Raw genomic sequence first — 141,525 nt, forward strand, 5'->3', positions numbered from 1 at the left:
TAATCCCAGCACTTTGGGAGGCCGAGGCAGGCTGATCACTTGAGGTCAGGAGTTTGAGATCAGCCTGGCCAACATGGTGAAACCCCATCTCTACTGAAAATATAAAAATTAGCTGGGCAGGGTGGTAGCCATTTATAATCCCAGCTACTCGGGAGGCTGAGGGAGGAGAACTGCTTGAACCCAGGAGGCAAAAGTTGCAGTGAGCCCAGATCACGCCATTACACTCCAGCCTGAGTGACAAGATCGAAACTCCCTCTCAAAAGAAAAAAAAAAAGAAAGAAATACAAGCCTTTTCTATGGCTAAGAAATGAGATTCAAGTTTAAGATATTTGAGCTTTTTCTTTTTATTACTTTTTCCTTAGAGACAGTTGGAAGGGGAAGGGACTTGCTATCCTGCCCAGGCTGGACTCAAACTCCTGGATTCAAGCAATCCTCCAGTCTCAGCCTCCCAAGTAGCTGGAGCTACATGTACACACGACCATACCAGCTCCTTTGAGATTTTTGTACATTAGGATATATAGCTCATTCTTTTTTTTTTTTTTTTTTTGAGACAGAGTTTCGCTCTTGTTACCCAGGCTGGAGTGCAATGGCGCGATCTCGGCTCACCACAACCTCCGCCCCCTGGGTTCAGGCAATTCTCCTGCCTCAGCCTCCCGAGTAGCTGGGACTACGGGCACGAGCCACCATGCCCAGCTAATTTTTTTGTATTTTTAGTAGAGACGAGGTTTCACCATGTTGACCAGGATGGTCTCGATCTCTTGACCTAGTGATCCACCCGCCTCGGCCTCCCAAAGTGCTGGGATTACAGGCATGAGCCACCGCGCCCGGCCCTAGCTCATTCTTTTTAAGATTTGCCCAAGTGTTCCATTGTATGACTATAATATATTTAGGAAGTACATTTCTTTAAATTTTTGAATTGATATTACATACCATTTGGTTTTAAATCAAAATGGTTCAAAAAAGTATATATGTGAAATATTCTCCCTCTTATTGCTGCCCTGAGCCAACAAATTCCCCCACCAAAGGTAAACAGTATTTCCTGTTCCATATGTGTACTTCTAGACATATATGATACGTAGGATCTTTAAAGGAACCTCACTTGTCTCTTTACTGGGACCCCAAAACAATAAGGTCATACTTCAAAGTTAGAGGCAAGTCCACCAACACAGGATTTGCAGAAGGAGATTATAGAAAACCGGTTTTCTTTTTTCTCTTTTTTTGAGACGGAGCCTTGCTCAGTCACCCAGGCTGGAGTGCAATGTCGTGAACCTGGCTCACTGCAACCTCTGCCTCAACCACTGCAACCTTCTGCCTCAGCCTCCTGAGTAGCTGGGACTACAGGCATGTGCCACCACACCCAGCTAATTTTTGTATTTTTATTAGAGACGGGGTTTCACCATATTGGCCTGGCTGGTCTTGAACTTCTGACCTTGTGATCCACCCGCCTCAACCTCCCAAAGTGCTAGGATTACAGGCGTGAGCCACCGCACCCGGCCTGAAAACCAGTTTTTCAATCTTCTTTCACTAACCATCTCCAGCCTACAAAAGATGTTGAAGAGGCTGAAAAAAAAAAGGAGATTCAAGGTTTTAGAGAAAGCTATTGCTGAACTGAGTCACAGAGTCATTGCCTCCACCCCAACCTCATCTAAGGGGTACATGCCCCTCACCTCACACTAATAAAAGGAATTTTACTGGGATTGCATAATAGAACATAATATGTGCTTCTTCGTCTTTTTCTTTTCTTTCTTTCTTTTTTTTTTTTTTTGAGACAGAATTTCACTCTTGTTGCCCAGGCTGGAGTGCAGCAGTGTGATCTCGGCTCACCGCAACCTCCCCCTCCCGGGTTCAAGCGATTATCCTGCCTCAGCCTCCTGAGTAGCTGTGATTACAGGCATGCACCACCACACCCGGCTAATTTTGTATTTTTAGTAGAGATGAGGTTTTTCCATTTTGGTCAGGCTGGTCTCAAACGCCTAACCTCAGGCTATCCGCCCGCTTTGGCCTCCCAGAGTGCTGGGATTACAGGCGTGAGTCACCACACCTGGCCTTTTCGTTGTCTTTGAGAGGCACAGTGGGCTGAAGTCTGAGTTATGCCTAGGATGTGTAAAGGGCAAAGGGTTCATGCAGGCATCCCATGGGATAGTTAAGAGCCTGTGATTTGGGATATAGCAGCACTTGCAACACAGGGTCAAATAAACATCTTTTCTCTAATGTAAGTATGAGACAAACATGAACAGCTCCAGAAAAGCCTTGCCTTGGATCCTGTTCAAGAAAGCTGCCTGGAAAGTAAGTGGACTTCAGCAGAAGGAAGGAAGGTGAGCTGTAGCACCAGATGCCTAGAGTCTCGAGAAAGAATTGTAAATAAACAACTGTAAAATCCACGTATTCATTTATGCAGAAGAAACTGCAGGCCAGGTGCAGTGGCTCACGCCTGTAATCCCCACACTTTGGGAGGCCAAGGCGGGTGGATCACTTAAGGTCAGGAGTTCAAGATCAGCCTGGCCAACATGGCGAAACCCCATCTTAAAAAAAAAAAAGCCAGGAATGGTGGCTCATGCCTGTAATCCCAGCACTTTGGGAGGACAAAGCAGGTGGATCACCTGAGTTTGGGAGTTTGAGACCAACCTGACCGACATGGAGAAACACCGTCTCTACTTAAAAAATACAAAATTAGCCAGGCGTGATGGTGCATGCCTGTAATCCCACCTACTCAAAAGGCTGAGGCAGGAGAATCACTTGAACATGGGAGCCAGAGGTTGCAATGAGCTGAGATTGAGCCATTGCACTCCAACCTGAGCAACAAAAGCGAAACTCCATCTCAAAAAAAAAAAAAAAGAAAAGAAAAGAAACTGCAGAGATGAGATCCCCAATGATGGGAGAAGGAAACTTTAAGAAACTCAGAAATACAGCCCACATACAAAAAGGGCAAGCCTTAAACACCTGCCAGAGTACAGATGCCATTCATGACAGTACTAGTCAAGTGCGAACTTTACCGTCTCCTCTATTACTTTCTCCATATGTTCCAACCTTAACAGGCCTTGTGGCTGTGTAATTCATTCACTGCTAACAGCTGCCTGAATGAAGGTGCATATGGTGGCTGCAACCCAGTCTGACTTCCATTCTCCGAACTGTATGCCCTGGCATGGGGTTGTATCCACTTGGAAGAAGAGCTGTGTTTTCCTGATTCACGCAGAGGTACAGTTCTCTTACAGGGGGCTGCATACACCAGAAGGGGAACATTTTCCTGATCTACAGAGGTACCAGATGGATGAGCAACCACCCAGTTTGGAGGATCTCAGAGACAGCGACTAGCAAGAGGAGGAGAGGAAGCACTGAATGAGGAAGGAGCTAAGCTGGCCACACACTCCTTTTCCATGGTAGGTGACCTACCTCCTAGAGGCCCAATCTGGGAGAGGGGGAGACTCTATATAAATGAATTTTACAGTAATAGATGTTAAGGGGGCTGGACATTTTTATCATTTAACTGATATTATTTGGGAAACTAACATGACAGGAGGACTTTTTTTTACAGACGTGAGCCACCTCGCCCAGCCCAGGAAGATTTTTTTTTTTTTTGAGATGCAGTCTCACTCTGTCACCCAAGCTGGAGGGCAGTGTCACTATCTTGGCTCACCACAACCTCCTCCTCCCAGGTTCAAACGATTCTCCCGCCTCAGCCTCCCTAGTAGCTGGGACTACAGATGCACGACACCATGCCCAACTAATTTTTGTATTTTTAGTAGAGAGGGGGTTTCACCATGTTGGTCAGGCTGGTCTCAAACTCCTGACCTCGTGATCCGCCTGCCAAAAGTGCTGGGATTACGGGCGTGAGCCACCGCACCTGGTAGAAGACTCTTAATATCTATGAGTGACCAGAAAAGTTGAGTGATTTGACCAAAGTTTCACCTAAGAGGGAAGGGGAAAACTAGCCCCAGAGAATACATTAAGAGGCCAGTGAAAGATAGTTAAGAGTTTTCTGATTCATACTCTGTAGTGGAGACTCCCTACTCATAGACATTCTATCCTTTAGGCACAAATCTGGCTCGATTTCCCAACATACTTGGCAGGTTGGTATAATCTTTTTTATTTTGTTTTGAGATGGAGTCTCTGTTGCCCAGGCTGGAGTGCAGTGGCATGATGCACTCTCCGCCTCCCAGGTTCAAGCGATTCTCCTGCTTCAGCCTCCTGAGTAGCTGGGATTACAGGTGTGCACCACCACACCTGGATAACTTTTGTATTTTTAGTAGAGACAGGGTTTCACCATGTTTCCCAGACTGGTCTCAAACTCCTGACCTTAAGTGATCACTCGCCTCGGCCTCCCAATGTGCTGGGATTACAGGCATAAGCCACCGCGTCCAGTTGGGTGTAATTTTTTAATTAAATTTTCTGCTGGGTGAGGTGGTTTACGCCTGTAATCCCAACACTTTGGGAGACTGAGGTGGGTGAATCATGACGTCAGGAGTTTGAGACCAGCCTGGCCAACATGATGAAACTCTGTCCCTACTAAAGACACAAAAAAATTAGCTGGGTGTAGTGGTGGGTGCCTTTAATCCCAGCTACTCGGGAGGCTGAGGCAGGAGAATCGCTTGAACCTGGGAGGCAGAGGTTGCAGTGAGCCGAGATGGCACCACTGCACTCCAGCCCTGGTGATAAAGTGAGACCCCATCTCAGAAAAAAAAAAAAAAAATTTCTCCAGTGAAATGCAAAACAGGCCAGGCCCGGTGGCTCATGCCTGTAATCCCAGCACTTTGGGAGGCCGAGGCGGGTGGATCACTTGAGGCCAGGAGTTCAAGACCAGCTTGGCCAACATGGTGAAACACCATCTGTATTAAAAAAAAGAAAGAAAACGAAATGCAAAACAGGTTTGGGTTAATGTAATGGGTACCTCTTGCAGAACTGGCCTATCATCACACCCCCACCCATAAAACTCTTTTATTTCCCCCCCTTTTGCCAACTTAATGTAGATGATGACGAGAGATCGAATGATGACAGAAACCTGGGTCTGTGAATGACTGCAGAGAGGAGAGCTACCCCACCAAGCTAAACGCCTGCCCAAGACTACCATATGAACAGGAAATAAACCTCTATTTTTTAAAGCCACTATATTTTAGTTTCGCTCATGTTAAAGGAATCACAAGTCTTTCAAAGCTGGAAAACAAAAGTAGGATTCATTTTTTTGCCAGGCAAGGGAGAACTGCAAAGAGACCTGTAATCTCTGTGAGCAAAGTAAAAATCAGGTTTATACAGGATTTGGGGAAAATATAAGCGATTGGCTTTGGCTCAAAGTGAGTAGGGTTAGTCACTGATTAGATAGATTTCAAGAACAGATGACCTGTTGATGTAGGGTTTGATGACTGTAGGTGATTCAGTCCAAGACTGATACTGATTAGTCTTATAGTTTCCAGTGTAAATGCTGCAGACATGAGTTAGGTTCTTCAGGCAAGAATGGAATTTTCTATTCTCATCTCCCATTTTGCCCCTGCTTGACAAGTCATGAAAGAGGCCATCAGGCTGGGCATGGCGGCTCACGCCTGTAATCCAAGCACTTTGGAGGCCAAGGTGGGCGGATCACCTGAGGTCAGGAGTTCAAGACCAGCCTGACCAACATGGTGAAACCCCATCTTAAAAAAAAAAAAAAGAAAGAGGCCATCAAATATGGTCTAGAACAGTGGTGGGCAATTTTTTTTCTGTAAAGGGCCAAAGCATAAATATTTTAGGTTTTGTGAGCCCTGCTGACTCTATCATAACAACTTAACTCTGCAGTTGTAGCACAAAAACAGCATAAATTATTCGTAAATGGAGGCGTGGCGGTGTTTCAATAAAACTTTACTTATAAAAACAAGCGATGGGCCAGACTTGGTTTGCTAACCCCTGGTCTAGAACTCTAGATGTAGTCCACTGACATGGTTTTCCTTAGGGGGTGAAATGGTGTCTGTGGTGATCATCATGATTTCATTTTGTTTTTGATTCAGGATCATCTGTTGCACCATCTGATGAGACAGCCAACACACAGTAGAGTTTAAAATTGTGGACACCAGCTAGACAGTATATAAATACAACATAAAAATATATATGCCAGGCACAGTGGCTCACGCCTGTAATTCCAACACTTTGGGAGGATGAGGTGGGTGGATCATTTGAGGTCAGGAGTTCTAGACCAGCCTAGCCAATATGGGGAAACCCTGTCTTTACTAAAAAATACAAAAGTTAGTCAGGCATGGTGGCGGGCATCTGTAATCCTAGCTACTAGGGAGGCTAAGGCAGAAGAATCTCTTGAACTCAGGATGTGGAGATTGCAGTGAGCAGAGATCATGCCACTGCACTCTAGCCTGGGCAACAGAGCAAGACTCTCTTTTTTTTTTTTTTTTTTTTTGAGACAGGGTTTCCCTCTTGTTGCTCAGGCTGGAGGGCAGTATCGTGATCTCGGCTCACTGCAACCTCTGCCTCCTGGGTTCAAGGATGCTCCTGCCTCAGGCTCCTGAGTAGCTGGGATTACAGGCATCCGCCAGCACACTTGGCTAATTTTTTGTATTTTTAGTAGAGATGGGGTTTCACCATGTTGGCCAGGCTGGTCTTGAACTGCTGACCTCAGGTGATCCACCCACCTCAGCCTCCCAAAGTTCTAGGATTACAGGCATGAGCCACCATGCCCAGCCCAAGACTCTGTCTTACACACACACACACACACACACACACACACGACTAGTAGATTTATTTTTTTTAAAACTGGAACGTGCACCAAAATCATGACCCACGTTTTCACAGATTAAACCCTCTTTTTGACCTGAAGTACGGTGATAAGACAAGAGTTTTTGTTTGAAATAGGGTCTCATTCTGTCACCCAGGCTGAAGTGCAGTGGTACCATCTTGGCTCACTGCAGCCTCGAACTCCAGGCTTAAGTGATTCTCTCACCTCAGCCTCCTGAGTGAGCAGCTGTAACTACAGGTGTGACCACCAAGCCCAGCTAATTTTTGTACTTTTGGTAGAGATGGGGTTTCGCCATGTTGGCCAGGCTGGTCTTGAACTCCTGGGTTCAAAGGATCCACTTACCTCAGCCTCCCAAAGTGCTGGGATTACAAATATAAGCCACTGTGCCCAGCCCAGACAAAGGAATATTGACCAGCTGGTTATTGTTTGAAATTTCTTAAAGTTTCTCTAATCTCTTTGATAGTGTTGAAAATCTCTGAGACACCTTATATACAAGTAATATATAAGTGCAGTATTTTCCCTTAATACAACACAAGTTTCTTTTTGTGAGATAAGGAGACTATGTTAAGGGCACTCTATTTTGGCTGACTGCCTTCCTGCAATAAGAAGTCTAAAGCTGCCAGGCACGGTGGCTCACGCCTGTAATCCCAGCACTTTGGGAGGCTGAGGCGGGTGGATCACGAGGTCAAGAGATCGAGACCATCCTGGTCAACATGGTGAAACCCCGTCTCTACTAAAAATACAAAAAATTAGCTGGGCATGGTGGTGCATGCCTGTAATCCCAACTACTCAGGAGGCTGAGGCAGGAGAATTGCCTGAACCCAGGAGGCGGAGGTTGCGGTGAGCCGAGATCGCACCACTGCACTCCAGCCTGGGTAACAAGAGCGAAACTCTGTCTCAAAAATAAAATAAAATAAGTCTAAAGCTTAGAAGCTCTTTGTTAAGCTTTTAGTCATCTGAATGGTCATAAACTTGAAGAACTCTCTCATATACATGTGCCCCTGTCAGGCACAGTGTGAAGCTGTCTGGGGACAGAAAAATACTTTCCAAATTCTTTATGCCAAGGTTTAATTGCTTATAACAGAAATGAAAGGATTTCCCTTTAGGCCAGATACAGTGGCTCACACCTGTAATCCCAGCACTTTGTGGGGCCAAGGTGGGAGGATTGCTTGAGCCCAGGAATTTGAGACCAGCCTGAGCAACATAGCAAGACCTCATCTCTACAAAAAAATGTTTAAAAATTAGCCTGGCTTTCTGCTGACAAGTGGTGATAAAAAGAAACAAAAAAGAAAAAGAAAAAAATTAGCCTTGCATGGTGGCTTACACCTGTAGTCCCAGCTACTCAGGAGGCTGAGGCAGGAGGATCACTTGAACCCAGAAGATCAAGGCTACAGTGAGCCATGTTTGTGCCACTGTATTCCAGCCCGAGCAACAGAAAGACCCTGTTTTTTTAAAAAATAATTTATCTTTAGATAATTTTGACCAAAAGGGTCTATGAGGGAGGCCCTGAATATGATGATGATGATGATTATTATTATTATTATTATTTTGAAATAGGGTCTTGCTTTGCCCAGGCTGGAGTGCAGTGGTGTGATCTCTGCTCACTACAACCCCTGCCTCCTGGGTTCAGGCGATTCTCCAGCTTCAGCTTCTCAAGTAGCTGGGACCACAGGCACCATCACACGCAGCTAATTTTTTTTTTTTAGACAGTATTTCTTTTGTTGCCCAGGCTGGAGTGCAATGGTGCAATCTCAGCTCACTGCAACTTCCACCTCCTTGTTTTAAGTGATTCTCCTGCCTTGGCCTCCTGAGTAACTGGAATTACAGGTGTCCAATACCACACCTGGCTAATTTTGTATTTTTAGTAACTGTAACTACAGGTACACATCTGTAGTTACAGCTACTAAAAATACAAAATTTAGAGACGGGGTTTCGCCATGTTGGCCAGCCTGGTCTTGAACTCCTGATCTCAGGTGATCCACACACCTCAGCCTCCAAAAGTGCTGAGATTACAGGCATGAACTACTGTGCTCAGCCTTGCGCAGCAAATTTTTACATTTTTAGAAGAGGTGGGGACTCACCATGTTGCCCAGGCTGGTCTCTAACTCCTGGCCTCAAGCAATCTGCCCGCCTTGGTGTCCCAAAGTGCTGGAATTACAGGCGTGCGCCATCGTGCTCGGCTGTGAATTATTCTTAATACAGGAATCAGTTGCCATAAATAGAAACATATTGCCAATTTTCTGGGAGTAACCAGGAGTCCTTTATTCCACAAAGCAAGTACCACTCATTAGAAGTCACCTAGGAACTGGGTTCCGGCCAGGATAATCCAGAACTCTCATTATGGACCCTGGCAAAGGTAGTGAATCTGAGTCTACTTCAGTTTGAAACACATTTAAAATGTTTGAAAAGAATGCTTTGGGATGTCTTTGTGGCAAGAGTTGGGCAGGTTATACATTTTTAAAAATAAACCATACCGTGATTCTTCCCCTGGTCTGTCAACACTGCAAAAATTTGAACACATGAACTGATCCCCACCTTAGGCCCTTAGTTTGATTTCTGTGTAAACAAAAACGTGTCCTACTTTAGGCACGACAATATTGGTATTGGAGGCTTGGAAATATAAGGTTTGTGATGGTGCTTATCAGTTATTATGGTTTTGGTTTGGTTTTTTCTGAGACAGAGTCTCACTCTGTCATGAGGTTGGAATGCAGTGGCACGGTCTCAGCTCACTGCAACCTCCATCTCCCGGGTTCAAGTGATTCTCCTGCCTCAGCCTCACGAGTAGGTGGGACTACAGGCATGCACCAGCACACCCAGCTAATTTTTCGTATTTTTAGTAGAGACACGGTTTTGCCATGTTGGCCAGGATAGTCTTGATCTCTTCACCTTGTGATCCACCCACCTTGGCCTCCCAAAGCGCTGGGATTACAGGGGTGAGCCACCACGCCTGGCCTTATGTTAAGAGCTCATAATGACTTCATTCGTTATGAATTCATGGATATCACTGAGGGAATTACTACCCAAAGGAATTATACAGCCTAAAGGGAAGTGAGTGCAACCCAGCAACCAAATCTGGTTACACTGTGGGCTAACTGTGGACAAGTAATTGTTGTATACAAGGAGTTTACTAAACACAGGAGTATCAACAACAGAAACAGGAATAATAAAAAGCACATACACAGTAGACACAGTGGCTCACACCTGTAATCCCAATCCTTTGGGAGGCTGAGGTGGGAGGATCTATTAAGCCAGTAGTTTAAGACCAGCCTAGACAAGACACTGAGACCACCTGTCCCACCCACCATCTTTACAAAAAGTTTTTTAAAAATTAGCCAGGTGTAGTCGTGTGTGCCTGTGTTCCCAGCTACTTCAGAGGCTGATGCAGGAGAATCCCTAGAGCCCAGGAGTTCAAGGCGACAGTGAGCTATGATTGCACCACTGCACTGCAGGCTGGGAGTCAGAGCTAGGCTCTGTCTCTTAAAAAAATAAAAAAAGTAAGGCCGGGCGCGGTGGCTCACGCCTATAAGCCCAGCAATTTGGGAGGCCAAGGCGGGTGGATCACAAGGTCAAGAGATCGAGACCATCCTGGTCAATGAGGTGAAACCCCATCTCTACTAAAAATACAAAAATTAGCTGGGCATCGTGGTGCATGCCTGTAGTCCCAGCTACTCGGGAGGCTGAGGCAGGAGAATTGCTTGAACCCAGAAGGCAGAGGTTGCAGTGAGCCGAGATCGCGCCATTCCACTCCAGCCTGGGTAACGAGAGCGAAACTCCGTCTCAAAAAAAAAAAAAAAAAAAGAAAAGTAGTATGCTATCTTCCCTTCTGGGTAAGAAATTAAAAGAGGGAAATAAGAAAATACAAATGTATATATTCATTTGTGCAAAAACAAACACATGACAAACTGGGTTCAGTGGCTCACACCTGTAATCCAAGCACTTTGGGAGACAAAGACAGGAAAATCGCTTGAGCCCAGGAGCAAAGACCAGCCTGGGCAACAAAGTAAGACCCCATCCCTACAAAAAATTTAAAAATTAGCCAGGTGTGGTGGCACACACCTATAGTCTCAGCTACTCGGGAGACTGAGGCAGGAGGTTGAGCCTCAAGTGAGCCATGATCACACCAGCGCACTTCAGCCTGAACAACGGGAGACCCTATTTATTTCTTAGACCTCTAAGAAATAAAAATAATGGGCCGGATGCCAGGGCTCATGCCTGTAATCCCAGTATTTTGGGAGGCTGAGGCAGGTGGATCACCTGAGGTCAGGAGTTCGAGACCAGTCTGGCAAACATGGGGAAACCCCGTCTGTACTAAAAATACAAAAATTAGCCAGGCGTGGTGGCAGCTACTTGGGAGGCTGAGGCAGGAAAATCCCTGGAACCTGGGAGGCAGAGGCTGCAATGAGCCAAGATCACACCAATGTACTCCAGCCTGGGCGACAGGAGCAAAACTCTGTCTCAGGAAAAAAAAAGAATGCCTGTAATCCCAGCACTTTGGGAGGCCCAATATGGGCGGATCATGAGGTGGAGATTGAGACCATCCTGGCCAACATGGTGAAATCCCGTCTCTACTAAAAATACAAAAATTAGCCAGGTGTGGTGGTGCACGCCTGTAGTCCCAGCTACTCAGGAGGCTGAATCAGGAGAATCTCTTGAACCTAGGAGGCGGAGGTTGCAGTGAGCCAAGATCATGTCACTGCACTGCAGCCTGGCTGACAGAGTGAGACTCTGTCTCAAAAAAAAAAAAAAAAAGGCTTCGGACAGAGCAACTTGTAAATATAAAGATCTGCTAAAGCATTTCTCATTTTTTTTAGTGTGGGCTTCTGCTTAATGACAGCAATTTCCAAGACATCATGAAACTCATTTATTTGGTGTCCATTTTTAACACAGATGCCAATTGAGAAGAAAAAAGTTCTCTTTATTTCCATGGTATTCTGAAGCCATGGCCCAGGAGTCAGAGTTTAGTGTGTGTTAGTCATTCCTTGCTGTATTTAACAAGATGAGCTCAGGTAAGAACATACTCATTTGCAGGTGAAACGAAAAGGAATAGGAGTCCAGCAATGGGGCCTTGTCAGGTTGGAGAAGCTGTTGAACCCCACAACAGGAAGAAAGACTGAAAAGACTTTGAGAAACACAGGTCCAGTAAAGTATTTCAATTAAACCGAGGAACTCAGTGGTATCGAAAAGAACAGTTTAAAGGTGTTTCCCACCACCTAAACCTATTGTTTTCTATGGCCTCACTATGACTGCCATTAAGTTGAAAGAGAGAGGCATGGACTGAAGAAAGAATCAGATAAACAAAAGTTGATATTTATGTCTTGAAAAAAATCCAGCTTGGCCAACATGGTGAAACCCTGCCTCTATTAAAAATACAAAATTAGCTGGGCATGGTGGCAGGCACCTATAATCCCAGCTACTTGGGAAGCTAAGGCAGGAGAATCACTTGAACCCAGGAGGCGGAGATTGCAGTGAGCTGAGGTGGCATCACTGCACTCCAGCCTGGGTAATGGGCTGAGACCTTGTCTTTAAAAATATATATTATATATATATATATGCACATTCTCTGACACAAGATACTGTTTGCTTTGAGGCAAATAGATCCAAAAAGTTTTTGAGCAAACTCTATTGCCAAAAAAATTCCCCACCATGGTCTGAATAAATAAGTAAAACCATAAAGTAACACTTGGAAATCCAAAGTTGTACCATCAGGAAGAAGGCTGTCAAGACTGTAGCTGCCAAAGAGGCCATGTGCCCACTCCACACAAAGCCAGGGAGAACAAAGGCTGAGGAAGAATTTGCCAGAGGACAGAACTAGGGTGGAAGGAGAACAATGCCATAACAATTTTTCCTAAAGAGCAAAATCTGATCTAATGTAGGAAATTCGCCTACCGCCAGGAAAGGGCGTCTTCATGATGCATATCTACCAGAATTTCATAATTGCTTTGGACAGGAAGGTTGGGTGTTTCCCATTCTCCCTTTTCCAAATAGGATTTGCTATTGTCATTTTCCTGTCCCTGCTTCATCACTGTAGATGGGTAGGAGGGTTTACGGAGGTGGTGAGAGAGTGGCAACCACTTGGCTTTTCGTTCATAGTTAGCTGGACCATGAGGAAATTCACTCAGGTCAATTAGAGAAGACCACAATCCGGATTCTGATACAAATGCTGTAAATGAATGGAAGTTTTTGCCATAGCCCTTGGGAGAAGAGTGAGTATGAGATTTGCTGGTCAGAGAGACCGACTGTAGCAGCGACCCCTTGCTGTCTACCAAAAGTCATTATTCTCTTTTTTTTTGAGACCGAGTCTCACCAAGTGCCAGGCTGGAGTGTAGTGGCACGATCTCAGTTCACTGAAACCTCCGCCTCCTGGGTTCAAGCAATTCTCGTGCCTCAGCCTCCCGAGTAGCTGGGACTACAGGCACTCACCACCACGCCCAGCTAATTTTTGTATTTTTAGTAGAGATGAGGTTTCACCATGTTGGCCAGGATGGTCTCAATCTCTTGACCTCGTGATGCATCCGCCTCGGCCTCCCAAAGTGCTGGGATTACAGGCGAGCCACCGCGCCCGGCCCATTATTCTCTTTAAGCACACAACTAGACTGCTTCCCATACTCCCATTCAATTTGAGTGTGACCATGTGATGGTTTTCTCCAGTGTAATGTGAGTGGGACCAATGTGTGTCACTTCCTGACCCAGGAGATAATAGATGGACAGCCTCTGGGCCCCTTAATGAAAACAGTGGAGGAGAGCGGCTTCATTGACCTGAATATCAGCCCGGGGCTGTTAGATGAGCAAGAAATTAAGTATTTTACTGAGTCATGTTTTGGATCTATTTGTTGCAGTAGTTCAACTTATTATTAACCGATACACACCCCATGAGTCATGCCTGTTCAACATGGCTATATGTGTATATCCTTTTAAACAATAATTATTGGCCGGGCACAGTGGCTCATGCCTATAATCCCAACACTTTGGAAGGCAGAGGCAGGTGGATCACCTGAGGTCAGGAGTTTGAGCCCAGCCCGACCAATATGTTGAAATCATCTCTGCTAAAAGTACAAAAATTAGCTAGGTGTGGTGGCACGTGCCTGGAATCCCAGCTATTCAGGAGGTTGAGGCAGGTGAAATCCCTGAACCCAGAAGGCAGAGTTTGCAGTGAGCTGAGATTGCACCACTCAGAGTGAGTGAGACTCCATCTCAAAAAACTAAATAAATAAAAATGAGCAATTAATGGTAACATACTAAACACCCTGTAGTGAACCTTGTGTTCCGTATCAGTACATTAATAACTTCTTTGTTTTTGTTTTCTTTATTTTTGCTTTCTTGTAGGGGTATTGCTGGGGTAGGGGGTAGACAGGGTCTTACACTGTTGCCCAGGCTGGAATGCAATGGCGCCATCATAGCTTACTGCAGCCTGAAACTCCTGGGCTCAAGTGATCCTTCCACCTCAGCCTCCCCAGTAGCTATGACTACAGGTGTGGGCCACTGGGCTCAGCTAATTTTCTTTTTTTTTTTTTTTTTGAGATAGAGTCTCACTCTGTCTCCCAAGCTGGAGTGCAATGGCGTGATCTCAGCTCACTGCAACCTCCACCTCCAAGTTCAAGCGATTCTCCTGCCTCAGCCTCCAGAGTAGCTGGGATTACAGGTACCCACCAGCACACCAGGCTAATTTTTGTATTTTTAATAGAGATGGGGTTTCACAGTGTTGGCTAGGGTGGTCTCAAACTCCTGACCTCAGGTGATCCACCCACCTGGGCCTCCCAACGTGCTGGGGTTATAGGTGTGAGCCACCACGCCTAGCCTAATTTTTTATTGTTTGTAGAGACAGGGTCTTGCTTTGGGCTGGTCTTGCATTCTTGGCTTCAAGCTATCCTCCCACCTGGGCCTTCCAAAGTGATGGGATTACAGGTGTGAGTTACTCTGTTTGCTTTTTGAAGAGCTTAAGTACCACATGTTATTTAGCCCGTTCCCAACTGGTGGACATTTATGTTGCTGACAGTCTTTTGCAAGACTTGGTTCAAGTTATTTCTTTATTTCTTTGAGATTGAGTCTCGCTTTGTCGCCCAGGACAAAGTGCAATGGTATGATCTCAGCTCACTGCAACCTTTAACTCCCAGGTTCAAGTGATTCTCCTGCCTCAGCCTTTTGAGCAGCTGGGACTACAGGCACCCACCACCATACCCAGCTAATTTTTGTATTTTTAGTAGAGATGAGATTTCACCATATGGGCCAGGCTGGCCTTGAACTCCTGACCTTGTGATCCACCCCACCCTCAGCCTCCCAAAGGACTAGGATTATAGGTGTGAGCTACCCCACCCAGTTGGTTCAAGTTCTTTCAATTGACACCCTGCAAATGAAAAAGACAGGTCATCTACATGTCCAGCATTATCTAGTTCTGTTATTTCATTTAGGACTTCCCTTAGATTCTTTTAGCCAAATTACAGAGCTAATATACTCTATGGATTCTCTGTGGTCTACTACTGTAAAATATATATTGAAAAATAAACTCAAGTGCTTACAAGTCCAATACTTACACAAATTGGAGGATTTACATGGTGGCCTAACAGCATGATCACAATGAGACAGCCCTGAGTTCAAATCCCAGCTCTACTCCCTATAACATGTAATCTAACCTTACGAAAGTTATTGAACTGTAAGCATTCATTTTCTCACCTGTTAAGTGGTGACTATTGTGAATATTAAATGATAGTGAAGTGCTTAGTACATGATATTCAGTTAACAAGTACTATAGAATTTTTCTTTCTATGTAACTTTAAAAAATTACCAAAGAGGGCACGGTGGCTCACGCCTGGAATCCAAGCACTTTGAAGACCAAGGTGGGCGGGTCACCCGAGGTTGCGGGTTCGAGACTGGCCCGACCAATATGGTAAAACCCCGTCTTTAAAACCAAAACAAAAATTAGGTTGGGCTCGGCAGCTCACACCTGTAATCCCAGCACTTTGGAAGGCCGAGGTGAGCGGATCATGAGGTCACAGCTTCAAGACTGGCCTGAACGACATTGTGCAACCCGCTCCATATAAAAAAATAAAAATAAAAATAAATTACCAAAGAAAGCCCAAATTAATCCCAGCTACTCGGGAGGCTGAGGCAGGACTGCTTGAACCTGGGATGCAGAGGCTGTAGTGAGCTGAGATTGTGCCACTGCACTCCAGCCTGGGCATCAAAGCAAGCCTCTGTTTCAAAAAAAAAAGCCAAAATTAAGCTGGAGTCTCAAGATAGGGCATGGATCAATGATGTATCATAACTGTCTTTATTGTTAAGATGGGAAATTGGGGCCAGGTGCCATGGCTTACACCTGTAATCCCAGCACTTTGGGAGGCCGAAGTGGGCATATCACTGAGGTCAGGAGTTCAAGACCAGCCTGGTCAACATGGCGAAACCCTGTCTCTACTAAAAATACAAAAATCAGCCATACATGGTGGCAGGCGCCTGTAGTCCCAGCTACTTGGGAGGCTGAGGCAGGAGAATTGCTTGAACCCAGGAGACAAAGGTTGCAGTGAGCTGAGATCACACCACTGCACTCCAGCCTCGGCGATAGAGCGACACTCCATCTCAAAAAAAAAAAAAAAAGAGGCCGGGCGCAGTGGTTCACGCCTATAATCCCAGCACTTTGGGAGGCCGAGGTGGGTGGATCACGAGGTCAAGAGATCAAGACCATCCTGGTCAACATGGTGAAACCCCGTCTCTACTAAAAATACAAAAAATCAGCTGGGCATGGTGGCGCGTGCCTGTAATCCCAGCTACTCAGGAGGCTGAGGCAGGAGAATTGCTTGAACCCAGGAGGCAGAGGTTGCGGTGAGCCAAGATTGCGCCATTGCACTCCAGCCTGGGTAACAAGAGCGAAACTCCGCCTCAAAAAAGATGGGAAATTGGTTTCCGAAAGATTAAATTATTGTTCAGTTTTTTCAAATAATTTTATTTTACATGCTTCTCTGTAACTTGCTAGTTTCTCTCTCTCTCTCTCTCTCTCTCTCTCTCTCTGTCTTTTGAGACATGGTCTCACTGTGTTACTCAGGCTGGAGTGCAGTGGCATGATCATGGCTCACTACAGCCTCGACCTCCTGGGTTCAAGCAACCCTTTTACCTCAGGCTTCTGAGTAGCTGAGACTACAGCCACCATGTCCAGCTAATTAAAACCTTTTTTATTTTTTGTAGAGATGGGGTCACGCTATGTTGCCTCAGCTGGTCCCCAATTCCTGGGCTCAGGTGATCCTTCTGCCTCAGCCTCCCAAAGTGTTAGCATTACAGGCGTGAACTGCTGCTCCCAGCCTGCTGATTTCTCTCTACCCCATGGGTTCAAACTACTCCCCTGTCTCAGCCTCCTGCCTCAGCTGCTGAGATTATAAGGTGCACACCACCACACCCGGCTAATTTTTGTGTTTTTAGTAGAGACGGGGGTTTCACCATGTTGGCCAGGCTGGTCTCAAACTCCTGACCTCATGATCCACCCACCTCAGCCTCCCAAAGTGCTGGGATTACAGGCGTGAACCACTGCACCCAGCCCAGTAATTTCTCTTTAAATTGTACTGCTGACATCTTCCCAGTCAGTAGAAGTATATCAACTTCATTATTTTTAACATGTGTAATCATTTTTTTGGTAGCCACTCATTTTCAATAAAGAGGGCTTCTTCACATTTTGTGATTTCATTTTTTTAATTTTTTTTTAATTTTTGAAACGGAGTCTCACTCTGTCACCCAGGCTGGAGTGCAATGGCATGATCTTGGCTCATTGCAATCTCTGCCTCCTGGGCTCAAACGATTCTCCTGCCTCAGCCTCCTCAGAGGCTGGGATTACAAGCTTCCACCACAACACCCAGCTAATTTTTGCATTTTTATTTTATTTACTTATGTTTTATTTTTTGAGACAGAGTTTCACTCTTGTTGCCCAGGCTGGAGTACAGTGGCATGATCTCAGCTCACCACAACCTCTGCCTCCTGGGTTCAAGCAATACTCCCCCTCAGCCTCCCAAGTAGCTGGGGTTACAGGCATGAGCCACCACAGTCAGCTAATTCTGCATAGAGGCAGGGTTTCTCCATGTTGGTTAGGCTGGTCTCAAACTCCCAACCTCAGGTGATCCACTTGCCTCGGCCTCCCAAAGTGCTGGGATTACAGGTGTGAGCCACTAAGCCTGGCCTAATTTTTGTATTTATAGTAGAGATGGGGTTTCACCATGTTGGCCAGGCTAGTCTGGAAATCCTGATCTCAAATGATCTGCCCACCTTGGCCTCCCAAAGTATTGGGATTATGTGTATGAGCCCGGCCTCAAATTTTGTGATTATTGATTTGAACTTTGTAATCAAACTATTAGGGTGATGTGTTGGAGCTGATCCCATACTGTAGGTTCAGGAAATAGAGTCATTATGGACGTCATAATTAACGTTAAAGGAAGCAACACAGAGGCTTCTCTTTTGGGACTGAGAAGGGAAAGAGTTGTAAAAAACATACACAAATGTAAATACTATTCTCCTAGTACTGGGATTCCAGAAGTGAAACTGAAGGACTGAACTGTCCATATTAGGAAATGATTGGCTGCTCGATGACCACAGTGTTAAGCTAAGCATTTTGCCCCTTTTTGTGAGGAGAGCAATATGAAAGGCAATTGGTCAGGAGGACATTAGATCAGTTAGCTTTATAATCAATCTCTTCTCTTCCAACACAATCTCAGTACAGTTCCAAGCATTATGAAATCAAACTTTCACTTTAATTAGAGAGATTGAAAATCTGGCTCCATTTTTAAAGGTGAGGTTTCTAAATTCGATTCCTAAATGATGTTAACTATTGTTCCCTGAAATTGCATCAGAGTTAAAAATCTGTGTTGAGATTGGTTTAAATTAATCTAAATATTCAACATGTGCTCTTGCCATAAAGTAGTAAGCAAAGGCCTGAAGTAGACAAGTTTTTAGCCTTTTTGGCGTTTCACAGATTTCACCTTAATAAAATTGTGAAGACTCCCATTATGGTATAATCAGCTTCCTTTATTTTACTTTATTTATTTATTTTGAGACAGGGTCTCATCCTGTCACCCAGGCTGAGGGCAGTGGTGCAATCATGGCTCACTGCAGCCTTAATTTCCCAGGCTCAAGCAATCCTCCTGCCTCAGCCTCCCAGATAGCTGGGACTACAGGCGAATGCCACCACACCAGGCTAATTTTTTCTATTTATTGTATAGATGGGGTCTCATGATTGAAGAGGCCCAGGTTGAGGCCTCCTTTAGCTAAGCATCAGGGATAAAACAGTATTAAGCTTGCAAGAGGAACATGGTTTGTGTGGTATGTGCTGTGTCAGGCAACAGGACACGATGAACCAGGGGCCCAAACATCTCAAACAGAACAAAATAAATGTTCCCAGGCTATATTTGGGAAACTCCTTTTCCATGAAAGTTTCTTCAGAATACCTTGCATCCTCTGAGTTCATGTTTCTGAAATGAGTGCCTAGTATCATCCAAAACTATAATTTCTCTAGACTTTTTTCCTGCTTCTGCTGAAATTGACAGACTGCTGTGTGTGTGTGTGTGTGTGTGTGTGTGTGTACCTACATGTGTGTGTATGTGTGTGTGGTATGTGTGTGCACGCACATGCGTGTGTTTTCACCTTCAGAGAACAAGGGTCTCAGCCAACACTGGCAAAAGAAAATCCTTATTACTGTCTTTAATAACCCAGTATTGAGAGTTGGTGCTTGGAAATAAAAAAAAAATTTTTTTTTTTGAGTTGGAGTTTTGCTCTTGTTGCCCAGGCTGGAGTTCAATGGCAGGATCTTGGCTCACCACAACCTCTGCCAGGTTCAAGCGATTCTCCTACCTCAGCCTCTCCAGTAGCTGGGATTACAGGCATGCACCACCATGCCTGGCTAATTTTGTATTTTTAGTAGAGATGGGTTTCACCATGTTGGTCAAACTGGTCTTGAACCCCTCACCTCAGATGATCTGCCCACCTCAGCCTCCCAAAGTGCTGGGATTACAGGTGTGAGCCACCGCGCCAGGCCAATAAAGATGTTTTGAAAGATATAAAGCCCCTGAGCCTGTGTAGGTGTCTGTGGACACATTTATGAAAATCGGTTGGCCCTGCAACTCTCCCAGACAGTCAAGCTCACTGCCAGGCTAACGTTGGCTTGCATACCCTCTCAGTCTCACCAACACTTTACAAGGTCTGGCTTAGCACAGCTCTGTGGGTTGGAGGGCCAGATGGCTCCCAAAGAGCCCTGACCAGAGGCACAGGCCTGTGACCAGATGTCCTGTTCTAGGACAGATGGCTTGAACTGCCTCCTGCTCCCTTTTGCTCTGGCAGTCTCTGGGACTGCTGAGTGCTGGGACCACTACAGAAATAGGATGATGCTTTGCAAAGACGGTTTTTAATTAAGTATTAGGGAGAGCAAAACAATCCAATATTTTCAAAGATGAGTCACTCTGGGATTGGCCCTTTTGCTTGTCTTAGAGGTCTAACCTCTTCTATTCCCAGGTGAGAGGAAGAACAATATAGTCAAATCAGTTCATCAGCACGTTGGCAAGTCGGAGTCCTGGGCTTGGAAAAGACCTTTGCAGTGAGAGCATGTGGAAAGAGAATGTGGCAAGAGAGCTGCTATCTTCAGGGGAATACTGGTCTGCTCACTGCCAGGAAGGCTCATTACTTTGAAAAAGTTTTCAAAGTTTACCTTTGAGCCTCATTAACTAGGTACTGGCATTTCCCCAGGGTTTAGTGGTTAGTAGAGGCTGACACATCACATAACCCCGGTCACCAGACACCAAATACCAATTGTCTGAGTTAAAATACAAACAGTTCCATAAAAGAGGACACCCAGTAGTCAGCCTGACGCTTGTATCCCCTCCCGACGGGAAAACACTGAAAGCCCACTCAGGCTGCTGATACCTTACTGGCGCATCCACCGCCACAGCTAGAGAGATCTCCTCAGGAATGTGTTGACTTGATATACCTCCTTTCAGGGCCCCCTCCTCACATTCTTTCTTTACACAAGTTAATACCATTTACTCAGCAGAGGCTTTACACATGCTAATAGAGGCTCCTCAGGCTATACCTTCATCTCAGGACGGGTGGAAACCTTAATCATCTGGTTTCATTTTAACTTTCCATGACAGTAAAAGGTACAGTAACTGCAGGACAATCCTTTCCTGCCTTTCTGGGGTAGTTAATCCTAAAAAACCTCTGTGGGGCAAATCAAGTTGAAAATGTAATCACTATTTAATTTAAATGTCATCACTGTTTAATTTCAGTTAAATTAATTTAGATTTAATTTTAATATGTGTATATGTGCACAGAGTCCTAAAATTGACACCCACTCATGCTAAAACATCATATCTCATTAACACAGACACAATTATATCAACAATTACACTGGCTATCAGAAACACAAACTAAAGGCATTTTCCCTTCATTAGTTAAGACCTCATTAGTTATGACATTCCTGTCCCATAACATGGCCATTTACCTGTTGTTTCTTTTTTTTTGAGATGGAGTCTCACTCTGTCCCCCAGGCTGGAATGTAATGGCACGATCTCAGCTCACCACAACCTCTGCCTCCCGAGTTTAAGCAATTCTCCTGCCTTAGCCTCCAGAGTAGATGGGACTACAGGCGTACACTGCCAAGCCCAGCGAATTTTTTGCATTTTAGTAGAGATGGAATTTCACCATGTTTCCCAGGCTGGTCTCAAACTCCTGAGTTCACGAAATCCACTCACCTCGGCCTCCCAAAGTGCTAGGATTACAGGCCTGAGCCACCTCACCTGGCCTACCTGTTGTTTCTTAGCTTTTATGCACTATACATTTAAGACTAAGTTTAGGCCAGGCTCAGTGAGTAAGTGGCTTACACTTGTAATACCAGCATTTTGAGAGGCCATGGCCGGTGGATCACCTGAGGTCAGGAGTTCAACACCACCCTGGTAAACATGGCAAAGTCCCATCTCTACTAAAAATACAAAAAAGTTTGGCTAGGTGTATGGCTCATGCCTGTAATCCCAGCACTTTGGGAGGCCGAAGTAGGCCGATCATGAGGTCAGGAGTTTGAGACCCACCCGGCCAATATGGTGAAACCTCGTCTCTACTAAAATACAAAAACATTAGCTAGAAGTGGTGGTTTCTGCCTGTAGTCCCAGCTACTTGGGAGGCTGAGGCAGAAGAATCACTTGAATCCAGGAGGCAGAGGTTGCAGTGAATCGAGATCACACCACTGTACTCCAGCTTGGGCAACAGAGTAAGACTCTGTCTCAAGAAAAAAGACTAAATGTATAACAAAACATAAATTTCAAAAATGATGTTCAATGCTCATAAAATGCAACCTTTTTTTCATTTTGAGACAAGCTCTCATTCTATTGCTCAGGCTGGAGTGTAGTGGCATGATCATAGCTCACTGCTCAAGTGATCCTGCCTCAACTTCCCATCGGAGTAGCTAGGACTGCACCACCATGCCTGGCAAATTTTTTTTTTTTTTGAGACAGAGTTTCGCTATTGTTACCCAGGCTGGTGTGCAATGGCGCGATCTTGGCTCACCACATCCTCCGCCTCCTGGGTTCAAGCAATTCTCCTGCTTCAGCTGGGATTCCAGGTGCATGCCACCATGCCCAGCTAATTTTTGTATTTTTAGTAGAGACGGGGTTTCACCTCGTTGACCAGGATGGTCTTGATCTCTTGACCTCGTGATCCACCCGCCTTGGCCTCCCAAAGTGCTGGGATTACAGGCGTGAGCCACCGTGCCCAGCCGGTTTTTTTTTTTTTGAGATGAAGTCTCGATCCTGTTGCCCAGGCTGGGGGGCAGTGGCACAATCTCGGCTCACTGCAACCTCCACCTCCCGTTTCAAGTGATTATCCTGGCTCAGCCTCCCCAGTAGCTGGAATTACAGGTGCCTGCCACCACACCTGGCTAATTTTTTTATTTATAGTAGAGACGGGATTTCACAATGTTGGCCAGGCTGGTCTTGAACTCCTGACCTCAGGTGATCCACCCGCCTCGGCCTCCCAAAGTGCTGGAATTACAGCCGTGAGCCACTGTGGCCGGCTTAACCTTTGTTTTTTTGTTTTAAAAAAAAGAGTAACAAGGGCCAGGCATGATGACTCACGCTTGTAATCCTCGCACTTTGGGAGGCCAAGGCACGAGGATCAGAGTCCAGGAGTTCAAGACCAGCCTAGGCAACACGCTGAAACCATATCTCTACAAAAAATACAAAAATTAGCTGGGCGTGATGGTACCTACCTGTGGTCCCAGCTGCTCAGGAGGATGAAGTGGGAGGATCACTTGAGCCTGGGAGGCAGAGGCCGCAGTGAGCTGACATCACCAGATCATGTCACTGTACTCTAGCCTGGATGACACAGAGAGACGCTGTCTCCAAAAAAAAAAAAAAAAGGGGGTAATAAGTCCTGGCATGATTTATGCTTGTAATCCCAGCACTTTGGAAGGCTGATGCAGGAGGATCGCTTGAGCCCAAGAGTTCTGGACCAGCCTGGGTAGTACAGCGAGATCCCCATCTCAATTAAACAACAACAAAAAAAGAGTAATAAAATGAATGAAAACTTTGCAAATGAAATTACCTTAACTGAACAAGTTGAAATAACAAGAGACGTGATGTGCATTGTTATGCCTTAAATATTTTTTGCTATAAATCAGCAAAACTGTGAGAAATCTGATAAGGTAACTTAAGGTCACACAGACCAGCTCTGTGAAAATGATGCACGGTGGCTTCCGGCACTCCAAGAAGTACACCAAACAAATCCATCCTGAGAGACGCAAAGAAAATGTTTTGTGTATCAGTCTCTTTTTTCTTCCCGTGTAGCTGGGACTACAGGCGTGCACCACCACGCCTGGCTAATTTTTCGTATTTCTAGTAGAGACAGGGTTTCAGCCTGTTAGCCAGGATGGTCTCAATCTCCCGACTTCGTGATCCACCCACCTCAGCCTCTGAAAGTGCTGGGATTACAGGCATGAGCCACCACACCCAGCCTGTGTGTCAGTTTTTATTGCAGAAGAAACCACGTCAAAACTTACTGGTTTCACTCTAAAACAATAAGCACTTATTCTTTTCCATCAGTCTGTGGGTTTGCTGGGGAAGTCTTCCAGTCTGGGCCAGCTCAGCTGGGCCTGGATGGTCTAGAACACTCTAGTTCATGTGTCTGGTGGTGGCTGGCAGGCTACCTGCTCTAAGGGGCCACACTCACACACATCTGGCAGTTGGTCAGATGTCAGATGGGGTGATGACTATGTGTCCGTCATCATCCATTAGGTTAGCAGGAGTTACCCACGTGGTAGTGGAAGAGGTCCCAGCAGCAAGAGAAAGCAAGGCCCTATTGCAATCACTTCTCAACACACTTCTTGCTTAACATTTGCCATTGTCCTCCACAAGGCAAGTCACATGGCCAAGCCTAGAGTCAGCAAATGGAGAAACAGATTCCACCTCTGGATGGGAGAAGCTGAGGGACACTGTGGCTATTCCGTTCAACCCAGTACCTCTTAGAAGCCAGAGATTAAATGATATTCCTTATAACATAAATGGGCATATATCTTAGGGTTTAGTCATCTAGGTTTAAGGGCATGCTACACTTTCTGTCACTTGTATCATATTTCTGTGATAGGAGGGGCATGCTTTTTTTCTGTTTCAGCTACTGAGGTCAACTAGTAGGGCCACTTTCCTAGGCCCTTTTTCTATGCCTTAAGACAGAGATAAAAGCAAAGAGGTAGGCAAGAAGCTAGATCTTCTGAGGGCGCTGCAGGCCACATAGAGGAATTTAGCCCTTGTTCTCAAGAGCAATGCGAAGCCATAGAGCATTTTAAGGAAAAAGATTCGATCACTTGTGCTGTAGTGAAGACAGTAACTCTAGAAGCTTTGCCAGGAAGGGGAATTAGTAAGATAAGGCTTTAGTCAACAGAATGCGGGATTGAGGGAAAGGCTTTTTGTTCTTCTGAAAGCAAAAGATGAGTGAAACTAGAATTTGCTTGAATACTAATGGAAGGATCCAATATTGCAAGAGGTTAAAGTGAAATCCCTAAGAATGGGGAAGGGAAACTTGAACAGCCATGGAGTTTGGCTTTTTTGTTTTCTTTTGAGACGGAGTTTTTGCTCTTGTTGCCCAGGGCAGTGGCACGATCTCAGCTCACTGCAACCTCTGCCTCCCAGGTTCAAGCAATCCCTTGCTTCAGCCTCCCCGAGTAGCTGGGATTACAGGCAACTGCCACCACACCTGGCTAATTTTTGCATTTTTTAGTAAAGATGAGGTTTCATCATGCTGGCCAGGCTGGTCTCAAACTCCTGACCTCAAGTGATCCACCCACCTCAGCCTCGTAAAGTGCTCAGATTACAGTCGTGGGCCACTGTGCCCAGCCTGGAGTTTGGCTTTTAAGAAAAAAACTTCACTTTGACTTCACTTCAAATTGGTCTAGAATGCTCTAGTTCATGTGTCTGTGGTGGCTGGCAGGCTAGCTGGTCTAAGGGGCCACACTCACACACATCTGGCAGTTGGTCAGATGTCAGATGGGGTGATGACTATGTGTCTGTCATCATCCAGTAATTGACTTTATTTTTGTTATATACAGTCCTGTGGACTTCAACACGTACAGATTCATGTAACTACTACCACAATCAGGATTCAAAAGAATTCCATCACCCCCAAATCCTCCTTTTTGCTATCATTCCCTCCATCCCCTTATCTCCTGGCAATCACTGACTTACATTTACCCAGGCTGGAATGCAATGGCAAAATCTTGGCTCACTGCAATCTCTACCTCCAGGGTTCAAGTGGTTCTCCTGCCTCAGCTTCCCCAGTAACTGGGATTACATGCATGCACCACCACACTTGGCTAATTTTGTATTTTAGTAGACTGGGTTTGTTCATGTTGGTCAGGCTGGTCTCCAACTCCCGACCTCAGGTGATCTGCCCACTTTGGCCTCCCAAAGTGCTGGGATTACAGGTGTAAGCCACCATGCCAGGCCCTACTTTATTCCTTTTTATTGCTACTATTCCATTGGTGTTGGTTTCTGCTAGTATCCCTTAGGTCAGTAAATGATACCACTATTCTAACAGTTAGTTGGGCCAAAAACCTAGGCATCATCCTTCACTCTCTTCTCTAGTCTATACAACCAGTCCATCAGCAAATCTTGGTGGTTTCACTTTATCTATTTATTTACTTACTTGTTTTGAGACAGGGTCTATCTCTGTTGCCCAGTCTGGAGTGCAGTGACGTGATCATGGCTCACTATAGCCTCCATCCCGGGCTCAAGCCATCCTCCTATCTCAGCCCCCTGACTAGCCAGGACTACAGGCACACACCATCACACCTGGCTAATTTTTGTATTTACTGGTAGAGATGGAGTTTCACCATGTCGCCAGGCTGTTCTCAAACTCTTGGGCTCACGTGATCCACTCACCTCAGCCTCCCATAGTGTTGGGATTACAGACGTGAGCCACTGTGCTGGCTTTCAAAATATACCTGGAATCTAATCACTTATCACTACCTCCAGTGCTGTTATCTAGTTCAGGCCACCGTCATCTTCTGCCAGGATGAGTGCTTCTACTTTTACCCCTCTACTCTCCCATTCTCCACACAACAGCTAGAATGATCTATATAGAGATACAATTCTGATCAAGTCACTCTTCTGTTCAAAACTTTCCAGGGCTTTCAGTGGTGACTGGCAAAATTGTTGCCATAATTTATAAGGCCCTGCATGATAAGGCCCCAGATACCTTTTCATCTGGTCTCCTACCACTCTCCCTGTCACTCACTCTGAATCTACCCAGTGGTCTCCTTGCTGTTCCTATAGCACCTCAAGCAGGCTCCTGCCTGAGGGCATTTGAATCTGCTATCTCCCTGGCCTGGAACACTCTTCCCCTAGATATCTACGCTCACACCCATTAAGTCAATTCCAGTTTCTGCTTAAGGGCTCCTTATCATAAATTCGTCGCTGACTAATATCTAAAATAGCAGCTACCTGACCCGACTGTCTAACCCCTACCCTGCTTTGTTTTTTCATAGCATATATCTCTGACATTATATACTTTTCTCTCCTAGTAAAGGAACTAGTAAAGAGAGCTGGGAATTTATTTTGTCCACTGCTGAGTAAGCATCTACATAAGTGCCTGATCTGGTATATAGTGGGAGTTCAATGAATATTTTTCATTGAATACATAGGAGGGAAGGACAGGATGGGAATACAAGTAAGCAGGTTTCTTGAGTTCAGGACACTCTATATTTTCTGTTACTTATACGATAAGGAAATCGGGGGAAGTGGTATGGGTGTAGGATCAGATTTGTAGAGATTGTGGAGAGCGCTGAAGGAATTAACAGACAGTGCAGAGTAAAATAAAAAAAAAGATATCGTGGAGAGCAAGTTGACTAGAAAAATATAATAAAATTTCTAGTCACAGTTCACAGTCCATTTTTTTCCCCCTGAAATAGAGTCTTGCCCTGTTACTCAGGCTGGAGTGCCATGGTGCGATCTCAACTCACTGCAACCTCTGCCTCCAGGGTTCAAGCAATTCTCCTGCCTTAGCCTCCTGCGTAGCTAGGATTACAGGTGCCCACCACTGCACCCAGACAATTTTTGTATTTTTTAGTAGAGACGGGAGTTCACCATGTTGAACAGGCTGGTCTCAAACTCCTGACCTCGTGATCCGCCAGCCTCTGTCTCCCAAACTGCTGGGATTACAGGCATGAATAACTGCAACCCACCCACAGTTCATTAATAGTTGGTAATTATTAATTTAGTGATGCCAATTTGTTCAGCAGGACAATTTTCTTTTCTTTCTTTCTTTTTTTTTTTGAGACGGGAGTTTCTCTGTTGTTACCCAGACTGGAGTGCAATGGCACGATCTCGGCTCACCGCAACCTCCAACTCCTGGGTTCAAGCAATTCTCCTGCCTCAGCCTCCCAAGTAGCTGGGATTATAGGCGTGCACCACCATGCCCAGCTAATTTTTGTATTTTTAGTAGAGATGGGGTTTCATCTTGTTGACCAGGATGGTCTCGATCTCTTGACCTTGTGATCCACCCGCCTTGGCCTCCCAAAATGCTGGGATTATAGGCGTGAGCCACCATGCCCGGCCTTTTCTTTTTTTTTTTTTTTTTTTTTTTTTTCTTTTTTTTTTTTAGGGAAAAAGAGAAAAAGAAGGGGAAAAAAAGAAAAAGAGGGAAAAAGGAATATTACTTCATTCCTAAAATGGGTTTCAATAATGGCCGATCAATATTTTGAGTGTTTAAAGTGGTTAATGCATATTTTATGTGTTTAAAATGGAGACCTCTATTGTGTTTATTTGTTCTGGCTCTGAGTTCAAATCCTGGATATCGTTATCAATTTGTTGTCTCGTTGAATCTAAATCTATGTGTCTTATGTATCTGGGTGTTAAGATCTCTTATTGTTACATTAATCCTTTTACCCTTGTATCCTTATAGCTTTGAAATCTATTTTGTCAAATGTGAAAATTGCAACTCCTGCTTTTTATTTATTTATTTTTGCTCTCCATTTGGTTGGTACGTTTTTTTTTTTTTCCAATCCTTTATTTTGAGTCTATGTATATCTTTGGATATACCGTTGGATTTTGTCTGTATCTTTTGATTGGGAGATTTGATTGATTTAACTTTAGGGTTGCTGCCATTTGATATTAACTGGCTATTTTGTCCTTTTGTTGATAAAAATTCTTCTTTATGTTAACGCTCTTTACTTTTTGGTGTATTTTTAGAAAGGATCATACTGGTTGTTCCTTTCTGTGTATAATGCTTCTTTTAGAAGTTCTTGTAAAGCAGGCCTGGTGGTAATAAAATCTCTGAGTACTTGCTTGTTCCTAAAAGATTTTATTTTTCCTTCAAATGTAAAGCTTAAATTGGCAGGATATGAAATTCTGGGCTGAAAGTTTTGTTCTTTAAGTATATTGAATATTGGCCCCCACTCTCTTCTAGCTTGTAGGGTTTCCGTTGAGAGATCTGCTGTAAGCCTAATAGGCTTACCTTTATGGGTAACTTGATCTTTCTCTCTGGCTGCCCTTAATATTTTCTCCTTCGTTTCGATCTTGGTGAATCTAACGATTATGTGCCTTGGGGTTGGTCTTCTTGAGGAATATCTTTGTGGTGTTCTCTGTATTGCCTGGGGTTGAATAGTGTCCTGCTTTGCTAAATTAGGAAAATTTTCCTGGATAATGTCCTGGAGAGTATTTTCCAGCTTGACTTCATTCTCTCCGTCACATTCAGGTACACCAATCAAGCGTATATTAGGTCTTTTCACATAGTCCCATATTTCTTGGAGACTTTGCTCATTCCTTTTTATCCTTTTTTCTCTATTCTTGTCTTGTCGTTTTGTTTCATTAAGTTGGTCTTCGACCTCTGATACCCTTTCTTCTGCTTGATCCATTCGGCTGTTTAAGCTTGTACATATTTCACTCAGTTCTCGTGTTGTATTTTTCAACTCCATAAGTTCATTTGTATTCCTCTCTATATTGTCTATTCTTTTCAACATTTCATCGAACCTTTTTTCCAAGTTCTTAGTTTCTTTACATTGGGTTAGAACAAGTTCCTTTAACTCCCAGAAGTTTCTTATCATCCACCTTTTAAAGCCTACTTCAGATAATGGAACACAGTCCTTTTCCATCAGGGCTTGTTCTGTTACTGATGAGTCCTTTTCCATCAGGGCTTGTTCGGTTGCTGATGAGTCCTTTTCCATCAGGGCTTGTTCCGTTGCTGATGGGTTCTGATTTTGAGTAGACTCGGCCTTCTTAGGCTGTTTTTTTCCCTTCATTGTAGATGACCCGCCTTTCTAATTAGTTTTCTGAGTCGACGTCCGACTTATTGATTCCCAGTGCTGGGATCCGAGCCACCCACTGTGGTAGCCTAAATAGCAGCAGTAAGACTGATGGTGCTCTTCTGCCCGGGAATCTCTGGTCTGGATTCCCTCTTGAGTCCGCAACAAGCGGCTCTGACTTCCCGGAGCTCCAAACTCTGGTCAGTAGGGGAAGCGTTCCCGTTGGCTCTGCGTGAAGAGCTGCTGCGCCGAGACGCCGGCAAAACCACTGCAGCGGCCACAAGAGTCGCGCTGGCGACCCGTGGGGCTCCTCCACTGGGAGTCAGCTAATCGGTGAGTGACGAAAATTCGTCTAATGATGTGGCGTCGTCTCGTTCTCTGAGCTTTCACTGGGAGCTACAATCCTGAGCCGTTAGTGGTCGGCCATCTTGGATAGATCTCCGGCCTTTTCATTTCTTTTTTTGAGATGGAGTTTCGCTCTCATCGCCCAGGCTGGAGTGCAATGGCGCGATCTCAGGTCACTACAACCTCCACATCCCAGGTTCAAGCTCTCCTGCCTCAGCCTCTGGAATAGCTGGGATTATAGGCCTTCACCACCATGCCTGGCTAATTTTTGTATTTTTATTAGAGATGGGGTTTCACCATGTTGGTCATTCTGGTCTTGAATTCCTGACCTCAGGTGATCCTCCTGCCTCAGCCTTCCAAAGTGCTGGGATTACAGGTATGAGCCACCGCACCCAGCCTCAGCAGTACAATTTTCTATGACAAGATACAAGCAAGGAGAAACATGTAAGTCCATCCAGGGTGAGGGATTTTGCTGGGGAAAAGGGAGTGTGGTGGGATTAAGATTAAGTACGGGCAGGTTTATAATGGTATACCACTGAATCTTAACTGGATAAGGAGGGAAGTGAAGAGTAGAGGATAAGAGAGAAAGCAGAGGCTTTCAACTGATTAGATGCTCTGATAAAGTGAAAGAACTGGCTCACACCTGTAATCCCAACACTTTGGGAGGCCCAGGCGGGCAAATCACCTGAGATCAGGAGTTCGAGATCGGCCTGGCCAACATGGCAAAACCCGTCTCTACTAAAAATACAAAAATTAGCTGGTTGTGGTGGCGTGCACCTGTAATCCTAGCTACTCCGGAGGCGGAGGCAGGAGAATCGCTTGAACCCGGGAGGGGAGGTTGCATTGAGCTGAGATCGCGCCACTGCACTCCAGCCAGGGCAACAGAGACACTGTTTAAAAAAAAAAAAAAGTGAAAGAACAGTTATTATGCTGTAATGGGGGTGTGGAAGTGGAAACTCTGTCATCCAGGCTGGAAAGCAGTGGCACAATCACGGCTCACTGCAACCTCCGCCTCCTCTCCTGGGCTCAGGTGATCTCCTATCTCAGCCTCCCGAGTAGATGGGACCACAGGCGTGCGCCAAAACGCCCCACTAAGTTTTGTATTTTTTTGTAGAGACCGGGTTTCACCATGTTGCCCAGGCTGGTCTCCAACTACTGGGCCTAAGAGAACCGCCTGCCTTGGCCTTACCAAAGTGCTGAAACTACAGGAGTGAGCTACCGCACCTGGCCTATAATTCAAAAGTAGTTAAGCTGAGAGAGGATAGCAGGCTGTGGTTGAAGAGAGGGTTGTTCAATTATTGAGCCCTGACCGGGTGCGTTGGCTCACACCTTTAATCCCAGCACTTTGGGAGACTGAGGCGGACAGATCACGAGGTAAATGGAGCGAGACCATCCTGGCCAACATGGTGAATCCCCCGTCTCTACTAAAAATACAAAAATTATGCTATCACATTGGATATTAGAAATAAAAAATATACATATTAGCCGGGCGTGGTGGCACGCGCCTGTAGACCCAGCTCCTCGAGAGGCTGAGGCAGGAGAAGTGCTTGAACCTGGGAGGCGGAGGTGGTAGTGAGCCGCGATCGCGCCATTGCACTCCATCCTGGGCGACAAAGCAATACTCCGTCTCAAAAAAAAAAAAAAAAAAAAAATTACTGAGTCGTAACGCGATAGTGTTTATTGGGACAAGGTCCAGGTTTTGACTGGGATTGGGAGGCTGACATAAAGGTCGCTGAGGGCAAAGCCCAATGTTGAATGGGTTGGCCACAAAGGCTCTGAAATTGTCAAGGAAGATAGTCAGAGGGAATAATGTCAAGGAGTTGGATAACACAGATGGGCAGATTATCTCCAAGCGGGGTGAAACAGGTGGCAGAGTCTAAGAGAAAGCGTCGGAGAAGCAAGTGTTTTTACAAGAGGGGACAGCACCTGGCACATAATCCTGACCCTTGGAAACTGAGAACAGAGAATACCAATTCACATGAGAGGGTTCCAAGGGACGCAACATTCTCGAGACAGCTAGGGTTCTGCCCCAAGAACGGGCGGAGAAGTTTAGAGAAAAGCTGATCTAAACGCGGGAATCCCTGAGGAAGACCGGCTTGAAGGCAGGAGACTGAAGGGACTGAAGCAGCGGCAAACCCTACGCCCCTCTGTTCTTTATTTACTTTCCTCCCAACCAGCCGCCGGAGCCACACCAACCTCCGCAACAGAAAACGCTCAGAACCCTCCAGCCCGGTTCTTTTCAACTCCCTGCGGAAGTGCTCACACCGGAACCCCCCCATGTCCGCACTTTGCCATTGGCCGAAGTTTCCGCCCGCTTCCACACGCTTCCTCCCACGACTCAGTCGGGCGGCGCAGCCCCTAGGAGTCACTTCCGCCTCGCCCCACCCCTCGGTCCCTTTTTAGCCGCTTCCGGCTTCGGGCCCGCCCCACCCCCTCTGGCTCCGCCCCGCCCCCGCCCCGCCCCCGCCCCTGGCCGGCGGTTCGGCCCCGCGGCGCCGCTTCCGGTGCGGGCCCCGCCCCGGCTGTGGCCCCCGGCTGCGGAGGAGTCCGAGACGCTGCTGCCGCGCCGGGGCTTGAGCGGCCGCCTCCTCCGCCGCCCGAAAACCCGGAGCGCCCCGCACAGGTAAGCGCCACGGGTCCCGGCTCCCTAGCTCACGGCGGGAGCGGAGGGTGCGGCAGGTGGAGGGCCCCGGGCAGGTGTGGAGAGAGAAGGGAAGGCGCGGGCCGGGGGCGCGGGGACAGCGAAGGAAAGTGAGAGCGCCGAGGGAGCCCCGGGAGACCCGGGCGCCCTGTGCCCATTAGGGCATTTGAGATAAAGCGATGAGAACGGCGAGGGGCCTTGGAGCTGAGTGGGCGCAGATAGATGGGGCGGGGGCCATCGGAGAAGAGCCAGCGGATTGGCTGGGAGGGTTGGTAGAGGTAAAAGTGATAGAGCTGGATGGGGGGAGGTGAGTAAAGAATGGGGGGAGGCGTGCTGGGGTGACCGGGGAGGTGGGCTGTGGTACTTGAAGGGGCCTGGGGCCCAAAGAATCCGGCAGCAAAGGTAGGGAAATGGTCAGCAGGCCGGGTTCAAAGCTTCAGGCAGTCTGTTGCACCAGGCTTGGTGGTCCGGGAACTTTAGGGGAAATGGGGGAGGGGCCGTGTGAAGGGATGAAGAGGTTTAGATTTGAGACATAAGTTCTCCAAATGTAGGCAGGTGGTATTGTTTGGATCGCTGGCTGCTTAGGGACTGCAGCAAGATGGGCTCTTTGGGGGAGGGTGTGTGTATTGAGTTGTAGAACTGAGTCATCTCAGTCTTACTATAAGAGGCTGTGGGAGGGACACCTCCCCCTCTGCTGGGAACAGCATTCAGAGAAGATGGTGCCACAAGACAAGAAGCAGTTGTTCAGTGACTGGCAGGACTTGGTTTAGAAATTATTCCGATCGTGATTTATTGACTGTAATGACTATGAGGACATTTAAATTGAACACCGAATTATTTGCTTTATTCTGTAATTTTATTTGACCCAAATTGTTTTCATTTTAAATGAACACTTTTGCCAACTGAATTTAATGTGGATGTAAATCTTGTCATACTTTTTTACACTGTAAGAAGAGCTAAAGCAGAATGCAAGTATTGCTGCTAGCGTCACTCACACTTGTAAAGTGCCAAGAGAGGAAGTAAAGGCAGTAAGAGGCAAATTGGAATTCGAATCTTTCACAGAAATACAAAAGACACAAACAGTGCTGGAAGATAAACAGCAGATGAGAAGTTTTATCGCTCCTAATTGGCCTAGCTTTAAAACTTGTACCTTTTTTACTCTAACCTGGAAAAAAATCTACAAGCAGTTTTTATTGCTAAAAATGTGATTACTTTTCCGTGAATTCTTGAAGATGCTAAATAAAGACACTTAGTTGTTTTTTTTTTTTTTGTCTTTCGACCCAATCCTAAAACACTGGAACATTGCAGATATCAAGTCCCAACATGTGCAGTACAGCTTCTTTCATGTGATGACAAAACTGTACGCCATGTTGCAAGTCCTGTTCACCTAAAATTTGTCCTTGCATAGTCATCTATTCAGTTACGGAGGCTTGCTGAAGAAACATAACTCCAGTGAAGTTGTTGGGGGTGAGGGCCTGCAGGGTAGAGGTGGGGGAGCTAAAGAAGAGGGTGTGAAAGTGATGTGTGTTTGGAGACTGATTGGTAAGAATGCAGATAAACCTGCCCCCAGAATGCTTTTGGCCCGAAAGCCTTTTCTTTTTGTATGTGCCAGAGAATATCATAGTAGAAATGAATCAGAAAGAAAGGGGATGTAAAGAGATTTACTTGACTGTTTATAAAAAAAAAAAAAAAAAAAAAAAGCAACGCAGCATTAACTTGTTCAATGTTGATATCTGTTTCAAATTAATTAACTTTAAAATCTCCAGAGGAATTCCCCCATTTGCTTTTGAGTGACGATTGCAATTTGAGACTCTTGCCTCGTTGTGTGTTTCTTTCATGTTGTTGAAATTGGATTCTTTCTGAGGCTATACTGTCCAGTTAGTATGGCTCAGTCTGCTCAACAAGCACGCTGGCAGTTTGATAGGGGAGATTTGAAAAGTTTAAACCCAAGAGCAGCTTGCTTGGTCTTGCTTTTTCTTTGAGAGAAAAACTGTCTGCCTGATAGTTCTGGGTCTAGCTTAGAGGTGATACCTTTCTCTGATGGGCTTGGGAACATATTCTCTCTTTTGCAGGCAGGCTGTTCTTTCCCTTTATCATTATTGTTTGCACGATTACAGCTTCAGCTACAGTGCAAACCCAGTTACCTTTTCAGTAATGAATGTTCGGTAACATTAATTCAGTCACAGATTAATGTTTGATAAGGTTGAGGAAGAAAGATCAGAACACATGTTAGCAGACTAGATACTGGCTGGATATACTTCTATTAATAGTATGGTACTCAGTAGTCTGCTGCTGCTACTACTGAGATTCATTCCCTGTTTCCCCTCTTAGATCCTGTTTCTCTTCTTCGCACGTTTTCCTACCCACCCACAAACCCCCCACAGCTCACTCATCTTAAAACTCAGGTTTAGGAGCATATGTTTAGCATTCGGAACTCATGGCCCTCTACTGGAGGAAAGGAAACCTTTTTATATCTGTTTCACATAGTTGTTTTTTCCCCTCCTTTGTGCTTTCTGTTAATCATTTAAGGTTAAGACCCAGTGTGCTTGGTGGGCTGTGCCCAGGTTCAGAGTCATGCCACTCTGTGGGTGAAGCTTGAGGCAGTAATGGAGCCACTTCAGCAGCAGCAGCAGCAGCAGCAGCAACAGAAGCAGCCTCACCTGGCTCCTCTGCAGATGGATGCCAGAGAGAAGCAGGGCCAGCAGATGAGAGAAGCCCAGTTCTTGTATGCCCAAAAGCTGGTCACACAGCCGACTCTCCTTTCGGCCACACCTGGGAGGCCTTCTGGCAGCACTCCCTTGGGTCCCTTAGCCAGAGTCCCAGCCACCACAGCAGTGGCCCAAGGTTTTGAACGGGGCAGCATGAACTCAGAGCCTGAGGAAGAAGAAGGAGGTTTGGAGGATGAGGATGGGGATGATGAAGTTGCAGAGGTGGGTGAGAAAGAAACCCAGGCTGCTTCAAAATATTTTCATGTGCAGCAAGCAGCTCGCCAGGATCCCAGAGCGGCACCCATGTCCAATCTACTTCCAGCACCAGGGCTCCCACCACATGGACAACAGCCTAAAGAAGACCATACCAAAGATGCTTCCAAGGCCCCTCCTTCTGTCTCCACAGCCGGGCAGCCGAACTGGAGTCTGGATGAGCAGCTCAAGCAGGTCAGTCTTTCTGGTATGGGAGGTCGTTTGTTTTTCCTAAAGGCTGGAGAGGGGTACTGGACTGACAGCATCAGGGGCTGTGCCAGTCTGTGCCTTCTCACCCCACTTGAGTGACCAACCACCTAGACATGAATAGACTTGGAATTTTTTCTTACTTAATATTTGTCTTCTTCATTAAAGCAATGAAATGTATGTTACTCTTAATAAAGGCTTTTCTTTTCTTTCTTTTTTTTTTTTAGACGGAGTTTCGCTCTTGTTGCCCAGGCTGGAGTGCAGTGGCGCCATCTGGGCTCACTGCAACCTCCGCCTCCCAGGTTCAAGTGTTTCTCCTGCCTCAGCCTCCCAAGTAGCTGGGATTACAGGCATGCACCACCACACCCAGCTAATTTTTTGTATTTAGTAGAGTTGGGGTTTCTCCATGTTGGGTGGGCTGGTCTCAAACTCCTGACCTCAGGTGATCAACCTGCCTCGGCCTCCCAAAGTGCTGGGATTACAGGTGCATCACCGTGCCCGACCCAGTATAGGTTTTTCCAAGTTTGATGGGAAAGAATGTCAATACAATCTCATTTTTTTAAGGAAGGATGAAGTTGCAACAATGTCATGAGGAATATCTAAAATGAAACGTGTGACTAATTAGAGTTTTTCTAATAATTATGTTTTCTCACAGTAGTGTAAAAGCATTCTTGCTCAGACAATTTCTTAGCTCCAGGCTAACCCAGGATTGTGCTCTTTAAGGACAGCTGGTTGTTTTCTACCTAACACAGCTGAAAAGAAGCACTTGTATTATGTATATTTTCCAACAAAGAGCCTTGTAGACATGATTTCATTTCGCTGTTACGTCATCCTCTTGACAGCAGGGAAGGGTAGACCTCAAAATTTCCTTTTTAGTCAAGGAAAGCTGAAGTGACTATCAAATGGCTGAGCATCAGAGTCAGCTAGGGAGCTTTGTAAAAAATACAGACTGCAGAGTCCTAATGAACTGTCTTGGAGGGTGGAGCCTAGGGAATCTTAGTTTTTAGCCAAGCCTTCGACTTCTGATTCATCTTCTCTTTGTGACCCACAATATAATTTTTCCTCACTCAAAGAATGGGAGTGATGATAAGTTGTTCCAGGTTGATTGACTTTTGGTGGTTAGGAAGGGAGTTCATGATAAAACCAGTAGTCCCTGGGTACCCTGCATAAGCACACACACTTCTTGTGATCCATTGGTACTGTTTAGAAATCATTTGTGAAAAGCTGTGGGTTTTCACAGGGCAACAGAAGTCATATAAGAAAGGTCCTCTGGAACCTGAAAAATCAAAGGTCTTGGATCGGGAGGCCTGTGCAGTGGATTTGAGTGTCACAGGAGCAGTGTTTGCAGCCAGAAGTGGGGTTCAAATCCCGTCACTTCCATTGATTGCCCTTGTGATCTTTCAATTGGGCTCCGAATTGCTCTGAGCCTGTTATCTTCTCATCCGTGAAATAAAAAGAATGAAAGCACCTCCCAAGGATGTTGTAAGGATTAACCGAGCTGGCACACGTGAAAGCCTGTCCAGTGCCAGGCACGTGGTAGGTAATAGTGCTCCTGGAGCTCTTTTATGTAAACAGTGTCATCTTCTCCTGCATCACACAGACATGCCTCCGAAGTAGGAGAGGTACTGAGATGCAGAGGTTTTCGCTCACATCACCCAGGGAGTTAGCCGCAGAGCTAGGACTGGAATCAGAGAATCCCAACTTCCACGACAGCAGCACCCTGGCCGCCAGCCCAGACCCGCCCCCACTGATTGCTTTGGTTTAGCAAAACATCTGTGAGTTGCCGGCTGCCCCCGCACTGCTGTGTGGTTGGCAGAGTTCCATACCGGCCGCTGAGTCAGCTCATAGCGGGATCCTGCCCTGACAGCGCTGGGAAAGTTCAGGCCCGAGGCGGCTGGGCTGCCCCCGCCTTGGCAGCTGGCCAGCGTCTGCGTGTGTGCGGTCGTTCCTAGAAAGTGCAGCCGCATGCGAGGAACAAGTGGAGCTCCAGAGCTTGTCTGTCTTCAGGAAGTGTAGCAGGTGTTGAGGTCAAGCCATTAGAGGTTTAAAAAAAGACTCTTCAGAACTGGTGTGTGCGTGTGCACCGTGGCAGGGCACCCAGCACCAAGTTATCTAGATGATGGCAGCCCTATGATTACGTAGCTCAGTATTCAGGGGGCTGGCTGTTGGCATTTGAAACCCTTTGAGTTCACTTTACGTTTCTGAGGCATATTCATTAATTATAGACTGCCTGGCAGAGCACCTGCCAAAATGTTTTATAAATACCAGAGTAGCTGAGGTATAATCCCTCATCCAAAAATTACCCTCCCCCGGGATTTGAAGATCAAGAACTGAGCTGAGGGGGCTTTGGGTAGCAATGACTTCAGCCCTTAGATGTGTACCTCTTTTTCCCCTTTAATTTTTTTTTTTTTTTTAAAGATGGGGTTTCACCATGATGGCCAGGCTGGTCTTGAACTCCTGACCTTAGGTGATCCACCCACCTCGGCCTCCCAAAGTGCTAGGATTAAAGGCGTGAACCAACGCGCCCGGCCTCCCCTTAGTTTTAAAAATTGATTTGGTCTGTGCTCTCCTTGTCTATAAATTCTGCTTCTAAAGGAGTAAATAATGTGCTTGAGAATTTTAAGACTTTTTTTTAACTATGTTTTTAGAAGGGCCAAAAATAATAATATTCTTTGGGAGAGTCTGTAGAATAGAAACCATTACAAACCATTAGACTAGATTTTTTTTTCTTTTTTCTTTTTCTTTTTTGTGATATAAGCAGGATATTTAGACATGTAGACTAGATTGTTTTGTTGTTCAGAGTCTTTTGTTTCTTTATGTGACTTAAAGGAGTGCAAAAGTAGAATATCCCTTGCTCCAGCAACAATCACAAAGACCTTTACAGTTGACACAGATCTTTTTTTTTGGGGATGAAGTTTTGCTCTTGTTGCCCAGGCTGGAGTGCAGTGGTGTCATCTTGGATCACTGTAACCTCTGCCTTCTGGGTTCAAGTGATTCTCCTGCCTCAACCTCCCTCACAGCTGGGATTACAAGTACCTGCCACCACGCCCAGCTAATTTTGTATTTTTAGTAGAGACAGAGTTTTACCATATTGGTCAGGCTGGTCTCAAACTCCTGACCTCAGGTGATCCACCTGCCTTGGCCTTCCAAAATGGTGGGATTACAGGTATGAGCCACCGCGCCTGGCCTTTTGTTTTTTGAGATAGACCTTTGCTCTGTCGCCAAGGCTAGAAGTGCAGTGGCACGGTCTCGGCTTACTGCAACCTCCACCACCTTGGTTCGAGCAGTTCTCATGCCTCAGCCTCCCTACCAGCTGAGATTACAAGCACATGCCACCATGCCTGGCTAATTTTTTTTTGTATTTTTAGTAGAGATGGAGGTTTCAGTATGTTGACCAGGCTGGTCTTGAACTCCTGACCTCAAGTGATCTGCCTGTCTTGGCCTCCCAAAATGCTGGGATTACAGGCATGAGCCACCACAGCTACCCTGACACAGATCTTACTGTTGATGTGATACAGTGTCCATCTTGTTCTTTTAAACAACAAACTTTTACAGTGGCTTCTTTGTGCCAGAACTGTGCTCCATGAAACAAGGCGCATTTCTCCCTCAGGGAGTTCAGGTTTGGCGGTGGCAGTGTCGGAACCTCAACGTGGATTGGAACTTGGGTTACAATAATTTGATTCTGTCCTGAGTCTATTGGAGCCCAGCCACCCAGTCTGTGATATAGCATAGATATTTTAAAACAGGGTTTTGTTTCAAACATTCACGTGCCAGAGTTTAAAAAGTTAATTTTGTCTACAGCGTAGCATAGCTTGGCAAACCAACAGGAATGCTGAAAAGTATTTTGCCAGATTTTGGAGTAAGGGAGGACAGGCATCTGCCAACTGAAAAGTGAAACTGGGAAAGCTTAAGCGTTCCATATATTACTCTTTGCAGCTGAAATCCTTTACTTAGAACATGTAAAGTCAAGATTATTTCATGGATTCTCTCTGAAGAAACTCTCAGAAAATATTTGCTTCTCAAGGCCTGGGTTGTCAGGGTGTGGTATTATGCTCTGACGCCACAGTGATGGGAAGATGGATAACGCCATTGAGCCAAGTGTTCTAAGACCCATCAGATTTCTATGGGCAGAGTAAATAATTGTAAAACAAGAAAACAGACAAAGAACTGAGTGTTCCATTTCTCAAAGAGATCATGCAGCCAACCGCGGAATGTTGCTGGCCGTGTGGGGGTGTTGTTCTGTTCTTCTGGTAGATGAGGGTGGTTCAAGCAGCACAGGCTGGGTCTGCCTTGAGCCCATTGGTAGAGATAGGTTACTAGAAGGATGTAGACCCCCTTCCATAGAATAGAAAGAAGAAAGATGGCTTGACAAGCATGTGGGAGCCAGGGTGCGTGTGTTCGATTTTCTGCATACTTTGGCAGTCGCTTTGGTTACTGTGTGTAGCTGTGATCCAACCAGGGGCTTAACATAAGTTCACAGCCAATTCAGTGCAAAGCACCGGGAGTCATTGCACAATGAATGTTGGCCCCTCCTCTAACCTTCCCTTTCTAGCATGTTTTATAAGATTCTGTTTCATGATTGCCTTCTAGGATGGGAGGGTTGAATTTCAGAATATTTGCAATTAAAGAATTCCTAACACGTCCTAAAGCTTGCTAATCACATGTGTTAGCAAGGACAGGGTATTACCAATTTCGAGCACCTCCACGCGGCTTGGGGTACCCTCAGCTCATGACAGCTGTGTGGGTTCTCTCTGAATTTGTTGGAGAAGTACCTCTGCAGTACAGAAGCAGAAGGAAGCTCCACGGCAAATGGGAAGAATCCCCATGTTAGATGGGCACTGGGAGACAAAGAGAATGTGATTTGAGAAGGGGGAGTTTCAGGTTTTTTTGTTTTGTTTTTAGCCTATTCTTAACCATGAGCAAAATCAATCTCATCTTAATGTGAGAGGCAGCTTCCTGCTGGGCAATTCAGACACTACTGTCCATTTTTTCTAATCCCATGACTGACTGACTGGTGTCCAGAAGCCATTCCTCTAAGTAAGGTGTGATCCCTTGGGGTAGGCCTACTTTTTTTGGTAGATACTGCATGATTATCATTAACTGAGTGTGGCTGCGCACACCTGTAGTCCCAGCTACTCTGCAGGCCGAGGCATGAAAATCACTTGAACCTGGAAGGCAAAGATTGCAGTGAGCTGAGATTGCGCCACTTGCACTCCAGCTTGGATGACAGAGTGAGACAGTGTCTCAAAAAAAAAAAGAAAGAAAAGAAAAAAATGATACAGCATGATTATGGAGCATTTGAAGCTTCTTGTAAAAATTGTGCAAACTATTGCCCGAAAAAGAAAATGTTCTAGGCTTTCCTTATGTTCTTTGTAGAGCTACCTTGCATGCCCTTGCCTTCTGCAGTCACAATGGAATCCATCTAGATGAGTGGTTCTCAATTAGAGGCGACCCCTGCCCCTTCCCAGGGACATTTCACAATGCCAGGAGACATTTTTGATTGCTGTGACTGGGGCAGGGGGAGTGTGCTGCTGGCATCCAGCGGGTAGACTAGGGATGCTGCTAAACATCCTATGATGCACAGGACAGCCCCCCAACAACAAAGAGTTACCTGGCCCAAAATGACAGTCATGCCAAGATTGAGAAACTGTGCTCTAGATTGTGTAACCAGAAAGAGAACATAAGCTTCACTTTCATCAGACAGTGCCAGAGACTGTTCCTTTGTGTTTCAGTCTCAGTAACTGAGGAGTTTGGCAACCTTGAATTTTCTTGACACCTACTTTCAGTATCTGTGCTGAGCAGAGGAAAAAAGATTTTCCTCTGTAGTCATCCAGGTAAACAGACTGTCACTTGGGCTCTCCCAAGTTTGAGGCCTAGAACTTGAGATCTCTTATTTGACTCTATCAGTGATTCTTTCAGCCTGGCACTCCATGATACCTTTGGTGATACGTGAAAGAGCTTGGTTGCTCTTCTAGACATTAACCCCAAAAGGTTAAGGTGTAAATACCTGGCAGACTTGTTACCTAGTAACAGATTTAATTATTAAATCAGCATTGGTTTGGGAGCCAGAGGATGTGGATTTAGACCCTACTTCCACCACCTGGGCAAGTAGTACTTTGGGCAAGTGTTCTAATCTGCCTCTCTGAACCCATGCATACATCTATCTGATAGGATGATAATTCTCTCCCACTGTCCTCAGGAAGCCATTTTAAAAGATATTATAGGCCGGGCATGGTGGCTCAAGCCTGTAATCCCAGCACTTTGGGAGGCCGAGGCGGGTGGATCACGAGGTCAAGAGATCGAGACCATCCTGGTCAACATGGTGAAACCCCCATCTCTACTAAAAATACAAAAAAATTAGCTGGGCATGGTGGCACGTGTCTGTAATCCCAGCTACTCAGGAGGCTGAGGCAGGAGAATTGCCTGAACCCGGGAGGCGGAGGTTGCGGTAAGCCGAGATCACGCCATTGCATACCAGCCTGGGTAACAAGAGCGAAACTCGGTCTCAAAATAAATAAATAAGCGAAACTCTGTCTCAAAATAAATAAATAAAATGAAGATATTATAAAGGTAGAAGGAAAATATGAGTGCAAAAGAGTTTTGCAGTATGTATACACCACCATACAAAGGTTAGGTCCAATCGACATTAACACCTAAGTCCTTTTTGAAGCTACCATCATCTCTCATATGCAGGGGATTGGTTCTAAGACCCCCACATGTACCAAAATTCAAGCATACTCAAGTCCTGCAGTTAACTCTGTGGAACCCATGTATACTAAAAGTTGGTCTTCCATATACATGGGTTTCACATCCCGTAAATTTTGTCTTTGATCCAAGTTTGGTTGAAAATAATTTACATATAAGTGGACCCAGGCAGTTCAAATCCATGTTGTTCAAGGGTCAATCCTACAGTTTTTCAGTCTTTATGAACTTTGTAGGTAAGATGCTCTGCAAATCCTACCCACTACTCTAAAACAACTCCTTTTCAGGTTTTCTAGAGCCATGACCACACTCTGGTGTTCTGAAATTCTCTGAAACCTTTCAGGATTATGTGAGCTTAAACCATGGCACTTCTGAAGCTGTATCTTTCCATGTTAGCATAGGGATATGTGCATTTTTTTTAAATGTAGAAGTAAGCTTTATAGATACTAAGTCCTTATAAATACAAGATCACTGACCTGACTTGGGTCCTTATCCCTCTCACCAGAGGCTAATTTAATTTCTCTACTTGTGTCCAGATCCCATGCCCCACTCCCACCCCCAGGTTCCCAGGGACTTGCTCCATTAGTGAATCCTCCATTGCCTGACTCTTTGGGCTCATTCTCTTCTAGGCCATTTCCACATGTCCACATCTTTTCTCTCCTAGACTTAAAAACAAGAAAAAAAACCTTTAATCTTAAATTTTACTTGAGTCAGTTGGTAACAAGGAAATGAGAGACTACTTTTAAAAAATTTTCTCTTGACTGCACATAATTAATTGCCAGCTTTTTTTCTCTTCCTCACTATCCCCGCTTCCTTGCAACAAACTTCTCAGAGGAATTGGTTTTACTCTTTATTTCCACTTTGTCACCTCCTAGTCACTCCTCAGCACACTCCAGTCTGATCTCTGTCTCTTCCATGTTCCTAAAGTTCCATGTTGCTAAGCCCAGTCTGCCCTGACCTCATTGATTTCTCAGCATTGCTGGATACAGTAGACCACTCCCTCCTTAAACATTTTCTTCTTTTGCTTTCTATAATCCTTCATTCTGCTTATGCTTATTTTTTCTTTTCCTTTTCTTTTTTCTTTCTTTTTTTTTTTTGAAGACAGGGTCTCACTCTGTTGCACAGGTTAGAGTGCAGTGGCACAAACACAGCTCACTGCAACCTTGGCCTCTTAAGCGCAAGTGATCCTCCTGCCTCAGCCTCCTGAGCAGCTGGGACTACAGGCATGCATCGCTAATTTTTCTTTCTATTTTTTTGTTTCCATTATCAAATCAGTGGTATTGCAGCTAATTTTTATTTTTGTAAGATTGGATCACACCGTGTTGCCCAGGCTGGTCTTGAACTCATGGACTCAAGCAATCCTCCCACTTCTGCCTTCCAGAGTGTGGGGATTACATTCGTGAGCCACTGCACACGACCTATTTATTTTCCTTTATCTCTTCAACTTTTTCTCTTCTCCCTGGCCTCTGACATGCTACGTTCCCCTGGGTTAACTCTTAAGCTCACTTCTCTGTGTGTTCTCCCTGAGGAGTTTCACTCTTCTGGCTTTAAATACTATCTGTAACCCGTAACTCCAGTATATAGTGTTTGAGTCCACATTTCTAGTCTGAGATAACTCCAGCTCCCTGCTTGGCATTTCTGTTGCGATGTTTTACTGGCGTCTTAAGTTTAATAACTGTGCTACTGAACTCTTGATTTCCAACCTCCTCTCCTACAGTTATTTCCTCCTTTACTTTTCCTTCTCAGTAAATGGCATTTCATTCCACTTGGGCATTTATATCAAACTCTTAGAGTTGGCTGTCTTTCATATCCCCCACTCTGTGACTCCCTATGTCCAGTCCATCACCAAGTCTTACCAGTTCTCTCATCTGAATGTCTAGAGTATTGCTACTCCTGCCTTCTGCATCATCACCTACCTGGTCCAGACTACCTATCTACCACTATAGCTCTCACTGGGTTTCTGTGCCCACCCCTCCCCCATTCTAATCCATGTTGTACACAGCAGCTAGAGCCATCTTCTAAAAAAATCAGATTATGTCACTGCGTTAATGCCCTCTAAGTATGATGTCAGTTGTTCTAATTATAAAATCTAAAATCTGCATGATCTGACTCTTGCCTACTTATCCAGCCTTATCTTTCACAAGCTCCTGATCTATCACAGTGCTCCAGTTACCCTGGCCTTTGCATATGTCAGTTCTTCTGTCTAAAACACTCTTGTCTAGACAAACGTACCCAACCTTCAGTTCGCTCCTTAATGGTCACATCCTAGGCCAGGCGCAGTGGCGCACGCCTATAATCCCAGTACTTTGGGAGGCTGAGGCGGGTAGATCACCAGGGTCAGGAGTTGGAAACCAGCCTTGCCAACATAGTGAAACCCCATCTCTACTAAAAAATACATGAAAAATTAGCCAGGTGTGGTGGCGGGAGCCTGTAATCCCAGCTACTGGAGAGGCTGAGGCAGGAGAATCACTTGAACGCGGGAGGCAGAGGTTGCAGTGAGCCGAGATCACGCCATTGCACTCCAGCCTGGGCGACAGTGTGAGACTCCATCCCAAATTTAAAAAAAATGTACAAACCTTAATTAAAATGTTTTATTGCTCTTTAATGTTTCCAGCACAAAGAAATGATAGATGTTTGTGGTGATAGATAAGCTAATTACCCTGATCAGATCACCATACATTATATATATGAAAACAACACTGTGTACCTCATTAATATATATAATTATTATTTGCCAACTAAAGTAATACTTCATTATGAGAAAAACAATAACAATCATCTGAGCCTTCAGCAGGTTGTAATTTTTGTTGGTAGAAGGTCCTGCCTTCATGTCGATGGCTTCTGAGTGATCTGGGTGGTAGTTACTGAAGGCTGGAGTGGCTATGGTAATTTCATAGAATAAGACAACAGTGAAGTTGACTACACTGATTCTTTTTTTTTTTTAATTTGAGGCAGAGTCTCATTCTGTCACCCAGGCTGGAGTGCAGTCACAGCTCACTGCAGCCTCAACCTCTTGGGCTCAAGTGATCCTCCCACCTCAGCCTCTTGAGTAGCTTGGGGCCACAGGCATGTGCCATCATGCCCAGCTAATTTTCAAATTTTTTTGTAGAAACAGGGTCTTACTGTATTGCCTAAACTGGTCTCAAATCCCCGGCTTCAGTGACCCTCCTGCCTCAGCCTTCCAAAGTGCTGTGACTACAGGCATAAGCCACTATTCCTGATTGCTATTTTTTTTTTGAGACAGTCTCGCCCTGTCATCCAGGCTGGAGTGCAATGATGCAATCTCAGCTCACTGCAACCTCTGCCTCCTGAATTCAAGCAATTCTGCCTCAGCATCCTGAGTATTTGGGATTACAGGCATGCACCACCACGCCCGGCTAACTTTTTATATCTTTATTTTTATTTATTTATTTTTTTTTTGAAGGAGAGAGAAAAAAAGGATGAGGGAGAGGAAGACAGAGGAAGAAAAAGAGGGAGAGAGAACAGGAATATTGTTTTATTCTAAAAATGGGTATTGAAACCTCTTATGCCAATAATTGTGCTTAATAATGGCCAATCAATATTTTGTTTAAACCTATGAGTAGGTGTGATGTGATACTGATAAGAATGTATATTTTATTTATTTAAAGTGGAGAATTCTATAAATGTTTATTAAGTTTACTTGTTCCGGATCTGAGTTCAAGTCCTGGATAGCCTTATTAATTTTCTGTCTCATTGATCTATCTAATATTGATGTTGAAGTGTCCCACTATTATTGTGTGGGAGTCTAAGTCTCTTTATAGGTCTTATGTATCTGGGTGTTCCTGTATTGTGTACTTATATATTTAAGATCTACTCTTAAATAAGCTCTACTTGTTGCATTGATCCTTTTACCATTTTATCTTTGTTGCTTTAAAATCTATTTTATCAGAGGTGAGAATTGCAATTCCTGCTTTTTATTTATTTATTTATTTTTGCTCTCCATTTGGTTGGTAAATCTTTCTCAATCCCTTTGTTTTGAGTCTTTGTGTATCCTTGCATATGAAATGGGTCTGGAGGCAGCATACTGTTGGGTTTTGGCTGTATCTTTTGATTAAGGGATTTAGTCAATTTAAATTTAGGATTACTGCCATTTGATGTTAGCTGGCTGTTTTGTCCATTTGTTGATGTAAATTCTTCATTATGTTGATGCTCTTTACTTTTTGGTATATTTTTGGAAAGGCTAATACTGGTTGTTCCTTTCTATGTGTAATGCTTCTTTCAGAAGCTCTTGTAAAGCAGGCCTGGTGGTAATAAAATCTCTGAGTACTTGCTTGTCATAAAAAAATTTATTTTTCCTTCAGTTGTGAAGCTTAGTTTGGCTGGATATGAAATTCTGGGCTGAAAGTTCTTTTCTTTAAGGATGTTGAATATTGGCCCCCCACTCTCTTCTGGCTTGTAGGGTTTCTGCTGAGAGATCTGCTGTAAGTCAGGCTTCTGCTGTAAGATAGGCTTCCCTTTGTGGGTAACCTGACCTTTCTCTCTGGCGGCCCTTAGCATTTTTTCCTTCATTTCAATCCTGGTGAATCTAACGATTATGTGCCTTGGGGTTGCTCTGCTTGTATCTTTTTGTATCTTTAGTAGAGACCAGGCTTCACCATGTTGGCCAAGCTGGTCTGGAACTTCTGACCTCTAGATTCTCCCACCTTAGCCTCCCAAAGTGCTAGGATTATAGGCATGAGCCACTGCACCCAGCCCCAGTTGCTATTTTGACCTCCTCCCACGAATCATGAATTATTCTTAATGGCAACAGTGAATCCTTTCCAGAAGGTTTCAAATGTGCTTTGCCCAGATCCATCAGAGGAATCACTGTCTATGGCAGCTGTAGCCTTGGGAAATGTATTTCTTAAGTAATTTGAAAGTTCAGCCTTTAAAGTTGAAATTACTCCTTGACCCATAGGCTGCAGAATGGATGTAGTGTTAGCAGGCATGAAAACAACATTCACTTCCTTGTACATTACCATCAGAGCTCTTGGGTGATCAAGTACCTTGTCAATGGTTAGAAATATTTTGAAAAGAATCCTTTTTCTAAGCAGTAGGTCTCAACAGTGAGTTTCAAATATTCAGTAAATCATGCTGTAAGCAGATGTGCTGTCATCCAGGCTTTGTTCTATTTGCAGACGACAGCCTAGGTAGATTTAGGATAATTCTTAAGGGCCCTAGGATTTTTGGAATAATAAACAAGTATTGGCCACAATTTAAAGTCACCAGCTGCATGAGGCCCTAAACAAGAGAGTCACTCTGTTCTTTGAAGCTTTAAAGCTTGGCATTGACTTCTCTCTAGCTATGAAAGTCCTAGATGGCATCTTCTTTTAAATAAGGCTGTTTTATCTACAAATTGAAAATCTGTTTTTAGTGTAGCGACCTTCATCAATGATCTTGGCTAGATCTTCTGGATAACTTGCTGCAGTTTCTATGTCAGTACTTGCTGCCTCAGCTTGTATTTTTATGTTAGGGAAATGATTTCTTTCCTTAAACCTCATGAATCAACCTCTTCTAGCTTCAAACTTTTCTTCTGCATCATACTTCCTCTCAGCCTTCATAAAATTAAAGAGAGTTAGGGCCTTGCTCTGGGTTAGGCTTTGGTGTAAGGAAATGTTGTTACTGGTGTCATCTTTTATCTTTTATCTAAGCCATGAAAACATTTTCCATGTCAGTAATAATGCTGTTTTGCTTTGTTTTTTTCTTTCTTTCTTTCTTTCTTTTTTTTTTTTTTGAGACAGAATCTCGCTCTGTTGCCCAAGCTGGAGTGCAGTGGCGTAATCTTGGATCACTGCAACCTCCGCCTCCTGGGTTCAAGCAATTATCCTGCCTCATCCTCCTGAATAGCCAGGAATACGGGAACATGCCACCATACCTGGCTAATTTTTGTATTTTTATTAGAGAATGGGTTTCACCACACTGGCCAGGCTGGTCTCAAACTCCTGACCTTATGATCTGCCCTCCTTGGATTACAGGTGTGAGCCACCGCATCCGGCCCCCTGTTTTGCTTTTAATTTCCTTTAAGAACTCATCCTTTGCATTCATAACTTGCCTACCTGTATGACATAAGAGGCCTAGTTTTCAACGTGTCTGGGCTTTCAACATTCCTTCCTCACTAAGCTTAATCATTTCTAGCTTTTGATTGAAAGTGAGAGACATACAACTCATTCTTTTAGTTGAATACTTAAAGTGTGAAATAGGAGAATTACCAATACATGACACAGAGGCATGAATTGAGCACATGCTGTTGGAAACAAGGTGTGCTGTGCTTTCAAACATTGGTACCTTAGAAATTCTAGTTTTTTTGTTTTTTGAGATGGAATCTCGCTCTGTCGCCAGGCTGGAGTGCAGTGGCGCCATCCCTGCTCACTGCAACCTCTGCCTCCCAGGTTCAAGTGATTCTCCTGCCTCAGCTTCCCAAGTAGCTGGGATCATAGGCACATGCCACCATACCTGGCTAATTTTTGTATTTTTGTTAAGGATGGGTTTCACAGTGGTGGGGGAGGAAAGGAAAAAAAAAAAAGATGAGTTTCACCTTGTTGGCTAGGATAGTCTCCATCTCCTGACCTCGTGATCCTCCCACCTCAGCCTCCCAAAGTGCTGGGTTTACAGGTGTCAGCCACCGTGCCCAGCTAGAAATTCTAGTTTTTAACATCTACTTCTCCAGTCCCATTTTACCATTTATAGTGGCCAGTATTTTAGTTCTCATTTGTTTAAATTAGTTTTTTTCCCCCTAGCAGTCATCATTTATTTAGACTTACCAAGTTTATCCATTTTTGTTTACCATTACTTGTATCACACTCATTCCCTCGGGGCTCAATCCTTTTTCTTTCTTTTCTTTTTTTTTTTTTTTTTTTGAGATGGAATCTCACTCTGTTGCTGAGGCTGGAATGCAGTGGCACTATCTTGGCTCACTGCAACCTTCACCTCCTGGGTTCAAGTGATTCTCCTGCCTCAGCCTCCCTAGTAGCTGGGACTGCAGGCATGTGCCACCATGCCCAGCTAATTTTTGTATTTTTAGTAGAGATGGGTTTCACCATATTGACCAGGCTGGTCTCAAACTCCAGACCTCAAGATCTACCTGCCTCGGCCTCCCAAAGTGCTGTAATTACACACATGAGCCACCGTGCCCAGGCCTCCTTTTTCTTTATTTACTGACTTTTTTTTTACTAGAAACTTCTGTGTAATGAAAGTCTTAGGCCAGGCATGGTGACTCATACCTGTAATCCCAGCACTTTGGGAGGCCAAGGCAGGTGGATTGCTTGAACCCAGGAGCTCGAGACTAGTCTGGACAACATGATGAAACCCTGACTCTACCAAAAAACAAAAAAATTAACCAGATAGGGTGTTACACACCTGTAGTCCCAGCTACTTGGGAAGCTGAGACAGGAGGGTAACTTGAGCCTGAGAGATGGAGGCTGCAGTGAGGTATGATGGTGCCATGTACTCCAGCCTGGATGACAGACTGAGACCCTGTCTCAAACAAAAAAAAAAAATTGTGGTATGTTTGAAACTTTAAAAAAAAAATCTTTTTTTATTTTGTACAGTTGCTCATAGCCTTAGAATCTAGGTTGAGCATTATTTTTCTCTGCACCTTTAATGATAAGATTTCATTGTTAAAATAAATAAATAAATTTAAAAAAAAGAAAAAAGTAGACTCCCCCAATCCCTCCCTCCCATTGGAAAAAAAATAATAATAAAAAAATAAATAAATAAAAAGAAGTTAAAAAAAAGAAAAAAAAAAGATTTCATTGTCTCCTAGCAAGTGTTTTTGTTGTTGAGAAATCTAGTGTCAATCTGTTAATCTTTTTCTAGCTTTGATTTTAAAGTGAGAGACTTACAACTGTTTCTTTCACTTGAATACTTAGAGGCCATCGCAAGGTTATTAATTGGCCTGATTTCAATATGGTCGTGTCCAGGGGAGTAGGGAGGATCTTTTTTCTCTTGTAGCTTTTTTCTTTTTGACTCTGCTATTCTACACTTCCACTATAGTAGTCTAGGTTTGGACTTTTATTCCACTTGGGTCTCTGTCTCCTTCTTCCATCTGATTTGTATCTTTTTTTTTCTTGATTACTGTTTTTTCTTAACCAGTATTCTAATAGAGGTATTTGAACCTTCTCATTCAGTCTTTTATGCATCTTTTCTTTTAAAATCTTACCTATTTATGTCATTCTCTTGCATTCTGGATTATTTTCACATTTAATTTTCTAATTTCTAATTCTCTCCAGCTTTGTCTGTTCTACTTTATAGCTCTTTAAAAATGGTTTGTCTTAATTATTGTGTTTGTTTATAAATTTTTTGGCATTTAAAAATTTACCTGTTCTTTCTTTATGGTTTCTGTTCCTTTAGCTCTTTGAACATCTTTGACTTTTTAAAACTTTATATTTTGGAACTGCTAAAACTCACTTATGGAAATTTCATACATACAAAAAAAGAATGGTAATGAACCATCTGTGTTCTTTAATCAGCTTTCAACAAGTATCAACAGTCTGCCATTCTTTTTAAACATGCTTATTTTAAAGATTCTTTTAGATTCTATTCTTACCTCTAATTCCTGGGGTGCAGGTTCTTCCTGTGTCATGTTACTCTCCCTTATGATGGTTTATTCCTCTTGAAGTGGTTTGTTTTTTTGTTTTTGTTTTTTTCCGTGTAAATTCGTTTAGAATGGGGATTTGCTTCTGTAGGAGTCCCATGTGCCTTGGATAGTGGAAGCATTCCTAAGAGGAGTTTTGTTTTTCCTTCTGCTGGGACTGCACAAGTTTACCTGGTTGCATTGGTTTGGGTAGTGTGAATTTGAAGCCTGCATTTGCGCCTGGTGAGAGTCCCCCAGTATGAGTCCCCTGCCAGATGGCAAGGTTCCTTGCTGCTTTGCTAGGCTGCTGGGCAGTTTTTTAAGGCCCAGTTCATGGTGGGTAGTGAATGTGGTGGTCTCTCATGGCCTCTGGCTTTATCCAGTTATTTCAGTTCTGGTTCCTGGCATGCAGGGGCCTGCAGCCTGGACTCCCTTCTCTTGGGTTTGATTCAATCTCCAGCTCCCAGTTCAGCACTCAGCTCTTAAGAACCCTATTCAGGTCACGTTCTCCCTTGAGCCCTTCAGTTTTGACACATGCTCACTGATTGCTACCATTTTGTTTCTGCTACTGTGGACTCTGCTTGCTTTCTGGGTTTCAAGCTCAGCTATGTGTGCAAGGGGTAGGGTGTTAAATGTTATCCAGCTTTTCTTTTTGAGGTTTTCTTTGGGGAAGGAGGGAGGGAGATAGTGGAGTTCTTTCACATCAGACTAGCCTCACTCACAGTTTTGTTTGTTTGTTTTCTTGCCTTTGTTTTTTAATTGCTAAGGCTTTTGGACCTCTTCTGTGCCAGGTACCTTATTTCATTTCATTGTGTGAGGCAGGCCCTGATATTATCCCCTTTAAGTGTTTGTTTTCTTTACAGATGAGAAAAAAGGTAAAGTGGGAAGCTTGTGGTCTCACATTTGGAAAGCTGGCAGTGAACCCAGGTGGTCTGACTTCTAGCTCCATATTCTCTTTCTCTCTTCCAGATAGAACAGGAGAAAAATAATCTCTTTTCAGTGGTTTTATGACTCTACAAATGACTTACTTATTTTTCCTGATTGTCAAGGTAATGCAAGCTTATTTTAGAAAACATGAAAAACATAAAAATTTGTTAAGGAAGAAAATGTAATCGCTACAACCACATAACTTAGGAGAAAAATGCCTACCTTAGATATAGTTTTAAATTATATATACAGGCTGGGTGCAGTGGCTCACACCTGTAACCCCAGCACTTTGGAAGTCCAAGGCAGGTGGATCGCTTGACCCCAGGAGTTCGAGACCAGCCTGGGCAACATGATGAAACCCTGTCTCTACTGTAAAAAACAACCACAGAAATTAGCCGGAGTGGTGGCACACACCTGTAATCCTGGCTACCCAGGAAGCTGAGGCAGGAGAACCTCTTGAACCTGGGAGGTGGAGGTTGCAGTGAACCACAGTTGTGCCACTGTACTCCAGCCTGAGCAACAGAACAAGACTGTGTCTCGAAAGAAAAACAATTATCTACAATTTTGTGCTTAGCTTTTATCACCTAATAGGCCATGAACAATTGAAAGTATTATTTTAAAATATTTTAGTTTTCAAAATACATTACAGAAGTAATAGTAACTCAAATAATTTTAGCAATATGGAAATGTCTGAAATACAAGTCTAGCTCTTCGGGTGCAATGGTTAACAGTGCGGTCCACACCTTTTTGGAGCTTTTTCTTTTCACAAGTGTATTTTGTCTGTTCTGCATATTGTTCTACCACTTGCTTTTGTACTCACTGCCCTGGCAGTCCTCCATGAGTGTTCATGGAGATGTATTTTTTCGTGTTTTTATAATTATTTATTTAAAATCACGTAAGTGGTATGAATCTGTGCTCATGGAAGTTGAAACAATATAGAAAAATGCAGAGTAAAAATTGGGAGTTAAAAAAGTACCATGATGTCCTGTTGCCTTTCCTGTGTCCTTACACCCCGCAAGTAGGAGTGAAACAGCTTCTGGGACTGTTTCTGTGTATTTACTGACTAAAGCATGCAGTCACAGGACATGTGAGTGTGAATGTACTTGTGTATGTGTGTGTGGTGTGTGTAACCCTATGCCCTGGTATATGTATTTTTATGGTGGGTTAGATTATTACAGATGTTGATTAGGGGTATATGTATATATTAGCTTTTCAATAGATACTGTTAAATCACCCTCAAATATATTACTCTACTTTGCTGCTGGTAATATATTTTCCCAAACCCTTGCCAACATTGGTTATTATCAGTCCTTTTAGTTTTGCTCTCTCTTCATATGTTTATTTGCCTTTTGTATCTGCTTTATGAATTGCTTTATAGCCTATGCCCATTTTCGGTTCTGTTTATCTTTTTCTTACCTTTTAATAGCCTTTTGCATAGGCCCTTGTCTTTATGTGTGTTTCAAATATTTTTTATAGTTTGTCTTTTTAAATTTTATTTTATTTTATCTTTTGAGATGGGGTCTCTTTCTGTCAGCCAGGCTGGCGCGATCTCCGCTCACTGCCACCTCTGGGTTCAAGTGATTCTTCTGCCTCAGCCTCCTGAGTAGCTGGGACTGCAGGCGTGTGCCACCATGCCTTCTAATTTTTATATTTTTAGTAGAGATAGGGTTTCACCATATTGGCCCAGCTAGTCTGGAACTCCTGACCTCATGATCCGCCTACCTCAGCCTCCCAAAGTGCTGGGGTTACAGTCATGAGCCACTGCACCCAGCCCTTTGTCTTTTTTTTTTTTTTTTTTTAATTTGTAGAGATAGGGTCATGCTTTGTGGCCCAGGCTGGTCTCAAACTCCTGGGCTCAAGCAATCCTTGTGCCTCAGCCTCCCAAAGTGCTGGGACTGTAGGTGCGACCCACCGTGCCCAGCCCATAGTTTGTCTTGATATGTGCTTCTTTCATCAGATAGGAGTTTAAATTTTTGATGTGGCTAAACTTACTGATTTTTCTCTTTATGGTTTCTGTCATACTTGAGAAGGCCTTTCCCTCTTTACAGAAAGTATTCTTCTCTATTCTTAATACTTTGTGGTTGTATTTTTCATCATAGACCTTTCCTACCTCTAGAACGAATGAGAAGGATTAATAGAATGAATAGGAATCAAATGTGTTTAAAGAGTGTTGCTGTTTTTAATGGCTGCATAATGTTTTATCACGTGGATAGCGCCTTCATGTGTTGCCTATTCCCTTAATGTCAGACATTTAGACTGCTTTTAATTTTTTACTCTTATAAATAAAATTGTACTGTATTTCTAGTTATTTCCTTAGGCTAGAGTCACAGACCAGAATTACAAGATCAGGAGGAGACTTAAGAAAGTGAGGCAGTAATAAGCAGGGACTTGAATTGCCCTGCCTTGCAGTTGAGTCTCAGCTGCACCATTTGGTTACTTTGTAACCAAGTCACTCAACTTGCTGTGCCTTGTTTTCTAATCTGAAGAGTAGGGGGTTAGTATCATACTCACTTCAGAGCACTGTGCTGAGGGTTGTCAATCCATATGAAATGCTGGAATCCTGCCTGGCAGGTAGTTAGCACAGACTCTCGCTGACTTAAGATGGTTCAGCTCACTGTTTTTCAACCTTATGGTGCTACAAAAGCGATACACACTCAGTAGAAACTACTTCAGGTGCCCATCCAACTATTCTGGCTTTCTTCTTACATTATAGTATTCAGTAAATTACAAGATACTCAACACATTATTATAAAATAGGCTTTGTATTAAATGATTTTGCCTAATTGTAGGCTAATGCATGTGTTCTGAGCACGTTTAAGGTAGGCTAGATTGCACTCCAGCCAGGGTTGACAGAGCAAGACTTTGTCTCAAAAAAAAAAAAAAAAAAAAAAAATCCAAGTAGGCTAGGTTAAGCTATGATGTTCACTAGGCTAGGTGTATTAAATGCATTTCCGACAACGATATTTTCTTTTCTTTTTTTTTTTTTTTTTTTGAGATGGAGTCCCGCTCTGTTGCCCGGGCTGGAGTGCAATGGTGCGATCTCAGCTCACTGCAACCTCTGCCTCCCAGGTTGAAGCAATTCTCCTGCCTCTACCTCCCAAGTAGCTGGGATTACAGGCGTGTGCCACCACGCCCGGCTAATTTTGTATTTTTGGTAGAGACAGGGTTTCACCATGTTGGCCAGGCTAGTCTCGAACTTCTGACCTCAGATGATCTGCCCATCTTGGCCTCCCAAAGTGCTGGGATTACAGGCGTGAGCCACCATGCTTGGCCCAATATTTTCAACTTCTGATGAGTATATTGGGTTGTTAACACCATTATAAGTGTTTTTTTGTTTTGTTTTTTTTTTTTGTGAACAGAACAATAAACACCTTTATTACATGGGTGAAGAGAGAAAACAAGGATTTATTTGCCTTTCCGGGCCTTGATTTTCCTAAGATACAACTCCAACTCTTTGCCCTCTAGCACATAGCCATCTGCTCGGCCACACTGTCCCGGCCTTGAAGCGATGCATGCAAGAAGCTTGCCCTACTGGAACTGCCCCTCCAGTAGACTGCTGATTTTGGCATTCTTTCTCCTTTCGTCGTATTTCTTCTGGATTTTTTTAAGATCGTTTTTTTGTTTAAAATCTCTTCTTCCTCAGGAGTCAGCTTGGCTCCCTTCTTGCGGCCCAGGGGCAGCGCATAGTGGGACTCGTACCACTGTCGGTATGGCATGCTGTCGATGAGCACAATGCAATTCTTCACCAGGGTCTTGGTACGGACCAGCTCGTTATTAGATGCATTATAGACAACATCAATGATCCTTGTTTTTCGAGTACAACACTCTGAGCCCCAGGAGAAATTTCCCACGTCCAGCCTCAGGGCACGGTATTTCTTGTTACCGCCCCGCACACGGACTGTGTGGATGCGGCGGGGGCCAATCTTGGTGTTGGCAGCTGGGCGCCCCAACTCATACTTCCGCTTCTTGTGGTAGGGCTTTCTCTTGCCCCCGGTCTCGCGGCGCTTGTGCCAGTTGTCCCGAGAGATGCCCATCGCTCGGCGCTGGCTGGAAAGAGCTGTTTTGTTTTTTTGAGAGAGGGTCTCACTCTTGCCCAGGTGGGAGTGCAGTGGTGTGATTGCTGCTCACTGCAGCCTGGAACTCCCAGTCTCTAGTAGTCCTCTCATATGGCCTCCCAAAGTGCTGGGATTACAGGCACGAACCACCTCGCCTGGTCTCCACCATAAGTTGAGGAGTATTTGTACTCAATTATTAGTCATTGCTGCTGCCGCTGTTATTGTGATAGGCATTTTAAGGCAAGTGACTTTCCAGAAAGGTCATGCTATTTTATATTTTCATTATGGGAATTCGGGAGATCCCATTTTACCAACCCTTGTTGTCACTGAAATTATCATTTTTTGAAGCTTTGCTTCAAATTTTACATATGAATGATGGGCCCCCTTTTTTTAAATGCAAATTCTTATGTTTACCTCTAGGGCCCAAAAATTAAGCTGCTGTCTTTAGGAAATAACTTACATTGCCTTCTAGAACCCTTCTCTAGGGTTGCCATTGAGAACTAGCGGCCCACCTTCTTTTAAGTGTGTTCTGATTTCCCCCCAGATTCCTCACTTAGCTTGTGCTGAGTCTCCTAAGTTTATTGTTGTTGGCTTGTTCTTCAGGTATCAACACTCATTTGAGCCTGGACCATCTGTCAGGCCCTATGCTTGATGCAACAGCCTCACAGAGGAGTCAGTCACTATCCTTGTGTGAGAGAGCCTCACAGCCTGGTAGAGGTGGCAGGTGGCACGGGGACAGCTGTCATCAGAGAAGGAATGTGTACACCATAGTAGCACCCCTGAGATGGGGGTGTGAACATGGAGGAAGCCTTAGGAGAAGCTCCGAAAATCTGTGAATGGGGCTGACTTCTAAACCCAAACCGTGACCACGTTCTGCCTGAGGACACCCAAACTTATGGAATCCCAAATTTGAAAATAAAGGAGGGATTTTTAAAATTTTATAAAGTAACTTATGATAGCAATTTTTAAAAATGTTGTTCTTCCTGTGCATTTAAAATACGTAATTTGGGGGAAGGGGGAAATAAGTTTTTTTTTTTTTTTGAGATTGGAGTTTCGCTGTTGTTACCCAGACTGGAGTGCAATGGCACGATCTCAGCTCACCGCAACCTCCGCCTCCTGGGTTCAAGCAATTCTCCTGCCTCAGCCTCCCAAGTAGCTGGGACCACAGGCGTGCACCACCATGCTCAGCTAATTTTTATATTTTTTAATAGAGACGGGGTTTCACCTTGTTGACCAGGATGATCTCCATCTCTTGACCTCGTGATCCACCTGCCTTGGCCTCCCAAAGTGCTGGGATTACAGGCTTGAACCACTGCACCCGGCTGGGGGAAAGAAGTTTTACAAAACTTCTGGGCAAGTTTCTCAACCTCTTAGGTCTGCTTTCCTTTCTGTCGTCACCTGCGAGTCCAGTGAAGTATTCCTGTGTTGGGCTCTCTGGCTCTGACTTTGTGCAACTCTGTGGTGTGAATGGATGACGGCAACTATTGTGGAAGTTCATGTGGTAGCTCCAGGGTTGGAGGAAGCCATAGTGCTGCCAACTCAGATTCTGCAGAGAAAAGGAGCTGGGACTTAGCTCTGTGGCTCTCAGACTTGGACTTGGCTGGGCCAGTTCATGCCTTGGCATCAGGGTGTCCTCATCACCAACATTGCATTTGAGTTTTTCTGCCTCCTTTTGTAGGAGTACCTATTTCTGGACAGTCTTCTTGATCATTGCATGGAGTGATTCTGTGCCTAGTGGAAAGGTGAGACCGCTGCCCTCTCTTCCTCCCCTGATCTGCCCCCTTTCTACAGCTTAATCGGAAAAGTGTCCTGTAGCTCTTTTTCCAAGCCACTGAGTTTGAATTGATCTCTGCTGCTAGTAAGAGGTGGGAAGGCTGTTTCTGGTTCCTGCTAAAGTTACCTGACAACGGAAGGTGTGCATCTGATAATTATAACTCTAGTGCCTCCAAGGCCTGAGCAATTTAGTTAAGAGCAGTAATCCTGATCTTATCAAGAGGGTTTTGTAGTCCAACAGTGTTGCTTATAACAGTATCTGTTTTGCTTCCTGGGGCTCCCCTCCCCTCTTACACCTTCTGCATGTCTCATTGCCTCCTGGAATCAGTTAAAACTTGTATGGGGTAAAGGGTGTTTTTCTTGTCTTCATAACAAGATCTGAGAATTGGATTTTTAACATTACAATGTCATTAATCAGGCCAGCTGTAGGGTAGTTAGAAGTGTGGTACACGTAGTGCTTGCAGAGTCATGGACCTGGCCAATGATAAGGTAGTTTTTTTGTTGCAGAAAGAAAGAGAAAGAGAGAAGGGAAGAAAGAAGGGAGGAAGGGAAGGAAGGAGAGAAGGAAGGAAAGCAAAGAAAGAAGAGAGAGAAGGAAGGGAGGGAGGGAAGGAAAGAAAGAAGGAAGGAAAGGAAGGAAGGAAGAGAGAGAAAGAAGAAAAAGAAAGAAAAGAAAAGAAAGACATCAACAGCCACAGTTAGCCCAAATGCTTTGGTCTCATTATAGTTTGGAGCAGTTAGTTGGTATCCATGAGCTTCGGATCAGCTCCTTCGAAGTCTAATGATTTTCTTTTTCTTTTCTATCTTTTCTTTTTTTTTTTTGAGACAGGGTCTCACTCTGTCACCTAGGCTGGAGTGCAGTGGTTCAATCATAGCTCACTGCATCCTCCTTTCAGGCTCAAGCAATCCTCCTATCTCTGCCACCCAAGTAGCTTGGACTACAGACAGACACCACCACACCTGGCTAATTTTTGAATTTTTATTTTTTTATTATTTATTTATTTAAAGACAGAGTTTCACCATGTTGGTCAGGCTGGTTTTGAACTCCCGACCTCAGGTGATCTGCCTGCCTTAGCCTCCAAAGTGCTTGGATTACAGGCGTGAGCCACCACGCCCAGCCTAATTTTTGAATTTTTTGTAGAGATGGGGTCTCACCAGGTTGCGAGGCTGGTATCAAACTCCTGGGATCAAGTGATCTGCCTGCCTCAGCCTTGCAAAGCTCTGGGGTTACAGGCAATGGCCATCACACCCAGCCTGAAATCTAGTGATTTTCTAATGATGACTTGGAGGTTCAGGTCCTAGGAATTTGCCTAGATCCTTGACCTTGGGGTGCATAATATATTTGATTTATAGAGAATAGACACATTACTGTTCTGCATCTTTTTTTTTTTTTTTTTTTGGACATAGGGTCTCACCCTGTCGCCCAGGCTGGATGGAGTGTAGTGGTACAGTCATACCTCACTGAAACCTCAACTTCCCAGGCTCAAGTGATTCTCCCACCTCATCCTTCCAATTAGCTGGGACTATAGGCATGCACCACCATGCCTAGCTAATTTTTTTATTTTTAAAATTTTATAGAGATGGGGTCTCCATATATTTCCTAGGGTGGTCTCAAACTCCTGGGCTTAAACAGTCCTTCCACCTCCGCCTCCCAAAGTGCTGGGATTACACCACACCCTGTTCTATATCGTCAGAGAACTCTCAAGAATCTCTGTAAAAGTTGTCTGTATGCACAATGGTGATTTAAGGACAGGGCAGTTTCTGAGAGGTACCAAAATATGGGAAGCCCAAGTGAAGACTTGTTTGCTGGGCTTTAAACCCCAAGGAAGGGGTTAACCCTTGCCTTGGGGAGGAATGAGGAATGGGAACTAAAAGCTTTGGACATCTGAGCTGTGCTTTAATAAGATATTCCAGGTGGTCAAGGAGTAATCCTAAAATAGCCTTGATACTTAATTGCTTTTAAAGTCAGGCACTTCTGTCTCTGGGGAGGTAGAGCTCTAAGGAATGCAGGGCTGACTCCTGAGATCTTAGAGGCGTGGTCTGGTTGGTTGTTTTTTTTGGGGGCGGGGGAGGTTTTTTTTTTTTTTTTTAATCCTAGTGAAAAGAGGATCCAAGGTAGCCTTCTTGGATGGGGAGACCTTTGTTAAATTTACCCCTTTCTGCTCATTGGAAGGTTAGCAGTAAGCCTTTGGCGTCTTCTGCTGCCAGGTGCCATAACCTGGCTTCTTCCAGGGCTGTGAGATTAGGTTTGTCACCCCACCCCGCTAGACAGTGGTCTATTTTCATTAGTGCTTAAAGTCTTCCTGCTTGATCCACTGTCCCACCTCTGTTTGCATCAGAACATAACCTTTTATCTCTATAAGAATTCAGATGAGGCCAAGGAGCCTGGGCTTGGGGGCCGTGTGGGCCCTTTGCCCGGTGCCACTTCCCCCCGCCCCCCAAAAAAAAAAGAATTCAGATGAATCATTCTCTTTCATCCCTTCAATCCAGATCCAGTTGATTCTCTGAATTGGCTGCCATTTATGGCACTCATTTCCCCCTGGTTCTGCTTCTCTCCATCTCCCCCAGTCCCACATTCTCAGCTCAGGCTACTGCACAGCCACCTAGCCCCAGTGCAGGTTTTCCCTCTCAAATTTTCATTACTGTTTACAAAATCTGTCGGCATTACAAATCATTGCTGAGGGGCATTAAAAACGTTTTTGATGAGATGAAAAATCATACTTGTAACTGAAAAATCTTACTTGTAATTGAAAGACTAGGCTGGGTGTAGTGGCTCACACCTGTAATCCGAGCACTTTGGGAGGCTGAGGTGGGTGGATCACCTGAGGTCAGGAGTTTGGGACCAGCCTTGCCAACATGGTGAAACCCTGTCTCTACTTAAAAAAAAAAAAAATTAGCTGTGCATGGTGCCAAGTGCCTGTAATCATAGTTACTCCGAAGGCTGAGGCACCAGAATCGACTGAACCTGGGAGGCGGAGGTTGCAGTGAGCCCTCATCATGCCACCGCCTTCCAGCCTGGGCGACAGAGCAAGACTCTGTTTCAAAGGAAAAAAGAAAGACTACATAAATGTTGTGAAGGTTTCAGTTCTATGAGAAGTTCTCTCTGATTTCAGTGCAACCCGATTCCAAATCTTCATTGTAGGGTGGAAAGCAAATGATAAGTCGTGACAAATGGTTCAGATTAATCTAGAAAATAATTTCTTTTTAATTCAAAGAGCGTATTGGATTTTGTAATTGTCTCTGTTAAACAGTAAGTTCCATGAGACGATCATGTCTTGTTTTTTTTCTTTAGAATCTTTTCCAGTAACTGGTAAATTCTAGGTGATCAAATGTTTGTACATGAATGAATATAATGAAAAAAAATAAAAAAGAAAAAGTGAAAATTTCCCATGATCCCAAATGTACGTTTGTATGTTTCTGTTATTTTTATTTTTTTCACCAAAAATAGGTCACTAAAGCAGTCTAAAACATTGATTTAATCATGTACTTTTCTGTCCAGAAAACATCCACTGCCTCCCCACTGTTCACAGTTGAGAGTTTAAATTCTCTCCTGGTATTCAAGGCATCTCACAGCCTCTTTCAACCTTAACCATTCAGACTTGCTGTCCTTATATCCTCCCTGTCAAAACATGCCTTGTTTATCCCCCACTCCATGCTCATTTAAACTGTAAATCTCCCTTCAACCCATTCTTCAAGGCCAGCTTAACCTCCACCTCTAAGCCACCCATCCTTTTCTTCATCTCCTACTTGTTGACTCACTGTTATATGCTATACGTGTGTTCAGTTTGTTTTTCCAATTCCATGATAAGACTCCATGGTGGGAACTATTTTTTTTTTTTAATGGTATTCTCAGCAGCTTGCACAATGCCCTACCTGGGGTAGGTTCTCAGGAAATCTGTGTTGAATAAACTTGTCATCAGATCTTTGCTTCTCGGGACAGAAAGGGCCCCAGAGACCATCTCATCCAACCCTGTCTCATGTTGGATTCCATGCCATGACATCCCATACAGACGGTCATCCAGAGATAGGAAGCTTCCCAGAAGCTGGGAAGCTCACTCCATTACTGGACAGTTCTAATTGTTTTTAAAAGTCTTTTTGTAGACCTGAAATCTTCCTCCCAGTAACTTTTGCCTATCACCCTAGTTGTGCCCTCTGGGGCTTTAGAGAGAAAGGAGGAAAAGCCTAGTTTCTCTTCACTCACTACCTTTAGATTTTCAAAGATAGTGAGTCTGTTCATTTCCCCTGTGTGCTGTTAAAATGGGTTCCGGGGTTGAGATGCTAGGGAAGCACTGTTCTGATTTTGAGTAGCAGTCAGGTTAGACCTTTATTCATTATTTTTGAAGGCCTATTGTACATGTCACAGTGTAAGCTGCCATCTTCCTCTGGTGCACTCAGAGGTGTAACCCTCCTCTCTCTTTCTCTCTCCCTCTCCCCTGATCTCTTGTCTTCTGGGGGAAGATGGGGCTCATTCTACTGGAATGGTCTATTTTGGAGGCAGGGGTAAAAAGTTATCAATTCTTATTTCGGTATCCCCAGATAACTCTCCTGGGCAAGGATTATGTGAGGGCTGGTTTTCATAAAGTGCCCAGATACAGCCATGGGATAAAGCAAGGATGAAAAGAATCTCCCGTTGATAGGAGCTGCCCAGCGCCATGACTTGGGCATTTCAGGCTTCTATGGACAGAGGATTTTATTCTCACTTCTTTTTCTTCCTTTCTCCCTTCCTAATTCCCCCCCTCCCCCCAGAACACTTAGTGTTATTCTTTGAAACCAGCATAGTGTAACAGAGAGAGCCAGACAGACCTGGGTTTACATCCTGGCACTGTCACTAAGAAACTCTGAGACCCTGAGCAGGTTGTTTGAGCTCTTTGAGCCATTGTTTTCCCAATTCTAAAATAACCACCTCTACATTATAGAATTAAATGAGGAAATGCTTGTAAGGCTCCTGGTCCAATCCTTGGTATGCAGAAAGCACACAAACATTAGCTTCCTGCTACTTTTCTCTTTCCCCCAACCTTCTTTTCCTGGGGAAAATTAGCTAAATGTGGGTATAGTAGCCAAAGCTAGTCTTGGGTGTGTATTTGGGACCAAACTATCGGTTTCCTGTGAGCTCCTGGTGAGATCAAAGATGTTGAAAGACAGTTCTCAAGTAGGAGAGGCTGAGAAGGCTGTAAATGGCAGCGAGTGGCCACTCCGGCTACTGTTGACTTCCCACACACATTTCTGGGCTATTTAATACTGCTGCCTCCTGCCAATGGGGTAACAAAGCCTGTTCTCTGGGCAGGTTAAACTTGCATGCAGCAAACCTTCAACTGAAATGCTTTCTTCATCGGCCTCTCGATCCCTAAAATGTTGAGCTGTTTCTTTTTGGGTGTGTTTTCCTCACACTCCATCTGCCTCTGCTGTTACCTGCTTTCTTCCACCATTACAGTCTCAGCCACAGTCAGCATCCAAGAAAAAATAATTTCTGGACTGATAATTTTCTAGTAGTCACACCCATACCCTATTGATAGGTCAAGAAACCTCCAGCACACAAACTTGAATTGCATAAGTGAGCCATGTTTTACAGCAGTTGATCAGAGTTAAGAACCAAGAAAAGCACTGGTTAAGCCTGTAACCCACCCCATGAAAGGGGAAAGGGAAGACAGAGGAGCTGTGGGGTTGGAGGTCCCACAGGGGAGCCCATCTCTGTCTTTTAGCAGATGTGTTGGTGCTTCCTCTTTTTTTTTGGTAGAGATGGAGTCTCCCTGATCAGCCTGGCCAACGTGGCAAAACCTTCTCTACCAAAAATACAAAAATTAATCCAGTGTAATGGCATGCACCTGTAGTCCCAGCTACTTCGGAGGCGGAGGCAAGAGAATGCCTGAATCTGGGAGGCGGAGGTTGCAGTGAGCCAAGATCATGCCACTGCACTCCAGCCTAGGCAATAGAGCAAGACTCTGTCTCAAAAAAAAAAGAGAGAGAGAAGGTCTCCCTGTGTTGCGCAGGTTGGTCTTAAAGGGCCAGAATTACAGGCAAGAGCCACCGTGCCCAGCCAGTCAGTGCTGTCCATGTGATCAGGGCTGGAGATAATGCAGACAAGTAACTAACTAAACCTGGGTGATAGAGCCCAGAGGAGAAAGGCATTGAATCTGCCTAGTGGGCAGAGGCAGGAGGCTCTGCTAGATTGCGAAAGGCAGGCAGGGCTGAGGAATTACTCTCACGTCAGCCAGAAAATCCTGTGAAGCGGGATCGAAGTTTAACTGCCTTCAGACAAAGAATGTAATAAACGTCTCTCCATCAGCCCCAGCTGAATGGACCATCCTTGCCTTGGAGCTGGACAAACGAAAATACCTCCTCTCTGGGCAACTGTTTTCCCCACATTTTTTATAAATGGAGTAACTGACATTTCCTATCTGTGGAATGGGTCCAACAGTGGGATTACTTAGAGAGCTAGGTTTCTTTGCTTTCCTGCTCTGGCAAGTCTTCTTGACCTCTGTGGTCAGCAAGCTGGAGGCATTTCAAGCTAAGTGGGTCACACTTAGTGGGCTCTGCACAAGGCCTTAGCATCCCACTGCCCGGATTCTCTTAAAGGTTGGACAAAGCCGGAGAAGCCAAGAGGACCCTACCAGCCCCAGCCCCCATCCTGCCAAGGCATTCTCCATGCCTGGAGCTGAGTGCTCGCACTTGGGTGTTTATTTTCACACATAGTCACATAGTGGTCACACTAGCGTGCTTGTTTTCACACTGCTCTCCTGCTGTGGAAAGCCCCGGCTGACTTCTTAGGTTGTGGATTCCATGCTTTCCACCTAACTGAGTGTTAAATAGTTTTTGAGTGAGCATTCAGAGTGCTTGGAAGTTACTATAATTAGCAAAAAAAGAAAATGGTGTTTTCATCTCTTTTGGTGACTGATAGAGAAAGAATCCTTCTGTGAACTGAGATCAGCTTCAGAGCTCTGGCCAGAGAGTTGGGAATTGAGCTGCCGTAGTAAACAGCTGACATAACAGAAGCGGCAATGATCCCCCCATTTAATGTCTTTTAGCCGATAGAGGCTCCCGGGATAATTGACTTTCCAGCAGGAATTACTGGCTCAAACAAAATCACTGGGCATTAGGGCAACCTACTGCATCCTTTGAAAGGGGGAATGTAACTCTGTCTAGTTTTGCTGACCTGACAGGGATAATTCATCTTGATTATTCATTGTGCTAGTTGCCACCAGATGACACCAGATTTCTGGTGACTGTAATTACAATGTGGGATGAGCTTTAGCTTTTTTTTTTTTTCCTTTTTAAACAATGTTCCTCCCGCCTGGTTATTGGCTACCCTGAGCTGAAGGTGCCGTAGGAAGGGATCCAACAATGCCTGCCTTGGGAGATGATGAATGCACGGTCAGATGGCATACCGAGCACTTCCATACACACGGCTTTTACTAGATAAGCAGGGAGCAGTTTGGTATAGCCTGTTTCATCTCAACGGACAGAGTGTCACTTCTTGGTTATACTTATGTTGCTGTTTGCCACATTGCTATCAGAAAGTGGGTTTCGGCCGGGCGTGGTGGCTCACGCCTGTAATCCCAGCACTTCAGGAGGCTGAGGCGGGTGGATGGTCAAGAGATCGAGACCATCCTGGTCAACATGGTGAAACCCCGTCTCTACTAAAAATACAAAAAATTAGCTGGGCACAGTGGCACGTGCCTGTAATCCTAGCTACTCAGGAGGCTGAGGCAGGAGAATTGCCTGAACCCAGGAGGCGGAGGTTGCAGTGAGCCGAGATTGCGCCATTGCACTCCAGCCTGGGTAGCAAGAGCGAAACTCTGTCTCAAAAAAAAAAGAAAGTGGGTTTGCATCCTAGAGCACACTTTGAATAGGGGAAACAAAGTATGGCTCCAAAATACAACTGCATAATGCCTCCTGCTTTCAGACGAGCTTTATTAAAGCGGGAGATGGAAGAGAATGGAATTCAACCAGGCTTTTATTTCATTGACATGGTTTTAGAAGAAGATTTCAAAGAATGTTCTCCCAAGAAACCACTGCTCCCCAGCCCCACACATCCTTTTCTCACCACATACGTACCTCAGCCAGCTGGGTGGCGTGGTGCACATGTGCCTGTGGTCCTGGGGGAGAAATGAATATGACAGGTTCAGTGCGCACAGGCCACTGGGACCTCCAACTGACCAGCAGGTCTGGGGTGAACAACAGAGTTATACTATGAGAGTTCATACCCTCACTAGTACAAAGACGTTTTGACCCCCGTAAGGTGTGTGTATATTTTTTGAAGAGGTGCTTAGTTGGTGTGCCAGGCAATGTGCTATGTGCCTGAGGACAAAGAAAAATAAGACACCTTTGCTCTCAAGGAGCTTATCATATGGTGGGAATGACAGACACTTCCCAAGTAATATGTTAAAGTCTACGCTAGAAATGAACAGAGATTGCTTCTAGAGTACTTAGTGTAGCCATGGTTGAAGGGAAGGCTTCCCACAGAAGGGATCCCTGATTTGAGGCATAGGAGTTACTGGACTGAATAAAGGTAGGAAGCAAGTTGAAAGAGTATTTCCCATCCCTTCCTAGTTGAATGGTGTTGCTTCAACCCAATCAATTAGATTAGGCTTAGGTTTTCATTATTTCTCTAATAAAAATGAACTCTCGCCCTAGGGGACAGGCTATACCTTGGGAGCAATCTCAAGCCGTGGTGGCCCTTGTATCACCATGGGTTCTTGCCATGTGGCTCAGGTGAATGGTGAGGCCTGGCTGAGAGACCAGGACTTCAGAATGTATGTGTCCTGCTCACTTTGACCCTTATCACTTAGAGTGTTGTGTAGGAAACCAGGCTAGGTGTCTTAGTCTGCAGGAAAGTGGTATATCTCAGAGTGATGGCTTCTGGGGGTCAGCTGGGAATGAGCCCATTCTAAGCAACGTGGGCCTTTGTGTCTTCCTCTTCCAGGATTGTCAAGTATAAATGACACCCACCATTCTCCAACAAATGAAGATGATTCTTCCACCCAATGCCCTCTTATTTTGTAACCAAATTGAAAGCAAAAAAAAAAAAAAAAAAAAAAGATGTCACCCCTGTGAGGGTGGCAGAATCAGTCTTCTGAGTTGTCTTTTAAATGTGAGTGAGGACAGCACAATTGCTCAGCATCTTCATCTTTGCTCTAAATGATTTCCTTGCCCTCTATCCTAACTCTTTCTCTTCCTTTGCCCCTCTCGACTTTGTTTTGTTCCCTTTTAGAATGGTGGTTTGGCCTGGAGTGATGATGCAGATGGAGGCCGGGGAAGAGAGATCTCTCGAGATTTTGCCAAGGTCTGTAATATTTCCTTTGTGATATAGATAGGGGCAGTTCTGGCTTATTATAGCCGATCCCCAAGAAATAAGGACAGAAGTAGCCAGTGAGTTGCATTTGTAGTGATTCAGATGGTCATAGTGTATCTGGTATAAGACTCAGCAAGATGGAATTTTTCATTGTGTGTTTTTCTTGGGGGATTGGGATTGCAGCTGTATGAACTGGACGGTGATCCTGAAAGGAAAGAGTTCCTGGATGACCTCTTCGTCTTTATGCAGAAGAGGGGTGAGTGTGCCTCTATTCATCATTCCAATTCAGGGAATACTGACTGAGTACCTACTGTGTGCTAGTCACTGTTAGGCATCCTGGCCCAGTCATCCATATCCAGGGGGACAAGCGGCATTTACTGCCAGTAGGTTCTGCACATAGCCAAATAACTGATAGCCAGATTGAAGGACAGAGGAGACCATGGCATAAAATAGATGGAATCATCTTCCACATTTGGCTCTGCCTCATTTTGTGTCTCTTTCTTCCAATTAATTGGTCTCTGGAGTCGCTTCAAATTCAAATATGCCTTTTTTAAGCCTTATAGCTACCCTGGACTTCACTTAATCTATCGTGTGGGCTTCTTATTGGCATATCTAGTCTCATAGAGACTGAGAAAGGTAAGTGAAAGAATAGAGGCCCCTCCGGATGTTTTGGAAAGGAGAGGCCAACTCTTTCTTCTTACCCATTGGTTTTCGATGTTTGCATCTGCTGATTTGGTTAGAACATTCCTGCAGTTGAACAGTAAGGTACATAGGCATCTGCTTTTTTTTGGTGGGGGGTGGAGTAGGGGGATGGAGTTTCACTCTTGTTGCCCAGGCTGGAGTACAATGGTGCGATCTTGGCTCACTGCAACCTCCACCTCCTGGGTTCAAGCGATTCTCCTGTCTCAGCCTCCTGAGTAGCTGGGACTACAGGTGCATGCCACTACACCTGACTAATTTTTGTATTTTTAGTAGAGATAGGGTTTCATCATATTGATCAGGCTTGTCTCAAACTCCTGCTCACTTCGGCCTCCCAAAGTGCTGGGATTATGGGTGTGAGCCACCGCACCCGGCCTTTTTTCTTTTTGAGATTGAGTCTCACTTTGTTGTCCAGGCTGGAGTGCCATGGTGTGATCTGAGCAGTCACCACCTTCCAGGTTCAAACGATTCTCGTGCCTCAGCCTCCCGAGTAGCTGGGACTACAGGCACACACTGCTACATTGGCTGATTTTTTTTTTTTTCTTCCCCTTAGAGACGGCGTTTCACCATGTTGGCCAATCTGGTCTCAAACTCTTGACCTCAAGTGATCCGCCTGCCTTGGCCTCCCAAAGTGCTGGGATTACAGGCATGAGCCACTGCGCCCAGCTGGCATCTGCTTTCTAATGCACCCTCTCAGTTCTCTTTTTCTTCTCTCCTCCCCTCACATCCCCAGGAGCCATCTCCACTGTAGACTATGGCATGACTGAGTTTTGAGCTGAGTGACTCAACTTCTGGCTTTGTATTCAGTCATAGCAATGGGTTCAGCAGCCAGGCCAGCCCTCAGAACGCATGGCCAGCACCCTGGCCTCTCTAGGAGAAGGCCTTCAGCAACCTGTGTGGCTCCACCTTCATCACCCTCAGGACAAAACCATAGCAGAGAGCTACTCCCAGTAGCCTCTTCCCAGGATCCTGTTTTATCTGATCATGCATCCCTTGGTGCCCATGTCAACAACTTTATTGAGACCTAAGAAGTCTCTGTGTGTGTGTGTGTCTCTCTCTCTCTCTCTCTCTCTCTCTCTCTCTCTCTCTCTCTCTCTCTCTCTCTCTGTCTTTCCCTCCTCCCTCCCACCCCTTTACCTTTGGAAGCTTTATTGCCTTCTTGGTAGCATGCCTGTTACTGCTGCTTTGCTTAAAAAGGCAATTGAAAGTTTTTGAATCTTGATTTTCCCCAATCTCTAAGCCCATCAAAGCAGTCTGAGCAGCCCTAATTAGTTTAACTCCTCCAACTGTTACCTGGAACTGCATGTGTCCGTAAAAAACTAAGAATATATTCTTGAGGCCAGGCGCAGTGGCTCACACCTGTGATCCCAGCACTTTGGGAGGCTGAGGCAGGTGGATCACAAGGTCAAGAGATCGAGACCATCCTGGCCAACATGGTGAAACCCTGTCTTTACTAAAAATATGAAAATTAGCTGGGCATGGTGCCGTGTGCCTATATTCCCAGCTACTCGAGAGGCTGAGACAGGAGAATCGTTTGAACCTGGGAGGCGGATGTTGCAGTGATTGCACCACTGTACTCCAGCCTAGCAACAGAGTGAGACTTCATCTCAAAAATATATATGTATATATATAATCCTGAAAGATAATGTAACTTGCTGCAATGAAACCTCCCTGTTTGCCCTGAGAGAGAGAAATCCACTTAATACTTTGGTCTCCCCTTCCAATTACCTTTTAATTATTTACAAGCTCCAGAAGCCCAGCTGGTGCAAACCCAGGAGCTGATCCTGTCTCATAGGGGCTGCCATAGCAATATAGATTTTAATCAGCAGTGGAGCTCCACCTCTTTATTTTCTATTTTATTGTTTTTCTCCCTTCCCTGAAGGATTTTTAAAGGAAAACGGAAGTTAGATCAGCCAAGCCAATTGCGAAGATCAATGATTATTTACTACTCTATGTCCCCACTAGACTGGGAGCATCTCAAGGAGGGCCACTTTGTCATTCTTTCATGTCCCCAATGCTAGCACAGGTCCAGGCAGGACGGTGCTCAGGACGTGTTTGCTGTGTGAGCAGTCTTACTGGTTTTCCTGGCTCAGCTTGCCACATGCAGGGTAGTCAAGCTGCCTTCGGGTGCATCTGTGTCCTTCAGCCAGCTGCCCCGTAACTGAGAGTCAGCAGCAGAGAACAGTCTTTGCTGCATATCCTGCCATTCTGTGGCAACTGGGACTGCCAGATTGCCATCTAGCATATTACTGGGTGAACCCAAAGCAGGAGTGAGTGACTCCCTTTGATAATGTCACTTGATGGTTCTTCAGGTCCTGAGTAAATCTTTGTCCTCTCTTCAGCACTTAGGTCAGGTATTTCACTGTTTGCTGGCATTACCAAGAGAAGGGAAACCGTTCTGTTCTATCTGCTACTTGTTACTTTAATAAAAGGTTTCTAAGCCTCGGCACTGTTGACTTTTGGGATGGATAGTCCTTTGTTGTGGAGACTGTCCTGTGCACTGTAGGATTTTGTTTTTATTTTTGAGACAAGGTCTCACTGTGTTGTCTCAGCTGGAGTACAATGGTGTGATCATAGCTCACTGCAGCCTCGAAGTGCCGAGCTGAAGCCATTCTCCTGCTTCAGCCTCCTGAGTAAAGTTAGCCACCATGCCTGGCTAACTCTTTTGTTTTGTAGAAATGGGGTCTCACTATATTGCCCAGGCTGGTATTCAACCCCTGACCTCAACTCCTGACCTCCCATCTCGGCTTCCCAAAGTGTTGGGATTACAGGTGTGAGCTACCACACCTGGTCACTGTAGGATGTTTAGCAGTATCCATGGCCTCTATCCCCTGGATACCAATAGCAGCCCCCCAGTCATAACAATCCAAAGTATCTCTAGATGTCATAAATGTCCCTTGGAGGGCAATATTGTCCCCTGCTGAGATCCTCTGGCATGGAAAGATGGAAAAGATTAAAAAGATGTAAAGTTTCCTCTGCAAGAAAAACCTAGCTGAATGTGGTGGCTTACTCCTGTAATCCCACCACTGGGGGAGGCTCAGGTGGGAGGATCAGTTGAGTCCAGGAGTTCAAGATCAGCCTGGGCAACATAGTGAGACCTTGAAGTCTCTACAAAAAACAAAAGCAAAATTAGCCAGGCATAGTGGTGCATGCCTGTAGTCCCAGGTACTTGGGAAGCTGAAGTGGGTGAATTGCTTGAGCCGGGAGTTGGAGGCTGCCATGAGCCAAAATTGCACCACTGCCCTCCAGCCTGGGGGACAAAGTGAAACCATGTCTCAAAAAGAAAAAAGGAAAAAAAAACTTTTAATGGAAATCATCTTAGTTCCAGCCAGGTACATGAGAGCAAGCCATGTCAGGTGGCATTGTTTCCTGTGACTGAGTGCCAAGGGAGTGGGTGCTGGGACCTCACCCTAGACTGGAGTGCAGAGAAAGCCTCTGAGAGGAGCAGTGGCTCTAGTGGATCAGACCCAACTATGTAGGTGGAGGAAAAAATGCTGTGACCTGTGGCCCTGCCGTAGCTGGAAGAACTCTTGTTGGTAGCCCGGAGCCAGGGCCCGTCTGGATGGATCAGCTAGCACCAGACTCTGAAGGGCCATGTTTGTCCAAAAAGTTAGCACTTCAGTCTATAGCTGTAGCTAAGTTATTGAAGGCAGAACATTGGCTTTCAGTAAACTTGCTGTGGCAATGTGTCATTGGGCTAGAGAGGAGAGACTGAGACAGGAAGATAGTGTAGAGGCTGTTATCTAATTTCCCAGCGATCTCCTTCTTGGAAAACTCTTGTCTGGTAGTCTGAACTAGAGTGGGCGGTTCAGGAGGGTTGGGAGGGTGGGACATGGTTGCTCATGCCTATAATCCCAGCACTTTGGGGGGCCAAGGTGGGAGGCTCACTTGAGGCCAGGAGTTTGCGATCAGCCTGGGCAGCATAGCAAGACCCTGTCTGTATTAAAATAAAAAAAAAGAAGAAGAAGAAGATGCAATCCCAGCTACTCGGGAGGCTGAGGCAGGAGAATTGCTTGAACCCAGGAGGTGGAGGTTGCAGTGAGCTGAGATTGCATCATTGCACTACAGCCTGGGCAACAAGAGCAAAATTCCATCTCAAAAAAAAAAAAAAAGAAAATTTTAAAAGAGAGGTGGGAGTAGATTGCACTTTTATTTTAATTATTTTATTTTATTTTATTTATTTTTGTGGCAACAAGGCCCTTATGTTGCCCAGGCTGGTATCAAACTCCTGGGCTCAAGTGATTCAACTGCCTTGGCTTCCCGAAGTGCTGGGATTACAGATATGAGCCACCACACCACACCCGGCCTCAGATTACACTTTTAATCATGTGCGGCTTGCTGTCTTTGTTCCCTTTTTGGAGACAGGCCCAACCGGATGGAGTTCAGTGGTCGGTCTCAGCTTACCGCAACCTCCACCTCCAGGATTCTCATGCCTCAGCCTCCCCAATAGCTGCGATTACAGGCGTGTGCCACCACGCCAGCTAATATTTATATTTTTTAGTAAAGACAACAGTTACACCATGTTGCCCAGGCTGGTCTCAAACTCCTGGCCTCAAGTGATCCACCAGTCTCAGACTTCTAAAGTGCTGAAGTTCTAGGCATAAGCTATCGCACCTGGTCTTCGTTCTTTTTTTTGAGATGAAGTCTCACTCCATAGCCCAGGCTGGAGTGCAATGGCACAATCTTAGCTCACCACAACCTCTGCCTCCCGGGTTCAAGCAATTCTCCTGCCTCAGCCTCCTGAGTAGCTGGGATTACAGGTGCATGCCACTGCACCAGGCTAATTTTTTTAATTTTTAGTAGAGACAGGGTTTCACCCTGTTGGCCAGGCTGATCTTGAACTTCTGACCTCAGGTAATCAGCCCACCTTGGCCTCCCAAAGTGCTAGGATTACAGGTGTGAGCCACTGTGCCCGGCTGTCTTTGTTCTTAACAGAATGGTGAGACCAAAGACCCCTAGACATTTGTGACTTATTTATCACTCTTGGAGTGTCGGGGCACACAGGAGGCAGATCTTCTTAGCTGGGTCCAAGGAAAAGCCTCATAGACCTTGGCAGCAGGTCAGGGACTTGGCCTCCATAGCTAATATGAAAGATAAGCAGATTTCATAGGAGTCACTGAAAATAGCCTGAGTTAGTCTGGGCAACATAGTAAGACCCTGTCTCTAAAAAGAAAAAAAAAAATTGTTTTTAATCAGCTGGGTGTGGTGGCATGCACCTAGAGTCTTAGCTGCTTTGGAGGCTGAGGTGGGAGGATCACTTGAGCTTGGAAGGTCAAGGTGATGGTGAGCTGAGCTTGTGCCACCGCACTCCAGCCTCGGCAACAGAGTGAGAACCTGTTTCAGAAAGAGAGAGAGAGAAAGAGAAAGAAAGAAAATAGCCTGGGTTTGAAAGGCCTGGAGACACCCAACTGGGCTGTGAGCGGGGCCTGCAGCTTTGACACAGCAGGCTCTGCCCGCAGAGGAAGCAGACAGCTCTGAAGGAGGCAGCACACAGCAGGCCGCCCCGAATGACCACAGCTGCAGGTGATAAAACGGCTGTCCAGTGGGAGACAGGGACAGGCTGTAACTGCTGCTTTGTGTTGTGTCTCGCTTGTTAACGTGTTTGGGTGAATTGACTGCAACAGATGGGCTTTTCAGCCCTCAGCACCTTGGTTTCTAGATGAGACCGGGGTGACTTGCACCCTGGTGACCCGCTCCCTGAGCAGCAGAGCAATCTGCCCATAAAGAAGCCTGAGAAGAGTGGAGTGGGAGGAGGCCGTGCCCTGGGGAGGTGGAAGGAGCTCTGGACTGACAGTGAAAAGCCAGGGTTAACATTCTTCATTCTCCTGATCTTGAGCATATCCTCTCCACTCTGGCAGCCGGTTTCCTTATCGTTAGAATGAGAGGGTTCAATTAGACTCATCTTGGAAGTTTCTTTTTTTTCTTTTGCCTGAAGATTGGGTTCTAGGAAGTTTCTATTGTCTGTATTGTGTGTCCATGATTGTGTCTATTGAGCTACCCTTGAACAAAAAACAACAGAAGAAAAGCCCCTTTAGCAGTTTTCTGTCAAAGTAATTGTGTGAAATGACACCAAGCATCTCCAAGACCAAACACTTCTCTCCTGTCCTTGCTCTGTAATGGATTTCCTCTTTTGCTGACTGAAGCCAAATTCAATTAAGCAAGTTACCCTTGATTGCTGACGCCCCCCCAGCCAGAATATTTCTCTAGAAAAGATTGGTTAGGTTTTAGAACTCAGATGCCCCTTTTGGCTCACCTTTTGCCGTGTGCAAAAAATATACATGTTTTGGCCGGACGCAGTGGCTCATGCCTGTAATCCCAGCACTTTGGGAGGCCAAGGCAGGTGGATCACTTAAGGCCAGGGTTTGAGACCAGCCTGGCCACCATGGTGAAATCCCCATCTCTACTAAAAATATAAAAATTAGCCAGGCATGGCGACACATGCCTGTAATCCCAGCTACTCAGGAGGCTGAGGCAGGAGAATCGTTTGAATCTGGGAGGCAGAGGTTGCAGTGAGCGGAGATCATACCACAGCCTGGGCAACGAAGTGAGACTGTCAGAAAAAAAAACAATACACACGTTTCTATGGCAAAAATAAAGCCAAACAGTTCTAAATAAAATTGGCTAATTTAACTCCCTGTGGGTGGTTTCTGAAATACCATTCCCTCAGAGATTTTCCATTTAGTCTTTCAGTGCCCAAGGAGAGGGGCTAATTTCTAAGTCTAATAAGCAAAGGCTATATTGTAAACAATTTCAGTTTTCCTTCATCAGTGAGGAAGAAAACCTTGTTCTCTTGTTCCCTAGGAGGTGAAACAGAACTGTGGTCTCATCAAAGAGTCAGGATGATAATGATGATGATGGTGATGGTGATGGCAATTTTACTGTTATTTGTATTCTTACTATGCCATGCACGTTACAGAACCCTTTCAACCCATTATCTGTTCTGCTGCTCCCCTTAGCTCCAGCGCTGTGGGGTAGAGAGAGCAAAGGTTATCACCTGTAACCCTGAAGAAGCAGCCCCCAGGTTCAGTGACTCACCTAAGGCCACAGAGCAGACTTAGCATGCAGTCTCCTAACTCCCAGGCCTGTGTACTTTGCTTCTCCTGCCCTATCTTTGAGAAACTTGTTTTTAGCACCAGCAACCCCATCACTCCCCTTTGGGGCAGCAGGAAGCCTTGTCTCCTGCAGCATTCACCACCCCCCAGAGAGCCCTGGCCTGCCTCCACAGGGCACCATCCAGTAGCACTTCTGAGAATCTAGCTGATGAACACAGGGTAGAACCTGATGGGCAATTTGGGCCTTCATCTCAGGGTCAGGCCTGTTTCTGAGAGAAACAGGGAAGGGTAGATGTGACAACTCAGTGGCACAGAGGCTGCCATCTGTCAAGGCAGGATGGGGTAAGGGGTGGGGGACGCAGGAGGCACCCAGAATGTCCACAAGCAAGGCTCTCTTTTCCTGCCCCAAGCCCCGTCTGGGCACACCAGGCTAAGGAACTGCTTGGTCACATGGAAGACAAGTTTTGTCAAGACCTCACTTGTAGAGCTGCCCTCCCGCCCCCATCAGTTCTGTTCAAGTCTGCAAACTGACCTTGGTTTTCCCAAATGGATTGTTGGATCTGTTTTTGATGTGTATATACAAAGAATTTACTGTGGGAAAGGGCTTGGTCTGCTTCAAAGTGCAATTTGAGTGTTTTTCCTTCTGTTGTGTGCTTATCTATCCATCTCAGGCAAGGAAATGTTCATGACATATATTGCTTTGCCTTTTGGTGGAGGCAATTTCTTGTATATTTTTTGTATCTTGGCGTAAATGGTCTGTGCCCTAGACACCCTTCCTGGTAGATGAAAATATGTTGTCTTTTTCAGCTGAAATAGGCTTTGGGGCTTCATTTTCTAACTCTATCCCCAGATGAATGTCTAAAATGCAAATCTTTAAGTGTCTGGATCAGCCCTTTGTCCAAGGCCAGATCTTTTTTTCTCTCTAGGTCACCCAGCTGCTGTTAAAAATATATATACTGTTTTGGCCGGGTGCAGTGACTCATGCCTGTAATTCCAGCACTTTGGGGGGCCAAGGCAGGCGGATTGCCTGAGCTCAGGAGTTCGAGACCAGCCTGGCTAACATGGTGAAACCCCATCTCCACTAAAAATTAGCTAGGATGGTGACAGGTACTGACAGGTACCTGTAGTCCCAGCTACCTGAGAGGTTGAGGCAGGAGAATCACTTGAAACTGGGAGACAGAGGTTGCAGTGAGCCAAGATTGCACCACTGCCTTCCAGCCTGGGCGACAGAGTGAGATGCCCTCTCAAAAAAAAAAGCTGGTTTTTTTTCCCCATTTTTAATAGTCATTATAATACTCTATAAATGCCCAGTTATCCACGATCATAGGAAGGGAGTCTGGTTTTTGAAAGTCACAATTAATTTGAATAGTCTGCTTTTGTCATTAAATTCACCCTCTTCACCTTCAAATTCTTTAGTTGGTATTTATAACACATGGAAAATTGAGTTACTTGTTAGTTTTGTGCCTTCTGTCCCAATTTACAGTATTCAGTATATCATGTAAGAGTTGCTTTAGGGAAAGGTTGCAGTGAGTGTTCGGCCTACTTACACCATGGGGAAGTTCTGCTGGGTTTTGAGGGCCTGTTGGTACAGACAGCACTGTAAGCTCAGACAGCCATGCCCTGCTCAGGCCAGAAGACCTGTGAGGTGTGCTCCAGCCCAGCCAGCCTTCCACTTTCCTCCTGGAGATGCCAGCCAGTTCTGCCCAGTGGCAGGCAAAGCAGGGAAGACTCCGCAGTCCACTTCCTTCTGACTCATTGACCAGTTTCTCTGAATGCGGTTGTCATAGCTGTAATCTTTTTTTTTCTTTAAGACGGACTATTGCTCTGTTGCCCAGGCTGGAGTGCAGTGGCGCCATCTCAGCTCACTACAACCTCTGCCTCCTGGGTTTCAAGTGATTCTCCTGCCTCAGCTTCCCAAATAGCTGGGATTACAGGCATGTGCCACCACGCCCAGCTAATTTTGTATTTTCAGTAGAAACGGGGTTTCACATGTTGGCCGGGCTGGTCTCGAACTCCTGACCTCAGGTGATCCGCCCGCCTCAGCCTCCCAGAGTGCTAGGATTACAGGCATGAGCCACTGCGCCCGGCTGCCATAATCTTATTATTAGGTATAGCAGAATACAGTATTACATTTACTGTTGAACTTCACGTAAGGAGATTAGTCCAAGCTGGAGTATCAAAAACGATAATGAGTTTAAAATTAGCCTCCAAGTTTGTAGAACAACCAGTTCTCCCATACATTGCAGTTGGGAGTATAAAGGGATACAGCTACTTTGGAAGTCTGTGTGGCAATATTCATAAAGCTACACATACCTGGACCTTGTTAGTGAGCAGGTCCACTCCTGGGTATATTACCAACAGAAATGAGTGCTTGTGTTCACTGAAAGATACAGGCAAGTATAGTCATAGCAGCTCCATTCATTATAGCCAAAAATGGAAAGAATTCCAATGTCCATCAGTAGTAGAATGGGTAAATAAATGTAGCATAGACATATACTACACAGCAGTAGAAAGTTATGAACTATCCGGATGTAGTGGGTCACGCCTTTAATCCCAGCATTTTAGGAGGGTGAGGTGGGTGGATCACTTGAGCTCAGAAGAGCAGCCTGGGCAACATGGTGAAACCCCATCTCTACCAAAAAAAACTCAGAAACTTAGCCTGATGTGGTGGCACCTGCCTGTAGTCCCAGCTACTTGGGAGGCTGAGGTGAGAGGATCACTTGAGCCCGGGAGGCTGCAGCGAGGCAAGATTATGCCAGTGCACTCCAGCCTGGGTGACAGAGTAAGACTCCATCTCAAAAAAGGAAAAGCAAGGGCCGGGGGTGTTGGCTCATGCCTGTAATCCAAGCACTTTGGAGGCCAAGGCGGGTGGATCACCTGAGGTCAGGAGTTCAAGACCAGACTGACCAACATGGTGAAACCCCATCTTTAAAAAAAAAAAAAAAGAAAGTTATGAACTACTGCTATACACAGCTGGGATGACTCTCAGACCTATTATTGAGCAAAAGAAGCCAGACACAGAATATGTACTATATGATTATATAAGTTCAAAACAATATATGTCAGAATAACATTTTATCTCCAGAGTGGGTAGGGTGGAGGGATGGATATTGATTGGAAGGAGGCATAAGGGAATTTTCTAGGGGTGCTGGAAATGTTCTGTATTTTGGCCAGGCACGGTGGCTCACGCCTGTAATCCCAGCACTTTGGTAGGCCAAGGCGAGCGGATCACCTGAGGTTAGGAGTTCGAGACCAGTCTGGCCAACATGGTGAACCTGTCTCCACTAAAAATGCAAAAATTAGCCAGGCGTGGTAGCAGGCGCTTGTAATTCCAGCTACTTGGGAGGCTGAGGCAGGAAAAGCACTTGAACCCGGGAGGTGGAGGTTGTGGTGAGCTGAGATTGTACCACTGCACTCCAGGCTGGGCAACAGAGCGAGGCTCTATCTCAAAAAAAAAAAAAAAAAAAAAGAAAAGAAAGTTTTGTATTTTGATCTGAGGGATAGTTACGGGAGATGTATGTGGAAGTACAAATCTAGCGAGCTGTTGGTTAAGGTTAATGCACCATACTGTATATAAGTTAGACCCGGTCTGTGGGCAGTTTGGAGGTGGAAGACTTAACGATCCCTGTCAATGCATACTAGCACATTGGCACATCCTTGCTTCTGCCCTGTCTTGTGGAACAGTCCGACTACAAATTGCATGGCAGAGTGCCAGATACTGCTGCCTGCTTCCCCAGCAGGAGATCTTGTCTTTTTTAGATTACAACTTTTGTTAGAGGTTTAGGGAGTACATGGGCAGGTTTGTTACATGGTTGTATTGTATGGCACTGAGGTGTGGGGTATGATTGATCTCGTTGCCCAGGTAATGTGCACAGTACCCATTGATCTCATCACCCAGGTAGTGTGCACAGTACCCATTGATCTCGTCACCCAGGTAGTGTGCACAGTACCCATTGATCTCGTCACCCAGGTAGTACCCAATTGGTAGTTTTTCAGCCCTTGTCCCCTCTAGTAGTCACCAGTATCTGTTGTGATAGTTCTATATGAACAGGTCATGGGGGTAGATCAGCAGTCATTTCTCTGCTGGTTTCTGGAGAGCAAGCCTAGAGCAGGGCAAGAATGAAGATGCAGAGGAATGATCAGGAAGCCTGGCTGCCTGTGCACATTCCCTGCTTAACACAAGCCTGAACTCCTCTAGGCTCTCTGCTCCATGCTCTGGACAGTCAGGGTATGGAAATGATTAATGATCTTTTTCAAAGCCAGGAAAAAGCAGTGAGGGTCCCTAGCAGGGCCACACCCTGGGTCCTGGGCCCTCACCCCTGCCCAGTGGGCAGGAAGGCAGCCATGTGAGTGTGTCTAGGGTCCCTGCCCCTGTTTGCTTCTGGACTTCCCTGGAACCTGCCTATTCTCTGTAGTGGGGAGGAAGTGGCTTTCCCTCCAACACTCTCACCATCTCTCATCTTTGTCTCCAAAGCCAGAAGAGGCCATCTCTTCTTCTGCCCCCACCCCTACCCCTAGTCACATCTTGGTTGTCTGAGTGGCAGGAAGGAAAACAAAGTACCAGGGAGTAGCTTTTGTTTGGCCACATCTGCACTGGATGCTCCTGATCACAGCTGTGGCCTGCTAGTGTCAGCACCCAGCAGCATTCCCAAGAACAAGGGTTAAAACCCCAGGAGTCCCGCCAGCTTCACTGGGTCCATGGCCCTCATAAAAGCCATTTAAATCCATCCCTCAGGCTGCAGGCTCCCTGGCTGAAATCTGATAAGGGGCCTCTTTGTTGCAACTGTCAGTCTCCTTTATTGAGGAGGGAACTGGAGACCAGTGGCACTTCTTGGGGTGCAGATAAGGCCCTGGATTCCTGTCAGAGAGAGCATGATTAATTACCCTGAATCCCAGCTCCTGCTTTGATAGCAGTGACTGACAGTCCACAGGCTTCCCCATCAGGTGCTCACCCACTTCTGGGAGGCATGATGGCAGTGGAGATTTGGTCTCCTGTAGGGCCAACACCAGTGACCCACAAAGAACTCTCTTCAGTGCGTGTTTGCCTCCTTCCTGGTGCTCTGCGGGTTGCTTTTGCATTTGTTGTGGACAGAGGCCTGTCTCTCTTAGGTGAAGAGCTTCCTTAGAGGAAGATAGAAAACAGTGTAGAGAGCAGGCCAGAGATCCCTTGCTCCCTCCCACAAAGGCTGGGAAAGGAGCTATTGCTTGTAGACATGAACTTCACAAATCTGGTCTGAAGCCAGGGGCCCTCACAGAGAAGAGCTCAAACCATCTGTATCAAGGCCACTTGACAACATTGTTCTGTAATTCAGGCAAGTTCCTGAAACCAAGTCATTCTTCCTTTGGTAATAATCACAACTACCAATTTTTGTTTATCTGTTTATATATTGCTGTTTTGAAGGCACATCAGCAGATTTTTTTTTTTTTTTTTTTTTTTTTTGAGATGGAGTCTTGCTCTGTCACCAAGCTGGAGTGCAATGGCACAATCTTAGCTCACTGCAACCTCTGACTCCCTGGTTCAAGCAATTCTCCTGCCTCAACCTCCTGAGTAGATAGGATTACAGGCATGCACCACCATGACCAGCTATTTTTTTTGTATTTTTAATAGAGATGGAGTTTTACCATATTGGCCAGGATGATCTCAATCTCCTGACCTTGTGATCTGCTCACCTTGGCCTCCTAAAATGCTGGGATTACAGGTGTGAGCCACAGCACCTGGCCCATAATTTTTGTTTTAATTTTTTTTCATAGGCTTTAGAACTGAAAATGCATCTAATCTAAATTCCTCACTTCACATTTGGGGAAACTGAGGCCTGAGTCTGTTGACTGCCTATTAGTTCTTGTTCAGGCAGGTAAACTTAGCTTAAAAGCCTTCTTCATAGTGGAATCTACTTTGGACAAGAGAAATGGCTACCAGGTCCATTAAGCCAAAGCTGAGACAGACCAACTTGCAGTATCTGCCTCTCTGTTGCTGGAAGAATCAAAGCCATGGCAGGCTTTCGTGTCTGGATTATCTGACGGGAGAAAGCCCCACCGTCATCTAGAGAGAGTCCTCAGCATAGACTCTGCTCCGTTTCTTACGGCACCAAGGGGTCAGCCTGCGCTGGGAACTACTTTAACAGAGGGCCATCTGCAGGGAAGAAAGTCCCAGTCTTAACCAGCTTGGTCTCCGGAACCAGGGTGCCTGATCAGGGCATGGGGCTCACGTGAGGAGAGTCCACTCTGGAGTGAAGAAGACAGCAGCTTCCCAAGTGTGCCCCGGGTGGGGCTGGGCCACAGCAGGGCACAGGGGCCACCACCGTGGTTTCCAGGGCACCTCTTACCTGCAGTTTCACTGTAGTGTGATGACAGTTCCCAGAAGAGTGCATTTTCCCCTCTGGGAAGAGGTCACTTACCGGTGAGGTTACAGCCTTGACTTGGAACACTGTGTGACCCTTCCTTGTCTCCTCAGGTTCTGTATCTACCATTGTTCCCCTTGCCCCAAGCAGTTCTCATTCTAATACAGTAATGTTGTACGTGACTAGAAAGAGGCTAATTTTTAATGAAATTTCTAGATCTGTAACAATGTTGTCTTTCAAAGATGCCATCTCAAATAGCCAGGCAGTTAATCCAATGACTACTCAAAATGAATTTGTAATTTCTCTCTGGGGAGTTGCTTTCAGAGGCAGTTTGAACCACACTAGGAAATCTCAGCCAGGCGCAGTGCCTCACGCCTGTCATTCCAACACTTGGGAGGCTGAAGTGGGAGGATTGCTTGAATCCAGGAGTTTGAGACCAGCCTGGGCAACATAGTGAGACTGCATCTCTACAAAAAATAAAAATACGCCTGAAATCCCAGCACTATGGGGGGCTGAGGCGGGTGGATCACGAGATCAGGAGTTGGAGACCAGCCTTTCTCACATGTCTACGTCTCTACCAAAACAAAAAAACAAAAAATTAGCTGGATGTGGTGGCACCTGCCTGTAGTCCCAGCTACTCGGGAGGCCAAGACCAGAGACTCACTTGAACTCAGGAGGTGGAGGTTGCATTGAGCCGAGATCACCCCACTGTACTCCAGCCTGGGGAAAAGAGCAAGACTCAGTCTCAAAAAATAAAAACAAATAAAAAACAAAATAAGATAAATTAGCTGGGATGGGCTAGGTGCTGTGCACCTATGGTCCTATCTACTTGGGAGGCTGAGCTGGGAGGATCACCTGAGCCCAGGATTTTGAGGCTACCCTGAACTGTGATCACACCATTGCACTCAAGCTTGGGCAACAGAGTGAGACTCTGTCTCTTGATAAAGAAATAAAAAAATCTGTCATGATTTATACTCACACCTCATCTTTGATTAAGAACCATATAAACAGCCCAGTCTTTGTCCTACTCACCTGGCATGCCTCCAAATGAATGATGACCATTTCCAAAAGTAAAATGCATTCTCCAATGGTGAAGATTTGCCATCATTAAAGAGATTCAAAAGAAAACAATGCAAACTCCGAAAGCTGTTTGCAGATGGAGGCTTTAGTTTCAAAGTCATGTGGTATCTAGCTGTCCAAGGTGACCTGTAGGACAGCACTTCCTCAGCTGGGCAAGCCTTGCTGTGCTGGTGTAGCACTTGCCACCTCTGTCCTATGCATGTCACACACCTGGCTGCCGCCTGCTCTTTGACATGTTTTCCCCTTCGGCCTCAACAGTGACGGTCCCAGCAGGCACATCACAGGCATGTAGGAAGTGTGTTTAAGATTCCCAGTTGAGACCAGGCATGGTGGCTCATACCTGTAATCCCATCACTTTGGGAGGCTGAGGCAGGTGAATTACCTGACATCAGGAGTTTGAGACCAGCCTGGGCAATATGGGAAAACCCTGTTTTTACTAGAAATACAAAAATTAGCCAGATATGGTGGCACATGCCTGTAGTCCCAGCTACTCGGGAGGCTTAGGTAGGAGAATTGCTTCAACATGGGAGGTGGAGGTTGCCATGAGCTGAGATCATGCCACTGCACTCCAGCCTGGGCAACAGAGTGAGACTTCGTCTCAAAAAACAAAAAAGAAGATTCCCAGTTGAGAGCTGGGTGCAGTGACTGGAGTTTGTGATTCCAGCTACTCAGGAGGCTGTGATGGGAGGATTCCTTGAGACCAGAAGTTTGGGCAACATAGTGAGACCCCCATCTCTACAAAAAACTTTAAAAATGAGCCAGGCATGGTGGTGTGCCCCTGTAGTCCCAATTTCTCAGGAGGTTGAGGTGGGAGGATCACTTGAACCTGGGAGTTCAAGGCTACAGTGAGTTATGATCACACCACTGCACCGCAGCCTAGGTGACACGAGACCCTGTCTCTAAAAAGAAAATTTAGAAAAACATTCTCAGTTGAATTACTATGGAGTTGGTTGCTTCAAATCTGAGAAATATTTCTGGGTAGGTTATTAAATGCTATAAGGCATGGTAGGCATGGTAAAGGAAAGACAACCCCTACCTTCATAGAGCTGACAGTTCTCTTGGGATACTGGATGAACAGATGTGAAGCAATTAGAGAATGGCGATTTGCTAAGCTTGTAGGGTACGATAGAAATTCTGAGGGAAAAAATCCACCTGAACTGGGGTAGTTAGAACATGCTTCCTGGAAGGAGTGGACGTGGAAGGACACTGGAGGATTTGAGTGGAGGCAGAAAAGAGCATGGTAGGCCCAGCGAGTTAGAGTGCAAGTGAGTCATTGGGATATGCCAGGAATGCTTCATATGTGATCTTTTAAGGGAGTGTTGAGGAACTTAGGTTATGTGATTGGACATGTGAGATGGGCTAGGTAAGCAATAAGAGTTTTTGTAGGTTTTTAAACAAGGAAGTGGGTAATATGGTAAAAGTAGTATTTTAATTAAGATTGGCTGCAGTGTGCAAGTTGAATGTATGGATAAGAGGCTACTGCAGGCATCTAATTGTGGGCCAGAGAGGGCCTGAACCAGAATGGTGACTGTGGGCCAAAAAAGGAAGATGCCTTTGAGAAGTACCTCAAAGGACGAATCATGAAGCCCTCTAACACCCTGAAGGTGGGTGATAGGGACAGGAAAGGAGCCAGTGCTGACGACGAGGTTCCTGCCTCACCTCCAAGGGTGGTAGTGTTGCTGGGAAAAATGAGGTGTGGGGAAAGGGAGCTAGTTTAGGGGAATGAAGATGAGCCCAGCACAAACATTCTGACCTGGAAGTAAACGGACCACATGTGTGAAGACGCTCTAGGAGCTTCTGGAAATGGGAGCTTAGGAGGCCATGTGAGGGGACCTTGGAGTGGTCCTCTCAGACACTTCTGGTAATGCCTTGGAAGGTGTGGACCCAAGGCCATGGGTGTGTTTGGGCAGACAGGCCTCCAAAAGGAGGTTGATGTTAGCCCTGTCCTGCTGGGCCCCCACATGAGGCTTTAAAATGTCTTTCTGGTAGGAGGAAGGTTTACTGACCAGAACAACACTGGGAGAAGTCAGCCAGCACATGAGCTGTGTCTTAGAAGTATGTCAGTAATCCTCTGTTTTTTACCTATCAATTTTTGGATCTAATTCCATGACCCCTTTGTCCTTGACCCTCCAAGGACAGCAGGTCAAGACAAAAGTCTTCAAGATCACGAACTCCCTCCCCACACTTAGGAAAGAGGCCTAGGCCGGGTGCTGTAGCTCACACTAATTTTCACGCTCCGAGAGGCTGAGGCAAGAGGGTTGCTTGAGCTTAGCTCGAGACCAGCCTGGGCAACATAGGAAGACCCCTACTCTACAGAAAATGTTTTAAAATTCCATGAGTGTGGTGGTGTGCACCTGTATTCCCAGCTACTCAGGAGGCTGAGTGGGAGGATGGCTTGAGCCTGGGAGGTTAACACTGCAATAAGCCATGATTGTACCACTGCACTCTAGTCTAGGCAACAGAGTGAGACCCTATCTTTTTTTTTTTTTGAGATGGAGTCTTGCTCTGTTGCCCAGGCTGAAGTGCAGTGGCATGAACTCGGCTCACTGCAGTCTCCACCCAATTCTCCTGCCCCAGCCTCCCAATTAGCTAGGACTTCAGGCACATGCCACCACTCACGGCTAATTTTTTATAGTTGTAGTAGAGATGGAGTTTCACTGTGTTAGCCAGGATGGTCTCGATCTTCTGACCTCATTATCCTGTCTTGGCCTCCCAAAGTGCTGGGATTACAGGTGTCAGCCACCGTGCCCAGCCCAAGACCTTATATTTAAAAAAAAAAAAAAAAAAAAAAAAAGAAGAGGAGGAGGAGGCCTGGTGTTGCCATAGCAGTACCACGTATCCATGCTCATAGTGCTTCCTTTTCATCCTCTGGCTTGAACCATCCTGTAAAAGAATTGGTGAGGCTGCCATTGAGAGAGGAGAAGACTGCTGTGCCTTTAGGGAAAGAAGGCGGATGGAGCAGAAACAAAACCTCTTCTCTGCTCAAGCCGGCCTAAGTTCCACCAGGCAGCTCCATGAGACCTCAGTGAGACAGGGGCAGTGGGAGGGGACAAGACAGGAGCAGCAGCCTGTGTACAGTAAAAGGAGTTTGCCATCAAAAGGCAACAAGTCTTATACCCTGCCCCGGACGGTGACCCTTCCCTGTGGAATTCTCCCCTCTGACCTCCAGATCATTAATCCTGAGGCTGCCAAATGACAGTCATCCATCACGCCTCCTGACGAGCATCCCAGCCGGCTGTGAAAGGACTGGCCCCGCCCTCACCACATCCCCTGGTGCTCATTAGTAGCCCTTCCTGCTCGGTGCCAGGTTTCCTAATCAAGTCCCTGGCTCCTCTCACTTCCCCTCGGGGCCATTGGGCGGAAGCTGCTCTGACCCTCCCCATTTCAGAGGCCAGAGAGTAGGTGGAGTGATTGGTGTGGGGAGAGAATTGCTGAGTGGCTTTCATTCCCATGGAGACCTGTGTGTCCAGCAGCTCCTTTGACATGGCGGGGCACATGAGAAAGAAACTGTTTCTCCATTGAGCAGGAGAGGAAAAAGCAGGCATGTGCAAATGAGCACACTCTTATAAGCAGCACTGAGAGCTGCCAGGCGGGGGACTAAGCAGGGCTCCCCTTCTAGGAAGTCAGAGAAAGGCTTCCCAGGGGATATTGCCACTGAATAGAGTCTGAAAGCTGCAGAGATAAGTCGCCAGATCACTAGGAATAGTCTGGAATTGTACTGCTAGCAAAACAAAAACAAAACCACACACACAAACTAAAAAACAAGTGCCTTTGAAATCATCTAGTCTGGCCCTCCTATTTACAGATGGCAAAACAGAGCCAGAGAGGCTACGTTTTCAAAGGCCACACAGCCTGTGCACTGGACCTGTCCTCACTGCTAGTCCGAGTGTTCAGGCTTGCGGAGCTTGAGTTAAATTACACTTCCAAACAGATTCATGAGCAGTGTTTCCAGCTCAACTAAAGGCGGCCAGACATGGAATCTTTTTTTTCAGTCTGATGATAATCCAGCTGTCTCTTTCTCTCATTGGACAACCACAGGGACCCCCATCAACCGAATCCCCATCATGGCCAAGCAAATCCTGGACCTGTACATGCTGTATAAGCTGGTGACCGAAAAGGGGGGCCTGGTGGAGATCATCAACAAGAAGATCTGGAGGGAGATCACCAAAGGCCTGAACCTGCCCACATCCATCACCAGCGCCGCCTTCACCCTCAGGACCCAGTGAGTGGCCGGGCCTGGGGGAAGGAAGCTGAGGCTAGAGAAAGGGGATGTTGTAACCTAGAGGAGAGGAAGGAAGGAAATTCCTTTATATAGTTAGCAAGGATTCCCAAAACAGTGGGGAGCTTTCTGAGATGAATCCTTCACCAAACCAAGTAGAGATGAGAACTGCCATTTACCAAGCATCTACTCACAGTCAACGCCCCCTTTTTCCACATTACAGAAATGAAGTCTCCAGGGTTAAATAATTTGGCCAAGGCCATACCAGCCAGCAAGAGCTGAGATTCGGACCCGGGCTTCTGTCTCTGAGACCCATGCCCCTTCCAGGACATTGTCTTCCAAACAGCATCTCCACCCCAGGTGGCTCCTCTTACCTAACATTCAGCTGGCCCAGCAGCAGAGGACCCAGAGAAAGGCAGGCAGGAAGGCCCCTTTGGATTGGTGACCTGGTTTTGTCAGCATTTGAGTTAATTACATGGGTGGTGGAAGCAGTGAAACCAAGAGCAGCACTGAAGGATGAGGGCCCAAGAGGGGTCTGTTCTTCTGCAACACTCTCGAAGTTGTTCTGTGAAGAGTATGCAATGAACAGCTGACATCGGTTAGGTGACATGCTGTAGCTACAACCAGAATGGCAAGGTTCTTGGGGAGAGAACTGCTTCTTGGGACCTAAGACACAAAGAATGACAGTCTAGGTCCCCTGCACAGTGGGAAGAATTGCCCCTGTCTGACCAGCCCCACTCTGAATGGTTAGAAGATCAAGGAGCCAGAAAGCCCTTGTAAAACTTGGCCCTAATTTTTCCCAGTGCACTAAAAAAGCACCAAAATAAATGTGAAAACATCAGCTAAGATGTTATTTATTTCCCCTAGTGAATGGTGCTTCAGAGTGGAGCCTGATTAGGGTTGGGTAGCAGTTAGAGGAGGTTGGGGCAGAGCATCCAGCCATCCCAGACTTTTCTGCCAAGTACACCAGGTTGCCATCCTTTGCCCTAGAGTTCTGCCCAACAGAGACTGCTTCCAGAGACCCACCAATCTCAACTGGGTGGTCTTTGGTGCTGTTTTGGATTATTCTCCCTGCTTGCTTCCTTTCCTCTAGGTACATGAAGTATCTCTATGCCTATGAGTGTGAGAAGAAAGCCTTGAGTTCCCCAGCTGAGCTCCAGGCAGCCATTGATGGCAACCGCAGGGAGGGCCGGCGGCCCAGCTACAGCTCCTCCCTCTTCGGCTACTCACCTGCTGCTGCCACGGCTGCTGCTGCTGCTGGGGCCCCTGCCCTCCTCTCCCCACCCAAGATCCGCTTTCCCATCCTTGGGCTTGGCTCCAGCAGTGGCACCAATACCAGTAGCCCGCGGATATCCCCAGCAACCACTCTCAGGAAAGGTCAGCAGGGCTCCCGGGGGAGAAGAAAGGAAGGGACTCCAGTTGCCCTGTGTTCAGGAGTGGGGTTTTTGGGCCAGAGGGTCCATTGTGGATTGCTCCAGCTCCAGTTCCTTCGCAGGTGATGGCGCCCCAGTGACAACAGTGCCTGTGCCAAATCGCCTGGCTGTGCCCGTGACCTTGGCAAGCCAGCAGGCTGGTCCTCGGACCGCCACACTGGAGCAGCTACGGGAGCGGCTGGAGTCAGGGGAGCCTGCTGAGAAGAAGGCGTCAAGGCTGTCCGAGGAGGAACAGCGCCTAGTGCAGCAGGCCTTCCAGCGCAACTTTTTCAGCATGGCACGGCAGCTCCCCATGAAAATCAGGATCAATGGCAGGGGTGAGCCAGGCTCAGGACAGGTCTTTCCCTTCCTGTTGAGTGCCAAACCACAGCCCATTCATGCCTCCTGGGACTGGTGGGGCAGGGGTGGTGACCCGGAAAAGGCCCCTTCAGGTTCTGCCTTCCAGGCCCCCAGAAGACAGGCACTGAGCTCTCAGTTCACCAGGCTGAGGTTGTTTTCTAGGGGACCATATATTGCCTCAGGCAGTACCCTGTTCTCTAGTAAGAGGGAAAAGCAGTTATTCATAGAAGAGGAGCCAGAGGCCATCAGAGAGCTGCCACGTTTCCCCACCAGCCTTTACCCCAGCACCTCACTGGATGTAGGCAAGAGCAGGGCACCATCGGCAGATCAGAGAGGAAGATACCCCTCGTTCCTGAGGCTCAGTGAGGGACCAGGTTGTCCAGGGATGGACAGCAGGACTGCCAGTGACCCTCAGGAATATAGGGGGAAGGAGGAAATACAAGTTTGGCAGCATAATTGACATCTCTTCTCTTCCCCTTCACATTGTTCTAGTGCCCCATATTCTGTTCCCCAAGCCACACACCCCTTTTCCCATTCACACACATTCTTTCCCATTCTGGTCCTGATGCTATCTCAAAGCAAACATGAATGAGCTGTGTGGGAAGGAGCCAGGTGTGAAGGGAGCTGTACATATTCCCAGGCCGCCCCTCCCGACCCCATTCCCCTGGAGAGCAGAAGAAAACTGGGAGGTAACAAGCTCATCCAGGGCCAGGTGCCCTGCTCCTGCACAAAGCAAAGGGCTGTTAGAAAAGATGGCTCGCCAGGAAGAATTCTGAGTCTGGGGTGACCCAGGCAGAGGCCCTGTGTGCCTGCACCTGGAGCCTTCCACAAACACCAGCTGCCCAGGTGGTCATGGAGGGGCAGGTGGTAGGGGCGTAGACTCCTCTCCTTGAAGGACTCAGAGTCAAAGGAAAGAAGGGGCAAGGCGGGTCCTCAAGAGTTGGGGCTGGGTCTTGTTGATCTCTGATTTCCTGGGCCTGGTGTGGTGGAGCTTGGGGTTTGCCCATCACATGGAGAGTGCCAGTGCAGAGCTGAGGGACTGGGGTCGGCCTCGTTGCCTGCTGTGATTCCTTTTCTCTGGGAGCAGAGGAAGCTGGGGAGATGAACCGGGTTGGTGGGAAAAGCCAGCAACAGGAGTTTGGCGAGCCAGGGATCTCCTGCCATACCCTATACTCAGGAGGTTACATAGCTGCTTTCTAACAGCGTGAGTCTTTGACCAGGGTGGCCAGGCAGCATCAGAGAGGACAGCAGGAGTGCTGTGCAAGGCTTGACCAGGCCCAATGTCCCCCTGTCCCCAGCAGAAGACAGAGCAGAGACCTCGGCTGCAGCGCTGAACCTGACCACAAGCAGCATTGGGAGCATTAACATGTCAGTGGACATCGATGGCACCACCTACGCAGGTGAGGCCCTGGAGCTCTGTGGGAGGCCCACGTGGCTGCAGCCAGCCACAGGGCAGCTCCGTGGCTGCCCATGCCTCTCGCCTTCTGTCTGAACACTTCCCAGGGTGGCTTCCTTTTTCGTGGTCTCAGAGTTGCAAAGGTCAAGTGGTCCTCTGGACTGGTAGAGACTGGATTGTTAACAGGATAGGTCCCTCCCACTTTGGCAGAAATCCTTCACCTAATTCCCCCCTCCCCCATTTTTTTTTTTTTTTTTTTTTGATACAGAGTTTTGCTCCTGTCGCTCAGGCTGGAGTGCAATGGTACGATCTCGACTCACTGCAACCTCTGCCTCCTGGGTTCAAGTGATTCTCCTGCCTCAGCCTCCCGGGTAACTGGGATTATAGGCATGCGCGACCATGCCTGGCTAATTTTTGTATTTTTAGTAGAGATGGGGTTTCTCCATGTTGGTCAAGCTGGTCTCGAACTCCCAACCTCAGGTGATTTGCCCGCCTCAGCCTCCCAAGTGCTGGGCTGTGCCTGGCCACCTAACCCTTTTAGACGGGTGATTGGCTCGGTGATTGAAGAAGTCTGTATCCCACTCTCCCCAGGTCTTCTCATACACAGGTCACCTTTCTCTGACTGTAGTTCAGCTAGCTGTTCTCTTCCTTTTACAGAATGCATTTTTATTACCTTTTCTGTCATTCCTTTTCTTTAAAATAGACGGAGGACTGAGTCACAGCCAAAGGAACCCCGGTGTAGCAGAATCCGCTTACACTGTTAAGCTCTCCACCCCCCAGTCTTTTATAGTTATCTCTTTCTAAACCTAATTTGGCAATAATGTTTTGTTTGTGGGTTGATTTAGCACCTTTACAGAGTCTTTCCAAGGGTTTAACTTAGTGTTCATGACTGGGCACAGTGACTCATGCCTGTAATCCTAGCACTTTGGGAGGCTGAGGCAAGAGGATCACTTGAGGCCAGGAACTTGAGACCAGCCTGAGCAACATAGGAAAATCCCAAATCTACGAAATAAAAAAAAAAAATTAGCCGGGCATGGTGGTGCACACCTGTGGCCCCTAGCTACTTGGGAGGCTGAGGCAGAAGGATCACTTGAGCCCAGGAAGTCAAGGCTATAGCAAGTCATGATTGTACCACCGCACTCTAGCCTGGATGACAAAGCGAGACCTTGTCTCAAAAAAAAAATAGGCTGCGCTCAGTGGCTCATGCCTATAATCCCGATACTTTGGGAGGTCAAGGCGGGAGGATTACCTGAGGTTGGGAGTTTGAGGCCAGCATGACCAACATGGAGAAACTGTGTCTCTACTAAAAAATACGAAATTAGCCAGGCATGGTGGCGCATGCCTGTAATCCCAGCTACTTAGGAGGCTGAGGCAGGAGAATCGCTTGAACCTGTGAGGCTGAGGTGGTGAGCCAAGATCAAGCCATTGCACCCCAGCCTGGGCAATAAAAGCAAAACTCCGTCTCAAAAAGAAAAATAAAGAGCAACTTAGTATTCATAAAAACAGCAGTTCTTTTCCCATTTCCGTTTCATTTGTTTATGGACTAGCTTGGGAACAAGCCTAGCTGACTCTTGGTAACCTGGCCTTGGTGTTCCTCTTTGTGTACCCTGAGTACACCTGTCTCACAGCGTTTATGACATTTTAGCAAAACTACTCGGTCGACCTATCTGTCCCCCCATCAGCCCATCAGCATTCCAAGGCAGGACAGTATTTGCGTCTTCTCCCATCAGCCCCTAGCACAGTGTCTACAGTGGAGTCAGGCACAGGGCTAGTCCAGCAGTGAATACTTACTGAAAGGAGTTGGCCTGCCTCTTTGCTCTTCCTCTGCCCACACTTGCTTCTCTTCCCCTCACCGAGGTGTGCTGTTTGCCCAGAAGCCTGTGGTCCACCTCCTCGCGGGGTCTGCCCCCCAGAGCCTCGGCAGCAGCGCCAGCAGCAGCAGCAGCTCTCACTGCTCACCAAGTCCTACCTCATCCCGGGGCACCCCCAGCGCAGAGCCCTCCACCAGCTGGTCCCTCTGATGGGCAAGACCCAGCTTCCCACTTGCCACTCTCCTGCCGAGAGTAACAGAAATTGATGCACAGAATTTACCTCATCTCACGGAGCCCACGTCGACGAGCACCATTTGGCCAGACATGGAGAGTTTGGACGTGTCCGTCTGTCCAGGCTCCTTTCAGGTCCTGCTGTACTCTGGGGGCAGGGAGAGGCTAGAGGGGCAGGACAGGGCAGCGTTGTCCAATCAGGGATTGTCCTGGAGAACTGGGTGGGGGTCTGTGGGTGTCCAGCTTCCTCCAGGGTTCCCCAGCCACCTCCCAGCCCGGGGCACAGTGTATCGACAATCTGTCAGCCGACACAGGGCTGGAGGCCCTCCATTTCCCTTCCCCTTTAATTTATTTCCCTGCCCCTCCTGCCATGACTCCAGGGCCCCTCGTCTCTTCCCCTGTTTTTAAGTCCCATGTGGGGCTGCTAGGAGCCGAGAGCATGCCTTCATGCACTTCTCTGCTGAGCATGGGATGGGGCCCTCTCAGCCCATCTTGCCTACTGTTAGGTTCCTGGGGTGTGGGTCCCTCAAACTCAAGTCTTGAATCAGTCCTCAGGGCCCCAGATCCCCCTTTAATGGTCCCAAGGAAGAGACCGTAAGAGCAGTTTGGGGCCAGGGCCCACGGGGCACCTGCTGATGGGAAGGCAGAGGCTCAGTGCTGCCCAGCCCTGGCACCTACTTAATACGGGCCCTTCTCTGACCCCCAAAACCTCCTGTTCCCCATTTGCCCTTGTTAGCCCGCTCTCCCAAGAATAGCCCACTTCTCCCCTCCCCAGCCCCCTTCCATTTCTCATGGGGCCATCTCGGCCTCACCATCCCCACACGTGCCGATGTCAGGTTCATTGAAATACCTCAGATTTGTAATTATTGACGTTTGAGTCTTCAGGAAGTATTTGCATCTCTGAAATCTTTTTTATGTGTTTTGCTGACTTGTTTTTTTTTTATTTTAAAATTTTTATTGTTGTAGCACCAAAGAAATGAAAACAGATCACCCCAAAGCCAAGCAAATGATTGGGTACTCCGGCCCCTCCAGCTCTTCTCTCAAGCCCAGTGAGGAGGCCAGGGGGAGGCAGGCAGGGAAGACGACTCAGGGATCGTGGGGCGGGGAGGTGGAGTCGAGAGGCCTGCTCTCAGGCCGGTTGGGCCCTGGAACCGCACCAGTTCTGAAGACAGTCCATTTTCTGCCACACCCCCACCCCTAGCTGACCAGGGAGGCAGCAGAACACCTCCCCGTCACTCAGCATTCCCAGCTTAGGGCACCAGCAGGCTGGGGTCCTCGCTGGCCTTACTGGAGGTTGAGCCGCCCCAGCTATGAGGAGATGCCAAGAACTCCACTGCTCCTGGACCCCGGGGGCGGGGGGAGCAGGTGGCTCCTGTGCTGTCAAGAAAAGGTGGTTCTTGAGTGTGGCTCACCCCAGTCGAAGAAGCCCTGGAGTATTGAGCGGAACACCACCGCTGTGACATGGGGTGGAGACGGTGGGAGACACTGTGCGTGACGTGGGTGTGTGGCAGCACGGCTAGCATTCAGTCCTGTGTAGGAGAGGAAAGGGAATCAAAAGCTTGAGCACAAATAGATACCTCAGCCTGAGAAGCTGCAGCTCTGCTCACCCATCTCCTCTCCCCCAGCCCTCCACACACACTCCAGCTCCCACACTCACTCACACACCCCATCTCCGGGGGGCTGACCTCGTCTGGCCTCAGCCTGCAGGGTGAGGGCAGAGAAGGGCATCTGGGATCTGGTGCCATTGAGGAGCCCAGTTAGCTGGCATTGGGCCCACTTGAAGGTGTCTCAGACATTTGGCCAGTGTGTCTTTCTCAGGGGTTTGGTCACGAAGGATGGACTCTTCCCACCCAGAGGATGCAGGGACAGTACGCTGTGTTTTTCCGATCATTGGATCCTCTCCCTTTCCCCCAGCCGCTCACCTGGCTGCACCCTCAGAGCGAACCCTCACTGCCCTCAAAGACAGCATCCGGGTCTCAGCCAGAGCCCGATGGGGGGTGCCAGCAGGTGTCCCCAGAAGTGGGGCCTTGGCCCAAGCAGAGCTTTCCCTGAAGGTGCAGTCAGCCAGGGCAGCTGTGTTCCCTCCCTGCTCCCCATCTTATGTGTATTTTAACCAGGAAAAGTGTGATAGCACATGGGTAGCCTAGGCAGTGAATAAATACCTCAGATGTCCTCCTGCAACAAGTGTCTGTATATGTTGTGGTTATTTTTATCTTACATGTTCTTGAATGTTTATATTTCAATAAACCTCTACCTCTTCGCACAAGCAGGTCTCTCTCAGTTGCTTTGGGTGGCCCTTCCACTGGACAGTACTGGGGAGAGCTGAGCTGCCGAGTGAAAGGGGCTGAGTGAACTACTCCTCACCCCTGATCTCTCCTGAACCTTCTCCCCTTTCCCACCCCTCTTCAGAGGGAAGGCTCACTGAGCTTACTCTCAGCTTCCCTTCTGTGTTAGCAGGGTTCTCTGGCATTACCACATCACCAGACCGATTCCAGTGATGTCACATCTATCCCAGCAGGCACAGGGCCAGCAGGTCACCTTGATTCTGCAAGCCCCTGTTAAGCTCCTGCTGGGTCAGACACTAAGGGAAAAGCCACAGGGTTATCTAGACTGAGACGGATTCTTTAGAATACAGCCTGCCTGGGGCTGTACAGTGGCTACCACTGGTGGGCAGATAGAAGCTGGAGCAGCCACAGAACTTCTGGAAGGCTTCCCAGAGGTGGCAGTGTTAAAGCTGGAAGAGTCAGAGTTTGCACTGGAGAGGAGCATTCCCTGCAAAGGAATACATACATACATACATACAAATACATAGGGAAATACAGTGGCATCAAAGGACCTGGCACTGGGGAACTGTGGCTTGTGCCTTGGGTCAGTGGGTGAAGGGGAGGGGAATTGGGAAAAAGTGAAGCTGGGGCCAACATGGGTCCCAGGCTAATGGATTGAGGGGCCATCCTCTGAGACTTAGGATGTATTTTCACCAGGGCATGGGCTTAGAAGCTTTTCTAGAAGGGTGATGTGAAGCCAGGTGACACGCTGGGCGTGGAACCCTGGGGCACTGCCAGTGGAGCTCAAGCCTAGACCCTAGAGCCTTTTCTCTATCATGATGCATACTCCTCAGCATACCCTGAAAACACGCAGAGAGGCAGGCCCTGGGGGGGACTGGGAATTGCCTCTGCCATCCGTGACAGCATACTGTACCTGTCTATGTAACCACGTGAAGTCAGGCTAGCAGGGATCCTTATCTGGTATTTTTTACTTTTTGTATATGTGTATACATATGCACACACACATACGGGGTTTTTTTGTTGGTTTTTTAGACAGGGTCTCACTGTGTCACACAGGCTGGAGTGCAGTGGCACAATCAGCTCACTGCAGCCTCAAACTGGACCCAGGTGATGATCCACCCCCTCCAGCCTCCCAGATAGCTAGGACTACAGGTTCATGCCACCATGCCTGGCTAGTTTTTTTTTTTTTTTTTTTTTAAGTTTTTGTAGAGACGAGGTCTTGCCGTGTTGCCCAAGCTGGTCTTGAACTCCTGGGCTGAAATGATCCTCTGCTTCAGGCGTCCCACAATGGGATTACAGGCATGAGCCACTGCATCTAGCCTCTGGCATTTTGAAATGCTAGAAAAAGAGGGTCAGTCTTGAGAGTCCATTACTGATTAATCTTGTGGGGAAAAAAATGACTGATACTTTAGCACTTTACTGGTAACCACTCATTCGTATCACACCTCACAACTTCCTGGCCACATGGAAATTTAAAAGACCCATCTAGGAGGGAGCTGAGTGATGACGGGCAGAACCAGGCCCAGAGGCACTTGAGATGGAAACAACATATGGTGGCTGGTGGGGAGGGGGGGCTTGCAGGGATCCTGGGAGAGTTCTGGAAGAAGTGGCATCTGAAAGAAATGGTGATGAATCCAGGGAGAACAGGGCACCAGGCCACTGCAATTCCATTCCATTTCAAATTAATAAAATATTGAAGAATATCTTGACCTTAAGAATTTCTCAGCTGGGCGTGGTGGCTCACGCCTGTAATCCCAGCACTTTGGGAGGCCGAGGTGGGCAAATCACAAGGTCGGGTGATTGAGACCAGCGTGGCCAACTTGGTGAAACTGTCTCTACTAAAAAATACAAAAATTAGCTGGGCGTGGTGGTGCGTGCCTGTAGTCCCAGCTACTCAGGAGACTGAGGCAGGAGAATTGCTTGAACCTGAGAGGCCGAGGTTGCAGTGAGCCGAGATTGCACCACTGCACTCCAGCCTGGTGCCTGGCAACAGAGCGAGACTCCAGCTCAAAAAGAAAAAAAAAATTTCTCAAGCTAGACCCTTCAAAAAAGCTCAAGTGGCCAGGCACGGTGGCTCATTCCTGTAATCCCAGCACTTTAGGAGGCCGACGAGAGAGGGTCACTTGATGGGTCTGAGACCAGCCCTGGCAACATAGTGAGACCCTCCTGTCTACAAAACAAAATTTAAAGTCAGCCAGACATGCTGGTGTGCACCCAGCCCATAATGATTTCTTTCTGATGCTTATTAATCTTTAAGACAAAAGCAGAAAGAAAGAGTTAGGGAGAGGGGGCTAAGTCACAAATAGATGTTTCATCTAAAAGAAAACACAGATGGCTTTCGTCACTGTGATCAGGGAAATGCTGAAGAATCCACCTCCCACTACTGGACTGACACAAACTTAAACGTCATAGAGTACCAGGTCCTGGCAAGGATGAGGAGCAGCAGGAACTCTCACACACTCTTGGACTAACCAGTTTGGAAACCACTTTGGCATTACCTACTAAAGCTGATCGTGCACTTGTCCCTAGGGCCCTGTAATTTCACTCCTACGTTTGTCACCCAGGAGATGGACAGGAAAGTTCACACAGCACTGATGGCTTCGTAATAAGTTGGCTGTGAAACTAGCAATTGAACCTGGTGTGGCGAGGTCCCACAGCGCGAGTGGAGGAGCTGGGGCTGTAGTTGAGTATCTGCAGAGCCCAGAGCTTGTGCCCTGAACACAAATGCTAAGCACTCTATACACGCCTCCTACAGCTCTATGAGGCAATTTTTTTCCTTTAACATTATTTATTATAAAATTACAGAGCCGGGCGCGGTGGCTCACACCTGTAATCGCAGCACTTTGGGAGACTGAGGCAGGCAGATCAACTGAGGTAGGGAATTCAAGACCAACCAGGCCAACATGACGAAACCCTGTCTACTAAAAGTACAAAAATTAGCTAATGGGACGTGGTGGCTCACACCAGTAATCCCAGCCACTAGGGAGGCTGAGGCACGAGAATCGCTTGAACCTGGGAGGTGGAGGTTGCAGTGAGCCGAGTTCATGCCATGGCACTCCAGCTTGGGTGACAGAGCAAGACTTTGTCTTAAAAAAAAAATTATCCAGCCAAACTAAGCTTCGCAAGTACTCAGAGATTTCATCACCACCAGGCCTGCTTTACGAGAGCTCCTGAAAGAGGCACTAAACATAGAAAGGAACAACCAGTACCAGCCACTCCAAAAACATACCAAATGGTAAAGAGCATCAACACAAGGAAGAAACTGCATCAACTTATGGGCAAAACAACCAGCTAGCATCAAAATGGCAGTATCAAATTCACACATAACAATATTAACCCTAAATGTAAATGGGCTAAATGCTCCAATCAAAAGACACAGACTGGCAAATTGGATAAAAAGCCAAAACCCATTGGTGTGCTGTATCCAGGAAACCCATCTCACATGCAAGGATACACAAAGGCTCAAAATAAAGGGATGGAGGAAGATTTACCAAGCAAATGGAGAGCAAAAAAAAAGCAGGAGTTGCAATTCTCGTCTCTGATAAAATAGACTTTAAACCAACAAAGATCGAAAGAGACAAAGACAGACATTACATAACAGTAAAAGGATCAATGCAACAAGAAGAGCTAACGATCCTAAATATATATGGACCCAATACAGGAGCACCCAGATATATAAAGCAAGTTCTTAACGACCTACAAAGAGACTTGGACTCCCACACAATAATAGTGGGAGACTTTAACACCCCATTGTCAATATTAGATCAATGAGACAGAAAATTAACAAGGATATCAAGGACTTGAACTCAGACATGGACCAAGCAAACCTGATAGACATTTACAGAACTCTCCACCCCAAATCCACAGAATACACATTCTTCTCAGCACCACATCACACCTACTCTAAAATTGACCACATAATTGGAAGTAAAGCACTGCTCAGGAAATGCAAAAGAACAGAAATCATAACAGTCTCTCAGACCACAGTGCAATCAAGTTAGAACTCCGAATTCAGAAACTAACTCAGAACCGCACAGCTTCATGGAAACTGAACAACTGACTCTTGAATGTTGACTGGATAAACCAAGAAATGAAGGCAGAAATAAAGATGTTCTTCGAAAACAACGAGAATGAAGACACAACATACCAGAATCTCTGGGACACATTTAAAGCAGTCTCTAGAGGAAAGTATATAGCAATAAATGCCCACATGAGAAGCAAGGAGAGATCTAAAATTGACACCCTATCATCAAAATTGAAAGAGCTAGAGGAGCAAGATAAAAAAACTCAAAACCTAGCAGAAGACAAGAAATAACTAAGAGCAGAACTGAAGGAGATAGAGACACAAAAAGCCCTTCAAAAAAATCAATAAATCCAGGAGCTGGTTTTTCGAAAAGATCAACAAAATAGAGAGACCACTAGCCAGATTAATAAAAAAGAAAAGAGAATAATCAAATAGATGCAATAAGACGATAAAGGAGATATCACCACAGATTCCACAGAAATTCAAACCATCATCAGAGATTATTACAAACAACTCTATGCACATAAACTAGTAAACCTGGAAGAAATGGATAAATTCCTGGACACTTGCCTCCTCCCAAGCCTAAACCAAGAAGAAGTCGAAACCCTGAATAGACCAATAACAAGGTCTGAAGTTGAGGCAGCAATTAAGAGCCTACCACCCAAAAAAGCCCAGGTCCAGAGGGATTCACAGCCGAATTCTACCAGACATACAAAGAGGAGCTGATACCATTTCTTCTAAAACTATTCCAAATAATCCAAAAAGAGGGAATCCTTCCCAAATCATTTTATGAGACCAACATCATCCTGATACCAAAACCCGGCAGAGACTCAGCAAGAAAAGAAAACTTCAGGCCAATATCCATGATGAACATAGATGCAAAAATCTTCAATAAAATACTGGCAAGCTGATTGCAACAGCACATCCGAAAGCTTATCCATCACAATCAAGTAGTCTTCATGCAGGGGATGCAAGGCTGGTTCAACATATGCAAGTCTATAAACATAATTCACCACATAAACAGAACCAAAGACAAAAACCATATGATTATCTCAATTGATGCAGAGAAAGCCTTTGACAAAATTCAACAGCCCTTCATGCTACAAACCCTCAATAAACTAGGTATTGACGGAATGTATCTCAAAATAACAAAAGCTATTTACGACAAACCAACAGCCAATATCATACTGAATGGGCAAAAACTGGAAGCTTTCCCTTTGAAATCTGGCACTAGACAAGGATGCCCTTTCTCACCACTCTTATTCAATATAGTACTGGAAGTTCTAACCAGAGCAATCGGGCAAGAAAAAGAAATGAAGGGTATTCAATTAGGAAAGGAGGAAGTCAAATTGTCTCTATTTGCAGACGACATGATTGTATATCTAAAAGACCCCATCATCTCAGCCCGAAATCTCCTGAAACTGATAAGCAACTTCAGCAAAGTCTTGGGATAAAAAATCAATGTGCAAAAATCACAAGCATTCCTATACACCAATAACAGACTTACAGAGAGCCAAATCAAGAACGAACTGCCATTCACCATTGCTACAAAGAGAACAAAATACCTAGGAATAAAACTAACAAGGAACGAACATAAAGGACCTCTTCAAGGAGAACTACAAACCACTGCTCAACGAAATAAGAGAGGACACAAACAGATGGAGAAACATTCCATGTTCATCATTAGGAAGAATCAATATCGTGAAAATGGCCATATTGCCCAAAGTAATTTACAGATTCAACGCTATCCCCATCAAGCTACCAACGACCTTCTTCACAGAACTGGAAAAAAACACCTTAAACTTCATATGGAACCAAAGAGAGCCCGCATAGCCAAGTCAATTCTAAGCAAAAAGAACAAAGCAGGAGGCAGCACACTAAAGAACAAAGCAGAAGGCATCACACTACCGAACTTCAAACTATACTACAAGGCTACAGTAATCAAAACAGCATGGTACTGGTACCAAAACAGAGATATAGACCAATGGAACAGAACAGAGGCCTCGGAGGCAACACAACATATCTACAACCATCTGATCTTTGACAAACCTGACAAAAACAAGCAATGAAGAAAAGATTCCCTGTTTAATAAATGGTGTTGGGAAAACTGGCTAGCCATGTGCAGAAAGCAGATGGCTTTCTGACACCTTACACTAAAATTAACTCCAGATGGATTAAAGACTTAAACAGAAGACAACACCATAAAAACCCTAAAAGAAAATCTAGACAAAACCATTCGGGACATAGGCATAGGCAAGGACTTCATGACCAAAACACCAAAAGCACTGGCAACAAAAGCCAAAATAGACAAATGGGACCTAATCAAACTCCACAGCTTCTGCACGGCAAAAGAAAGTCATTAGAGTGAACTGGCAACCAACAGAATAGGAAAAAATTTTTGCAGTCTACCCATCTGACAAAGGGCCCATATCCAGAATTTACAAAGAAGTCAAACAGATTTACAAGAAAAAAACAAACAAGCCCATTCAAAAGTGGGCAAAGGATATGAACAGACACCTTACAAAGGAAGACATACATGATGCCAACAAACATGAAAAAATGCTCATCATCACTGGTCATTAGAGAAGTGCAAATCAAAACTACATTGAGATACCATCTCACGCCAGTTAGAATGGTGATCATTAAAAAATCTGGAGACAACAGATGCTGGAGAGGATGTGGAGAAATAGGAACACTTTTACACTGTTGGTGGGAGTGTAAATTAGTTCAACCATTGTGGAAGACAGTGTGGTGATTCCTCAAGGACCTAGAAATAGAAATTCCATTTGACCCAGCAATATCCTTTGGATATATACCCAGTAATAATTTGGATATATTACTGGGTATATATCCAAAGGATTATAAATCGTTCTACTATTAAGGACACATGCACAGGAATGTTCATTGCAGCACAGTTTACAATAGCAAAGACCTGGAACCAACCCAAATGCCCATCGATGATAGACTGGACAGGGAAAATGTGGCACATGTATACCATGGAATAGTATACAGTCATCAAAAACGATGAGTTCGTGTCCTTTGTTGGGACATGGATGAACCAGGAAACCATCATTCTCAGCAAACTGACACATGAACAGAAAATCAAACACCACATGTTCTCACTCATAGGCAGGTGTTGAACAATGAGAACACACGGACACAGGGAGGGAAGCATCACACACTGGGGTCTGTTGGGGGGAAATAGGAGAGGGACAGCGGGGGGGTTGGGAGTTGGGGAAAGATAGCATGGGGAGAAATGCCAGATATAGGTGAAGGGGAGGAAGGCAGCAAATCACACTGCCATATGTGTACCTATGCAACTATCTTGCATCTTCCTCACATGTACCCCAAAACCTAAACTGCAATAAAATAAATAAATAAATAAATAAATTATAGGGACGAGGTCTCACCATGTTGTCCCGGCTGGTCTCCAACTCTTGGGCTCAAGAGATCCTCTCATCTCAGCCTCTCAAAATTCTGGGATTACAGGCGTGAAACACCGCGCCTGTCCAAGGCAGGGCTGGGATGGGACTCCAAAGCGGGTGTCCTTAACTTCTCCCCCAAGTCCTCCCCTTCAGGGAGGGGAAGGCACCAGAGGAAGGCAGAGGATCTAAGGGCGGTTGTCCTCAGGTCTCTACTACGCTAAGCTGCGCTCAGCCGGGGATCCCGGAGCGGCCTCCGGAAGCTCCTGGAAAAGCTTGCCCGGCGGCAAGCGACAGGGCCCCACGCCATTGGCCAGGATGGAGTCACGTGCCCCACCAGAGCCAATGGGAGCGAGGGGGCAGGTGGCCGGGAATGACCTTGGACTGCCTGCGCGGCGCTGAGGGAGACCCGCTGTCGGCTGCGCCCCTGCAGCGGCTTGGGGCCCCCTCTGTCTGGGTCTCTGCGAAACGGAGTGGAGGATCTTATGGAAGAGAAGGTTTGGAATCACCGTTGGAGGGAAGAGGAGAAGGAAGCAAGCCGGAGTGGCGGGAACAGGAAGGGACTAGGGATAGAAGCCGGCCTTGGAGACAGTGAGGCACGAACCCCGGCAACCCGGGGACAGATGAGGGGCCCCGATCTCCTCACTGGGCGGGGTGGGCAGGGAAACGAGCAGGAACTGGAGCTAGGGCGAGGACTGCGGGCTGCGGGCTGCGGAGACCAGTGCATAACCGGCCTCAGGGAGGGGCTTCCAGGAGGACAGGGGTCTCCTTTGGAGCAGCACTGATGTTGTTTGCTCAGCAAGGGCTCTTTGTACGAAGTAACCGAAGCCAGTCAGGCCAATGGCGGCAGAGAGGAGAGATTTATTCTTGGATCCAGGGTGTGCGGAGGAGCCCAAGGGCAGCTGGACCCTGTGCCGGGTCAGGAAGGGCCCGGAACCCGGGAAGCTCTGCCCGCGGAGGGTATTCCTCTCCCTCCGACGACTACCTCAAAGCTCAAGTTTATCAGCTCCACACATGAGGCCGCCCTGGGCTGAACTAAAGTCTCACCGTTCCAATTCCAGTTTCTGGGAATTGTCAGCTCCATTTAATCTCATTGAAGTCCAGCTTATGCCACGAGGTGAAAAACAGGACAGCTGACAGTTCCCAAGTTTTCTGTGTCCAGTCTTCGGCCCCGGAGGGACTCTTCTGCTCCAAGTCCTGTGATCCCACTGGTCCTGGGGGCCCACTGGTCCAGTATGGCTCGGTACCCAGCCCTGGATTCCAGCTGAAGCTGGAAGGAGTGGTCATGAAGAACTCAGCATGAACACAGATGGGCACGAATTCCCAGAGATGTCGTGTCCCTCCACGGTACCAAAGAGCCCTCCTCTGAGAAACTGCTTCAGTGAAGGCGCAGATGGAGGGAGGGGTCGGCAACAGAGCTGAGAAGGGTTCCAGGGGCACATGGCTTAGCCAGAGGAAGCTGGCTGGGGAGGAGCGTTGAGAAGAATGGCCAGATGACCTCGAGGGTGTTACCAAGCCTCAGCCCACCTTGCCTGTAGCTCCTGAGCATGGTCACACTAACAAGCTCAGAACAGCTGAGAAACCACGTTTCCGGGACAGATTAGGGGCCCAGGGGGCTTAGCTGCTGGTTTGCTGTGTGACCTATGACAGATTCTCTGGGCAGTTTGTCTGTGAAATGGAGACTGTAGTGTGATCGAAAGTACGAATGAATGAAAACTCACTTTGAAATGTCTAAACCCAGTGCCTAAGGCCTTCCCTGGCAAGACAGAGGGTCCATGGTGGCACTGTGCAATGGCATTAGGGCAGTAATTGGGCCAACCAGGCTTACAGCCCTGCAGCACCTCCTCTGGTGCTGGGCACTGGATGCCCAGCTCTACTCCTAGCCTAGGGTCCCCTGGGAAAGTGCCAGGTCATCTCATCCACCAAGAGCGGTATTGGCAACATTGTGCCAACACGGACATTTCCAGCCTGTGGCAGACAGGGGACAAGGAGTGGTTTCTGCCAGGGAGGCCTCTGACTGCAGTTGCCTGTAACAGCCTCCTGCTTCAGGCCTCATAGAAACCCTGGCCTTGGGGGCTGAAGGCACAGCCAAAGGGGCCTCCCCTCTTCCCAAGTCCTTGCCCACCTGTGGTTGCCTAAGGCCTCTTTTTTTTTTTTTTTATTTCCTGAGACAGTCTGACTATAGCCCAGGCTGGAGGGCAGTGGTGCAATCTTGGCTCACTGCAACCTCCACCTCCTGGGTTCAAGCAATTCTCCTGCCTCAGCCTCCTGAGTAGCTTGGATTATAGGCATGTGCCATCACCCCCAGCTAATTTTGTATTTTGTGTGTGTGTGGAGACAGAGGTTCGCCATATTGGCCAGGCTGGTCTCTAACTCCTGGCCTCAAGTGATCCACCTGCCTCAGCCTTCCAAAGTGCTGGGATTACAGGCATGAGCCACCATTCCTGACTCCCTGAGGCCTCTCAATCCAGCCTCTTGATGCCAGGACCCCTCAGCTCACGGGCGGGGGTGCAGGGCCTGACCTCAATCCCTTGTGCTGCAGAGTGAGGCTGTGAATGTGTCCCCTGCTGGCTCTGGACACAGACTCCACACTGCCTGAGAACTGCCCCTGGCTTCCAACTTTTCTCAGATGCACTTCTTTTGGCTCCAGGGTTGTGTCTGGGATCTGGGGGCTGAGGAGACAGAGACTCATACCATGGGGGGCAGAGAGGCAGCGCAGGGGGTAGCTTCAGTTCTGTCCAGGGAGAGGGAGGCCGGCTCAGGAATCCATTTAAAACTAGCAAAAGCCCAAGCTGGAAGGGCCTTTCCAGGCTTCTGTTTCCCCTCTACAACCTGCACACAAGAAGGCCAAGGGACAGAAAGGAACTGTACAGAGGTCACTCCCCACCCCAGCTAGAGGGACCCCATATGCAACCTGCAGGGGCCGCGAGGTAGAGGTGGCTGGAGGCTCCTCTCCGGTCCTCCTGGTGCTGGAGTCCTTGGTGCTCAGAGCTGCTGCAGCTCCTGCTCCCCCAGGACACAATTCTCAGCTGATGGTCAGAACTCTTAGGGTCTCCCGGACCCCATCGACAGCTCTGATGCTCTTTACAGAAGTCTCCAAAAAGCAGCTGAGGCAAAGGACAGCATCCCCCACCCCATCAGGCTCCTTATTGCAGGAGCTCAAAGATGATGACCTCGGTAAGAATGAAACAGCATTTAAACACAAGCAAGTAGCTGTCGCCAGCCTGGGAAGGTGCTGTACAGTCTGTCACTGGCCGCTCCACGTTATATCAAACTATTTCCTGAATATCACAAAAAGTACAAACAAAGCCTTGTGGATTGAACATTGCATAAGATAGACTTTGGGACTAAAGCCTGTATGCAGCCGCCCCTAAGCACTCATACATGGTTTTGTGACTTTGGTACTGACTCAGCCAATCTGGACCCCAGATACAGAGGAAACAGGAGGATGGAGAAAACAGGCCCGGTCCCCGGTGCATTGTGTCCCATGCCATCATGCCATACTCACATCAGTCCCATGTCCTAGGTATTGTCCGTGTTCCCATTTTACAGAGGATACTGAGGCTTAGTGAAGCCAAGACTTGCTCATGCTGGCCAAGCTGGGGAGTGGTGGACAGTGACATGTAAGAGTTCTTGGCTCTCCTTCCATCCATTGCACCAGGTCCAGAGGCCCAGATGACTTGATTCCCTGTGCCCACAGCCTACTCTGCCATGCCCTCTCCTGCTGCTGCTTCTCCTGGCTTCCCATCTTCAGAAAGAAGAAGGCAGACCGGGAGATTGGTCAGGCCTCAGGCCATTGCACAGCCCCACCCATCCTAACCCCTGAGGGGATGAGAGGGGAGCCTTCATAAAGTGTCCCTAAATGCCCCTGCCCCCTGCCCCAGGTCCTCAGAGCAGGAGAGCTGTGGGGCCTAGGGAGCATCTCTGGGAGGGAGGGTTGGGTTTCTCTCTCAAATGCAGGCACCTCTCACCCTGTGGTCATCATTTTACCAGCTCCTGTTCTGGGGGCCTCAGTGGCTGCTGCAGCCTCAGTTTCCCAGGGAGGCTCTCCACCAGCTTGGAGATGGGTAAGGGAGTCAGTGAGCACATTCCAGGCTGAGCCCTCCCCTTGGGCAGCAAGGGCTTGGGAGGAGCTTGACTGATGGAGTGTGGGGAAGGGAAGGTCAATGGCCATGGTGGGCACCAGGGATCGGGCATGGAGGAGCCTGTGGGGCCGTGCAGGCCTGTCAGAAGCACAGTGCGGGCGGGGAGTGCGGGGGCAGCTGCTGAGCACCTCATCCTGTGCAGCCTCCAGGGCCAGCTGCTGAGCTCTCAGCTCTTGAGTCTCGAGCTTCCAGCACATTGCAGACCTTCTCGAGCTCAGTCCGCATCTTGGCCAGTTCTGAGCCCACCTCCTGCAAAGAGGTCTGGGATGGAGGAGGGTGCGGCTGGCATGTGTCTTGATCTGGGGCCTCCCCAAGAACTTCGCTCCCCCTTGGATTCAGAGCTCTAGCCTCACAGGGGCCTTCCTGGGGACTGTGCTTCCCCACAAAGAAGAGGCCACCATGGCGGCATCGGGTGCAGTGCTGACAGAGCTGCACCAGGGGAAGGAGTGGGAGGGCGCACCATCCCCTCCAAGCTTCGCGGGTGACTGAAGGCCCAACGCTTGCCCTGAACCCCAGATCCTGCAATTCCCTCTTTCCTTTTACCCCTGAGTCCCACAGCGCTCGCTGTACAGTAGTACTGCACAGCCCAGGAGCTCACGTCACCCTCCATCTGCACGTCCTGCATAGGGCTGAGCCCACAAAACCTTGGTCCCGAACACACTTGTTTCATCACATCAGTTGGTGAGTCCACCCTGCCGAGGAGTGACACCTCGTTCCCTCTCAGGGCCACGCTGAGGTTGTTTGAGGGCAAGGCAGCCGGGGTTCCAGGCCTGGGATGAGTCTAGGCTGAGCCCTCGGTGCTCAGTAGAGAGCCCCATCCCGAATCATTGGATCCACAAGCCAGGCTCCCTACTCTATGCCCTGCTCCCCCGCCCAGGCCCTGCCTTCCCTTCTCCACATGGCCCCTGTCTCAGCTCCTCCAGCTCCACAAAACAAGGGTCCAGTGTGGTCCCAGAGAGCCCAGTCCACATGGCAATGGGAGACCAGAGCCAAGATCTCTGCCTGGGAGGTCCCACCTCTAGACTGATCTCTCATTCCTGGAGCCGGCTGTCCCAGCTCCACCCTCATCTGTCCCTGAGCTCACCTATCGGCCTCTGGTGGAGTCCACATTGCAGATTCAGGCTCCTTGGCAGACCTGGGCTCCCACAGCTCGTGGGGGCTGGGAGGCAGAGATGCTGCTGGGTGTGGCAGGGAGAGCAGGACTGCCCCCACCCTGTTCTGTGCGTCATTAGCTCCACCGAGGCCGCTGGGCAACTCAGCTGAGGCACAGGCCCTGTTCTATAGAGCTAGGGAGACTGTGCAGCAGGTACAGTGAGCCAGTGGGTAAACTGAACAGGGTCACAGGATCACTGAGTGTCAGAGCTCCCCAGAGTCCCATCCCCACACCACACCCAGTGTGCAGATGGAGCTGTACAGGAGAGCCCCACACCCGGTGTGCAGGTGGAGCTGTACAGGAGAGCCCCACACCCGGTGTGCAGATGGAGCTGTACAGGAGAGCCCCACACCCGGTGTGCAGGTGGAGCTGTACAGGAGAGCCCCACACCCGGTGTGCAGATGGAGCTGTACAGGAGAGCCCCACACCCGGTGTGCAGATGGAGCTGTACAGGAGAGCCCCACACCCGGTGTGCAGATGGAGCTGTACAGGAGAGCCCCACACCCGGTGTGCAGATGGAGCTGTACAGGAGAGCCCCACACCCGGTGTGCAGGTGGAGCTGTACAGGAGAGCCCCACACCCGGTGTGCAGATGGAGCTGTACAGGAGAGCCCCACACCCGGTGTGCAGATGGAGCTGTACAGGAGAGCCCCACACCCGGTGTGCAGATGGAGCTGTACAGGAGAGCCCCACACCCGGTGTGCAGGTGGAGCTGTACAGGAGAGCCCCACACCCGGTGTGCAGATGGAACCGTACAGGTAAGCCCCACACCCAGTGTGCAGATGGAACTGTACAGGAGAGCCCCAGCAACAGTGAGGGGCTTGGTCAAGGCCACCGGCTAGTTTGGGGCAGAGCTGGGACTAGAATCTCAATCAGTGTTTGTGGAACCCTTGTCACTTGACAGACCATCGAGGACTCCCAGTGGCTCCATCCACAGGCTGTGGGGCTGGAGGCTGGTGGGTGGGGCTTGCCTGGTGCCCACTCAGGTAAATGCCTGTATAGTCCCCTGGAGAAGCCACAGTGGGCTGAGTGGGGAAGGGGCGAAGTCAGGCCCACTTACCACTTGCAGACTCTGGGAGCCGGCCTGGGGTCTCTGCTGGGATCTGCCCTGTGGGAAGAGGGCAGGTGGCAAGGACTCGGGAGCGCTTGGGCTGCTCCGGGGTGGTTGCCCTCCCTTCAGGCTGTCAAAATTGACTGAATTCTTATGTCCCTGTTCTTGGGTGGGCATGCTCAGGCCACCCTGACCTGGGGCACCTGACCCTCACCCCTAGCAGCTGGTGCTGAGGGTTCTGGTGCCAGTGGCAGCCAAAGTCCTGCTCCTGCCTGCAGGTTCCCAGCTCATGAATGGGGGCAAGAGCCTTTCCATTCATGGACAGATGGGCCGTGGCAGTCCCCGAGGCCCCACATGCCTGCACCTGAGCACCCCAGTACTCAGGGCCAGGGTGGAGAGCTTGGGACCCATTAAACACACAGGAGGCTGAGGCCCCATAGGGGAAGGGCTGTGGCTGTGGCAGAGCCTGGCCTCCCACTTTAATCCTCAAGGCCCCTGACTTCACGTGTGGGAAGGGCTCTGGGGTCCTCAGGAGGCTTCCTTGGGGGCCCTGACTGCAGACGGGGCCCTCACACCACCCCAGGCAGCCCAGCTACTGCCCACCTTCCCAACCTCTGGATCCCAGCAGCCAACTGGTGGTTCTCCCTCTCCAGAGCCTGCAGCCTGCTCCTGTGACTGGCCAGGAAGGGGTGAGGAGGGGCAGGTTGCATCCCCATCCAGGGGCCCCGCTCCCCACAGAAACCCTCACACAGCTCTTGGGATTGGGCAGGTCCAGCCTTCAGAGGGGAGCTGATCTCCTCCTGGGCCTGGGCATGCCCTCCCTAGCTGGCATGTGGATGAGGGACCCAGGGGGCTCACTGGGCAGCGCCCACCCAGACTCACCACAGCTCCTCCTGTGCACATTCTGCAGCTGTGTTGAGGGTCCTATGGTTACATGAGGCGAGAAAACAAGAGGGAGCACTGGGGCCCTGAGGTCTCAAGTCACACCCATCCGGGGAGGTAGCAGGAAGCAAACTGGGGCATTCTGGGTTGAACTGTATCCCCTGCAGCAACAACAAAAGATATATTGAAGTGCTCAGTACCTCGTGATGAGACAGGATCATTACAGAGGTAATCACCCTAAAATGAAGAAATGAGGCTGGGCTTTAATCCAAGCTGACTGGAGTCCTATAGACAAAGGGGAAATGTGGGCATAGGCAGACACACAGCGAGTCGCCATGTGGACATCCCGGGAGGAGTGTCAAAGACTGCTGGCAAAGCACCAGAAGCAGGGGACGAAGCGTAGATCAGACCCTCCCTCACAGCCCTCAGAAGGAACCAGCCCTGCCGACACCCTGACCCGAACTGCAGCCTCCAGAACCAGGAGACAATGAATACCTGCCGCTGAAGCTACCCCGTCTTCAGCTCTTTGTCATGTCAGCCCCAGAAAACTCACACAGAGGGTAAGTGGAATCCAGCCCCTGTGGCAGCTCTCTGGCCCTAAAAGGACCCTGACTTGGAGGGGAACTTTCTCCTCAAAGTGGCCACACCTGCAGCAGCAGGACGTGTGCAATCGTAGTGGCAAATGTGACCGAACACCATGTGTTTTAACATGCTTGTCCATGTAACCCTCTTAAGGAGAACCGTAATTTTCACTTTTGCAGATAAGGCCCAGAGAGGCAGAGTAACTGGCCAAGGTCACACAGCTAGTATATCTTGAAGCCAAGATTGAAACCCACAGTCTTATCCACTAATCTGGGGACAGTGCAGACTAGTGAATCCTGGGATTGGAGACAGACTGCGATAGAGACCCAAAGAGGGTTTGGTAGAGGAGCTTGAGGCTGGGGATGGGACTGGAGGGGGAGCATGCCAGAGCCCCTGGGAGCACTGGGTGCTGAGCTCTCAAAGTCCCGGGCCAGTCTGAGGTTGATGCAATGTGGCTTCGTCCAGACCCTATCAGCTGCTGCCCCACCTCCGAGAACCTCGCCCTACTGGAAGAGCACTGCTCGTTTGGTCCATCGGCCACTCTGCACAGGACCCCTGCCCATGACCCAGGTTCTGCATTGCAGGCCATCCTCACTGGACAGGCCCCCACCTGCCTGTAGAAGGTGAGTCCTGGGTTGGCCTTCCAGGGATCTAGGAGGGAGTAGAAACAGCCTGGGCAGTCTCCAAGGGGCTGGAAGGCCCTGCACGTGGGGCCCAAATTGACACAGGCTTATGTGTCATGTGCAGGCTACGTGCATATGGCTCCCCTGGCACCACTTCCTGCCAGGAGACGAATCTGCCAAGGGCCCAGCCCTCTGTCACTCCACTACCTTCTCACTGACATTGTCCACTGCAGGTCCTCAGACATGACCAGAGAATATAGCCCATCCAGGCCCTGAGGATATATCCTCTCCTGCTCCTGGTCTGGTTTGAGACATAGACGAAAGAAAGAAAGAAAGGAGAGAGAGAGAGAGAGAGAGAGAGAGAGAGAGAGAGAGAGAGAGAGAGGGAGGGAGGGAGGGAGGGAGGGAGGGAGGGAGGGAGGGAGGGAGGGAGGGAGGGAGGGAGGGAGGGAGGGAGGGAGGGAGGGAGGGAAGGAAGGAAAAATGCTGAGATTTTCTTCTGTACAAACATACAGTGGCAGACTACATGGCAAACATAAGGAACCGCCCCCTCTGAGCACAGCTCTGTACCCGTCTGAGATACACTGAATTGCACCAACTCAGCCTTGAATGACGTCCAAGGCCAGCTAAGCTTTCTCTCCCTTTCCTTCCATCCAGATCAGCAGAACAGCTTCAGTTGGGGGCCTCCTGGCAGAGGTGGATCCCACCTGGGGTCCTTACAACTCTACCTCCCTATGGCTCCCAGGCACTTGGCTGGTGTCTGTATCTCTGTGTCTCTGTGTGTGCACATCCGGGAGTGCTTGCACATGTCTGATGTGTACCTTGGGGGGTGTGTGCATGTGTGTCTGTGTGTCTGTCTGCCCATGTACACATACACTTGCCCAGAAGACTAAGGGATGCTGGCCAGGAGAAGGCAGCACCAAGCTGGAGTTGAAGTCAGGTGGACAGGAGCTGGGACGTCTAAGCCCTGGATCTGGCCCCTGTCCCACGTCCATAGTAGCCCCTCAGGCACTCTGCCTCTCATCTGATCAGGGACTGTTTACAACACTCCTCCTCCATCTCTGATGTATGCACGTGTAGTTTCCTCTTGCTGAAATGCCCTTCATTCCCTTTGTCCTCCTAGAAAATGCCTGTCTATCCTTGTGTGAGGGTTCAGAGGCTCAGAAATGCCTTCTCTGGGAAGGACTCACCTGTCTGCCACCCCAACCAGCTCCCATACTGCCTCTTCCCTCATCTGGCACATTAAGTTATCATTGCTTGCAAAATAGGCACAGTGGCTCATGCCTGTAGTCTCAGCACTCTGTGACGCCCAGGCGGGAGAACTGCTTGAGGCCAGGAGTTCGAGACCAGCCTGGGCAATGTAGTGAGACTCCATGTCTACAAAAATAAAAAATAAAAGACTTAGCCAGGCACGTTGATGTCTGCCTGCAGTCCCAGCTACCTGAGGCAGGAGGATCGCTTGAGCCCAAGAGTTTGAGGCTACAGTGAGCTATGATTCTACCATTGCACTCCAGCCTGAGTGACAGAGTGAGTCGCTGGCCCAATTAATCAGTCTATCATAAATCAATACTAAATGTTTGCTCAATGAGTGTGTGCCTCAAGACCATAACCTGTTGAGGACAAGGAGCGATCTGATTTGACGTTGCTTCTGCACACAGAAGACGGCCAGGCATGCAGTAGATGCTCAGTAAATGCGTGCTGAACACATGGATGGAGAAAGATGAGCCACGATGAGGAAAAGGCAGAAAATGGAGAGATGCATAAGAGATGGGGGCATCCTGAGGAGGGGTAAGAGACTAGCTGGTTACCCCTAGTCCCTAGCATGGGAAAGACTGGGCAGTGGGGAAGACAATGGGGCGAAGGGGATTCTGGGAGGTGGAGAAGAAGGAGGGAGGTAGAGAGCGCCCACCTGGGGAGGCCAGGTCCCACTCTGCCTCTGGAGTCTCTGCAGTTCCTCCTCTTTAAATGTCAGGGCAACTGCCACCTGGTGCCAGCGTGCCTTCCAGTACCGCTCCATCTCCTCATGAAGCCTGGGATGTGAGTCTTGTGCCTCTAGCTCTATCCTGAGAGGCACTGGTGCCTCCTGCACCTGGAGTGGACTGGAAGAAATGGGGTACAGGTACAGCGTGGACCCCAGATCACCCCCGCCCCACTCCCTTTTAATGATTCCTTTCTCATTCTGTCCTGTGGACTAGGAGGGGGTGGGGCAGAGATGCCTCTCTCACGGCTCCCTGCACTCACAGAACCCCTTTGTACTGGGCGCTTCTACTCCCAAGCACCCTGACTTGCACCCAGCAGCTAAGGTCGTCTCACCCCCACCTCCCACCTGCCCCTGGGCCAGCAGGAGGGGCTTGGCCATGTGTAGGTAAGACAGGACTTCCTGAAGCTGACAGATTTCCCACCCCATAAAAGAGCCAGAATGCGACAAGCAGGAGCGCTGATAGCTGGTGAAGGGAGACTGGCTCTGGTCACGTGATTCCGGGTTTAGGGCCCTGGGCCATTCCCCCTCAGCCAGCTGGTGACAAAGGTTGGCCTACTGCCTGCTGAGAGGGCCATCTCACCCACTGTGAAAGCAGAGCACCCACCCCAGCCTGGCTTGGACACTCTGAGGATGGGCCTGAGCAGTCACCCACAGGCCTCTTGGCCTGGGCCACACCAAGTGCCGCTGGCAGCACTGCCCTCTCCCCAGGTAGCCAGGTGCGCTCTGCATCCAGGGCCTGCATACGGCCCCCCAACACCGTGTGCTCACCCTGCAGATGCTGCAGCTGCTCCAAGCAGGCCCCTAGTTGCTGGTGGCTCCAGCCCAGCTCTTCTGAGAGTCTTTTGTTCACCTGGGAAGATTCCCACCCTACTAAGTTGTGGCTCAGCCTCCACCAGGACTGTGGGGCTTCAGCTATCCTTCAGGCCTTTAGCCATGCAGCTCCCTGGTCTCAGGGGCCCTGAACTCCTCTTCCCCTGGGTCTCAACCCTCTTTGGAGGACTCTTTTACCACCACAGCCTGCAGAGGCTCCTCCACACTCCAGGCTCCACTCTGGACCAGCGCCTGGCTGCGCACTGGCAGGGGGGCCAGTTACATGAGGATGAGGATGGTGCTCTCTGGAGTCTCGCTGTGTGGACGCCCTGCTAGAATCTGTCTCTCCTGGCCATTTTCCTTTCCTCTGTTCCCCTAGAGCCCCTTGCCCTACCTTGGAATCCCCTAGGAAGTGAGCCCAGGGACCCTTGTTTCTGCCCCCTGGTGCAGATGGGCATGGCCTGGATCAGCTGATGCCCGGATTCCCTTCCCTGTGGGGCTGCCCCTGCCAGCTGTCTTCTCCAACCTCGGTGAGCATCAGCAACAGCTCCTGCCGACAGGCTGTGTCCTGAGCCTGGGCAGGGGTCTGAGCAACCCACATGGAGACCCTGTCCTGAAGCTCCTGGGCCCTGCCTCCATCCCAGCTCTGTCCTTGAATCTGCAGGCCTGGCACCAGCGTCTCCTGTGGATACACTCGGTCCAGAATCTTGGGGTCTCCTTCCAGCCTCCAGACCACACTGGAGTGGTCTTGGCAGACCCTCAATGCCTCAGGGCATGTGTGGCCAGCCGGGTCATGGCCCCGACTCAAGGTTCGACTCTGAACAAGCTCTCCTCTGCCCTCAGGTCTCAGTCTTCCCGTCTCAACCAAGAGGGAAGTCACTGAATGATCCCCAGGCTATTTCCAAATGTTGGAAGATCCCTCTCTGGGCTGGACTAAGCCCCTGCACTGCCCTCCTTCCAAGATAATGCTCCAAGAATGAAGACCAGAGAATAAAGTGCAGGGCAAGGTCAAAGGTACAGCAGGGCCAGTGCTCAGGGCCTGCCGTGCGCCCACATGGGGGATCCCCAGGCTGGGATCCCGACCAGAGGACTGTCGGCTCATCTGGCCTACATGACACTGGGCCTTTTCACTTCTGTCTGCAGCAGCAGGATTTTGGGAGTAGAAGGGAGAGTCTGCCTGTTCCCTGCCACCCCGTCCCCACCCCACAGCCCAGCCCCTCTCACTTGTCTTCTGTGTCCCAGTATGGCCTCCTCCACTGTGCCTGTCCCTGGGTTCTTGCCTCCTCCAGGTGGGCCAGGGAGCACACCGCCTGCTGGGGGAGGCTGAGTGGGAGGACTGCCGGCAGCACAGAGCCTCTGCCAGGTATGCCTAAGCTTCCTGCCTCCCACCAGGCAGGGCAGTGTCTGCAGCCTCTGATAAGGAAGGCGGACTGGCAGCCAGGGGCCCAGCTGACAGCCCAGCATGGACCTGTGCCCTGGCTTGTGTACAAGAGACTGTGCCCTGGGGCCCTGAGGGGCTGCCTGGCTGTGATCTGTCATGACAGGCTGCAGCTGTGCACCCTCTGCCTCTAGCTGGGCCTGAGACCCCAGCTGCTGATGGCTTCAGGGTGAAGGCCAGCAGTACTGCTGTGGAATGTTAATGAGTGGGCAGACATGAGGTTGTCAACTTGGTCCCAAGGGTCCCCCAGGCCTGGGAGGGAGCAGTGGCTCCAGGAGGGCCAGCTCTGAGCTGAGACATGAAGTCACTGAAGGCTTGGGTAGCTAGGCCATCACAGGGTGTCCCTTTCCTCACCCGAGGCAGGGATGCTGGTAACCTTCCCAAGAAGCCTCAGCCTGCACAGCCATCTCCCCCTCTCTGGGGGTCACCTGCTTCACTAGGGAAGATTGGGCTTTTGAGGAAGCTCTTCAGTTTATGGAGCTAACACCAGTCCCTGCCTCCCTCAGACTCTCCCTGGGGGACCACAGGGAGCCTGGCCCTTGCTTTGCCTCCAGCAGTATCCCTAGCCACCCCCTGCAAATGCCTCTCAGGCCACACCCTGGACCTTCCAGGGGCCCCATTCAGAGGTGGCATCTCTTCAGCATGCAGCCCTGCTGGGCCTCCATTCCCTTCTCCTCCAGGTACCGCAGACCCCAGCAAACCCCCCTGAGAAGATGGCACCAGATGTGGCACTGGTTCTGATCACTCCAGAGCTTTCAGCCTGCTAAGGGGAACTTGCTAGCTCAGGGGACCTCCTTTCAGCTGCAGAAAGCCCAGGAAGATGGGGTGAGAGAGGACAGGGCCTCACTTTCTGCTTCAGGGCCCGGCCGAGTCCCAGCTTGCGCTCCCATCTCTGCAGCACCTGGGCTTGCTCTGACAGGACCTCCAGCACTGCCCGAAGACGGCCACTCAGCTTGGCCTGCTGCCGCCTGCTCTCTGCCAGCTGCTCCCACTGGTCCTTCTCCGACCGCCTCCAATCCTGCTCAGGGGCCCTGTCGGAGCACCTGCCAGGGAGATAGGAGTCAGGTTCAGCCTGGGTCCCAGGGGACTAATGTGCCCACCTTCCCTACACTCACCTCCACCCTTTAGTGGGGCTTGGTGGGCAGACACGGTCTCATGGCCAGAGGAAACAAGAGTGCCAGAAACTGTGGGCAGGGCTGGGCATCAAGTCCATGGCTCTGCCTTCTGCCCGAGCTGCTGTGGGAGGAGGGTCATGGGAGCGCTTTTCCCCGTGGACATGGCCTTGCTGCTGGCTGTGTGCTGCGCTCTCTGGGCAGCTCCCAACACTGCACCTCCAGACACCCCCAATGGGTGGCGTCCCCATGCCACTCCTCCAGGGCCCTGTCTGCTCCCTGAGACGGAAACAGGGGAGCGCTGCTGAGCCCCTCCTGTCTCTCTCTCCTTCCCTGCTGCACCCCGACCCCTTGTCCAGGCTGGCGGGAAGCTGGGGACCTCCCTGAGGACACAGCTGCCTCCGTGGGGACCCCAGCTTTGGGCGTTCTAGCTATGGCCCACTGAGGGGTGCCTGTGTCGATGAGCCCTCCATCCCTCCTGCCACAGCCCCTGGCCTCAGCCTGCCTGGCCACTGCCTCCCACACCCTGCCTCTGTCCAAGAGGGGCCCAGCTCCCAGGTCCTCGTGATTTTTTGGGACAGTTCAAACCCAGGCTCCTAGGAAGGGGTGCTGAGCCCCATGGAAGGACCTCAAGCAGCCTCTTCTGTGATTACTGGCTTTGACGGGGGATCCCTGCTTCTTTCTCCAAGACCGTCTGATAAAGGCACCTGCAGACCCTTTTCCTCCTCAGATCCGGATGATGGACCAGGGCAGGCCCCTTCTATATCCCCTAGATCCTCTCCTACCTATAATTCACAACTCGGGGCCCCAAGCTTGGTGGCTATACCTCCTCAAACCCTGCAAATCTCTCAGGCCCAACCCCACCACCCCCTCAGAGGGGCTGGGGCTTCAGCTTGGGGCTGCACTGCACAGGAAGCCGGGGCTTCTCTGCCCCTTCTGCTGAGGTCTTGACAACCCCTCAGTGAGGCCTGGGCTCCCAGCTGCCTTGAGTAGGTAAGAGACCTTGCAGACAGCCCCTACTCTAGGAGGCCTGGCTTCCCCAACAGACCTGGGGACCCACCTGCCTTTTCCACAAGGCTTTCTCCCTCCCTTGGGCTGGATCCGGGGTAGCCCTGTTCAGCCTTTGTTTCCACCTGCCAGGTTGCCACCTCCTGGCCCCGTGGACATACCAGGACCCCAGCTTCCAGAGGCCAGGTATTCCCCAGCCCTGCCTGCTGCCACCCTGGCACCTCTAAGCCCAGCAGGCTGCAAGGGTCCCTAGCTACCAAAGGACTGGCCCCCACCCGATCTGCCCAGTGCTTCCCCAGAGGCCAGTGGGCATCCCTGGCCCCAGCCCTTGGGAGCCCAGCCCCTTCTGAGTGTTGCCAGCTTGGAGCTTTTTTCTAGACCTGTGAATGAATGCTATTGCATCTGGAGTTAGCTGAGACCTCTCCCCTGGTCTCCTGGGCAGTTACGGCCCCAATTCTTTGGCAGCCTGGTTTCCAGCATTCCTGGAAGTGGTGGGGAGGTCTCTGCCAGCTCAACGGGTGCCACTCTACACACTAGTTTGCTTTCCTTGCAATCCCAGCAGCAAGTCTCATTCCTTGTGGCGCCCGGCCCCACTGTCTCATGTGGACCCTAAACCTCCAGTTGGCCCAACCCTGCAGAGGCACCTGCAGAGGTTCCTCTCATGCTGGTCTACCCCCAGGGCCCCCTCTGGAGCCTGGTACCACAGATCTCAGCCAGGGGCAGGCACAGCTCAGTCTCCCTTCCTCCTCATCAGAGCCTTGGCTCTGTCCACCAAGGCCCCTGACTGCCAGGGAACCCACACCCACAGTTCCCTTCTTTCTGAATGCTGACCCTTCCATAGCCTGGATGCTTGAGCCCTGGGCAGAGGGGTAACCACCCCAGGACTGTCTTCGCAAGCAGAGGCTACTTGTCACCAGGCCCTGACTCCTCAGGCTGAGCTGAGCAGCAGGCCTCTCACCAAGGCCCCCTGGGCAGAAGGGGCTCAGCCCTGAGGACCCAGCACTCCCCACACCTGCATGTCCATGTTGGGCATCCACCCTGGGGACCCAGCTTTCCCCCTGCCCCCAGCTGCTGGCAGCCCCATCTTGACTCATACAGGGTCCCTGAGGCCACACCAGGAAGCAGCCAGCAGCTGGGAGGAGCACCTGCTGTTTCTGCGTCTTTTTTCTGGAGCTCACGTGGGTGGGAGGGGCTACAGTCTCCAGGGATCCTGCAGGCCACGCCCCCCCTCCCTGGCTGACTGAGCTTTCTTCTCAGGAGTCTCACTGGAGGCTGGGATCGACCTGTCACAGAGGCAGGTCTGAGTAGTCCAAGCCCATTCCTACTCTCCAGCAGGGCCGCTCTTGTTCATTTGTGCAGCTGGCTTTGCCCAAAGCACAGGTGAAGTCTGTGTGGACTGTGTCCCCTGTCCCCAAGGGGAGTGTGGCTCTAGTCCTGGCCTGGAACTCGGATGCCTTAGAATTAGAGGCCACATCTGTCAGGGTGGAGCAGTGTGGTCTGCCCACGGCCACGGCAGGTACCACGTTGGCAGCCCCAGACCTGATACCACGGCTCCCGTGTCCCCTCTCCACTTCTCTCCAGCACATCACTTATACTACGTGCTGCCCCTGATGAATCTGGACTGTCAGCTTCCCCAGCTCAGCCAGGAAGTCCCACTGACCCTAAGGAGAACGGTGCCTCCCAAGCTGGGGGCTGTGTGGGCATGGGCCTTGTGTGGGGTGTGGGAAGTCGGGGTGAGGCAGGTGTCCAGCGCCTCTCTGTTTATCTTCCTTTCTCCTTTGCCCACAAAGGAAGCATCTTCTCCATGTCCCTCTGCCACCCCGAGGACATAAAATATTTCCCCAGGTCTGTCTTCCCTTGGACACGGCCCACCTACCTTCCTGTGGGACTCAGGGCTTTGTTTTGTCCTGTGGCCCACATGAGAAGCAATTATCCCTACTCTGCTCAGCTGAGAAAGGCAAACTGAGGCAGAGCAGGGGAACAACTGTTGTAGTCTGGATGTTAACGGCAGAGTCAAGAGCAGCCTTTCCTCGAGTGGTCGGGTCCAGTGGACACCAAGCGTGGAGGCTGTATCAGTCGGTTTTGTGTTGCTCCAGAGGAATACCCGAGACTAGGTTATTTATTTATTTATTTTAAGGGGTTGGCAGGGCCACTAGGCTGAGGGTTGGAGCCCCGTCTCCTAGTCCCAGCCTGGGTCTCCATCACTGGCTGGCCGGCTCTGCTTGCTGCATTCTCTCCACACCCACCCTGCAGTCCAGGGTTCAGTCCAGGTGCAGGCCTGGGAAAGGTTCAGGAGCAGATTCTGCCCCCCAGCTCTTACCTCCTGTGCACCAAGGCAGCCAAAATGCAGCAGCAGAACCAGGAGCACTGGCTTGTCCCTGTATCCCAGTGTTTTGGGAGGCTGGGGTGAAAAGATCGCTTGAGACCAGCCTGCGCAACATAGCAAGACCCCATCTCTACAGATAATAAAATTGGGCATGGTGGCATGTGCCTGTAGTCCCAGCTACTCAGGAGGCTGAGGTGGGAGGACCGCATGAACCCAGGAGGTCAAGGCTGCAGTGAGCTATGATTGCACCACTGCACTCCAGCCTGGGCAACAGAGCAAGACCCTGTCTCTAAAACAAGAAACAAAGTGCACCGTGTGTGGAATCCAGCTTCTGGCGTGTGGACCTGACCTCACTCGGTCCCATCAGTGAGTGGGAGGCTGCCTGCTGTCTCCCAGAACATTTCCACCACTACACCTGTGTCCATCCTGTGTTCCCTGGCAGGCTTTGTGAGGGGGCCTGTCACCTACCCCTCTGGCTTCCCTAAGGCACAGCTCAAACCTTCCCTGCCACTGAGAACCTTCTCCTGAAGAGTCTTATCCTCACCCACAGGCCTCCTCATTTCAGAGCTTTTGGTGGGAGTACAAGAATTGAGACACTGCTACCAGCTGGGAGGAATTGTCCCTAGGGTTCGGTCTCTGGATGGCATGTGAGGATCTAGACCAGGACCCGGATGCCTGTAACCTGAAGGGCAAGGGTCTCGGCTGCCCGGGCTTCACACTGGGAATGCTCGTTTCCCTGGCTTACCTACTTTGAGTCCAAAGGTAATAATGCCGACATCCCCCATGAGACAGAGTGACAGACTGAGACTATCATAGGGTTGCCTGGCTCAGAGTCACCATAGCCAGGCAGAGGTCAGGTCCTGGCCCTGTTCAAGGTTTTCCCAAATCCCTTTTAGCTCTGGTACCTGGGTTCTTCCTCACCCAGCTGCAGCTCCCCTGCCCCTTCTACCAGGTGACCCATAGAAAATTTCACTTTCCTTCTGGTGAAGGGTGAGAACCAGCTTAGGGTGGGAGGGAAGAGGGGTCTGGGGGCCCTCCCAGCCCTGCCTCTGGTGTTTGAAGGATGGTGGCTGGGCAGCAGCATGGTTTAGGCTAGACAAGGCGGCCCCTAGGTTTGTAGCCTGGCCTCAGATAGCTGCTGCCATGTCACCTCCTCTGCATGTCCTGACCTGGCATCTCTCCTAGTTAAAGGTCCTCAGGCCTCCTGCCTCCGGGCATTTCCCCTACTCCCAGCCCAGGCACAGCTGTCCTTGTCCTGGACTCATCTTCAGAGATACTTGTCCAGCACACAGCTTTGCTGGATGTCGCAGGCTGGGCCGGGCCCCCTGCCCTGCACTAACCTCTTCGTGAGTCTCAACTAGACTGAGCCGCAGCTTCAGGGTCAGGACAGGCTCTGACCTAATTGATGTGACCCAGGACAAGGGGGTTACATCTGCTTGAGTTCTTGGCCTCTATGGTCTCTTTGGGGCATGATGCCCCTCTGTCCCATGCTTAGGTGCCCACATGTGGCCACAAGTGCCTTTCCTTCCACCATCCATACTTCAAGCTGGTGTCCAGGCACCTGTGGCTCCAGGCAGAAGCGTGAGTGCAGAGCCAGGCCTGGGCTGACGTTCCGCAGGTGCTGCAGGAGCTGACAGCCTTGGCCACGTTGTCCATGGCCATCCATTCCCCTACACTGTGGCGGCCCCCAGTCCACCATCCTTCCAGGGCAAGGCCTGGAACCAAACTGACTTTTTTCTGCCCCTGGTTTCCCTCTTGCCTGCCAGTTTCTTGGCTGAGCATGATGGTCTTGCCCATTTCCTTGATTATCCACGATAAGGTTTATAGAGCCATTTGGGAACATCACATCGGTCTACCACATTCTCACCAGAGATAGGACTGCCTTGGGCCTGTTGGGACCCAGATTCAGTGGCTTCAATCTAGGCAATGGGCTAATAGGCAGCTGTCACTTCTCTGCTTGGGGAAGGCAGGAGAGGAAGGTCAGGCAGGAGATCTGCTTGGCGCCCACCTGTGCCTGTCTCACATGGCTGCAGGTGCATTGGAGGCTGAACCCCTTTCTTGATCTGCAGGTGTGGATTTCAGGTTTCCAATGGTTGTCAGGGTGTGCTCCAGTGCTCTCCTGGCCCTAGGGAACCCTGGGCTCCATGAGGCCTTGGCCTAGGCAGGATTGTTTCCCACACTGTCATCTCCCTCTTCAAACATAGGGCTGCATGCTTTGGTACACGTAAAGGTTGAAAAGCAAAAGCCAGCTCCTTCTCTCTCCCAGAGTGGGTGGCCCCTCCCCTCTCTCAGAGTGGGCGGGGGCAGGAGTTGCAGGGGCAGCTTTCCTTGGGATGCCACAGGTCTCTCTGGAGCTGTCTGGCCATGCCTCCTTTCCCTTTTATCTTACTGACCAATGGGCTTGGAGCATGAAGGCCACGCCCCTATTCTACATTCTAGTGTGGCCCTGGTTACGCCTCCTCTGGCCCAGACACACAGCTGCCTGGTAGGGGAGTGTAGCTGCTTACCAGTGCTCCCTTGAATTGTGCTGATGTGGCCCCAGCCCCACCTCCCTCCCCAACCCCACCTCCCTCCCCCACCCACCATGGCGATGTCAGAAGAAATTCGCAAGATGATAGCCTCGGCTAGGAAAAAGGTAACATGCACACAGATCTCCTCCGATGGCAATACCGCTGCCAGAGTCCATAACACTTCTGAGACACACCAAACTGGGTGGGCCCGCAACCCCGGTGCCTCTGGGCTCCCCCTACCAACATCTTTTCAGTGAATCCCATCCCTTCAGCAAGGAGCCCAGCCCCTGCCCTTGCCAATCACCCCAGGGTGACTTTGGATGTGTAACTCCTGAGGCTCCCCGCTCCCTGCTTGGGCCTCACCTTTTCTATTCCATGTCCGACCTCCCTGGGCTCTGTGAGCTCACGTCTCTAAGGACCTGGGTCTCCCAGCCCCCACCCTCACCAGTCACCTAGGAGCGAGAGGTTTCAGGCTGCCCACTCCTTTAACATAGACCTTGACAGTGTGAAGAGCCTACACTTCCCTCGTGAGCTCAAAACATTGACAGTGTCTCTGGGTGGCAATGGGAGAATGGGTTTGGTTTGGTTTTCTCTCAGGCTTCTACTCTCCAGAGAGACTTTCATGTTACTTTCTGAGTTCTCCAGCTCATCTTCAAATTCGTCATGCTTCTGGGACCAGACTGCCCTTCAGTCAGTGGCCTCTGGAGTGAGATCTGCTCATCTTCTGTGGAACAGATCTTGGGAAATTGAAACTGACAGCTTGAATCTTCCTCATATCGTCTCAACCTGGGCTACTTTGAATGCCACGGGATAAACATGGGACATCTTTCTGAAGCATCAGTTTCCCTTGAGTCTCTAGAGAGAGCAAAAGCATTAATGTACTTAGGGATGACAGTCACATAGGTTTCTAAGAGTATACCAGACCTCTCTCAATAAGACTTGGGTTGTCCTCCTTCTGATGAATTCCCAGATTTAACAAAAAGGCTGCCTTCTGCCATGAGGACACATTGATATAAAAGTGTGAGAGGTGCTGGTGCTCTTCTTAACACTAACAGACGTGTGAGGCTTTATGACGCTAAACCACACAGCATACGGTTCCTGCCTACTTCACGTTGATTTTTCTACCTCTGCCTGTGGTTTTGGTCTCTGGCAGTTGCTGATTCGTGGCAAAACCCCGGAGCTTGGAGTCAGAGGAATGAGTTTAAGTTCTAGTATTACTTTCTCTTTCTCTTTTTTTCTTTCTTTCTTTTTTTTTTTTCATGACATCAATCCCTCTCAGTCACTAAGTGATTGTGACAACACCTTATAGAGTTGTTGGTGGCATTAAATCAGATGGTGTATAACAGTATTTTGTAAAAACTGTAAAGTAGGTTGTGACTGTAGGGGTTTGTAGTTCTCATGGGCATTACTGCTCTTTTTCCCACAGTTAAAAGAATTTCAACAAAGAAACAGCCCTGCTGCTCCATCTCGAGTGAGAAAAAGAAAGAAAAGAAACAACAGTAGCCATGAGACATCCGCTTCTGATGGTTGCCAGTCACCATGCCATGTGAGTCTTGGCTGGCCAGGCTTCTGGGGAAAAGGGGCCCAAGGGGCAGTAGAGGGTAATTGTTAAGGTTGTGGAAGAATTTCTGGGTACTGGTTAGGAATTCTGGGTTTGAATCCCGCCTCTCCATCTGTGAGGGATATGATTTAGGGCAAGTTCCTTGAGCTTTTTGGGCCTCTCCTTTCACATCTGTGAAATAGAGGTGATATTGTCTGACTTCCATTTGTGAGGGTGAAATGAGATTCGTTATTGCTGTTGTTTTGTTAATCCCTAGTACATGGCCTGCTGTAAACACCCAGGACACCCAGGAAATGGTCCTTGCTGTTTGGTTTTCCTCACCCCCAGTCTCAAGGGGAAGCCAGCCCAATGAGAACAGCCATTTGCTGTCAGGCTGTCCCTTTAAGAGTCACTGAAAGGGCCCCAGCGGGGGATGGTGGGAGATCAGAACCATGAGAGGAGCTGGCACAAAGGAGTTATGGGACAAAGGGTCTGAGGGAGGCAGAACAGAAAATGCTGCCAGCTGATGGGAAGAAAGGAAGTCAGAGGCTTGGACACTGAGGGGGGACAGAACATCTCCATGTGCACTCTCATCTCTTGTAGTCAGCAGCAGGTGGTCACAAGGAGGGCCCTGCACCGTGTGCCACCATGAAAGGTCCAGAGGTAAGAGGCCCTGAGCTGAGGTACAGTGACCCTGCAGGCCAGCCCTCCACCCTTCTCCCACAGTGGTAGCTGGGTGCCCCTCTGCCAGCTGAGACAGCCCCACACACCCCAACCCTAATGATTGTTCTCTCTACCTCTCCCCCCAATCCTCCTCCAACTCCTCTCCGCATGCGCCTCAGAGCGCACACCAACTACAAATAGCCCTGGACTCGAGCTCAGTCACAACTAGTGCACTGAATAACACCATCGACTTATTGGTAAGAGTCCAGTGGGGTCCCCTGATTCCACGCGGCCAATCCTGGGCTCCAGTTTCCCCTTGGGGCTGCTGTGGGTGAATTGAAGGGCGCTATGGGGAGCCAGCACTGGACGCAGAGTTTGGAGGCCAAATGCCCACCCTGCCCTTACCTGGCTGTGGCCTTGGCCAAGTCCTAGGTGGGGGACTGGGCACTTGGCCCTTGGACTGTGAAGGTACAGAAGAGTAGCTTTAGTATGTTACCATTTGTGTAGAGAGAGGAAACGTGTGTGTGTGTGTGTGTGTGTGTGTGCGCACATACTATGATAATATACATAAAACATGTCTGCAAGGATTTGTAAAAAACTCAGGTGAGAGCACAGGTGGCTGGGAGATACTTCCCTTCTGTACCTTCTAAGTTTTGGACTATGTGAATGTATCCTCCTTTCAAAATATGAGCAAAAGATTCATTTCCCCCTTCCCGTCTGTGCCTCCACACCCAGCAGAAAAAAAAATGGACTGAGAGAATCAGATGGACCTGGGTGTTCAAATCCCAGCTCTGTCTAAGTGATCTTAGTCAACCACCTAACCTCTAATACTCCATGTTTTCCATCTCCACAATAGAGGTAATGGTAGTAACCGCCCCTCATGGTGGTTGTGAGGTTAACTGGGACTGTTCGCACGCTACCTGGTGACGCACTCAGTAAAGGTTCCAACAGCGGTAGTAACGACAGGAATAAAAATAGGATATGATGTGACCTCTCTGGGCCTCTGTTAGCCAGCTGTAATTGTGGCCTCTTTCCCTGTGCCTTCCAACTTTACTGAGGTCTTTTAAAATCCAGACCACGGGATTGGACGTGACTTGATCTTTACTGACTGAGTTGTGTATTAAGCCCAGCCCTAGCCCTTTTAAGGGGCACTGTGTGGAATGGCCCAGGCTCTCCAGATTGAAGCTTCTCGCTCTTCCCCGTCCAGCCCTCGAGCCGCCGTGAAGCAGTCCTTGAGCAGCAGGTACAACAGTTTCTACAGGAGCGGGAACTGCTAAAAGCGCAGGTGGCAGAGGTGAGACTATGCAGAGGGAGGGATGTGGAAGGAAGATGACCCCAGGTGGCCAGGAGCAGGTGAGGACAGTGACAGCCCTTCCTAACTTCTGGGTCCATTTCTGCAGGTGACGGAGTGTCTTAAGAAAGCTCAGCTAGAAAGAGACGCTTACGCTCAACAACTCAAAACACAGAAGGCGCAGTGGCAGCAGAAAATCCTCACAATGGCAGGAGAAGTGAGAGCTGACCCTTCAGCCCCCACCTTAGATAGGTCACTGGATCTTTCTGGGCATCTGTAAAATGAGACTAGTCCAGCCAGGGGTGGTCACAGGACTGGGCTGTGTGGAGCTGGGGGCGGAGAGGGAGATGGTAGCCTGTCCAGCCACCAGCCCTTCTCCAGGGCCCTTTCCCGCTGTTCTTTGGGCAGATTGAAATATTCAAAATGGAGAAAAGTCAAGATGCAATGACAATCGAGAAGCTGAAGGGGAGCCTTGCCCACCTACAAAACCTTCTGGGTAAGATGGGGCTGGCGTGACCCGGGAGCAGGACTGGCATCAGAGGGCTGTGGGGGTGGCTTAGAGTGCCCCAGGGAGGTGGGTGGCTGGAAGGGCTTTGAGGCAGAGGGAGAGAGGTCTGTGCTGGGAGATGGCATGTCTTGTCATCTCCATGGGCCTCAGTGTCCCCATCAGAAAGAGGGAGGGTGCCCGTCATCAGCCACCCACAGTGCTCTCTATCTGAAAGTGGCTTGGAAGACTGGCTACCATTTGGGTGTGAGGAATCATTAGCAGTGAGGCCAGGTTTGGGGAGCTTGAGAGGAGCTGTGCACCCAGAAGAGTTTTTTCTTTTTTAGAATCCAGAGGCCCTTATTGTCTGCTTCCTTTCTCAGCTGAACCCCCGATCCCGAAGCACCGACAGGGCCCTCTGACTTGGAAAGAAAACCTAAAAACTGAAACCAAGTACCTGAGAGATGAGCCACGGGAACAGGAGAGACTGCAGGAGGCAAAAATGAGGCTCTCGGAGATGGAGGTGAGGCTGAGAGAACAGGAGAGGCTTCTTGAGCAGGAGGGGCTCCAGGAGCAAGAGGAGGAGCTGGTGTGTTGCCCACCTGGGGAGCCTGCCCTCCTCCCCAGCCCTCCAGTCCTTTGTTTTCCCACCTGTAAAATGTGAGAGTGTAGCCCTCCCATGAAATGGGCTTTCTAAAGGCACCTGGGAGCCAGAACCCTGCTCTGATGGCTGTGGGAGAAAGGAGACAATTTTTCTAACCTGCCTCCACCCTTCTGGTGCCATGGGAGGCAGACACCAGTCTGGACATCATCATTCCAGCTCGAGGCATGGAGCCCCCTAGTCATAGGACAAGAGACAGTGGTGTGAGAGACTCTTTATGCTGGGTGCGGTGGCTCACACCTGTAGTCCCATCACTTTGGGAGGCTGAGGCAGGGTTTGAGATCAGCCTGGCCAACATGGCGAAACCTCATCTCTACTAAAATTACAACAACCACAAAAACAGCAAAGCTGGATGTGATGGTGCACACCAGTAATCCCAGCTACTCAGGGGGCTGAGGCATGAACATCGCTTGAGCCCGGGAGGTGGAGGTTGCGGTGAACTGAGTTTGCACCACGACTCTCCAGCCTGGGCCACAGAGTGACACTCTGTCACAAAACAACACTAAAGTCTCCTTAGATCCAAACTGGATTCCGACCTTGATTCCACTGGTCACCATTCAACTGCTTTGCATCTCTAAGTCTCTGTTTCTTTACCTTCCAAAGGAAGTTAGCATTTTCCTTGCATGGGTGCTGAGGAATAAATGAGATGATTCGTAGAAAGCGTTAGGCATGTAGCACACTTGGCAGATGGTGATTGGCTCCCTCTGCTTTTCCAGCAGTCTGTGGGCTACAGTTTAAATGGTGGAAAGAAGGATGTGAGATTTGAGGCTGTGGAAGGAGACACGGGGTTCTAGGCAAGGGAGGCAGTCTCTTAGGCTGGAGCCAGGGGCCAGGCGCCTGGGCAGGCCACCTTCCTCTGTGGTCCCTCCCAGACCCCCTTATGCTCTTGGTTTCCCTGCCTTCTGATTCTTCTGGACCCTCATCCCTTCCGGGAGCCGGTGGTCAGACACCTTCGTGACTGACAGATGCACCCTCTGAGGCCCCAAGGGAAGGGGCTGTGCTCCACCTCCCTGCCCCGTCTGTCCTGTGTATGCCTCTACAAGAACCCTCACCTCTTGCCTTCAGGTGCCATTTCTGAACGCTGCTAAAGCCAGTGCCCAGGAGGAGCAGGCACGGCTCTGTGAGCAGCTCCAGAAACAACAGGTGTGCTGCCAGCACCAGGCTCAGCTGGGGGCCTCGGCCCTGAAGGAGCCAGAGGCAGCGGCCGCAGCCACAGGGACTGGGAGCGAGTCTGGGTGTGGGGAGACCCAGCGGGCCCTGCAGGGAGCCCTCGACAAGCTGCAGGTGAGTGAGCCCTGGCAGGGGCCAAGAAGGGTGGGGAAGGGGGCAGGTCGCTCCCGAGATGTGACCCCATTATTTCGGCTCCAGAGAGACTTCATGGATATTGTGAAGGAGAATTCGGACCTGAAGGAGCAGGTGGAAAAACTAGAGCTCGGATTCATTCAGCTCTCTGGAGAGAGAGACATGTTAAGTGAGCAGGAGGCCAGGCAGGGCAGGGGGAGCTGCAGGGTGGTGGGAGGGGCCCCAGTGTCTGAGCCTGTCCTCCCACAGGAAAGTCCATCAAACCAAATGACCGTCAGAGGTCAGTGGCCAAGACCCAGCACCAGAAGAACGATGTTAGCATGCTGTCCCAGGCCGAGGAGGGGATGAAGGTAAGGTGTACAACATCTGTGCAGGGGTGAGGGGGATGGGGATAGGCATGAGCATGGGTGCCGGCACCGGCATGGCAGCTGAGCACCCGTATCTCCAGGTGAAGCTGCTGGAGCTGCAGGGGCCAGTGATGCAGCTTATGATCAACCATGAGGTCCAGCACCCTGCTAATGAGCCCACTCCAGGGGCCCCAGTGCCCCAGGAGCCTGGTGCTGCTGACAAGGACGGTGAGTAGAGCCCTCAGGCGGGGTGGGCAGGCAGGAGCAGGGGAGGCTGGCACTGCACTCATATCCCTGCCTCCCTCTCTCCAAAGAACTTTGTGAAGTGATCCTCGCTGACAGCCTGCAGCCTGCAGGAGGGGGGATACACCACAACCCCACTGCACAGCAGATGGCACATGGCTTTGAGAGCTGCAAGACGGCCAGCAACACCGACCTTTGGGCAGCAGTCCCTCCACGCCATGCTTTTACCGGGCTGTGGGCGAAGGAGCGGGTAAACATCACGATCAGCTAAGAGCTGGCCCAGAAGTTTACAAACGAACAAAGTTGTAGGGTTAGTCTTCTACACATTTACTTCATTTGAATGTTAGAGTTACTCATGATGATTTGTGTTTCTAATCTATAGTTTATTTGTAAAAAGTTAAAGGAGAGTGGGTCTTCCTGTAGCTTTCACTGATGTTCACTTTGGCATTTTTTAGAATTTTTCATTTTTAATTTGATAATCATAGGTCATTAGCATGCCTATCGAGTTTGCCCTTACGTGGTGGGAGTTCAAACACACAAAGACCCACTATTGGCACAAAACTATTCTCGCTAGTTTGGAATAGGCTGCCATGGTTATTTAATGTTATTGAAGCATGTGTATTCATTATGGAATTCAGATACAATTTGCTTATGTTCTGCTATGATATTTGATCAAATCCTATTTACAGTGAGCTCTTAATTAGCTCAATATGTGCTTTGCCCTCACGTGCACACTGTTTATTACTTTGTAAGGTGCTGCTGTGAGTACTGACATTTAGAGTTGTTGAAAGGCCGAGAACTGGAAACAGCCTTTCTTCCATGTTCTGTGTATTGCAAATGGGAGTAATAACATTTTGGGGAGCTTTTAAAATCTCACAGAAGAGGAAAGCGGCCTGCTCTGGCTGGTATGTGCAGAATAGAGTAGTTCATTGGTTCCCGTGCCAAGAATGAGCGCTGCGCTATGATAGTTCTTTTAGGGTTTTTCTGTGCTCTGGGCTCATGAAGACACTGCATCATGAGCTGCAGCAGCTGTACTCTTTTTTATGACCTAAAAAGAGATGATTTCTGAGGAATAAAAGGCTCCCGTCTTTGATGGTGGATGTGGAAAACCTTTCCTAGCTTAGAGCATTTACATCTATAATACATTGTAAAGTCAGAGCTCATGTTACCTGTTTTAATCACATGACTCTAAGTCTCAGTACACAAAAGGGCACTGGTTGGCATTCTTCTTAATGTATTTAGTAAAGGTCATAAGAAATCCTTTAAGATAAAGTGTAATTTATATATATATATATACACACATATATATTATATATAGGAATGGAAATTTGTATCTTAGAATGGATAGGCACTAAATATTGATGACTGAACAGTTAATGTTTCAGGACACTTGGTATAGTGAGTGCCTTGCACACAGAAAAAGACCACGGATGAGATTATCCTTTGTATCATTTCACAGTTTTAAAAATTGCTATTGATTACAGTTCACATAGCAAGTTGCTGATAAAATGTCTGTTTTCATAAAACATCTCCAACAACAACAAAATCCTTTCAGAGTTTAAATGTCCAGAAAAAAATAAAAATTTTAATAAAAAGTTTAAAAAAATTTTAATGTCCCTGGAACAGGCACATAGGGTGTAGTCAAGAATGAACTAGAGTGCAGGAAAGCCATGTGACACCTGGCGTCCCTCTGTGTTCACGGAGCTTCTTTGAGGCGAGATTGACTTGACCGTCCAGACTTCTCTGGCTAATACCTATTCTTCAACCACCTTGGTTACTCTGACATAGGAATTGCCTTGTTTTTCTTCAATGAAAAGGACTTTAAACAATAATCACAAACATTATTATAAACTAATATATGTGAGAGTACTTGGCTGAAAAATAAGAGTTTCAGTAGAAAGAATTGTACTTTATTTGACAATCAAGAGAAATTAATGCAACGTAAAATGTTTATAGCCTGCAGTGCCATCTACTGTTTGTGAATGTCAGTGTATTATCAGGAAAAGTGTCTAACAATCACAGAGTTCTATTTCCTCAGCAAGTTCTTTACCAAGAGAGAAATATGTTTTTATACCTTTCAGTCTCAATTAGAGGCATATTTTGTGCAAGTATGTTAATGTGTCTCTACATTATGAATGAATTCTTTCAGTCAGACATTGCCTAAATTATAACTTTATGATGCTTGGGACAGAATCAACAGTTGAAGCTTCATGAAGTTCTAATGTCCGTGTACCAAAATACGTCCCATTGTTAGGATGGAGGGAGGTATGCGTGTGTGCTCCCTGAAGGGGAGACTCCTAGTTACTGACCATCTCCATGTTTAGCATTTGGCATCCTCATGATACTTTCATAAATATGACATTAATAGGAGAGCACTCATACAATTTGACAGATGGAATAACACATTTGCCTGCATTCCCTGAAAGAGTGCAAATATTGGGTCCTGGTGATTTGAACTGACTCTTCCAAATTGTAGGGATTTATCAATGTATCAGATAAACCCAGTTTCAGAACGATCAAGGAGAAACGTTAGACCAAATAATGCGGCTAATTAACAGTGGTATGATTTCTAGCCGGGGGCTTAAAATGGACTTAAAGTTCTGTTTTGTGTTTTATTTCTGAACTTGCCGCTTTTGCATTCTTTGAGTTCAGTTTAAAGACAGTTACTCTAAGTCCATTTTCAGCCCTAAGGCTAGAAATCGTACCCCTGTTAATCAGCCACATTATTTGGTCTAACAGTTTTTCTTAATCATTCTGAAACTGGGTTTATCTAATACATTGATAAATTATTTCAAAGGGATTTTGATAGTTCAAATCACTTTACTTTTACCCTAAGAAATACAAATGACTAGGAATGACCTTCAGATAGTGTTTAGCATCTGTACCCAATCTGATGATAATGTTCATCAGGTACCTGTGGAGTAAATCCCATACAGGCATGTTTAAGCTGAATGGCAGTCAGGAAAATACATTTACTATATTAACCGAAATATCACTCTGAGTAGGTATTTTGTCATCTACTTAAGACAAATCTAAAAGAACGGAAATCACATGACAGTGTCTTAAGTCTTTCTTCAAAGTGCACGTGAGTCTCCTGCAGTACTTCATTCAGCCAAGTGTCTGTTCTCTTCCTCATTCAGTAGAAGGCAGCTTTCAATTGGCTTAGAAGGCAACATCAGGTTAGCGTTCATCAAAAACACAGAATTTTAAAATGTGTGTTCAACTGACCAAATTTGAATTTCTGTAGGAAGAATCAAAATACCTGTTTAAAGATTGCAAAATATGTTACTCATTTTTAAAGGATTTTATTAAACCTGATAGGTTTTCCAGAAATGAATAAAACTCAGTTCTAAAACCAAAGCTGCTTTTTAGAAAATTTGAAACTGTAAATCAGTCCTATCCTGTTCACAATATAGTTTCTCTAAAACTTTATCTTAAAGAGTATTTTTAAATAACTATTAAAAAAAACTGCTCTCTTAATGTTCTGAAATTACTTAAAACATTTAAAAATATGAATATTGCAGTTTAGAAGAAATAGGGGGAAGGAAAAGTGAAGAAATGCCAATTCCAGTCCAAAGCTTTATTTGCCAAGTTTTCTAAGAATGACTTTTACCACTGTCTGAACTCCTGTGAACAGAATGTAAGATGGAAATCCTGAGCCTTTTGTCTAAAGCGGCAATACTGACTGCTGCTGTGATGCTCCTGTGATGTAATAAATTATTCAGTTGCTGCAAAGCGCTGTTTTTGCCTTAAAATTTTGTGCGTCTTGACAGCTATAGTATTAAAGGTATTGAGACTATAAATGCTGGGCACACTTGGCATGAGATAATCTGTTTTTGTTTTTACAAAATTGTAATATAACTATGCAAGTGTGTTTATTAAAAGAACACAAGCTACTAAACATTATGGGATTAAAAGTTACGGGATAAAAAAATCATCATATAAAAAATGTGGAAAAGTTGTGGCAAAAAAATTTGTGGATAAAAAGTAGAAAAATTTTAGGAAAAGTATAAAATTTATGAAAAGGAAGTTATGAGATTTTAAAAATCATCATGGGGATAGAAATAAAAATAAATAAAAGCAGGCCCCTGTCAGCAAGGCCTGGAGAACAGTGGCTGAAGTCTCTGACCCCACCATGTCCCTCCAACCCCTTCCCAGTCACCCCTTTATTATTAGTGTAGCAAGACAAGACCCCTGTCTAATGGGGGGAGACAAACAGACCCTTTGCCACCTTGACCAGGGCTGAGTCCTTAAATCTCTGGATGATAAAGGTTGTTGGTTGGTTTGGAGGAGGCCTGATGGCCTCCTTCCTCTCACCAAAGGAACTTTTCCCTCAGGGGGCTCCCATCTTATTCAGAGAGGCAACAGAGGCAGGACAGTGGCACTAACTGTGGACCAGGCAAGGACACGGGCTGCTGGGGAATTCCCCCTTCTTCAGTGTACATATTGCATCTGTGTAAGATGTTGTATATTTTAGGGGTTTGTGGTGCCCCTTGTATCATACCTGGCAGAGGTTGGAGCTGGCACATGGAGGAGGATTTAATAATTATTTGCAGCTGGGAAACTTATTTATTGATAGCAGAGGACAGAGGAAGGAGGTGGGGATGGGGTTGTGGCTCCCTGGTGATGCAACTCCTGTTTATTTTGCTTTTTATTTTGGAATAAATGGATGTAGTCACACTGCTCGGCCTGGTGTATTTCCATTTCCCTCACTGGGTCCTGGAGTTTGTGCCACTGAACAAGGAACCCCAGAGTGTCTGAGCATGTCCAGCTGGCCTGTTGGGAACCTTCCAGGCTTGTTACCTGTGTGCTGCCCGGTGACACCTGGGAGATTTCCTGGGGACTGCCATGGCACGTCCGGCCCTGACAGCCAGCAGGCTCCGAAGCCTGATCTAGTGGTGGCCAGGAAGGCAGGTACCAGCACCCAAGGGCACTGACTTGCATCCACCTCACGTGTCTTTCTTCCATTTCCGGCCTCCCTGTCCTCTCCGTGCCTGGTGGCCTGTTCTGTCTGTCCCTCCAGAGTGCCAGCTGCCGGGCAGGCTCCCTCCAGGCTGAGTTCATGGCTCTGTTCCCTAGTGGCCAGAGCCGGCTTCACAGGATAAGACCAGTTAAGCCCCAGGGGCTTTCCAGGAACAGTGCCCCTTGGAAAGGGTGGGGCCTTTTCACGGCTCCCAACAGCACCCCAGAAATGGCTTGGCCTTTCCCCTCCCATGAGCTCCACGGAGGACATATTCCCCATCATCCAGAAATGGGTTTGACTCTCCGCGGAGGGACAGCGGGACTGGTAGAGACTGTCAGGCCACAGAGCTGCCTGCACAGCACCTCCATGCTTAGCAGAGGTGGGAGGGATGGCGGGGCCTGGGTGACAGGGAGGCTCACTGGAGGTGGTGCACTTTGGAGGGGCAATGTCAGGGGACAGCTTTCTCTTGTTGGGCCACAAGACTCCACAAGGACAGCCCGGTGACTGACTCCCAGTGCCAGAGGCGAGGCAGTCAGTGATATGTAGGTGTGTATATATGTGAGTGTTTATAGATACTTCTAGAACAGGGCAGGGGCGTGCCACAGAGGGGGACGGTCACACCTGGATATGTCACCTCACTGCTACAAGAGACTAAGTCACAGATGAAGGGGGCTGGCTTTGGGGCTGGGGGAGTCACAGAACAGCCGCCCAGGCAGGCTTGGAAAGGGAGGTCTCCGACAGGAGGGGGGATCTGTGTAGAGGTCGAAGGGAGACCTGGGGCTCTCAGGATGGGATGGACTTCCGTGTCCCAATCGGCTGGCAGTTGCAGAGAAAACAGAAGGGAAACAGGAGAGAGAAAAGCGAGGAGAGAGCTGGTGAGGTAAGCGCAGAGCAGGGGTGCTGCAGCAGCTGGGGGAGGGCTGGGCAGGGGAGGGCGCAGGTGCAGGTGTGGCAAGGTTCCTGGAAAAGGGGCTGGAAGAAAAAGGGAAGGAGGAAGGAGCCGGAGCTTCACAGGTAGTGCCCAGGGGCTGCGGCGGCCCTCCCCATCCAAACACGCTGCCCTCTCCCACGGCACCCAGGCAGAGCACCCACAGTTTAGACCCATGTTCACCACCCTCGGGCTGCCCTCTTTCCTGGTCACCCTGTCTTCCAACCCACTGGCCCAGGGCCACCCCTCACCTTGGGGAGCCCCACACAACAGCCACCAGACCTGATTGAGAAGGAACATTGCCTGAAACAGGAGGGTGAAGCTGAAAGGCCTGGATGGCTGGAGGGAGCACCCGAGGGCCTTCTGGGGGATCAGAAAGCCCAGGACCCTCTGAAGGGACGGACCCTGGGGAGACAGGGAGGGCAGGCAGCCGGATGCCACTAGTCATAGACTTATAAGTGTAAGTGGGGAGCCTCAGCTGTTTGGGGGGCTGCAGGTCTCATAGGTGAGGCTGGGCTCTTCCTTTGGGGAAAAGCAGACGAGAGAGAGCCTGTGGCAGTGGGTGGGGATGTGGGGGGATAGGTAGATTGGGGGTAGCCGGACTTACTGGGCAGAGCTCAGCCAAGCCAGCAGGCACTGTGGTCCCTTGGCTGAATAGCATAGGCGGTGAGCCCGTTCGCTGGTGGTAGTGCTTTAGTGGGGGCACACTAGCAGCTTCAATCACACACTAGCAGCTATGATGGTACCTGGGAGGGAGGGGAGGGGGCTGTGTGTCCTGCCTGGCCTGTGAGTTGTGTGGTGGGATGACCATGTGTATGGGACTCTCAAGCTTTTATCCTAGATCACCACTGGATTGCCGACAGATAGAAGAGGTGAGACTCTGTCACTCCTGCTCTGCAGTGGATTTGGCTCTCGGCACTCCCAGGCTGGGAGCTGGATGCCCTGGCTGGCAGCATGACTCACACTGCAGGGCAGGTACAGCGGGCCCAGGACGACGTTCCTAGGCCTCTGGCTGCCTCAGAGTCCAGCCTCGCACACACACACAAACCCCTTCAAGCTCCCAGACCCTACCCATACACCATGAGATCTCTGCCCTCTCTGATAGCTCCAGAGAGCACCCACGTCTGCCACCTTGGGCATGGAGCCTGTTCCAAGAACCCCCACCCAGGCTCAGCCATGAAGGCTGGGGGCTTTAAGGCCATGGGGGCCGGCCTGGTACCTGCCTCCAGCTGGGACGTTCTACAGCTGCAGCCAGGAGTCTTCCATGGGCCCCCATGGGTGTGTTGACAGTGGTGGTGTTGATGTCACCGATGAGGCTCCCTCAGCACGTGGTGCATGCACAGCATCTCAACTCGCCACTGTGCCTGCTCTGCAGGCTCCTCTATCAGCTTTTCTGGCCCTCTTGCAAGTACAGGTTGGCCAGTAGCTCTAAGAAGATGAACTCCTTGGTCTGAGAGTGGGCAAAGAGGGACCGAAGTTTGGACCTGATGCCTGGCCGCCCCCTGGGACCTGCTGGGACTGTGTGCTGGACTTTGAGCTCCAGGTATGGCTTTCAGACGTGGCTTCTCCACCGCTTGGAGTTGAAGATCTGCCTCGCACTGCCTTTTCTCACTCAGAGGGGGACAGTGAGGGCCAGAGGAGAAGTCACCTGTCCAAGGTTATAGATCTGGCAGGGGACCTAGGACCTATCATGCCACCAGGACACCTGGCTCTTCAGTGTTCTAAAGTTTTTTGTGGAGATAGGATCTGGCTCTGTTTCCAGACTGGAGTACAGTGGGTGAGATCACTGCTCATTGCAGCCTCAGCCTCCTGGGCTCAAAGTGATCCTCCAAAGTCAACCTGTTGAGTAGCTAGGACTACAGCAATGTGCCACCACCAAGCCCAGCTGTTTTTAACATTTTTGTGTAGATACCAAATCTCACTATGTTGCCCAAGCTAGTCGCAAACTCCTGGGCTCAAGCGATCCTCCTGCCTTGGCCTCCCATAGTGCTGGGATTACAGGCATGGGCCACTGTGCACAGTCCCATGCTACATTTCTATAGGACAGCTCTGGTCTAGACCATGCCTCCCTCCCTGGACCTGGTCCCATAGGGCTGGTTGCCATCTCCCGCAGGCCAACATGGCCACCTGGGTCTCCAGTCCCACAGGAGCCCCCTGCCCCCATGAGGCGGTGCATGCACGTTTTGATCTCGAGGTGCACGGTGGTCTTGGGAATGAGACCAACCATGAGGTCCCACACCGTCTTGCTGACAATGGCCATATAGGAGTCCACCGGGTTCTGGGTGGTCTCCATTTACTGCTCCAGTTGTGGGTCCATGGAGCACACGAAGCTGTTGGAGCCTTCTCCTCGGCCTTGCTGGCCTGTCATGGAGAACACAAGGGCATCAGGGTGGCCAGGCCATGCAGCCAGGCTCCAGGAGTCCCCAGGATCTCAGCCCCTGCAAGGGTACCTGGAACACTGAGACACAGAGAGAAGCAACTGGCCTGAACACACACCCAGCTCCCCACACGCTCCAGAGGGATCCAGGTCTCTCCTCTCAGGACCCCAGACTCCCCTGATTCAGCCTCGCCTAATTCTGACTCTAATGCCCAGAATTTGCCTCAATTTCTCAATCCAGAAATTGGAAAAGAACATCTCCAGGTCCCTTGCTTGAAGACCTGGCTGGGGCTGCTGCCAGGCTGCAGATACCTGGCAGGAGGCAAGAGAAGGGCACAGTCGCTTTACCCTTGTCCTGGGAGGCCCACACACCAATATTGCCACTGCCACTGCCACCAGGGGGCACAGCTGATGTAGACAGGCACAGAGAGGAAACGGGGAAGGGTGGAGTGAAGCTGGGACAGTGCACCCCAACTTGAATGTGTGGCTGAATTCAATTTGCTAATATTTTGTTGAGGATTATTGCATCAATATTCATCAATGATTTTGGTCTGTAGTTTTGATTTTTGGATGTGTCTTTGGTTTTGGTATCAGGGTAATACTAGCCTTGTAGAATGAGTTTGGAAGTGTTCCATCCTTGTCTATTTTTGGCATAGTCTGGGTAAAATTGATGTTCGTTCTTTAAATACTTGGTAGAATTCAGCAGAGAAGCCATCAGGTCCCAGGCTTTTCTTTGCTGGGAGGCTTTTTATAGCGCTTCGATCTTATTATTTGTCATTGGTCTGTTCAGGTTTTGGATTTCATCGTGGTTCAATCCTGGTAGGTTTAAATTGATCTAGACCATTTAAAATGGTCTAGAAATTTATCAGTTTTTATAAGTTTTCCAATTTCGTTGCATATTGTTGCTTATAATAGCCACCAGTGCTCCTTTGAATTTTTGCGGTATCACTTGTAAAGTTTCCTTTTTCACCTTTCATTTTATTTACCTGGGTCTGCCCTGTGTCTTTCTTAGTCTTACGATAAACGTTTGTCAGTGTTGTTTATCTTTTCCAAAAACAAACTTTGTATTTCGTTGATGCTTTGAATTGTTTTCTTCATTCCAATTCCATTTATTTCTGCTCTGCTCTTTATTCTTTTCTTCTACTAATTTTGGGCTTGGTTCGCTCTTGCTGTTCTAGTTCTTTACTATGTACTGTTAGGTTGTGTATCTACCTTTGAAAAGCAGGTGTCTATGGCCATAAACTTCCGTCTTATACTGCTTTCGTTGTACCCTACAGGCTTTGGTGTGTTGTTTCCATTAAAGTAGTGGCTTTAAAGTAACTATATACACACATGAAAGCATTGAAATATCAACACCTGCGATGAAGAAAGAATTGAGAAATGTTTAGCGTAAGTATGTCCTAAACACGCATGGTACATACTTACTAAAAAATTATCTATTTGTTATCGGAATCTAAATTTCACTGGGCGGCCTATATTGTATCTGGCATCTCTACTGTAAGGTTTGAATGAGGCAACTGAGGCCAGTTATTGAAATAAAGAAATTTAATTGGCTCCTGGGCGAGGTTCTAGGGTCCGGGGAAAGGGGGCCAGAGAAGTCACGCTGACTTCCTGGGGCAGGGTGGGGTTTTTATGGCTGTGAGCAACTAGAAACAGCTGCGTGCTCCGATTGGCTCCAGGGAAGCGGGATTGGGACGGAACGGGCCGCCATTAGTTGGCGGGTTGTTGGGCGGGTTTTCCCGTGCGAGAGCCGGCCAGGGTTGCATCAGCCAGAGCCTTCCAGGGGAGCCGTGCCACAGAGTCGGGTGCGAGTCAGGTGCTGAGTACAGAGGTGGGTGTGTCCGGCCTCCCAGCGAGGAGGCCTCCCATCTACCTCAAAGCCAAGCAGGAGAGAGTCTGCAGTCCTATCTTCCAGCGGACGCCCTAGCCCAGGACAGGGCCTGGCCAGGGGCAATCGTGCAAGGCACGGATTAGAGATGCCATTCAGTGTGCCAAAGGTGTCGCCAGACCTGCGTGCAATCAATATTATTCATGTTTTTCTCTAAGGCACCTTTAAAAATATTAACCTTTTATTTGGAAATCCAGATTCAGAGGAAATTTCAAAGACGGTACATAGAGGGTTCAAGTACCCGTCACTCAGTTTCCTCCAAAGGTTCTATTTTGTGTAAGTGTAGAACACGATCCAACAATATCACGTGCCTAGGTCTGTGCCATTTTATCACATATGTAGACTCCTTTAACCACCGCTACAATCAAGATACAGAACTGCTCCGCCACCGCGGAAAAATCCCCCTCCTGCTATTCCTCTGCACGCGCCGCCACCTCCGGCTAATTTTTGTAATTTTGGGGAAGGGACCCAGTTTTGAATTAGCTCCTGTTTACTTCGGTTAGCGTGGTGGAGCTGGCAGAGATGTGAGGGATACTAAACACCCCCAGAAGTCACGCCGTGAGACCCCGTTTCAGGGCGAGCAGCTGGCGTAGGACTCGAGGGGCAACCGCGGCTCGGGCGGGGGGCTCCCCCGCAACAGCTCTCCGCGTCCGTGGAGGGCCCAGCCCCGCGGGGAGGAGTGTATGGTCTGGGCCGCGGCTCTCGCGCGCGCGCTGGGGCGGTGCTAGGGAAACCCTTGGAGCCCCGCCCAGCGGTCCTGAGGAGGGGGCGGTGCCTGGAGGGTTGGTCCGTCCCGGCTGCGGGTTTCTAGCCCTGGCGTGGCGTGGGGACAATTAGGCGCCACGCCCTGTCACTTTGCTGCGCGACGGTCGGGAGGCCGGGGACGGAGGCGTCACCCCTAGACGGCGGGGTGCGCACGCTCACAGTAAGGTCTTTCAAAAGATCCACCACGGTTTTCTCATCTGGAAAGTGGGGCCTCCGGATCCTCCCCGGTGCGGGCCAACAGGTGTCCGGGGTTTGGTGACCCCAGGCTGGAGGCCTGTGCAAAGGGGGACTGTCCAGTGATCCGGTGACGGGGCCAGCGGGGGGGGGGGTCTTAACTGAGAGGCCACGCAGGCTGGCAGGAGGCCGCTCCACCCCAGGGGGCTCAAGGAGACGGGACCTCCTCCCCGAGACCCCAGCCCCTCCCACAGGCTCTGCCAGAGTGGCTCTCGGGTGTTTTCCCAGAAAGTGCGGGGCGGGCCGCCACGGCTTTCAAAAAACCGGCACACACAGAGAGAGAAGAATGAGTCTTTCGCTTGCTTCGCGCAAGCAGAGTCGCGTCCGCTTTGCCGAGGTTCGGCGCACAGACCTCAGGGGGCTCACACTCTCCCGGGCCCCAAGAACAATGCCCGTCCTCTCTGCGCGCAGGAGGGAGTTGGCGGACCACGCGGGGTAGGGGCACAGAGCCTGTAGCCATAAATGTGTGCTGAATGAATACGTGAGTGACCGAATTCTTCCCAGGGGTCTCAGGGCTCCGGCTCCGAGGAGGAGCTCCTTGCCTGCGTCTCTATTGCCGTCCCCCAGCCCATCTTCTCGAATCCCTAACTGGAGCCTGTGGGTCTCCGGGACTGCCTTCCTGACATTGAGGTAGCCCCGGGAGGTCCCAGTCACCTCTCCCTCCAGCCGGGGCTGGTTCCTTCTTTTCTTTTCTTTTCTTTTTTTGAGACAAGAGTCTTGCTCTGTCGCCCAGGCTGGAGTACAGTGGAGCGATCCCGACTCACCACAACCTCTGCATCCCGGGTTCAAGTGATTCTCCCGCCTCAGGCTCCTGAGTAGCTCTGACTACAGGTGTGTGCCACTATGCCTAAGTTTTGTATTTTCAGTAGAGACAGGCGTTCTCTATGTTGGCTAAGCTGGTCTTGAACTCCTGAGCTCAAGTGATCCACCCGCTGCGGCCTCTCAAAGTGCTGGGATTACAGTCGTGAGCCGCCACGCCCGGGATGGGTTCTTATCCCTGAGAGATTCCCACCCTCACCCAGCAGCCAGGTTTGGCTCCTGCAGCCCGTAACCCTGGGTGACTTCAAGTCCTCGGCAGCCAGTGGCGTAGCCAGCTCTCAATGCCTGTCTCCACTGAGCGGCCAGCCAGGAGTGAGCCTAGCAGCTCACTGACGAGGCCCACTGGGTGGGCTACTGGGAGTCAGCCCCTGCCTGGGGCCTGCAGCCCCCGATCCCAGGTTTGCTGAATGAGTGAAGGTTGATGATGGGTGACAGGCCCAAAGCTGGGGAGGAATCAGGCCGGCTAGAGCCAGTGTGTGTGACTGGGGCCCAGGGAGATGGTGTTTGGTTCTCTGTCTGTCTTTTGAGCAGGGCATTTTTTTTCCTGCTAATGTAGCTGGAGGTCAGTCTCTGTTGTTTGACTTAGAAGCTTGACTGGTGCCCCGACCCCACCCCCATCGTGGTGGGCGGGAGGATGAGGTCAGGTCTTGCGTGGGAAGTGCCAGATTCACAGCGATTAGACAAGGGCCATTGTCTTCCCTTGCATTCATAGTCCCTCCTGCCTCTTTTCCAATCTGGAATCCAGGCTGAGCGCGGTGGTTCACGCCTGTGATCCCAGAACTTTGGGAGGCAAAGGCGGGAGGATTACTTGAGCTCAGGAGTTCAAGACCAGCCTGGCCAACATGGGGAGACCCCGTCTCTACTAAACATACAAAAAATTAGCCGGGTGTGGTGGTGCGGGACTGTAGTCCCAGCTACTCAGGAGGCTGAGGCAGGAGAATTGCTTGAACTCAGGAGGTGGAGGTTGCAGTGAGCAGAGATTGCAGAGATGATGCCACTGCACTGCAGAGGTGAGACAGAGCGAGACTCCAACTCACCAAAAAAAAAAAAAAAACAACAACAAAAAATCCGAATCCAGTCTGGTCTCTTGGGGCGCTGGCCTGTTGGTCTCCTCGGGTCTGAGGGGGAACAGCGCCTCCTGGTGGCCACAGTACAGACCCCCCCCCCCCCCCCCCCCCCCCCCCCCGCCAAGGGGAAGGATTGAGAGAGCGACCAGAGAGAGGCAGGGCAAGGTCAAAGGCCCTGTCCGGCAGGCCCAGAGGCATGCCTGGAGAGCAGGTGCTAGTCTGCTCTGGGACACATGAGCTGTTTGGCTCCTGAAAGGACCATGTCCCAGGCTCAACTAGGGCTGGAGCCAGAGCTGACTGTTCCCGATCAGGAGCATCACAGGGCAGGTCCTGGGTGCCTGAGGGCAGGCAGCTGGAAGGGGCCCCATCTGGATATGGTAGGAGTTTTCTAGATGAGGTGCTGGGGTGTAGGTGAACCAGATCAGCACATGACTGCGGGGGCTCCACAGGGCCCCCTACCCTGGGCTGCTCCCTGAGTGGAAGGCCACCACCACGCTGGCCCCTGGGGCTCCTGGATTGGCCTCAGTGTTGCTGACATCCGCAGATTTTGCTGAGTAATAAGAGCAAAGTGAGGACGGGTAGGAAGGCACACTTTGTTCAACACCTACCGTGTGCTGAGTGTTTACACATTTGCTCTCATTTGATCATCTTCCTTCAAGGAAAACAATAGCATCCAGATCTTATCTGTAGGGCAAGGGAGACCCACAGAGGATGATTTACAGAACCACCCCAAAGCCTGAGATCTTTCTCCTGCCCCGTGAGGGGGTCACCAGATAGCAGCTGCAGAGACCCCAGGCCCCGGGTCCTAGGTTTGCTGCACAGTGAAGGGCTGCCAGCTGGGGGAGGTGTTTGCCTTCTGCCTTGCCGTCTAGGCCTTCAGAAGCTGCTGGTGCAGGGAGACCTCGAGGTGGAGTCAGAGCCAGGAAGGAAGAGCGTGATGGAGCAGGCTGGAGTCAGACTCCTGACTTCACAGTCTGTCCTGAGCCTTAGCAGCTTTCAGCTTGGTTCTGCCCAGGGCCTTTTTTTTTTTTTTTTTTTCCGAGATGGAGTCTTGCTCTGTTGCCCAGGCTTGCGTGCAGTGATGAGATC

General features: G+C 48.3%; 2 protein-coding genes, 2 long non-coding RNA genes and 1 pseudogene across 12 annotated transcripts; 3 read left to right on the plus strand and 2 right to left on the minus strand.

The window, feature by feature from the left end:
- The first annotated feature begins 32,304 nt into the window (after window positions 1-32,304).
- ARID3B (AT-rich interaction domain 3B) lies at window positions 32,305-93,779 on the plus strand. Of its 6 annotated transcripts, none has more exons than XM_035259229.3 (9): window positions 32,305-32,412; window positions 34,960-35,585; window positions 66,835-66,906; window positions 67,099-67,171; window positions 86,123-86,306; window positions 87,397-87,680; window positions 87,799-88,053; window positions 89,296-89,475; window positions 91,329-93,779. In XM_035259229.3, the coding sequence occupies exons 2-9, from the start codon at window positions 35,037-35,039 to the stop codon at window positions 91,490-91,492; spliced, it is 1,761 nt and encodes a 586-aa protein (XP_035115120.3). In that variant the 5' UTR covers window positions 32,305-32,412; window positions 34,960-35,036; the 3' UTR covers window positions 91,493-93,779. The 6 variants fall into 6 exon arrangements, with proteins under 6 accessions (XP_035115120.3, XP_002753373.4, XP_009003492.4 ...); XM_002753327.6 differs by having other exon boundaries at window positions 89,374-89,475; XM_009005244.4 differs by having other exon boundaries at window positions 89,377-89,475.
- LOC100392344 (small ribosomal subunit protein eS8 pseudogene) lies at window positions 55,184-55,856 on the minus strand (annotated as a pseudogene).
- Window positions 92,446-101,502, minus strand: LOC103795572 (uncharacterized). The gene is made up of 2 exons (XR_623160.5): window positions 101,233-101,502; window positions 92,446-93,042 (listed from the first exon to the last, which is right to left on the minus strand). It is a non-coding gene; the product is annotated as an uncharacterized LOC103795572 (long non-coding RNA).
- Window positions 101,503-108,660: 7,158 nt separating this feature from the next.
- On the plus strand, window positions 108,661-110,014 carry LOC144577297 (uncharacterized). Its single transcript, XR_013520822.1, has 2 exons — window positions 108,661-109,034; window positions 109,522-110,014. It is a non-coding gene; the product is annotated as an uncharacterized LOC144577297 (long non-coding RNA).
- A 7,737-nt stretch (window positions 110,015-117,751) lies between these two features.
- On the plus strand, window positions 117,752-129,159 carry LOC103791395 (golgin subfamily A member 6A-like). Of its 4 annotated transcripts, XM_078333660.1 has the most exons (15): window positions 117,752-118,142; window positions 118,491-118,720; window positions 118,905-119,116; window positions 122,291-122,410; window positions 123,008-123,067; window positions 123,247-123,324; window positions 124,275-124,361; window positions 124,468-124,575; window positions 124,767-124,854; window positions 125,226-125,365; window positions 126,569-126,787; window positions 126,872-126,974; window positions 127,055-127,155; window positions 127,254-127,380; window positions 127,467-128,978. In XM_078333660.1, the coding sequence occupies exons 5-15, from the start codon at window positions 123,053-123,055 to the stop codon at window positions 127,664-127,666; spliced, it is 1,266 nt and encodes a 421-aa protein (XP_078189786.1). In that variant the 5' UTR covers window positions 117,752-118,142; window positions 118,491-118,720; window positions 118,905-119,116; window positions 122,291-122,410; window positions 123,008-123,052; the 3' UTR covers window positions 127,667-128,978. The 4 variants fall into 4 exon arrangements, with proteins under 4 accessions (XP_078189786.1, XP_035115123.3, XP_054095410.2 ...); XM_035259232.3 differs by lacking the exons at window positions 117,752-118,142; window positions 118,491-118,720; window positions 118,905-119,116 and adding exons at window positions 120,823-120,989; window positions 129,022-129,159 and having other exon boundaries at window positions 127,467-127,705; XM_054239435.2 differs by lacking the exons at window positions 117,752-118,142; window positions 118,491-118,720; window positions 118,905-119,116 and adding an exon at window positions 120,823-120,989.
- Window positions 129,160-141,525: the final 12,366 nt, after the last annotated feature.

This window comes from Callithrix jacchus, chromosome 8 (genome assembly GCF_049354715.1).
Source record: "Callithrix jacchus isolate 240 chromosome 8, calJac240_pri, whole genome shotgun sequence".
Taxonomy (NCBI): domain Eukaryota; kingdom Metazoa; phylum Chordata; class Mammalia; order Primates; family Cebidae; genus Callithrix; species Callithrix jacchus.

Bases quoted from the DNA above. Each gene is read 5' to 3' on its own strand.
- LOC103791395 (XM_035259232.3), top strand. From the start codon at position 120,885: ATGTGGCCCCAGCCCCACCTCCCTCCCCAACCCCACCTCCCTCCCCCA. The intron at 124,576-124,766 runs GTGAGAGCTGAC...TTCTTTGGGCAG, and splicing joins TCCTCACAATGGCAGGAGAA to ATTGAAATATTCAAAATGGA. The intron at 124,855-125,225 runs GTAAGATGGGGC...TTCCTTTCTCAG, and splicing joins CCACCTACAAAACCTTCTGG to CTGAACCCCCGATCCCGAAG.
- ARID3B (XM_035259229.3), top strand. From the start codon at position 35,037: ATGGAGCCACTTCAGCAGCAGCAGCAGCAGCAGCAGCAACAGAAGCAG. The intron at 67,172-86,122 runs GTGAGTGTGCCT...GGACAACCACAG, and splicing joins CGTCTTTATGCAGAAGAGGG to GGACCCCCATCAACCGAATC. The intron at 87,681-87,798 runs GTCAGCAGGGCT...GTTCCTTCGCAG, and splicing joins AGCAACCACTCTCAGGAAAG to GTGATGGCGCCCCAGTGACA.